This window comes from Emys orbicularis, chromosome 2 (genome assembly GCF_028017835.1).
Source record: "Emys orbicularis isolate rEmyOrb1 chromosome 2, rEmyOrb1.hap1, whole genome shotgun sequence".
Lineage (NCBI taxonomy): Eukaryota > Metazoa > Chordata > Testudines > Emydidae > Emys > Emys orbicularis.
Genome location: NC_088684.1, coordinates 106,981,159 through 107,125,337, shown reverse-complemented (window position 1 = coordinate 107,125,337; position 144,179 = coordinate 106,981,159). Strand labels below are relative to the sequence as shown.

The 144,179-nt window shown below is 41.9% G+C and overlaps 4 protein-coding genes across 5 annotated transcripts in view; 2 read left to right on the top strand and 2 right to left on the bottom strand.

The window, feature by feature from the left end:
- The window catches only part of MRS2 (magnesium transporter MRS2), a 16,591-nt gene extending 9,099 nt beyond the window's left edge, over positions 1 to 7,492 (top strand). For both annotated transcript variants that reach the window (XM_065398021.1, XM_065398022.1), the window contains 4 exons: positions 1,682 to 1,834; positions 3,152 to 3,269; positions 4,148 to 4,261; positions 5,095 to 7,492. In XM_065398021.1, coding sequence (XP_065254093.1) covers positions 1,682 to 1,834; positions 3,152 to 3,269; positions 4,148 to 4,261; positions 5,095 to 5,205 — 496 coding nt within the window. In that variant the 3' untranslated portion in view covers positions 5,206 to 7,492. The remainder of the gene's footprint in view (positions 1 to 1,681; positions 1,835 to 3,151; positions 3,270 to 4,147; positions 4,262 to 5,094) is intronic.
- A 3,549-nt stretch (positions 7,493 to 11,041) lies between these two features.
- GPLD1 (glycosylphosphatidylinositol specific phospholipase D1) lies at positions 11,042 to 47,307 on the bottom strand. Its single transcript, XM_065399281.1, has 25 exons — positions 47,190 to 47,307; positions 44,015 to 44,070; positions 41,158 to 41,236; positions 36,252 to 36,349; positions 33,317 to 33,427; positions 32,959 to 33,007; positions 32,136 to 32,190; positions 30,992 to 31,099; positions 29,708 to 29,735; positions 29,474 to 29,613; positions 28,590 to 28,655; positions 26,213 to 26,333; positions 24,627 to 24,766; positions 23,225 to 23,411; positions 21,088 to 21,198; positions 19,445 to 19,519; positions 18,370 to 18,526; positions 16,706 to 16,847; positions 14,533 to 14,635; positions 14,269 to 14,362; positions 13,513 to 13,689; positions 13,030 to 13,190; positions 12,679 to 12,705; positions 12,506 to 12,556; positions 11,042 to 11,119 (listed from the first exon to the last, which is right to left on the bottom strand). Exons 1-25 carry the CDS (start codon positions 47,305 to 47,307, stop codon positions 11,042 to 11,044), a joined length of 2,532 nt encoding a protein of 843 aa, XP_065255353.1.
- Positions 47,308 to 55,529: 8,222 nt separating this feature from the next.
- On the top strand, positions 55,530 to 68,969 carry ALDH5A1 (aldehyde dehydrogenase 5 family member A1). Its single transcript, XM_065399373.1, has 10 exons — positions 55,530 to 55,832; positions 59,061 to 59,144; positions 59,557 to 59,727; positions 60,462 to 60,578; positions 61,091 to 61,234; positions 62,208 to 62,351; positions 65,097 to 65,255; positions 67,517 to 67,686; positions 68,509 to 68,567; positions 68,764 to 68,969. The coding sequence occupies exons 1-10, from the start codon at positions 55,530 to 55,532 to the stop codon at positions 68,967 to 68,969; spliced, it is 1,557 nt and encodes a 518-aa protein (XP_065255445.1).
- An 11,221-nt stretch (positions 68,970 to 80,190) lies between these two features.
- KIAA0319 (KIAA0319 ortholog) lies at positions 80,191 to 121,183 on the bottom strand. Its single transcript, XM_065398330.1, has 19 exons — positions 120,488 to 121,183; positions 119,204 to 119,399; positions 115,353 to 115,457; positions 112,599 to 112,696; positions 111,086 to 111,173; positions 109,873 to 109,965; positions 108,055 to 108,187; positions 105,577 to 105,805; positions 102,350 to 102,473; positions 100,617 to 100,749; positions 99,187 to 99,335; positions 96,611 to 96,762; positions 94,925 to 95,063; positions 92,667 to 92,826; positions 88,768 to 88,910; positions 86,686 to 86,808; positions 83,799 to 83,889; positions 81,575 to 81,666; positions 80,191 to 80,369 (listed from the first exon to the last, which is right to left on the bottom strand). The coding sequence occupies exons 1-19, from the start codon at positions 121,181 to 121,183 to the stop codon at positions 80,191 to 80,193; spliced, it is 3,123 nt and encodes a 1,040-aa protein (XP_065254402.1).
- Between the last annotated feature and the right edge of the window lie 22,996 nt (positions 121,184 to 144,179).

The window sequence follows — 144,179 nt, the reverse complement described above, 5'->3', positions numbered from 1 at the left end:
TCATGGCAAGTTGTTATTATTTATACAACACCAAGTGCATAATATAGCTCCCTGCCCTGCACAGCTTCAAATCTAAATAGACCATAATTATCCAAAAGGTGGGGTGTGAAGGGATGCAGTGTGTAAAAATCAAGAAGTGTACCTGAGAAGGCGTGGAAGGAGCCGGACATGAGGTGTATTGATGCCATCAATGTACTCTCGTACGTTGACTCCAGCATTGGTGCTTGTAGACAGAAAGCTATGTTAATCATATCTTCACGCGGAGATACAGCCAAATGTCAAAGACTTGTAGGACGGAGGGAGCGTTTTTTGGAGAGGTGGTAGAGTCTAATTCATGAAAGCAAAGATGTTGGAAGCTACTTTTTAAATCCTTTGGGTCTGTTGTTCAGTCCTCCTCTTTCTACGGCTATAGAGGAATGTAAAGGCATTCACCATCAAGCCAACTAGAACTGGATTTGGGGTGCTTAGTACAGACCATGTCAAAGCACTTTGTGCCTCTGCCACCAGAAACTGAAGACTTCTAAACCACAGCCACCCCCTTAGGACATGCAACTGAAACCTCTAGGTTTGGAAGGTTCTGAAGTGAACAGCCAGCCTGCCTCAAAGGGACCCTCTCTTTAGTAGAGAGACTAGGGTCCTTTTATCACTTCCAGTGGCCCTAGTTACCTCAGACACATGAGTCCTTAGGCACGGTCTAGAGATGAGTTTATGGAAAAACAGCTTCAGAGAGACTTGTTTAAATTGCTCCTTGATAAGGTAAGCAAGTTCAACAGTATCCACATGAGACATTGGAGGGTATCCAGTTCCTCCTGGCAAATAGTGCAGTTAAGGTCATGCCACTGGGTGAAAAGAGGGATGGGGGTTGATTCCAAGTTCTCCTTGACATCTTAAAAATACAAGAGGGCCATCATGGCTCTCAAAGACCTCACTGTTTGCCTAGTCAAAAGAAAGATCCAAAAAGATAACTCCGGAAACCTGTATGCCTGTTGTAGAGAAGGTGACTGGCTAGGTGCTCTGGGCCTTGTGGATGCTACCAGGCACCTATGATTCATCCAGTAGGACTGAGATCTCTCAAACTTCAGGAAGGGGGATAGTGGCAGCAGTTTCACATACTGACTGTTGGGCTGCTGTCATCAGTTCCTGTGTCCACAAAATGCTTCAACTAAAATGCTTCAGTTGTTGTCGATGTGCAACTAAAAACACGTGTAAGTGCCAAGTAGATTTCAATATTATGTATATAACTTAGACCTCACTGTATGGGGGAACAGAAGGGAGTGTTAACAGCATCACTGCCAACTTCCACCATTTGAGGGCACCAGAAAATTAACAATCTCCCTTAAAAATGTCACAATGTGATGCTGGGACAGTAATATTTATACATTGCCTGTGCATGTTTATAGCAGGGCAAATGTTACCCATTTTACTGACCAAAGTAACTGACTTTTGCTCTTCAGCTAATAGAAATTGGAAAAGCATGTACCTTCTTTTCCATGACACTCTTTGTAACAGCAGAAGTTCCCCATGTGCCTAACTGGATTTTGCAGCATTGTTGTCAAACAGGACTTGTGGAGAGTTTTTCCCTTGTCACTTCATTCTGGGCCCATGCTTCAGAACATGTAAACACGTTGTTGATAAGTGCATTGCTGATCCCTAACTAGAAAATATAAATTGTTGCTCACAGTGAGGAGAGCATGTCTGGAATTGACCATGCAGAGGAAATGGAGCTGCTGCTGGAGAATTATTACAGACAAGCCGAAGATCTCGCTAATGAAGCACGTGAACTCAGAGTATTGATTGATGATTCCGAAAGTATCATCTTCATCAACCTGGACAGGTTAACTATCCTTATGACACATACTACTTGTTATACTGTCAGAAGCTTTGCAGAAATTTGTGCTGTTTTACCCTTTTTTGAATTGGAGTCTGAGAGCAGACATTGGGAACCAAGACTGGGAGGCTCTTATTCCTTGTGGTTCTGGGAAGGTAATAGTTAAAAGAAATACCCAGATGTTCATGGGGAAAATATAACTTATTTATGAAGAATTGCTATGTAATGCAGCAAAACTGACACTTGAATTGACTCTTAAATGTAGGTTGCACTTAAGTGTTGGTGTCTACCTTCAAGAGCATGCCCCTGATTTTTCTGGATCACATCTTCTGCTATCCAGTAAATGTTGCATCCACACTAAGCATGATGATACAGTAATCAGCTTAGTTTGCATCAAATATTTAGCTTTATTAAGACTAAACTATTGTAAATAAAAAGGCTGAAATTTGTTATTACGCACTAATCAACTTTTTCAGTTTTCTGTATTTAAAAATAATTTATACAGTCTTAACATCTTGAAGTGTATCAGATAAGCCACTGTTGAAAAGCAGTGTATGATATTCTCTCCTCCTCCTTAAATGGGGAGTTACCTCAAGAAGCATTCAGAGTGGACACTCCCATCAGGAGGCCAGCAAAAGTTGAGAAGAGGTGGATGTGGAATGCCCCAAAGTAGACTCTGCTTTACAGTCCACAGCATTTTCTGACCCTCTGTTTCTTTGTAAGTATACTTGCAAGGTAACAGTAAATGTTTCTTTTAAATAGTCATTTATAAATTCCTATAGTTAATGGTAAGAAAACAAAAAGAAACACAAGTTTCCATAAACTTTTACTGTTACTTTACACACATACTTATAACAGGTGTGACCAGATGTCCTAGATCCTGCTGATTGCAAAGCAGAGTCTGCTGCCTGAGAGGTGCATTGCTGCTGCAGTTTCAAAACATCTCTTTGGAAAAAAATCACCTGATACACTAGCTCTTGTTTCTGTGTTATAAATTAAATAAATTAATAGAGATATCCTATCTCCTAGAACTGGAAGGGATCTTGAAAGTTCATTGAGTCCAGCCCCCTGTCTTCACTAGCAGGACCAAGTACTGATTTTGCCCCAGATCCTTAAGTGGCCCCCTCAAGGATTGAACTCACAACCCTGGGTTTATTAGGCCAATGCTCAAACCACTGAGCTATCCCTCCCCCCTTAATTGCTTAATACCAGTGTGAGTTGCTCCGTCAATTGTTCTGATGTAGTGCATGCTGCGTAAAACTTTATTACTAGACAGCAAGTAAACATCTGTGTTCATCTCATAAATCTTTCTCCCTTCTTCAGCCACCGTAATGTGATGATGAGACTGAACTTACAGCTGACCATGGGGACTTTTTCGCTCTCTCTTTTTGGACTGATTGGAGTAGCCTTTGGTATGAACTTGGAATCCTCCTTTGAAGAGGTGAGAACCAGTGCTGCTTTAGAATTGATTTTATAACTACTGACAGACAACACGGGTACCAATGCACCTGACTTAACCCAGGTTTTCTGTTAAGTATAACACTCTTCACTGATAAGACTCCAGTTTTATACTGGTGTAAAGCGAGAGAATTGGGCCCACTGATTCCAGCTTTAGTGCAATGACTTTCTTTTGTCGTGAATTAGTTCATGGCTTGTTCAGTTATGACTCTGCTGCAGGATATTCTTCTGGATGATCAGGAAGAGTAATACTCCAGGAGGAAAAGGGAGGACAATACTGTACTTGGGCATGGTAATGTTCAGCCATTCATACTTCTGAAAGGTCTTGGAGTTTGTATTAGAGTCACTTTCATATGCAAAGGTGTAAATCAGTTAAATGATTTTCTAGACTTCATGGTGGAGCCATGACTCTACTGTAAATTAAATAATTACACTTACATTGCTGGTAGCTGTCACACTTACATGCATTACCTTAAAAAGGAAGAGATTTCTTCTTCTTCCCTCATCGCCGCCTTCACACACAAAAAATGAGGTGGGGGGAAATCTCTAAATTCTTGGTAAAAACAAGAGCTATCTTCGAAAGGAACCGTGCATGTGGGCTAGTGTGGTAGTGAGGAACACTAAAGTGCAGAGACCAGCACACCAGTGCTCTGGAAATGATGGTGTATCAAGTGGATCACTTTGCCTTGCAATAACCCAGAGTCTCAGCCAACCTTCCCCAGCCAAAGAAGTTCACCATACTGTGGAGCCTTTGGAGGGGATGGAGAGGGGTTTAAATTAGAGGTGTGGGAGTGAATCCACTGAGGACCCTTGTTCCACAGAAAGAGCTGCATGATTAATGGCTATTTTTTCCATTGCTAGGATCACAGAGCATTTTGGCTGGTGACAGGGATTATGTTTTTGGGAAGCGGCCTTATCTGGCGGCGTTTGCTTTCATTCCTTGGACGGCATCTAGAACCTTCACTACCTCCCCAAGTACGTATGGCTGGCTAAAGAGGTCCACTGCATTCTGTGTGCACAGTACCACTGCTACTTCCTGTGTTCAGTGTGTACTGTGGAATTTGTAATGGATGTGATCAAGGAGGGGTGGACGGGGACACAACTTCCACTTTTATGGAAGTAATTGGTGAAATCCACGTCCCCCAACTTGGGAAGGTGGTAGGGTAGGCTTCCCTAAGCAGGCATAGGGGGAGCACAGGACAGGGCAAAGGAAAGCTGTGACACCTAAGATGCACTGCTTCACCCTGCAAGTATTTGCTGCCAGAAGTGACGAGGCAGGCAATCCCTTGAAAGCTGCACCTAGTGTAACTGGTAACAGGAGCGGCTCACATGTACATGGCCACAGCCATCCTTTCTCTGCTTCTATGGCACTCAACTCAGCCATGCTGCTGTTCCACTCCCCCCATCCCACCCACTCGTCCCTACCCCTCACCCAGAGGTAGCTTGGTGCTGGAGAGGGGGAGCTATAAACAGGTCCCGGATAGAAAAGATCACAGGGGGGAGCTGGGTGGGGAACAAGAACAAAAGACTAGACTAAAGAGCAAAGAAAAAGAGAGGGTGGCACTTGTGCTGGGGCCAGGGGAGCAGCCTGACCCTCCAGGTACTTGCAGCTGTTCCTCCTCAGATGTACCCCAGAATCCTTTGTGCTGACTTTCATAGCTTTTCAAAGCTTGATGACACTTCAAAGGAGGCTTCCTGAGAACTGGCCGGCACTTGTATGCTCCATGGCCCTTTTTTTTTTCTTTTTTTTATTATTATTATTTTTTTTTTTTTTTTAATAATCATTGGCTATTATGTGATTTGCCTAGGTGCCCACGTTGCTGAAAAAAACTCATCCAACAGCTGGAAGAATTGAAGTAAAAAATGACCTTAAAACAGAAGCCTTTATGTCAAGCAGAAGCACGCTGACAAATCGATAGAACCGGAGAAAGCAACTGGCTTTTTTTGTTACATGGCGAACTGTACACACACTTGCACACCTGTTTTCCCTATAGTAAAAATTAAGAATTTTTAAAGTCATAGAATGTCAATCTCTATCTTATGCACAAAAATGTTTTTAAAGTTGATATTTTAATGGCACAAAAGTCAGTAAATGCAGAGAGAAGATTCCCATAGGATCCTTAATTTTTTTCTCATGTGTTACACTAGAGGATTTCACTAGACTACAGCATGATGCACAGCTTGCAATTTCAGGCTCTTACAGTTTGAGGTCTTCCATCCAAGGACTGCTCAGGCCCAGCCTTCATTAGTTAGGCATTGACAAGATTTCAGCCTAGGGCAGTAGTGTTAAAGATAGAGGCTAACATTAAAAACAAAAACTGCTATACTTGTCCTCAATAGGAGCTGGTTTGATTTTTGAAAATCAGGCTACTCATTCAGGAGCTGAGAGATGGAGTTAGGAGCCAAACTTTAGGCTTTTAATGTAGCGTGGTTGTTTTTTTCCTTTTTAGTTGTTCAAGGTTGTATTCACTCTCTAGAGAATAGGATACCAGAAGCAGGAATCAAACTCACATTTCTTGTAGAGCACTAAACCGGCACAGCCAGACCAACAAATACAGAAAACTGCTTTGTTTCTATTAAATGAAAAATAAACAAGTTTTGAATGTCCAGTGCTCACCTGTTCAAAGACTAATCAGGCCCAAATGGGTTTTTAAAATCAGAACAGCAGGCCCTTTCAGACTGGTAACAGATGCACATTTCAAGCATGCAACCACTGCCCTTTCAGTTGTAACTGACTAGATGTATTTACACGTGTAGTATATCAGTTCCTTAGTCGATTAGTAAGAACTTACCTTAGGGCCTGATCCAACTCCCATTTAAAAAAGAAAAGTCAGTCTTTTTTCCTGACCTGACTTGTTTCCTTTCATCTCTTTCTGAAGACATAGATGACCAGGATCATCAAGTATACTGCAGTTGTCTTGCAGCTGGTTTTATTACTACACATGGTGGGTGAGATTAGGGGCAAATGTGGGGTGAAATTTGTCTGCAGGTCAGGGGAATGGGAGGTAGTAGCAAAGTTACGTAACTAAGGGATACAAAGATCAGGTCTGACTATCAAAAAAGTGCTGATTTGCTTCCTGCGATGGTGGAAGAGAGTTAAATGCCTGCTACTTCCACCCACCTGCTGTTTGCCTCTCCTGAGGGCCTTACCCCGCTGTGCAGAGTGACTGTAAAACCCTTCTAGATCAGAATGGGAACACATACACCTGTGCCAAGTACAGTAAGGTAGCTCTTTAGCCAGCAACTTAAACATTGTGTAAACCACTGCCCACCTGACAGGCTGAAAAATTTATTGTAGCAGCAACAGCATAATTAAGTGCTCAGGTGAACAGAAAATGGAAACTAAAGAGTTCAGAAATTGTTATACTTCTGCAAGCCTGTGGTCTTTCAAAGTAAAATCCTGTGTGGCATCTAATGATTATCAACTAACTGATTTAACTTTGTGTATCTTTACACTTTCAAAGCATAGCATCTTACAAGATAATGCATTGTTCTTTCTCTATATTTTACTTTAAAGGTAGCAGGGGATTGGATGGCAGTTGAAATCCCCAGTGGCCAAGTCATTACCATCTACTGGTTGTCAAGTGACCTTTAGGAAGTGGTTTGGTCTTGATCCAGCTCCTAGTGGGGAAACTGTTCACAATATGCAAACACCCATGAGGTTGAGGACTAATGTTGGCATACCCAGAGAGGGCAAGAAGTGAATGGGTATGGATACTGAGGTTCTGACTCAGGAAATGATCCCTTCAGGTCATGGTTTTGAAATACATTGGCAGGGCTATTGGGAAAGCTTGCATTGTTGCTTCCCCAGCTGTCTTTTCTCTGCAGCTACAGGGCATTATTTTGACTCCTTTCATCTGTACTTAATTGACTTATGTACATTAAAAGCATTTAAAATAAGACCACTAGTTCTTTTACAGGGCTACATCCATGTCATAGGAGTTACCCAAGTCCAGAAAACCATTGGAAGTTTAACACCTGGCTCATTCACACTGCAAAATGTAGGTGTGGTAACAGAAGTCTGAGCTCAGGAGTGAGAAACTGAAGCCCATGGTGGTTGATAAGGTTTTGAGTGAAATTGCCACTGAACCAGACCTGTAAACCCCAGTAGCAACTGATTCAGCGTTTACATTATGTGTAGTTGACAAAGCTGCACTTCATTTGTAATACCCAGGACTCTCAAATAAAATGCCAACTGGTTTTATCCTTGTGTTTGGCAAATTGACTTCTTTGGTTTTGCTGACTCAACGGTAAGAGGAGTCTGTTCAGCTTGCATAAGCTTCACTCATTTTCTTTCCAACACAATTGACCAAAAAAAGCCTAGTGTTTTCTAGGGCTGAGGGTGAAGAACCTAAATAAGGCAATCCCCAGCTTGTCAGTCTGCCTCCTACAATCATTTGGGCTCTCCTACACCCGACTACTTCTATCAGACTTGTTGACAACTGGGATGTGCTTTCAAAAGTGGCAAGTGCAGGATGGTTCGGCATCCTAACAGGGAAGGTGTTAAGAGCAAGAGTCCAGAAGGAAAAAGTGAAAATAATGGCTTAGGGAAGGGAAAGTGCACTGCATTCAGCTCATCCATCCTGCTGCCTTCTAATTCTCCAGCTACTCCTTGATTTCCATCACTTACCCAGAGAGCATTTTAAAGTGGGGGTGTCCTTTTCTTTTCCTATTTTATCAAAACAAATTCCAAACAGTTACAGGTTGAAATGTTCAGCACAACGTGCTCTCTTCCTATTTATCTCCACAAAGCCCTTGTTTAAGTACTTTCTCCTCCTCCTCGCCCTCCCTCCCCATCTCTTCATTTATGCTGTCCAGCTATCAGGTTCTTGCTAGCTCTGATATTTATTGCTTTATTTAGGCAGGTTAAAACAATTATGCCCAGTATGGATGCCATGGCAAATGATGATGTAGTAAAAAAAAGCATAAATCTAAAATTCAGCTTTTAATCTTCTGTTTTAAAGCTAGAATTATCAAGAACTGGAAGAGTCTTTAAAACTGCTTCCTGAAAACATTGAGAAAGTAGGAAAGATTTGTTGACTTTGGAAAATATACATGTGAGGATGATTACTGTTTAAAATTCTCCAGTACTTTGCTACTTGCTTGTAACACACAAAAAAAGTTTATCATAGTGTCATAACTTCTGACCCCTCCCCCACATATACACCCACCAATGGTTGTGGACCTAACCCACAAAGAACGAGATCATATGCTGTTGCTTAAGTATGTCGTTTAATTGTATATGGATACATGCTCAGCATTAACCTACCCCTTCAAAACCACAATACTCATGAGTCGAACACATAATATAATTAACAATAAGAGCAGGATTTTAACTTACCAGAGTCATTGAGTTCTACATAAAAACATAAGGAACAGTCGCCCGTGGAATCCAACCTTGAGCTCCTTGCCCTTCTCTTCCCCTTGAAGCAGACATCCTGCTTCCTTAACACATACCTCCCCTGAGACTCTCAACAGGCAAGTGCTATCCTTAAGGATGCCCTAGGCCTGCTCTCTACCACCCAGCTGCTGCTAACCTTTTGCAACTGCCCACCATCCATCTATCAGGCATACCTTTCTAGCACAACTTCAGCAGCAGTGAAGTCAACACCAAGTAGCAATGTAACATTCTAGGCAGGTAGCATACTTTCTTTCAGATAAACAACATACTGTCCTGGCTTTGTGAATGGGGTACTCCTATCTGAGCTGTGTAGAGTGGATGGGACAAAAATAGATGTTTGGATTGTTGCCCGAAGTTGGAGTCTCCCGCTTGTCTCAGGCGGTTGAATACAGGAAGTACAATGGGATTTCTGGTCCCTGGCAGAAGGGGAGGGTGGATGGAGTAGATTATATTTTGGCCTCAGGATTGGTGGTTTCTGGACTGCAGTTGGAAAATAAAATGCAAGGTTGTGGGATAAGGAGCAAAGCCGAGGAACTGTCTTTCCATGGAGGATAAAGCAGCAAGACAGCAAATGATCTGGTCCAGCAGAGCCACTTAGTGCAATGCTGTTGGCAGACAATCACTGCAGTGCCAATCTATGCAGCCCAAAGAGCATTACCCTAACACAAGAGGGTTGCACGTGTGGTGTTCAGAGTCCTACGCCAAGTCCTTATCCCTGCTGCTGGCATAGAGCTTGTTGCCAGGGTGCTGCTATGTTGATCCTTGGATGTGGTTTAGTCCTTTGGGGCACTAAGCAGCCAGTATAAGGCTGCTGGAAGGCAAGGAGCAAAATGTGGTGCAAAGATGAGCTTAGTTACCTATGCACCCCCTTTGTACCTGCTCTGTCTGCAGCATGCCTGGACCACCACATCTGACCCAAGCTTCTAGTGTGTCTGGATGATAAGTGGGTGAGCTGGAGAGCAGTGGGTGCTGATTGGAGAGCTTGTTGGCTGTATTAGAAATGTCCATAATGTAAGGTAGAGGGTATACGGGGAGTACTGGTGTACAGGAGTTTGGGCAGGCATACAATGGCAGAGTTAAAGGTGTTTGTACACATAAGAACATAAGAATGGCCATACTGGGTCAGACCAAAGGTCCATCCAGCCCAGTATCCTGTCTGCCGACAATGACCAATGCCACGTGCCCCAGAGGGAGTGAACCTAACAGGTAACGATCAAGTGATCTCTCTCCTGAAATCCATCTCCACCCTCTGACAAACAGAGGCTAGAGATACCATTCCTTACCCATCCTGGCTAATAGCCATTAATGGACTTAACCTCCATGAATTTATCTAGTTCTCTTTTAAACCCTGTTATAGTCCTAGCCTTCACAACCTCCTCAGGCAAGGAGTTCCACAGGTTGACTGTGCGCTGTGTGAAGAAGAATGTCCTTTTATTTGTTTTAAAACTGCTGCCTATTAATTTCATTTAGTGGCCCCTAGTTCTTATATTATGGGAACAAGTAAATAACTTTTCCTTATTCACTTTCTCCACACCACTCATGATTTTATATACCTCTATCATATCCCCCTCTAGTCTCCTCTTCCAAGCTGAAAAGTCCTAGTCTCTTTAATCTCTCCTCATATGGGACCTGTTCCAAACCCTTAATCATTTTAGTTGCCCTTCTCTGAACCTTTTCTAACGCCAGTATATCTTTTTTGAGATGAGGAGACCGCATCTGTACGCAGTATTCAAGATGTGGGTGTACCATGGATTTATATAAGGGCAATAAGATATTTTCCATCTTATTCTCTATCCCTTTTTTAATGATTCCTAACATCCTGTTTGCTTTTTTGACTGCCGCTGCACACTGCGTGGACGTCTTCAGAGAACTATCCATGATGACTCCAAGATTTCTTTCCTGATTAGTTTTAACTAAATTAGGCCCCATCGTATTGCACATATTTAAGTGATTAAATCAACTAGGAGTGCTGCACTTTTCCTTACACAGCCAAATATGTCTGCTGGAACCAGAATTGATGCTAGGTTAATGTTGTTTTGGCTCCCTTCATGCTACTTTGTCTGTGGCTGGGTTATCTAGCCTTCTGACTTACATGGATAGAGGTTTTTAATTGGTTTTCAACTCTAAAGCTATATGGATGGGCCATGACAGTTAGTATTCCCCGTCTATTTATTTTTCCGATCAACCCCAATTCCCTCTCTGCTGCTTCCGTCCTCTTTTTAGCTACATCCTGTTTGAGCATCTAGTTTGTTAGCATGGCATGGGGAGGCGTGAAGGAGAACACCATAGACCCTGGGGGATCCACCACTGAAAACAGGCATGTACCCAAACTCAACAAAAGAACATTTAAACATTTAAAGGGTATACATAAAAAGCCTTCCACTAAGTCTAGCTTTCACCGAACTTCTCTCAGCAGCTACTACAACTTCTCTCTGCAAAGATACAAAACAGAGGTTAACAAAATTCAACTGCATCACTGAGGAGACACTTTGCCAGCATAGCTATGTCAGGAGCGGCAGGGGGAGGGGACCCCTCCCCACAACCAATATAGCTATGCCCTGCAAAAGCCCTAGCACAGACATAGTTGTACCAACAAAGTCCTTTTGCTGGTATAGCATATTTATTCAGGGAACTAATATAAGCTATACTGGCAAAAGCACTCTTGCTATAGGCTGCATCTCTGCTACAAGGGTTAGCCAGTATGCCTATGGCAGCAAACCCTTTCTAGTGTAGACAAGGCCTGAAAAAGAAAAGGGAAACGTTTGCTTGTAGACCAGCCTTCTCTAATGAAAGCCAGGAATGGTGCTTGTTTCATAAGGTGTTTGTCATATGAAAAATGGCCCTTTCTCTTAGGCTGGAAGCAGTTAAGATTCCAGCTGCTTTTTCCTAAAGGCTGTTTGGTGGGTGAGGTCAACCAACATTTGGGTAGGGATCACTGCAGAGATGAGCAATCATCTCCTCAAATGATTACTGACAATGAGGAAAATGGGCAGGACCCCAAAGTTCTGGAGTCCATTTATATGAGCAGCCACTGGACCAACCGCAAAGTACAGAGTAACGGCAAATGAAAAAACAAACATTTGTGTCACACAGCTGCAGGCATAGGGGTACAGGGGTGCTGCAGCACCCCCTGGCTTGAAGTGGTTTCCATCATATACAGGGTTTACAGTTTGGTTCAGTGGCTCTCAGCCACCCCCACTATACAAATTGTTCCAGCACCTCTGGATGCAGGCAGAGACTTTGTCTCCCTCCAAAGGCTCATATCTTCATCCAGAGAGGAGTGGGGCATATGAAGCCCTCCAAGATTATCAGGGCAAGGACTGGGCCTTGCCTTTGGGTAGTGCTACTGGAAACAAGCACTAAAATAGAAGACTACATATATACTGACCATAGTCATTTGCCCAGTAGCCAATTTTACAGTATGTCATGAGCATCAACATTGCTTATAACGGGCTGTTGGAGTGTAGTCTAGTGGTTAAAACACATGATTGAGTCAAGTCTGCAGCCAACTTGCAGACACGTTTTCCAAGCTGACTTGGGCAAGTTGCTAAGAGCAAGTTTGGGGGGGTTTTAAGTGGATTCCTTTTCAGGTGCCGAAATTCAGACAGCTATGGCCTCTTTGCCTCATTTTACCCACTCTAAAAAGGGAGTTAATATTGGCCCAGAGGGTGACTTAATGGGGAAGCTTGATTAGCTTCTGTAAAGCACTTTGGGATCTGCAGAGGAATGGTGCCATTCTAAGTAATATATGCAAATGACACAGACAAGTGTTGGCAAGAAATAAGCTGGCAGACAAGAGTGATGTTCGTTTCTCTCACCTTTCCTTGAGATTTCACAGTGATGATGGAGCTCCCAAACCTTGATCTTTCCTGTAAAATGAGATTGCTCATTATGCTCTGAGAATGTTAAAGAATGTTTTAAATTGTTTTTTTGTTGTTGTTGTTGTTTTTTGTTTTTTTTGCTCTCAGCCATTGATTTTCCAGTTACTCACTTCAGGAGAAATTAGTACATATTGTGCCTGAAACAAAAGAAAGAAGGGGAGAAGCTGTTAGTAGAACCACCTTCTTAGAGTGTATTTCACTTGCAGACTAAAGGCCTCATGCATTAAAACTGCCTTACTCCCACATTGCAGAACTTTGTGCAAGGTTGCTCATGAACCCAAAAAAGGGGCCAAATTACCTAGATTTAAGAACCTGAGCAAGTTGCTGTGTGATGAAGGCAACAAGATGGAGTTTTTACTGAAACTTGACTCCGGATACCAGTCTATTATTTTCTTTTCAGTGGATGTAATTAATTAGTTGTCATTATGTTGTCTCCTGGTTTTACTGGTAAGTTTTCTTACCCAGTCCTCAGGACAAGGAGAAGTCCATGATTTGCAGTTGTCTGTCACATGACCGGAGGTGGTCTGGTTTCCATTGTAGATGTACACACGTCCAGCCTCCCCTCCAAACAGTACAGACGTGATGTCGTCAGTTCTCAGAGGAGATGTCACAATAATTTCATCTGTAAATAATCAGAAAGAGGATATATGATGTCAAGATGAAATAGTACTAGACCAAAAGACAAGAGCTGGCATTTACACTGTATACAGTAATTCCTATGAACATTAATGACTAACTGTCCATAGTGTAAAGATAAAGTTAAGAAGTTTTCTTGACTTATGACTGAATTGTTTGATTTTCTGCTGTAAAGCATCTTGGGATGTTTAAATCCATCTATAAAGTGGGATGTGTTTTGAGTTTATATGACAATGTAGGAGGCAAGTCTACTCTTGCTCAAAGTAAAAATCTCTTCACCCACACCATCTAAATCCCCTTTGTTTTACCTAGTCCATCATTGTCCAGGTCATTTAAGTGTACATCTCCTCCAAAGCGAGAGAACCTCCTGTCCCCACTGAAAGTGCTGAGCAAAGAAGGTTTGGCACCATCTGTCAAGTCATACATCAGAACAGTTCCAGCTTGGTGCAGTACTGAGGGTATAAATGCAATCCTAGACGTGCTGTCTGAAAGAAGCCAGGGTGACAGAATTAGACCCTCAGATGTGTACACTCACAGGAATAGGCTTAGTACATGTAGTGTACTAACAGTAGGTAATACTGGCATTATCAAATATATGAACAAAATGAAAACATACTGACTGTACAAAAAACTATCAAATACTTCATTATTTCTACTCCAGTTATAATGTTAGTTCGACATTGAAAAAAATCAGTGTTCAAGAACACGTATCAAGTGTGTGCTCCTAAGTTATATAGTGACTCTTGACCTGTCATTGATGCCAAGGAATTTATGGCCTAATAATGAATCAGTTACATAAATAATGTGTTGAGAACGCACTTAACAAAAGTCTGTTCCATACAAAAATCTTGCCCTAAACTAATCTGAGGCTCTAGCAGATGGGGCTGTGCAAAGTATACCATGCACTTTAGGATACCCATAGGGAGAGCATCATATATAGCACTCATAAATTCAATGTGACTATTAAGTCCATTTTCTAGCTTGCTGTAATTAGCTTAGTTTACCAATCACTTGAGACATAGATAATGCCTAGCTAAAGGGTTTCAGTTTCCAGAACAACATACCAGAGGTAGGTGCACCCACCACCAACACTTCTCTTGGAATTCCAGCCACAGACATGAAGCCACTGGCCAACGACGAACCCAGTTTGCCCCTGTCCTGTTGATTGTTAAACACATCAGTTGCACAGAATACCATTTTGCTTCACATAGTTCATACCTGTAAATTCCCAGCATACTAAAGAAAGAAAGAAAGAAAGAAAGAAAGAAAGAAAGAAAGAAAGAAAGAAAGAAAGAAAGAAAGAAAGAAAGAAAGAAAGAAGGTCCTACCATGTCTCCAGTTACGGAAAACCAGCTTAGTGTGCTTGGTGGGTTATATCCATACACCTTTCCAACACTCTGTTTGGTATCCAATGAGCTGTAGCAACCTAGACTAGAACACACAATATTATTTTCAGTCAAAGTAATAACTTGAAATGTATTTTGTAGATACATACAGCATTGCTTGTATGCAGAATATTGTTTTCTTTCATTGTGTGCAAAATGCTGTTCTGGTAATTATTCTCATTCTTGTTTCTAATTAGAATTATAGTAGAACCTCAAAGTTATGACCTCAGGAATGGAGGTTGTTCTTGTGACGTTGCACTCTATATGATTTTATGAAAATATGCTGATGAGTGTGAATATAATGTAACTAAAATATGCTTTATGCAAAAGGTCTCTTGTAAGGTATCATTACAAAGCTTATAATCTACTGTGTGTGGTCATCCTATTTGTATGAATGTATCACTCTTGTATCTGAAACTAGAAATATGAAATATAACTCTGAGGTCCTATTGTAGTTATGCAAAGTGTGGGCCATTAATGATAGTTTGGAATCTTGATGGGTCCCATTAACCAGGACAATTGACTGTAGATGTCTCTATTTTACTTGTAAGTCTTCCTGTATACATGTGTGCTGGCAAGTGGGTTGTCTTACAGTGACATGTGATCATGTCACCTGAACTGGAATCCATCTTTAACCTAGTGCTTTTTCTGTGAGAAGGAGGGGTGGAAACCCAGAGAGGGACAAAGGATTCCCGCCTTATGCAAAAGATATATAAGTGGGTGGAACAGAACAAAGGGGGCGGCCATCATGAGAAATCCCCTAGCTACCACCTGAGCTGGAACAAGGGCTGTACCAAGGGAAAGGATTGTGCCCAGACTAGGAAGGCGTCCAGTTTGTGAAAGAAACTTATTGAAACATCTCTGAAGATGAGATTTTATCTGTATTCAGTTTTATTACTGTACTAGGCTTAGACTTGCGTGTTTTATTTTATTTTGCTTGGTAATTCACTTCATTCTGTCTGCTATTACTTGGAACCACTTAAATCCTACTTTCTGTATTTAATAAAATCACTTTTTACTTATTAATTAACCCAGAGTATGTATTAATACCGGGGGGGGACAAACAGCTGTGCATATCTCTCTATCAGTGTTATAGAGGGCGAACAATTTATGAGTTTACCCTGTATAAGCTTTATACAGGGTAAAACAGATTTATTTGGGGGGTTGGGCCCCATTGGGCATTGGGCATCTGAGTGTTAAAGACAGGAACACTTCTTAACCTGCTTTCAATTAAGTCTGCAGCTTTGGGGCACGTGGTTCAGACCCTGGGTCTGTGTTGGAGCAGACTGGTGTGTCTGGCTCAACAAGACAGGGTGCTGGAGTCCCAAGCTGGCAGGGAAAGCAGGGGCAGAAGTAGTCTTGGCACATCAGTTGGCAGCCCCAAGGGTGTTTCTGTGATCCAACCCGTCACAGTTGTCAACTCTGAACAAAACATTATGGTGGTTCTTTCAAAAGTTTACAACTGAACATTGACTTAATTCAGCTTTGAAACTTTACAATGCATAAGAAAAATGCTGCTTTCCCTTTTTTTTTAGTAGTTTATGTTTAACACAGCACTGTACTGTATTTGCTTTCTCTGTTGCTGCCTGATTATGACTTCCAGTTCCAAATGAGATGTGTGGTTGATTAGTCCGTTCATAACTCTGGTGTTCATAACTCTGAGGTTCTATTTTAAGATCTTTCAGAAAAGAGACCTTGTCCACCTTTATATTTGTACATCACTTAGCACAATGGGGCCCCGGTCATGAGGCTTGTAGGTATTACTCAGTATAGTTAATTACCACTGTAGGATTGTTTAGGACTGCCTCTATGCTGGCATTTTTAAAAATTATAAAAAGACCCCAAAGAATTTGTTTTTGATGAAGAGTCATAATAAAGACCAACTGCTTTGAAAAAGGAGTTAAGAAGGAGAAGGTTGGTAAAAATTTGAATTTACTAATCTGAAGTTTCCTCTAAATACGACTATTATTGTCCCCAAAGAGTAGAGTTCCACAGGTAAACTTACTGAAACAATTTTATTCTACTGTAGATCTTAAAGACTATAGAAAATAAACACAGGTTGTGAAAGGAACTGTGTTATGATCATGTACAACTCCCAAATAAAAGAGAAACACACCCAATACAGCTCTTCCAGGTAGGACTTCCAATCAGCAGTAAGGTTTTGTTCTTCAACTGGTGACTAACAAGTGAATATCCAAACCAGGCATAGTTCTTTTCCCCCTTCACCATCCAGTTGGCATCCTCTACTGACAGCAGCTCTGACAGATAGGATCAAACCAGACACACGTTAAGTCGGGATGTTCACCAAGGATAGAACATTGATTATCAGTTTCTGGAACATACCACATTTCAATCTAGCAATAGACACTTTTGTTTTGATCGGGTTACTCTTCCCAGGGCATGGTACCAGTTATTACTAATTTCATCATACACTGTGTTTGGTGGCAAAGCAGTACTCAGCAGCTGTGTTTGTGGTGAAATCTTGGCTCTAAGTCACCCCAACACGACCTATGGGATGCTTTCAACTTCTAAAGGCAGGTATACAGGAGATATCGAACCAGTTTGAATGGAACTGAAATGTCTTCACTAGAACGGAGATAAAACTGAAGCCATTTATCTGAATCCAAAGTTCAAATTAATGAGATCTTAATTCAAGTCACTGCTGGGTTTTGGTTTTTCGCAGACTTCAGCTGACAAAGTTTTGTGAATTCAAAATCATTGCCCAGTTGCTTCCATCCTTATACGAAATAGATATGGGTCAAATTTAGTACAATTTAGCTGAAAGCCTTCCCCATCTACAAACACCGGTTTTGAAAACAATGGGACTCTGATCTAAATTTAATTATGCAAAAACCAAACCTCAGCTGATGAAGTTTTGCACCCCTACATATTCACACTGACTTTCTCCAGCTCTAGGCTTCAACCTTTTTCTAGCTCACGTCTCTTCCCGTCCCACAATAATCCAGTTTGACCCATACCCTTTAGTTACAGGGCTCACTTGCAGCATTCCCCTTTTGCCACATGAAGGAGCTCTTAGCACGAATGATCTTGTGGTACTCGCAGACCCTTGCCAATTTGAGAGAAAATCCAGTTAGACCCCTCCTGATGCAAGGGGCTACCATCACTACCTGGCAGCACTGGTTGATAAGCATTCCTTCCACACTGTCGGCCATTCATTTCTGTTTCACAGCCAAGTTCTGTAGTTTTCTTCAAGCATTAAACAGCTCTTGCTGTTGACTTTAATAGCACTACTACTCATCTAAGTAAAGTTATACACATGCTCAATTGTTTGCAGGTCCAAGGCCTAAATTCTTAGGAGACTGTTTTCTCCTACCCCCATTCTTATGATGTACACTTTTGTTTGCTTTGAGTTGGGAATTATGTGCACTAACCTTGGAATTAATACTTATACAGTTAGGCTGAGGTGCAAAATTACCTACTTATCATACAAGGCGCTTACAATATTATTGCATTACTAGGCTGACTTTTGTTAATCAATCATAAAATACTCAGAACTACAGGAATAAATTCATTTTAAATTTTCTTCAGCTGGGACAGTAGAAATCCAGGTAAGGCAATATAAATACCAGAAACCTATTTTTACGTATTTATTTCTTTACTTCCAGAGTGCACATAAACCTTTCAAGAATCTGTGACAATTAATAGGTTGCTCAGGTTTCACGTAACAAAGGATTCAAATTAAAACAAAAGTGTCAAATTAAAACCACAAGTATAGCCACGTAAAATATGGAAATGTCAATTTTACTCAGTAAATATTACCTTTGTCACTCCTGTTGAAGTGAGAATAAAATGCAACTACAAATCCTCTCTGCTTCCCACCGCCAGGTGCATAAGGAGAACCGGCAACCAGATCAGACTTTCCATCCCCATCAATATCAGCAGCCAGCAGTGACCAGCCAAGGTTACAGAATGTGTGCTGCAAGAGACAATATCTCAATCAAAACTTTAAAGTGGAAAGCAGAATTGTAATTGTCTACTTGCTTTGTTATGTTACTTTAGATCTCTTCTAAAGAGTTAATTTTGAATATACCTGATCAATCACCTTCCCATCTTGTAACCAAGTTGTTTGGGTTTTTTTAAAAAATAATTGGAGAATAGGGAGTCCATTTCCTGGAGTACATGCACGCAAAGAGACATGACCATTCGACAAAGAGACAAGGCAGAAGTACAATGAGGCATTTGTTTTTAATGTGTGGCCTCTGACAAATGCACAAATATATATTCCCTTGCAATTACAGGGGTTGATTTTGACATCCTTTCTCACGGTGAGTAGTAAGGGAATAGCAATGCCCCAGATCCTTAAAGGTATTTAGGCACCTAACACCCACTGATTTCAATAGAAGTTAGGTGTTTAAATACCTTTGAGGATCTGGGCCAACATCTCTACAGTATCCCCAGTAATGGAGGCTTGAGAATAGCAGTGTGGACAAACTGTTTCCCCCCTCTGCCTCCACCTGCCATTTGACTTCAGGGATACTGTCCTGAAGCACGTGGTAGTAAAATTGAACCTCTGGTCCTGGACAATTGAAGGTCTGCAGAATGTAGACAGCTTATCTTAACAGAAGCCTTATGAAAAAGGCTCTAAACAGCAGTTATTGCACCTGACTTTCCATGTCATATGAACTGTGTCATGTTTCCTTTCTACTGCCACTGATAACCTTGTGGTCCCTGTGTAACTGTAAAAATTTGTTTGCCTGTCTCATATGCATCCCCCAGATAACAGCCTGAAAGGATAGGACAATACTGAATAAAATGGTACAGTGATCTGCCCCCCTCCTTCAGTCCCCAATTCTGCAGTTTTGGATTATCCTTCTTACTGTTAAATGTACTGTACCTGGCAAATTATGGTAATGTTTGGCCAAGGTGACAAGCCTCTTCCTGTAGTGCCCAGATATACATACACAGCACCCTAAACAGTGGGGGGAGGAAACCTTTGAGAATGTATACACCAATGCCAAATATGGACTTAATAATACAAGTTAGAGAAACTACTAATTCTGTGAAGACCATTAGTTAGGCTGCATTTTTCTTACCATCAGAGCCCACACAGTATATTGTGTCTTCCACCCCAAACCTAAGAATTAAATGTGATGACCAAATCATCCATCTAGAGTTTCAGGGGTGGGGGGAAGGGGAATCAACATGCTTGTTTCAACAGATAAGGGAGTTTTCATTATGTTACTTGATAAGGACAATAGGCAATATCATTAATATAAATAAAACATGCATGCAGCTTGCAGTGTAGTTCTCAATAACTTAAGGCAATGGTACAGACTGTAGGCAACAAGAGATGTGTAGTATCAAATTTTCCAAACTTGGAGGCTAATGTAAGCACTTAAATCCATATTTAGGCAGCTAATAAGCACCACCAGATTTTCCAGAAGTGCTGAGCAGTTCGAACACCCATTGACTTATATGGGGGCTGCTCAGGGCATTTCTGAAAAATCAGACCACTTATTTAGGCACCGAAATATAGCTCTTCATCCCTAAGTTGAGGCAGTCAAGTTTGAAAATTTGTGCTGTAGTTTGTATTAGGCAATTTGATAAAGCAATACTGGCAACCAAGGTACATGTAAACATAGCAGCCATTATCCCACTGCAAGATGACACTGACTGGAAGAATATAGGAAAGATCTGATGCAGTATGTCAGCTCTAGGAATGGTGGGTGAAGATTACCTATACATATAGCTGGCTACATAGGTCAAGTATAAGTATTGACTGAGGCTGTAACACAAGTAGAGAATCAACAGGCTTAGGGCCTGTAATGTAAAACAGCTTAGCATAACAAATCAAGGCCTATGGTTTTGCTTGACATAAATAACTGACAGGCAAGTGACTTTAAGTCACAAGATGAAACATAGCAGTAAATAAAAGTAAGTCAGTTGACATGTGTGAAGTGAGAAACCACGTAAGTTACTGATATTTTAAGAAGGTATGTTTAAGCAACATGTATAATATGTTTAACTGAAACTTACAAGGTTTGACAGCAGTAATATTATGGCAACCAATTGACGTAAATGCTCATGAATATGAAGTACCCAGTTAATTAACCTATAGAAACTGGGAACTCCAACATAAGTAGGGCGTGGAAGTTCAGATAAGGAAAAGGGGCTGAACCCCATATGAATATTTCTCCTGGGGGGATTCTGCGGCTATGTGGGGGCGCAGAATTCATATGGCCCACATTTTTCTGTCTCCCATCGACATAGCATAGTGTGGACCCCACAGTAAGTAGAGCTAAGTACGTCGACTTCAGCTACGTTATTCATGTAGCTGAAGTTGCATAACTTAGATCGATCTCTCCCCATAGACAAGGCCTCCGCGTTTACAAAACAAGATCCAGTTTGGGAACCACCAGCAAGCTGCCAGCTTATTCACCCTGAATAATGTGAGAGGTTCTCTCTTTAATGCTGTTATTTGGAACATAAACAAACAAACAAACAAACCAGATGTTGTTTTAAATAAAGGGCTCTTACTGTATAAGTGAGATTCTGTGATCCTACAGAAGGTGCTCCCACCGCTATGTCTGGTACTCCGTCCTCATTGAAGTCCAGTACTGCTATGGCAGAACCGAACCTGCCTGAAGGCTGAGAAGACACATGTCACACTCATGCAGCTAAGTAACATTTAAAAACAATAAAACTAAATCTTGGTGTCTGCCTCCTCGAGAATTTTTTGTAGAACAAACATCCTATGAAACAGCTGGAAATCCAGAACTGACAAAAAACCATCTCACAGTTCTTAGATTGTCAGTATTATTTACTCTTAAAAGAGCAGCTGAATAAACAGATAGTCCTGTACAGATGTACAGTACCAATATCTGAAGTGAGTACATGTGGGAGTGGTTTGTTTTGTTTTGACAGAGAGGGGGAGTTAAAAAAAAACCATAACATGTTTGGTCTCAGCTCGTTAATCTCATTATGACACTGTTGTGCTACAGCCTCTTCGCAGGTTTTGTTTATCATTTAGGTGATGCTTAGACTACCCACTGTTACTATCATTGTGTCTGTGAACCAATAACATTTATGTTAAAAAAGCAGAAGACACCTCACGACTCAAACATATTTGCTTTAGACACTATTGTACTTAAAGGGTGTGTGTGTGTGTGTCTTTCTGTTTCTTAATAAGATGCTTACAACAAAGCATGATCTTTATATTACTCAATATATAATCATCTAGTCTTACTGTTCAATCTCAAGCCAAAGTCACTCCCCACCCTCTGTCACATCACAGCATAGCATTTCACAGAAACCATTTGCATTGTTAGTAAACTGCCTAATAGAAACTGATTTCAGAGTGGTAGCCATGTTAGTCTGTATCAGCAAAAACCACGAGGAGTCCTTGTGGCACCTTAGAGACTAACAAATTTATTTGGGCATAAGCTTTCGTGGGCCAGAACCCACTTCATCGGATGCATGGAGAGGAAAATACAGTAGCAGGTATATTTATATATAGTACATGAAAAGATGGGAGTTGCCTTACCAGGTGGGGGATCAGTCTAACGAGACAATTCAATTAACAGTAGAATACCAAGGGAGGAAAAATCACTTTTGTAGTGGTAATGAGGGTGGCCCATTTCAAACAGTTGACAAGAAGGTGTGAGTAACAGTAGGGGGAAATTAGTATGGTAAAATTAGGTTTTGTAAGGACTCATCCACTCCCAGTCTTTATTCAGGCCTAATTTGATGGTGTCCAGTTTGCAAATTAATTCCAGTTCTGCAGTTTCACGTTGTTTTTGAAGTTTTTTGTTGAAAATTGCCACTTTTAAGTCTGTTATTGACTTCCACTCCATGCATCTGATGAAGTGGGTTCTAGCCCACGAAAGCTTATGCCCAAATAAATTTGTTAGTCTCTAAGGTGCCACAAGGACTCCTCATTGTTTTTGCTAATAGAAACTGAGTAATTTATGTGACTTCCTGTTCTGTTTTGTATCCTGAGGAGATGTGAATCCACAAAGAACACCTCCAATAGGTAGGTGGGAGATTCCTAAACATGTATAGCACTTAAACAATGTGCGCCTCATCCTCCCCAAGCCCAGTGGAAATAGGTACTGAGCTCTCAAGACTCAAATTCATAAGTTGTGGGGTTCCCAGCTCCTCCAATGGCCTAAGCAGTATTATAGCTACTAAGCAGTAGCAGTATTATAGCTATTATACCTAAGCAGTATTACAGCTACTACAATCAGAGGCACTATAGAAAAACTAAGATAAATAGCCCCGCGTATGCAAAAAGAAGCCAAGGGCAGTTTTCGGCCCAACAATGCAGTGGCCCGGTAGCCATGTATAGATTCCTTGGCATGGATGGACTCCACCTCAGTGTCAGTTAAGGATCCCAGTTTGTTTTAGTGTTACTTTGCCTGGTGGAGAGAAGAGTAAACAGATCATCTTTAATTCAGCCACAAGGATCTTTCCTAATAACAGGGATTGTTTTTCTTTAAATGCACATAACATCCTGGTTTACAGGAGAGACATTTCAGAAACCATGACAACTCTTTGTGAGAAAAAAATTAACAGCACCACTGATCAGTCAAGGGAAGGATAAAGAGCACTGACCTTTTAATAAAAAATAAAGGCAAATTGTTTTAAATGACAAATATCTGACTTGACTCCCCACCTGACAACCCTCCAGCACTTGATCCGCTTCCTTGTCTAGATCCATGTTTACTGGAGGCAAACCTGACCGATTACTGTAGATTATGTACACCTGTCCTATCTGAACACGGCCCAATCTGCTGTATCCTGGTGCTCCAACCACTAGATCCTCATAACCATCTTGGTTTAAGTCACCTGAGGCCATTGCCCTGTATACCAAAGGAGAAAACAAAAGCATAGCATCAATTACCACATTGGTTCAGCAAATGTAAACATTCACATTTCAAAGCTAACTGGTCATTTTCACCATTTCTTAATCCTAAGAGTCTGTAAAGCCATTTTCCAAGTGATTTAAACTTATTGACTCTCAGACCTATTCTGTTGAACTAAACAGATTAGCGCCTCTGAGGTGCAGCTTCCATTAACACTGCTGTGATCTGCCTGGATTGCCATCAGATAGTGTTCTTATTTACTGAACTGTACCACTTAGCAGCCACCAAGCAGCATCAAACAAAGAACCATGATAGAGTGCTGCTCACATCTGCCATGATTTCTGCCTCAATTTCTGATCTGTTCATTTGACTTGGTTTGGTGAGGCTCAGTTACTTGATGGAGCTCACAGAGGTTGACAGAGAAAGAACAAACTGGCATTTATATAGTAATTTTTTTGTATTAAATACTGGTGAAGGGTGCCAGATTAACAGATCTGGAGTCTAAAGTCTCCAGTTTTTGTCCCAGAGCAGATACAGCAAGACTAGCACCAGTGCAAACGTCCTCCATCTCTCTTCTCCATTGCGTGTCTGCCATAATCAGGATGGAGGAGAGGAGAGAGGGTAGGTATCATTCTCCATGCTGAGTCAGTCCTTCATTTCTCTACTAAAAATGCTACCAAGAATACCAATTAGTATCAACTGGGTCAACCCATTCATGTCACATAGGCTATTAAATGGTCATCAGATGGTAATGATGGTCCCAAGTCATGTTGTTCAGATCCAGACACAAATCTGGATCCAAGCTTTCCCAAAGTTTGTACATAATCAGATTTAGTTTTGGTCTTGTTCATTAGACGGGGCTAGCCACAAAGTTTGGATCTAGATCTGAACATTTTCAAGCACTGGGGTTATCTGGAACCAGGGTTTTGCTTTGGATCAAACTTTGATCATGACTTTCAACCAGTATGGATGTGGTCAGCAGTAAACCAGTGCCCCAAAGTCGAAAAGGCTCCATATCTCAATACCTCACAGCAATGCCAAGCTAAAGTAAGTTGTTCTGCAGCTGACAGCATTTGCATCCTGGTTAACATGGCCCATAAGTGTATCTTTAAAATCTCTTCAAGGAATAAAGATTTAATACTTTAACTGCTGCTTAAAATATTCACAAATGAGGAGAGAGGGAAAGGAAAAAGGAGAGAAATCTGCACCAACCATCCAAGCCTGGCATAGGGTGATTTCAGAAAGTATGAGGCTGTGGGCTTGAAGACGTGGTTTGAGGATTGCTGATGCATGACTGCAAACGCTTTCCTGACATTCTTTGCAAAAGCACTATTAATAAAGTGGAGGGATTTCTGAAAGAAAGTAATAATTCAAGAAATATGGGAATAATAATATAACATAAACAAACACCCACAGTGTATTTTCCTTACCAATAGGAACTCTGAACAAATAAGGACCTGATCCAAACCCCATGCAGGTCAGTGGGAGTCTTTACATTGACCTCAGTTACTCCTGGGGGAATTCTGTGCCAAAAAATTAAAAATTCTGCACACACTATTTTAAAATTCTGCAAAATTCTGCATATTTTATTTATCAAAATAACACAATATAATCACACTGGTTTCTATTATTTTGGTAATTTATTTAAACTACAATATAATGGATGAAGAATGGGAGCGGGGAGCATTGGAGGAAATCCCCCAAACCCCTTGCCTAATAGTAATGTAGCTAGGTTTGACCCTTTATTTCTAGTTAGTAGTCAACAAATATATGCAGCCATATGCTTGGGGTTACATTATAGGCAACTGAAGAGCAAGTGAGGGCTGGGGAATCAAACTCACAATTTATATTGGCTACTGACCATCTCCAGAAAGGTCAGTAGCAAACAGTTCATGGAGCACATTTTGATAGGAAATTTTTTCAGTCCAAATATATTTAGACCAGTTTTAATCACTAAAGCACGATAAGCATTTATAAGGCCATACTGTCCTTTACACCACTGTGGCAAAGTAAAGGAGCCTTAAGACTTTTACACCTGTTTTATATTCCTGGGGGAATGGGAACAATTCACTAAGCAAGCAAGCTGCTACATTCTGCTCTGCCTGAGGGGACAGAGCCTGCCCCACACTGACTTCCTCAGAAACACCCTGAAGCCCTGCCCCTCCACATTGAGCATGCTGCAATAGCGAGTGAGAGGGATAGAGTGTGTCTCTCTCACATGCACGACTGCCAAGCGCCTCCCCCCTGGCAGTGATTTACGTTACAACCGGCTGCTCCAGGCACCCGAACCAACCTGTCTGCGCTGCTGGAGAGGGGCGTGTGACTGCTCTTGCAGCTTCCCTTTGCTTCCCTGTCAGAAGTCATTTTTCTGCAGGGAAGCAAAGAAATCTGCAGGGGACATGAATTCTATGCACATGCAGTGACACAACATTCCCCCAGGAGTATGACTCAGTGGACTTTGGATCAGGTCCTTAGTGCTGCTTCAGAAAGAGGCAGAACCCTAACAAATCCAAAGCACAACTGGCCAAGAATGCACTACTGCACTAAGAGTAGGATTCTTTCTTGACCTGTGAGGGTGACCAGCTGCTGCTATGAAGCAGGAATATTAAAGACATACTGTAATATCATTATATACAACAATATAATGGCTCTTCATGTGTAAAATGCTACCATCCCATCTGGAGACTCTCTTCCATCCTGCAATGTACCAGACTTAGGAACTAAAACAATTTATGGCAGATCCAAATTTTGCATGGCCCATCTATCTCCCCTTGCACTATTGATCTAAAAAGACCTACGGTTGCCCAGGACTGCATATTGAAATAAACTCCTTTCTCCGTATAATTTATATTCTTTTCAGTTGTTTTTGTGAGTGAAGAAGTCATGCTCTTGTGCTGTTCCTTTTTGAACTCTTTAATTCTGTTGAGATAAAGAGGCAGTAATAATTAGAAATGTTGCTGAGGGGACCGTTAACAAGATAAACCCATTAAATGCAATTTAATGACTGGACTGAAGATTTTATGCCATGATTATATAATGAGAAAAGCTGAAGATCATGCCATATGCCATTCAGATGGCCATCTATCCAAATTTATAATAAAAAGATCTTAGAACCAGGTTCACTACTGAGTTACATCAGTTTAACTTCATTGAAGTTAGTGGAACTATGCCAGTTAACAGCAGCTGAGAATCTAGTATTACCTATTACATCAGTATCATTAGGTGTTTTCCCCTCATCACCAGTATTATTTTTGCTGGTACACTATAAATGTGTAAGAACAACATTCAAACTATGTTGTCTACAGATGGATTTGAATTGTGATATTGTACACTAGTCACTTGAACCTGAGTATTGAAATTATTTTCTTTTAAAGCCATAAGCATACAAATTCTTTTATGAGTTATTAATGATCTCGATAGCAGTAATACATAGACAAGCAAATAAATGATTTGTTAATGTTATTACATTACATTAACAAATTACATTACATAGAGTATATTTCTAAAAGACTCTACTTGCCTTTCCTCAAACTAGTAAATCCATTGCCATACACATATTAGACCAAATCCTACTCCAATTTGTACTCTATTGAAGTCAATGGAGTTGCAAGGAATGTAAGTTAGGATTACAGAATATTTAATTGTCTCCCTTGACTAAGACTGGAAGCAACCAAGGGAAAAAAAATAAAATAAAAAGCGAATCTCTTCTCACTTGAAATCCAAAATAACAAAGTGATAAGATAAAGGTAGGGCAGCTCTCAGACCTCCAGGCTTCCCCAAAATGTGAGATTTATAACCATATCTACCTGTCAAGCAAAAATCCCTAGTCTTTTTCAGTTTGTACATGGGGCATTAGTTGTTTGTTTACTAGTGAGGGTGAAGAGGTTTATGCACAAATGGGAAGCACAGCCCTCAAAGGAAACTCCTACTCCTCTGCCATCTTGCTTTCTCTCTTTCTCTCGCTACTTCTATTTGCTATCTTCCCTATCTCTATCAATTTTCTTTTTCTCTCCCCACTACTTGTTATCTCTCTGTGACCCTTTCTCTATGCTGTGCTGCCCCATACCACTCCATTGCCTCGGTACTAGTTAGATGCAAACTGAACTGAATTACATATGAAAGCTTCAGATATACAGGCTGAGAAAACTCTGAATCTTTTTGTTATCTAAACTGAATATGTGATCATGGATTTTAGATGTATCCTGAATGTAATTCCCAGGATTAATTATGAATTCTTGGAATAAAAATATACCCCTTAGGCCAGGTCTACACCCAGCCGCTAGTTCGGCGGCTGGGAATCGAAGTTCTGGGTTCGATTTATCGCGTCTGGTCTGGACGCGATAAATCGATCCCGGAAGCGCTCGCCGTCGACTGCGGTACTCCAGCTCGGCGAGAGGAGTACCGCGGAGTCGACGGGGAGCCTGCCTGCCGCGTGTGGACCGCGTCTGAACCGCGGTAAGTTCGAACTAAGGTATGTCGACTTCAGCTACGTTATTCACGTAGCTGAAGTTGCGTACCTTAGTTCGAATTTGGGGGGTAGTGTAGACCAGGCCTTAGAGTGTGGATTTTTGTGGAATGATCTGAATTCTTATGATCAAAGTTTGACTAACTCCTGTGTCTCTGATGTACTTTCTGACTCATTGCAGTTTCAGTTCAATGAGAATTCACCAGTAGTGTAGAGGCCTCAGGCCATACACAACACAAGCAGGAAGTTAGCTGTGGAATGGGTGTGCAGGTGACTACACATCCTGTGTCCTACAGAGCTGGACTCCATATGCACGTAGACCAGCACAGTAGGACTTTTTGATGTTAGCTGTGTGAGAGATAGGCGTATGGCCAATGAGCCACCAGACCTCAAGCATGGGTGTGCAGATGTTGCACTCCTACTCCAATCCAGGTGCTGGAACAACAGTCCCAAGGGGCAGAATGTTTACTCCATACCCTATCCACTGGCAACAAGATTATTTGGGTTGGGGAGGGCCTAAGTTTCACCCAAAGGAAAGATCAAACAAGTATCTCTCTTCATACATGAAGAAATTTCTCCCCTGGAGTAGAGTTTTTCCAAAAAGGAGAAGTGAGGGACCTTGATAGGTTACCCATGTAATTGGATTTCCACACAAATGGACATTTCTTCTTTCAGAGGTAAATCTTTGCAGCTTTCAGGATTATACTTACATGTCGCTGTTCTTGTGCTCCCCATTGCACTCTATAAACAGAGGGTTCTCAGGTATGAAGCAGCCACTGAAAAAATATTGAAAACACACAGTTTTTTATTTATTCTAATGGAAGTTAAACTAAATAGAACTTTCATCCATACAGATTCCTCCTCTGGGAAGTGAGGTCATCTCCCTCAGTAGCCCCGGCTTATTCAAAATTAGGGCATTGTTATATTCCTGAGAAATTCCTTTTGTATCTTTTTAAGTTGTTGATGAATTATTTAGAATCCATAAGAATGTCATGTGTGATTATGTAACAACTTACTTTGGCACTAATAACCTGCTAATCCTAGTAAAGATAAGTGGTTTTGGGTAGGTAAAGTGTTTCTAATTAAAGTGACATTTTTCAAGCATGCAACACAACAGATTATATGATTTGATGTTTCCAACACCATTTTCCAACATACGTGCAGTAATATTATTCATATAGACAAACAGTACAATTGTCTGAGGTCTGCTCTCCACAGCAAGGATTGTAAACCTATCAGGGCAAAGGTGAAATATTTGTGTAAGTGGTATTATAGTGATAAAGTTTTCTATGAAAATAATACCAGCCAAATACGAGCCTGAACTTGCAACTCTTAGACAATTAAGGTTCATTCTAACTCTCTGAACTCAATGAGAATCTTCTCACTTCACTGGGAGTTGGATTGGGCCCTTAGTCTGACTGAATTCTGACTAAGTAAGCAAAGTCTTCAGTTTCAGGCTCCAATTCTGGGACTGGGCCTGCTTCCTTGAGAACAATTAAACAGACTTCATAAATTGAATATAGCAAAGGTAATTTATCTGACTTTACTGTAGTCTCATAAGAGGTGCATCCTAACACATAAAACAACATCTCACCTAGTCCCATTTTCTAACATGTGGCTTGCTAGCTGAAAAATATTATTTGACCAAAATGCCATGTCATCCAGTCCTCCAAGGAAATACTCCTGGAACCTCTCCACCAAAAATGGCGATTTGCTAGCATATGATGGGAAAAGCTACGAAACAAAACATAGTATAATTAGTGGAATGGTTCAGTGTATCTTAACATTAATATGTACCTAGTTGCTAACAAGAAAAAAAATACGTTACCTTGGCAACAGCAAGCATTTCTCCATGCCTGCGAAAATAAATAATCTTCAGATAAATGTGCTTCATTAACAAATAATATGAAAATAACCCATTTCAAAGCCTTTGTGGGCCCCTATATAATAACCCAGTATTTATCCGACTTTAAGGACGGTAATGTTGAGATATTTCCTTGTTTGTTACTATATCATAATAAGATCTATCAGAGATTGTGATCTTTATTGCGCTTCTTAATATTTGTGCCTTCTACACTGCTCTGCAACTCAGCACAACGATAGGTACACCTACACTGCCTGCAGCACAGGTATAAATAGCAGTGTAGATGGTGAGGCACTCCTTAGGCCAATAAAGTAAAGATATACCTGAAGGCTGTGGGTAGGTACATGGCTCTCTACTTGCCAAAGCATTGCCTCCCCAGTCCCCAACTACACTGCTATTTTTAGCAGTATACTGTCCCACTGCCTCCCCACAGCTAACGCCTTTCCCCGCTTCAGGAAAAGACTATCAGTGGGGAAAGGCTCAGCAGCAGCAGGCTCATTCTTTCCCCACTGCCTTTTCCTGGCAGAGCCTTTACTCGCTGCAGTGAAAGTCTCTGGCAGTGGGGGAGCTGCTGAAGCCTTTCTCCACTGCCAGAGCCTTTCACTGACACATGTAGCTATACACAGCATCGTGGATGCAGCTTGCTTTTCATTGTGGCTACATATACCCCATATATTACCCTGTTGGATAGTGTAGACATAGCCAATTAGTAAATAATTGAATTAATGAACATAGCTATGAGACTCAAAATATTCTAAAGTAGTCATTACCACAGTTCAGGTTCTCTGAGCTAAGAGGGACAACTTCCCTACCTATCCTTCAGACCTGTAGTATTCTGGAAGTGTCTGCATTGGTGTAAATGTCTGTGGGCAAGTGAGCTAGCTATAGCTACGCAGCTATATTGCGCTCTTCATTGAAGAAGATCAGAGTTTTACTGCTGAAGTGTCACAACATGGCCATGCTTCAAAACATTGCTGTTACCTCACAACACAGGCCTATTTATGTTGTTAAGACATACAGCCCAACTATTGTATTCATCTATTTATAAAATGTTACAAATGTGAAACTTGGATACAGATCCAAACCTTCATTCCAAATTTCCCCAAAGCTCAAGAGTTTGTGGGAGAGAAGTTTGAGTTTGGCTCATCTCTAACGTAGAGATGCAGGTTCAGTGGTTTACTATGAAAGTTATTATAATTTTTCCCCATATGTTTTGTGTAATAAGAAGTTCACAACTTAGTGACTTACAATTCGAGAAACAGCAGGTAAGTGCAGTCAATAATTGTGCCTTCGGTTATTACTTCTTGGCCATAATATTCCTTATAGATAGCTAGCAGGTCTTTGACTGGTACATACCTAAAAACAATACTGAAGTGTTAGAACTAATATTTCCCATTTAATCCAATAAAACACAATACATTTTATATAACTCCCTCCATGGGATTCTTGTCTAGTAGATATGCCTAGTCTTGGATTGTGTCCTCTCCTCTGGCCTGTCCCCAGCCTACCCCTCGCTCTTCTGGGATCAGTCTATTCAGAGCTAGCATAATCGTTCCTACCCCACCTTCAGCACAGACCTATGACAGGGCTTAAACAGGGACAAGGATCTTCTGCACTGGGATGAACTTCACCCTAGTCACACAAAATACGACATAACCAATGTTTCAATGTAATTGTTAAATAAATATATTGTACCTGAAAGTTGTAAGTTACAAGAAAATGTCTAAAACTGGTTTTTAAATGTACCTGATGATGATGTATTACTCTTGATTTACAATGTTTAATTGAAGCAAGTGTCCATTTGATATGAATTTCAATTCTTCTCTTAGTGATGTTCAATTTATGGGACATAAAATAACCAATAGGACCACTTTATGATTCATTATGCAATGAAAAATATTTAAATACTGACAACCACAAATTTTTATTTCTACAAAAACTAGTAAGATTTTGCATAAAAACACCAAAAAATAGCTAAACTAAACAGAGGTATCCCATATAAAGATATTGCCATTGAGTTATATAAAGAAAGGCTAGGACTTTCCAGCAAACTATTTTTGTAGTTGTTGGTTTCCTGTGTGACCAGTGTGAATATCTTCATGTGTGTGTGTCAGTTTTCTCATGTGTAAAATGGGGATACTACTACTTCCTTTCTCCCTCCCCTTTGTCTGCTCTTCAGGGCAGGGACTATCTCTTACTCTGCGTGTGTACTGTGCCTAGCACAATGACTTTCTGATCTCAGTTGGGGCCACTTGGTGCTACAATAATACAAATAAATATTATTGTATTAGAACATCCTGAAATTATCATCTACAGTATGTGTTATGTGTGCAGCAAAAATTAATGAGAGTATTTCTTCAAAACATTGACAGCTTAAGCACAATGCTCTTACCAGTCTGCTTTCAGGTAACTAAAATCAAGCTCAAACTGGCTCAATACGTCACCTCCTACATTTAGAGAGAGGGGTTAAAAATCAGCTTTACTATATTAGCACAAAACATCAATTTCTTTTTTAAAAAGGTATCTATCACTGGGCCTTGGCAGTACTCCATATGGCTCCTGTGTGTGTTAATACTGTAGAGTTCCATTTCAGGTATGTAAATATTTCTGACTTGGAATATGTTGATGTTACACTTGAAAGAGAGAGAGCGGATAAGCATTCTGCATTTCCAGAACATGATAAAAGCATTATCATATTTAAAGTCAGAGCAGTGACTCAGTTTAACTTTGAAGTCCTCCTGCTTACATTTTGGCTTTAAGTAGGAATGGCCAGGTTCTGCAGCGTATCTTCTTAGAGATGCACAGCAGCTGCAGCACCAGGGTCGGAGGGCAAAAGTGATTTTATGCAGAATCTGGCCATCCAGACTCTGTTGCCAAGGAGAGCCAAAATTACATAGGGAGGGGTGGGGAGGGAGAAGTGGCACTACTTTAATTTACAACACCTGCATTGCAGCCCAGACTCTACATAGTGCTGAACAGTTTAGCAATCACCCTTCCCATTCCCAGCCACCATCCATATGGGTCCTACACCAGGGCTTGCGGGGTGGTGGAAGGGAGACAGGACAGGGTCTTTGTGGCTCATTTCTGACTCCTGTACACCATCAGATCAGCATACGCGGGGGCAGAATCATCCCCATAATTTGACTATGCACTACACTGGTATTCACAGAGGGACTGGGATCTCATTGGTTCATATCAGTAAAAATAAAAATTACCAAAATCACCAGTACGATGAGCATCTGAGTATGAGCCATGAAAATCAATCTGGGGGGAAATAAAAAAGAAGAATATTTCATGTATAAAACCAATTACAATAAGCCAATTTTGATCATCCTTCGGTACAAACAGAAAAGGATAAGTAAAGTGACACTAAAGTTGATAGGCCCAAAATTTGGCCAACTTTGTTCTGCAAATGTTTGTCACATCAGTGTGTGAAGTTAAGCATGTGCGTGTAAGTCTTTCCAAGGTCAGAGACCTAGATTTTTCCCCTGGGTTAAAAGCCTATATGTAAATACAAGTTATCAATACCAATATCTACAGGTATGATTAACCAACAAAATGATGTACACTTACTTCTCCCATGGTCCTTAGAAATCCTTGATCAATGCCCAAGCTATGCCAGCTCACATCTGCCACCATATGTGAAGTAATTCCAAACAGGAAAGCCACCAGTTTCTCTGTAGCCTAAACAACAATAATATGCATGTAGTAATGCCCAATCACTTTACTACAGCCCCACTATCTTTAAAAAAAGTTAGTAGCATTTCATCTGCTCAGTGCATTAAATAAGGATACAATTCAGCAACCCTTTCTCACTAAGGGCTCTATATTGCAAGGTGCTGAGAACTTTGGCCCAGATCCTCAAAGGTATTTAGGTGCCTAACTCCCATTGATTTCATTGGAAGTTAGGAGCCTAAATACCTTCAAGGATCTGGGGTCTTTGTTCCTGATCCTGCAAAGCATTTAGTTACATGCCTAACATTAAGTACTGCATTAGGTCCAAGACTACGGAGTTACATGCTTGACTTTATTGACGTCAGTCGGCCTACTCATCTCCTTTGAGTTAAGCATATCAGTGCTATGCTGGATCAGGGACAGAATATTCGGCACGACGGCATCCTTCAAGACTGAGCCCACTTAGCCATACTTATGCTAGTAGCCTCATAGACAAGACAATGGAGTACCTGTGCGAGCACTACTCAACATAAAGGTAGAAGAATAAAGCACTGAATAATTTCAGAGGGATTCCTTTGTCACTTAGGAATAGATATATCCACTTCTAATACAATATGATATGAAGTCCCACCTTATGTCTAATTAGAAGTTTATTTCAAGCTTTCATAGGCAAAAAGTAGAGAAGTTATCTGTGAACACATTCCTCAGCAGTGTTGGTTGAGTTTCTTCAAGAATCAGTGGTCTTCCCTAAACCATGATCACTTTTAGAGATTTTTTAAAATATGGAACTGATACATTTTCCCCCTCAACAACTTTACAGCTCATGAAAGTTAAACAGTCCACATGAACAATACTGTTCAGAGCCAGGGGAAATGCTGGCAGCCTCTGCGCAAGCTCTTCCCAAACCTCCCAGGTTTAGGAATGCCCTTCAGAGCTAACCTATAAAATGCCTTGAATTGCTATTGCATTTACTGGATTCTCATGAGCAAAGACACGCAAAATTCTACAAAACTGGCAAACTCTCCAGGGGGCAGGGACTAGGATATGACCCCCAAGGATATGATCCAGCCACGGCTGGAAAAAAACAACAACCCTGACTGTGATGCATGGCCAGAAAGGGTTAAACATCCTGCAAAATAAATGACTCAGATTCAACCCTTAAAGACATGTGGGGAGATAACGTTTGTGTTTTTGTGTATTTACATATGTATGGGCAGTTGTCAACAATGTAATCAACAGCCCCTGTCTATGCTGTATTCTGATCATTCAAAGATCAAAAGAACATCCTAGCATTTAAATGAATTGCAAGCATGGGATATCTCTGTATTCATCTCTCTTTGAAATGTATAGCAACTCACCAGTGAATGGTGGAGGAACAGACGATTGTCTTATGTTAATTCGTATAGCTAAGTACCGATGATGGACCCACTTCAAAGATGCCCTGATTACCTATTGTTCCCCCAAAGGACTCCGACTTGTCAAAGAAGACCTGAAATTGTATAAAAGTTCCTTGGGTCCTGATCCTTTTTATCTCAGATCTGCTTAAGCTTCATCCGGGGAAGTTTGAGTCGCAGGATGAGATCCCAGTTAAGCTGGTACACCCTGGATATGATATTGGACATTGGACTATAACCTATGAACTAAATTTTAAAGGAACTCTTTGCAACTACAAAACTCACCTTCTCTGCTATGTATCTGAACCTCAAGAATTGAACTCATGTCTGTATGTATATTGATCTTTTATCCATACTCTCTCCCTTTTCTTTTTAAATAAATTTTAGTTTAGTTAATAAGAATTGACTGTAGTGTGTATTTGGGTAAGATCTGGAATATTCATTAACCTGGGAGGTAATGTTTCTGATCCTTTGGGATTGGTAGAACCTTTTCTTTTATATGATGAAATAAGATTTTCAGAAATCTTCATCATATTTGACATGGGTACCTGGATGGAGGCCTGAGGCTGGGTTACTTTAAGGGAACTGTGTTGTTGGTATCTGGGCAACCAGTGAGGTAATAAAGAAGCTGTTTTATGCTGGCTTGGTAAATCTAAGTATTAAAAATATCCACCAGCTTTGGGGATTATCTGCCCCATTCTTTGCAGTTCATCCTAACTGAGTGACCTCCGCTGGCCCCCATTGGGACCCCAGTCACACTGACATCTGAGAGTTTTATCCCGAGATCATGAGTGAGACTTAATTTTACTTTGAAATCGCTATCAGCCCCGGGCGACCAGGCTCCAACTGACAGCCTGGGAAGTGCGAGAGGGGACCCCATTGCAGCCTCGCCAGGCCTGGGGAGGGCAAAGAATCCTAAAAGGAGCAGGGGTGAGGCTGGGAGAGCTGAACTATTGCCTGGAGGCAGCTGGAGGGGTGAGGTGAGGAAGGTGGGGGCTGATGGGGCTGTATTGATGGTGGGTTCTGAGCAGATGGGAGTGAGTGCTGGAAGGGTGAACTGAGGGCGGTGGGGGTCGATGGGGATGGGGCGCTGAACTGAAGGGGTGGTGATGACAGAACTGTTGGGGGGATGGGGAACAGGATTAATTGCTGGGCAGGAGACGAGCAGATGTGGGGGTGAGAGTATTTGTAGCGGGGCCAAAATCACCTTATCTAGTACATGTCGGAGAGTGGGCAACATGCACATACCCTGGGGATCGGCAGGGGAGTTCAAATATCAAGAGACCGACCTAAAAAACATAATTTATTTTTTAATCTTGTGATTTTGGGGGGTCCAACTCATGATTTTTAATCTTTTGAAGTTGGCAATACTGTTTAGGTGAAAAAGATGGTTGGTGGAGGCTTTAAGAAGTCCATGTAAATTCAAGGGGTTTTCCTACCTCCTCCCAAGGCTGAGGATACTTCTTCCTGATGTAATGGATACTAGTGTTGAGAAATGGTGCCCAGTGAGTGTCTTCAGAAACATAATGGAATATTCCTGCAACATCAAAAAACAAAATTATACCTTGATTTGAACTGCTCCACACGTTAGATTTCTGCTCAATTGCACATTCAAAGAAGGTTACTTTTGAAACATTTTATTGTACCAAGAGTCACTGAAAAGCACTTGTGCATATTTTATATTGTCAAAACAGATACTACATTTACCTGCCGTATTTTTGATGGAAACATGTGAAACCCTTATTCCAACCCCCCTCTGCCCTCATGGTTTATGAGTAAGTGAGATACAGAAAAGTATATCGCACCTTAAGGGGAGAAGTCTAGCAGAGTGAAGAGAGAGGCTGGTGGCCAAATGAATGCACTGGATTTTATGGTAAGACAAGCTAGTGGGGAATCCAGGAAAATCAAAATCCCATGCTTCAGGGCATGAGCTGACTGCCACAGGGGTCTGGAAGGACACAGCCATCATCTCTGTGTACAAGATTGCAAAACTGATTAGGTATATTATCGGTTTGTGTGGGGAGATTAGGTCTTCGTCTGAAGTATCAATAGGGTGACCAGATAGCAAGTGTGAAAAATAGGGACAGAGAGTGGGGGGTAATAGGAGCCTATATAAGAAAAGGCCCCAAATATCGGGATTGTCCCTATAAAATCAGGACATCTAGTCACCCTAAGTATCAATCTCTGGCCTCGCTTGGACTTGGACAATTCAGATCTGGTCTCAGAGGTAAAAGTAAGCCGGTATGCCCTGGTACAGCGTACCGGCAAGAGCCGGTGCACCGTACCGGGGTGGCCCGGCTTCCCCAGGCGGCAATTTAAAGGGCCTGGGGCTCCCAGCAGTGGCTGGAGCCCCAGGCCCTTTAAATTGCCGCCAGAGCCCCGCTGCTGGAGCCCTGGGGTAGCGGCAACGGGGCTCCGGGGGTTATTTAAAGGGCCGGGGCTCCCGCTGCCTCTACTGCCCTGGGCCCTTTAAATAGCCGCCGGAGCCCCGCCGCCGCTACCCCAGGGCTCCAGGGGCTATTTAAAGGGCCGGGGTGGTAGAAGCAGGGGAGTCCTGGGCCCTTTAAATAGCCCCCAGAGCCCTGGAGTAGCGGTGGGGCTCTGGGGGCTATTTAAAAGGCCCAGGGCAGTAGAGGCAGTGGGAGCCCCGGCCCTTTAAATAAACCCCGGAGCCCCGCTGCCGCTACCCCACGGCTCCAGCACTAGGGCTCCGGCAGCTCTTTAAAGGGCCTGGGGCGGAAGAGGCAGGGGAGCCCCGGGCCCTTTAAATAGCCCCCGGAGCCCTGCTGCCAGAGCCCTGGGGTAGCAGCAGCAGCTGAGGGCTCCAGCAGCGGTTTAAAGGGCCTGGGGCAGTAGCGGCAGCCGAGTCCTGGGCTCTTTAAACTGCTGCCGGAGGCCCTGGCTGCAGCTGCTACCCCGGTGGGGTAGCAGCAGGGGAAGGGCACTTACTGATACAGAGCGGGCCGGGGCTGGCTCTGACCCCCCTATCCCCGCCCCTTCCACCCGAGGTCCCGCCCCTTCCGGGGCCCAGAGCCGGCCCCAACCCAGCCCCGTACTGGTAAGTCCCTATTTCTACTTTCACCCCTGTCTGGTCTCATCTGATACTGAGCCAGGAGAGCAAATTCAGTGTGCCTATGTAATGCTTTGGGAATTCATTTTACAGTGCCTAGTAGTGTAACTTTGAATTCTATCCAAGTGCAGCTCTTTTATTGCAGGAGGAAGAGAGCAAATAGATTTTCTAGAATCCGGAAAGATGATGGATGAAAAGAACATGATTTTATGTATAAATGCTAACAAAATCAACAGGGTCTCCTGGATGATTTCACTGCCTACTATTTTCCTTTCACTTTTAAGGGGAGATGAATTAGAAACATGGGAAGACTTAGCTATTGGTACCAATAATGCCAATTGTAGTAGTAATTTTTTTATATGGACTTTCGTTCTCCAAAAAAAAAGGCTTAGGATTCAAATTTATTTCAGATAGGCCCCCAAACAGTCATGAGATAAGCTATGTCTACACTGCAGCTGTGCCACTGTAGGGCTTCTGGTGAAGACACTGGAAGTCAACGGGACAGAGCTCTTCTGTCAGCTTAATTCCACCTCTGTGAGAGGTGGCAGCTATGTTGGCGGAAGAAGCTCTCCAGCTGGCATAGCACTGTCCATTCTGGTGCTTAGGTTGGTGTAACTTACATCTCTCAGGGGTGTGGATTATTCACCCTCCCCTGAGCAACGAAAGTTATACTGAAGTAATGTGTAGACCTAACTTAGGAGAAGACTAGTATGTGTCTGTGACAGGGTGCTGAGTGAGAAGCACTTAATCAGCCCCTGCCACTCCAGCCCCAATCTAGGGGAATGGATTGGGGCTGGCTGGATAGCCCTGTGTTATACCAATAAAAACTAGCAGGATCTTATTAAAGGGGACAAGATAAAGATGCCACATTTATTATGATAACAATTTGATTTATGACCAATAACTAATATCTTAATCCTTATACACACACATTATACCTAATACCTATATACACACACACACACACACACACACACATTTACACACACACACATCCATCAGATGTTCTGCAGCTGCTGCATAGTTACCAGTCCTGCTTGAGTCTGTGGCTTGAGTTTGCAGCTTGGGTTCGTAGCTTGTGGCAGCTAACTGGCCAGGAAAGCCGGGCACAAGGACGAGCTGGGTCTCTGTTGGGCATGCACCGATGCCCTTCCATGTTGGCAGCAGAATGTTACCCTCCTCCAAAGTTTTCCATCTCACCCATTCTTTTTGTAGGCTTTAGTTTGAATCCAGAGTCTATAGGTCTTGCTGTGTCACGCTGCCTCCAGGTTTGGTGATTGATCACCTGTCAATTGCAGACATGACTTTCAGCCTGGGACCTGGCTTTGATCTTCCTTCTATTGTACCTTTTCTTTTTAGGGTGGATTCTTCTTACTTTGTTAGGGCTCTTGTCTGCATCTTCAGCCATTGGTGTTTGAACTCTATTTAATTAGGACAGGCTGGGGCTGGAGGTTGATTCCATCATCCATACATACCTCATTCACACATCTAAACTAAACTAATAAGATTACAGCAGGGTTTGCAAAAATGAAGGTTGCAGCAAGCCCTTACAAAATGGAGTAAGCGTTTTAAAATGGGGTTTGAATTACAATATGGCAAACAGTGAACAGAAGTTACAATATAGACAAGTATAATGGATGGCAAACAGTGAACAGAAGTTACACTGTAGGCAAGTGTAATAAATGGTGAACAGAAGTTACAATACTGAAACAGGTTTCAGAGTAGCAGCCGTGTTAGTCTGTATCCGTAAAAATAACAGGAGTACTTGTGGCACCTTAGAGACTAACAAATTTATTAGAGCATAAGCTTTCGTGGGCTACAACCCACTTCTTCGGATGCATATAGAGTGAAACATATATTGAGGAGATATATATACACACACATACAGAGAGCATGAACAGGTGGGAGTTGTCTTACCAACTCTGAGAGGCCAATTAAGTAAGAGAAAAAAACTTTTGAAGTGATAATCAAGATGGCTCAGTACAGACAGTTTGATAAGAAGCAAGTGTGAAAATACTTACAAGGGGAGATAGATTCAATGTTTGTAATGGCTCAGCCATTCCCAATCCCTATTTAGCCCTGAGTTGATTGTGTCTAGTTTGCATATCGACATACTGAAACAGTGCAAGTCTCAGGCCTGGTCCCCACTAACCCCCCACTTCGGACTAAGGTCTAGTAACGTAGCTGAATTCGAAGTACCTTAGTCCGAACTTACCGCGGGTCCAGACGCGGCAGGGAGGCTCCCCCTTCGATGCCGCGTACTCCTCTCGCCGAGCTGGAGTACCGGCGTCGACGGCGAGCACTTCCGGGATCGATCCAGGATCGATTTATCGCATCTAAACCAGACGCGATAAATCGATCCCAGAACATCGATTGCCTGCCGCCGGACCCTCCGGTAAGTGTAGACGTACCCTCAGTGATTTAAACAGGAATTGGATTGATAGTGAAACTTACAAAGGCAGCTGACTGAACAGCTATGGCTCTTAACAAGCATCTTAACTGTTAATTAGCCAGTTATTGGGGTAACCGGTTTTATGAATGAATATTGTTTCATTTATAAAACTTTACTTATGAAGTTACATTAATAAAGTGAACAATTAAAAACAATTTCATTCATCAGTTCTACACCTGCGTCTGCCTGGTAACGGGCAGCATCTGCCAGCCTCGTTAGCCAGGGCTATAAAGGCTGGGAGTAAACCAGAGGAGTGGGGGGAAGAGAAAGGGACACAGGCACAGAGGGAGCTGGGAGCCTTCTGGTCTGTTGCTGGCCAGGCCTGCACTTGGCAAAGTTGGGTGCGAAACTCGCACATAGTTGGAAAGTGGTGGCGGGAAAACAACTGTAAATAAAGAACACTGGTGTCGCATCAAGCTGAGGCATTCCTGACTGATTGGAGAGGGCAACGGGCCAAAACTAGACAGGCCCAGCATGCACCTAATACAGTGTCTCTCCCCCCACCTCTGCCACCATTTCCAGCTCACCCTCCCTTTCGTGTCCCATTACGCCAGGAGAACTTTAGAAGCCAGGCATGCCCAAAAACTTAATAGAATCTGTGAATCTTAAGAGCTGATTCTTTCAGAGGATTGTGTCTCAGGAACCCCTTGTTCAAATAACCCCAAATGTGGATTACTATCCCTACCCAGAGCTCCAGGAAGCCACAAAATTTCAAAGCAATCCGAGTAACCACACAGATTTTAGAGCATTTAGAAGTCTAGCTTTAAACCGAAATTGTTCTTAACCTTAACTACAGCTCCACTATAATAAACCCTCTTCTTACCATTCCTGCAGATAACAGGATAAAAGGCATCAGGATAAAGGCTCCCAGCCTGAAATGCATCCTGGTGGTTTAGTAACAACTGGGAGAGGAAAGGATGAGGGAACAAGAAATCAGAATACAATTAACGACGACAGAAAAAGGTTATAGTGAATACTTAAGGTGCAATGAGTCAAAGACAACATTTACACTTCAGCACGATATTGCCAAAGTAAAACTAATAGTCAAATACATTACTTCAGGTTACAAGATTAGGGGTGGGGCAGGAAAAAAAAAGAGTCTAAACTAACTGGTTTATATTGTAGTGATTTCAAAAACAAACACACAAAACAAAACAAAAAAATCTTCACATTATACAACAAAAAATAAAATAGTGGACAGACACTTAAGTAAAACCAGTATTCTGAGAAAAGACCAAATAATATAAATATGGCTGTTGATTAATCGCAGTTAACTCACACGATTAACTCAAAAAAATTAAATTGTGATTAAAAAATTAATTGTGATTAATCGCACTGTTAAACAATAGAATACCAATGGAAAATTTTAAACTATTTTTGGATGTTTTTCTACATTTTCAAATATATTGATTTCTATTACAACACAGAATATAAAGTGCTCACTTTATATTATTATTTTTGATTACAAATATTTGCACTGTAAAAATGATAAAATAAATAGTATTTTTCAATTCACCTCATACAAGTACTGTAGTGGAATCTCTTTATCGTGAAAGTGTAACTTACAAATATAGAATTTTTTTGTTACATAACTGCACTCAAAAACAAAAACAATGTAAAACATTAGAGCCTGCAAGTTCACTCAGTCCCACCTCTTGTTCCGCCAATCACTCAGACAAACAAGTTTGTTTACAATTTGCAGGTGATAATGCTGCCCGCTTCTTGTTTACAATGTCACCTGAAAGCAAGAACAGGTGTTTGCATGGCACTTTTGTAGCCAAGTCACAAGCTATTTATGTGCCAGATGCGCTAAAAATTCATATGTCCCTTCATGCTTCAACCACCATTCCAGGGGACATGCGTCCATGCTGATGATGGATTCTGCTCGATAACGATCCAAAGTAGTGTGGACCGACACATGTTCATTGTCATCATCTGAGTCAGATGCCACCAGCAGGCTGATTTTCTTTTTTGGTGGTTCTGGTTTTTTACAGTGCAAATATTTGTAATAAAAATAAATATAAAGCGAGCACTGTTCATTTTGTATTCTGTGTTGTAACTGAAATCAATATATTTGAAAAAGTAGAAAACGTCCAAAAATATTTAAATAAATGGTATTCTATTATTGTTTAACCGTGCGATTAATCGCGCGATTAATTTTTTTAATCACTTGACAGCCCTAAATATAAATAATAAAATTTATATTGCATTGAAGGATACCAAAAGCACTTTAAATGCACTACAGTAAAAGCTGTGATATCCGGCACTTTTATCAACTAGAAAGCTCTATTAACCGGCATTACTGATATCTACCAATACAAATCTTCAATCTAGTAAGCGGGACTAGTATACTGCCCAGGAGGTTATGCAATTGCACATTCTGCACTCTACTCATATGCAAAAGAGGCCGAAGACAAGTAAGCAAGCTGATATCAGGGATTTATTCAAAAAAGCAGCTTCCAGAGTGTGTCATAGGGTCATTACAGATTCAGCCCAACCTTCTACATCTACAATGATAACTGATGTTGATAATGATGAGCCTGAAGTGCCTTCTGAATCATCAAAGAAAGATTAAATTATGTTCAGCATAGTTTTAGTGCTAAGTGTATTTTTAGTGATGTGGGTGTACGTCATGTGCTGCCCAGTGATATGTAGTGTCATAAGATAACTTACTGCATAGAAAACTTTACTTGAATGCACCTAAGTGCTTCAAGAAACCAACCACTCTGCAGTGCAGTACTACTACTGGATTGGTGAGTATCTGTTTACTATTTTCTACTTTATTCATTTTATTGTATTCTAATTATTTGAAAATTGGTATTCCATTGGTAAGTGTAACTCTAAGGGTACGTCTACACTTACTTCCTGGTTCGGCGGCAGGCAATCGATCTTCTGGGATCGATCCCGGAAGTGCTCGCCGTCGACGCCGGTACTCCAGCTCGGCGAGAGGAGTACGCGGCATCGACGGGGGAGCCTGCCTGTCGCGTCTGGGCCCGCGGTAAGTTCGGACTAAGGTACTTCGAATTCAGCTACGTTATTAACGTAGCTGAATTTGCGTACCTTAGTCCGAAGTGGGGGGTTAGTGTGGACCAGGCCTTAGTTAACGGGGAGTGCCAGTTAATCAAAAATTCCAATTTCCCCAACATGCCAGATAACAAAGCTTTTACTGTATATACAAGTATGTATGCACACATTCAATGTGATTACTCAGACATACTTAAAGAGAAGCACATGCTTAAAGTGTTTTTTCTGGCTGCGGTAAGGCTGTAGAAGTGTGCTATAATTACATAAACCTTTTCTCTCATCTTAAGTGATATTACATGTGGCTGATGAAAACACAAACTTGACTCTTGTTTGTTACTTGTTTTTGTTGTTAAATCTCCATTCCAGGAGTCATTGATTAATTCCTCCAGACATCTACCTCAAGAGGAATGCTAATTAATTTAAGACAGTTGGCAAGAATACAAGCAGAAAAAATTCTGTACAACTACACAGTGTATACCTAATGGTAGTTATTATGTATTTATTTCCGGTTGCGTGCAACATAGGCAAAGCACTTTCCACACCGAAAAGGCGTGAATCTGATGAGCTCACTGTCTGAAGATTGACAGCTAGACAAAAAGTGGGCAGAGGAAATTGTCACAACATATATGCAATTAAACAATAATATGCTTCCTTACCTTTCTATAGTTAACATTCCCTTCATGTTTACTGAAAAATTCCAGAGCTCGGTGTGCTGAAAAACAACATATAATATTAAAAACTAACTTAAAAGTATCGTGGCTAGGCCCAGCTTTCATTAGAAGTACTGTCAAAATATAGGTGCTAGAATGAATTGAAGTGTACTTATAACACAACTGGCATTGGCATACAGCACATCACTCCTCTTGACATTTCCCATGTGGTAAATGACATGTTCTCTCCTCATAGCAAATAGATGGTACTCGGTTTTAATAAATGCAAAGATGATATTTCTTTGATGCTTTTGGACACAGACTGAGACCTTGTTCTCCTTGACTCTCCAGTTCCCAGAAACCACAAGCTGCATTGGCCAGCCTAGTACTGTAACACAACAAAGGGTCTTCTTACATCTGAGCCCAGACTATCACAATTAAGGAATGGAATGCTCATTCACACAGCTTTGATATGGTATGTTCCACAAAATTCTAGGTACCACTAGATAGGCTACTTGGAATTTGAGTTTGAAAGTAATTCTTGTAATTTTAATTAATTCTTATTATAGACATACCATTTAAGTTTCTTTGTTCCCCTAAGGTATTGAATCAGATATAACCTGTGACCCATTGTTAATGTTTAACTACTTGATTAATTTTTACCATACATGAAAAACAAAAATCTGCAGTCAGCAAAGTAAAGACAGTGTTTACTCATCGATCAGTTAGGCATGCACATTGCCAAGCAGTACTTACTAGGCAAGCATCACACTATAGAATAAAATAAATGGGCATCACTATTTTAAAGTGAAATATTGTTCAAACTTTGATTACATTTGACTTGTGTTAATGTGACAATCCCTGGAGACAATTTATTTACATATATTCTTTCTGTAAAAGGATTTGGTTCAAACTGCAAACCCACCAGCTATTCAATTCTTGCTATGAATACTGGTTTCATTTTGACTATTAATGTAGCTTGGACCATTTAAAACTATAGTATACAAAGCACACACAGATACTTTAGGGAACAATCTCTCATCAGCAAGGGAATAGACAAGATGACTTAATAGGCCTTTCCACCTTCTTAGTTCTATATTTTAAACAGAGAAGAGATATAATTTCCAGTGCCTGGAATTCTTGGATTGGCAATTTATTTCCTCTATTCCTCCATACACACTATTAATCAAATATATTGATTCTGCAAGTTGATCTACGCCGTCGCAGGCAGATCTTTACAATGGTAGAGCCTCAGGAACGGACGTCAATGGAGCTCCACTCAGATGTATATGTTTGTCCATGCACATGTTTTTGTATGGCCATAGCAAGTAGAGTGCAAGGAAGCATTGCTACCTACACCAAACTTAGTCAACATTTTGACTATATAATTAATTTTAAAGTCCTTTGAGAAATGTGAACATGAAAAGTGTTATATGAAATCAAATTCTATTCCATTTCTGCCAGGTTTGTTTTCTATAAAGTGTAACTCATGGATCTGTAAACTAGAAATGGCTTAGGAAATGAAATGTCTTTACCTGCATTAGCACTGGATATCTTTATTAACTATGGGTCCAGTCCTGCCACCACTTAAGTGAATGGCAGAACTCCAATTTGCTTCAGTGATAACAGGCTTGACTTCAGTGAGAGAAAGATTGGGTCCAATGAGTGATATTTACAGACAGATAACTAAAATATGGTTATAAATTGTGACCCAATAGCGAATTAAAAGGAGCATTACTCAGGTAATCATGATCAACGGGTTAAATAAATGTAGCCTTTTTTTAATTTGGAAAATATATCAATTTTGTCCTTGATTAGAATGAGTGGATTAATTTGGAATAAATCTGTCAAATTTTGTCTCTGAATTTTCTGCAAGCAGATTGGAATTATCTCAATTTTGCAGATTCTGCCATCCTTATTCACAGTAAGCACCTTTAGCCTAAATCCTGCAAAGACGTATGCACCTACTTAACTTTATGCTCTATGAGTTGTCCTATTAATTTCAACGGGACTACTCATGGTGTACAAAGTTACGCATCTGCGTATGTCTTTGCAGGATCCAGCCTACAGTACTACACACTGTAAGAGGGCACAACCTGGCCCTGAATAAATTCTGTGCATAATCTTAGTCTGTAACTTGTTCACAATTGCAAATATTCAATATTTGAAATTTGAGAAGTTTGATTGGCCAAAGGCCACATGCTATGTTTTTATTCCGTATTTGGTTAAGATGAATACTAAGAGTCAGGATTTCTGGTGCAAGTACTCACAAATTATGAATTAAAAATTTGTTGTGAGTGAATATTCCGCAACATTCACTTAAAATTCACTGTTTCCATTAATATTCTTGCCAGTAAACTCATTTGGTAGAATATTTACAGAAAGCAGATGCAATAAAATAAATTTATTTAAAAATCCAAACAAAAATATTTATGATTCCTCTTCCCTGCCCTCCACCCCAGTTTGCCCCATCTCTCCTTGATTCTGTGTTGCATAATGTTATTTGGCATTAGCTTAACTGGATATTTACCTACCTCAAATAAAAGTACAACAGAGACTTTGGCACTTTTATTTTTATATGACAAATTCAGCATCATACTTCACTACCTATTTTACAAAGAAGTTAATATACAGTGCTTTGAAAATGTACAATATTATTAAAAACAATTTGAACAGAGAAAGCTGATATAATTAAGACACCCATGTAGCAACAAAGAACATTTAGAAATATAAATAAGCCATAAATTATTTCCTAGAAAATCAGTTGTAATTTAAATATCCCATATTCTGTGATCAGAAAGATGATAGTATTGGTGAAGTTAAGCATTAGGCTAATTCTTCTCTTCTTTCTGCTAACCAGGCCATTTTTGTATAAGATCCATAGACACAAATACAAACATTCCAATTACATGATGCACACATTTTAGAAGATAAAAGAATTCACATTGATTTAAACACCTAACATAAAAATAAACAGGAAAACTAGTGCTACAGCACAAGCTCCAGACAGGATATATACTCAGACATTCCTATCTGCTATTTAGTCTAAGAAAGATGGAATTTGCATGATCACTGTCCTTCACTTTCCAGTGATCCTATTTTCTAGCCAATCCTGTATTCACTTTCCTTTGCAAGCAATTTAAAATATTATGCTAAAATGCATATTTTGTATGTATCTTACCTATTTCAATATGTGTTGAAATACCACATGGCATACATCTTTGGGACAGGCTGTAAACTATAATCAGCAGAACAGACCAAACCTTGCAACCATCCATATTGCTAATACACTGGCACATAAATCATGGGTTTGAAAATGCTTGGGGCAGTATTACTGTGACCTTTGAAATCTAGGTTACAGTATATTTCTCTCCTTTCAAGTATGTCGCTGACACAGAGGCTAAACTGTCAGGTTATTTGAAATGCCCCCGTTTTCCAGTTTGATGTTAATCATTATCAGCACTTATCTTTTACATCAGAGTGGATGTTTTTTATGACCAAAGGCAAAAGAAATCTGTACTACAGGATGTTTCCCTCCTGAAATCTGTGGCATTTCTAGACTATGGGAGGGTAACTTCTATTACTTGATCTTCTGCACTTCTGTATTTTAAATAGAGATATCATTGTAAGATAAAAAGGGTCATTCAAAAATATTTGTAGTATGGCATACAGCTGTCTTGTGCAGCTACATCAACTATTATAGAAGACTAACACAATATTACAAAGTGGTATTTTTTAGCTGAAATCAACATAAATACCAGTTTTACAAGTTTCACGAGGCTTGAGGTGAGAAACCACAGAACTTATTACCACTCCTCCCACCAACAACTGGCATGTAAGTTTCTGTGGTTTAGGTCCCATAACCCAGTGAAGTTTGTAAAACTGGTGTTTAGGTTGTTTTCCACTAAGAGTTGAGTGGGCTCTTGTAATACAGCTTGTAAAAGTGTTTGCTGGGTTTTTTCAGTTTCTGGTGCCTGCATGGAGTCCAGTAGGACTGGGGCTCAGGTTTGTCAAAAGTTTCGCAAGACTTTGAGCAAAGTTGGTCACATTTTAAAATCTGTCACAAAGCCGCAAACCTAAGAAAAAGTCACTTCGGGCCAGATCTTGCAGAGACTTATATGAATGGAGTTAAGTCTAGGGGTGAGGCACTGCCAGAGGGTGGCAGAGGGCAAAACCCCGGCATAGGGAGGGGCAGACGGGGTAACAGTTACCCCGGTGGACTGAGACACCAGTGTTTGGCCAAAAAAATAGGGTGGGTGGGCAGAGGGGCCTTTTTATTTGATCAGAGGGGCTTTTTTGCATGTTCACACAAACTGAGCATGATCACTAACATCTGCTGAAGCCATTGCCCTTCACCCTGCCCTTATTAGCCATAAGATTCTGCTGACTGCTTTTTACAGGAGTTAAACGGGCAAAGGGGGGAAATCGGAGGAGGGAGGTGGCCAGGGTCTGAGCAGGGGGTGAAAATTGACTGGCTGGGGGTCAAGCAGCTGGAAGCAGGGTTAGGATAGGGGCTGAAAGCAAAATCACGGATGGGGGGAGGGGAAGGAGACAGAGTTAAGCCAGAGGGTGGCAGAGGGCAAAACCCCGGCACAGGGAGGGGCAGAGGGGGTAACAGTTACCCCGGTGGACTGAGACACCAGTGTTTGGTCAAAAGAATAGGGTGGGGGGGGGAGCAGAGGGTTTTTTTTATTTCCCCTCCCACAGACCACACCTCTCAGCATGGGCTTCCCAGGGCTGAGTTCTTAAAGGCACAGGCATCCAAATGCCTAGTCACTGCAGTTCCTCTTTGATGTAACCTACTCAGGTGCTGCAGCAGGAGACTTAATTCAGTGAAACCGGGCCTTCCCTACATCCCCCCAGGGGGCTGTACACCCCCCCTGAATTTCCCCAACACCCCCCAGTGGTCAACTAGTTACAACAGTGTTACCATTTTGTCATTGGTTAGAAATTTGAATTGAAATTGAAACATTAATACACACTTTAAAAGCATATACAATGTATGATAAAATACTTCTACCTGAAAAAGTATAATAGGTTTGAAAAGTATGAACAAAGACTAGCTTCCTCACACAGCTGTTGTTATTTCTGACAATGTTGGCACATTCATTTCAGCAATGTTAGCCAACCTTATAATTTAAAATTATGATTTGTAAGCAAGGTCTGAATGAGCTCTTCCCTGACAGATAATGATGAGCCAGGGTTGGGAGGAAGGCTTCAGAACCAGACTGTATTTACATGAACTCACCTACTCTGCCTAGGTATCCAGCAGACAAAGCTGTGTTGCCCAAGTGATCAATTTTGGCTGGTGTTTTGGGAGTTTCTGTACTAATCATTATCATATTATAATTAATTTTTATATAAGAATGGCCATATTGGGTCAGACCAATGGTCCATCTAGCCCAGTACTCTGTCTTCCGACAGTGGCCAATGCCAGGTGCTTCAAAGGGAATTAACAGAACAAGGCAATTATTGACTGATCCATTCCCTGTCGTCCACTTCCAGCTTCGGGAAAACAGGCTCTCAGAGCATGGTGTTGCATCCCTGCCCATCCTGGCTAACATTGATAGACATATCCTCCATGAACTTATCTAGTTCTTTTTTGAATTCTGTTCTAGCTTTGGCCTTCACAACAAAAAGTTCCACAGGTTGACTGTATGTTGTGTGAAGAAGTATTTCCTTTTGTTTGTTTTAAATCTGCTGCCAATTAATGTCATTGAGTGACCCCTAGTTCTTGTGTTATGTGAGGGAGCTTTTCACTTTCTCCACACCAGTCAAGATTTTATAGACACCCCCCCCTCCCCCCACAGCCTCTTTTCCAAGCCGGAAAGTTCCCCAGTCTTTTTAATCTCTCCTCATATGGAAACTGTTCCATATGTCTAATCATTTTAGTTGCCCTTCTCTGTACCTTTTCCAACTCCAATATATCTTTTTTGAGATGGGGTGACCAGGACTGCACACAGTATTCAAGATGTGAGCATACCATGATTTATATAGTAAAAGTGGAGGAGCTTGGTTTGCCAGACTGATCAGCAAAGCCAATGCTGACAAACTATGTGAAAAGGCTGAAAAACACCAATCCTCTGGACTGCATCAACATGCAGAAAGCCTTATAAGCCAGTCATTGTCAAAGGCAATTTTAGCAGTACTTAATGAGGCTGTTAAGAATGCTGGAGACACAACACAGTTTATGCAAACAAACATGGCTGTCACATCATACTTTCTCTTTAAGCAAGAGATACCACACACTACAGACTGGAGGCCAATGTTAAGTGCATTGTCATTTGTTAATCCAGAAGTTGGACACTGGTTACGACCAAGACCAGCAAATGCTCACTATCTTTCTGCAAGAAACTCAACTGACTGGTTAGAAGCATGCAGTGCAACAGTGAAAGACTCAGCAGTTGAAAAAGTGAAGAACTCTCTCACCGCATTCAGAAAATGTGCATACATGGCTGATGAATGCACCAACGCAAATGGGTGTCAAGTATTAAGTCACTGCCTATGTTATCTTGATATCAGTGGGAGATCAGTAGATGAATTTCTAGATGTTCAGTTTATAGAAGACACATCGGCTGCATCTCTGACAACCCACATCTTAGAAGAGTTAAATGCTTGTCAATTGACCCCCAAACAGATGGCTGCGTGTGTATTTGATGTAGCTTGCAAACTTCTCTGGAAGACATAGTGGAGTACAAGCTTTGCTCAGAGAAAAGTGTAACTCTAATCTCTCCAATACACACTGCAGAGATCATCTACTACTAGTAGTACAAGCTGCAGAATCTTCAAAAGGCATTTAAAGGCATCTTGGAAAATATAGAAGATACATTGGGACAGAAGTTCAAATTAGTCCATCCTGGGAAAATCCACTGGCTTTCTCATGAGTGATCCTTGGCTGTTGTCTTAAAATTACTGCAACCATTATTATTGGCTTTGGAAAGTATCTACCGAGATGGGATGGATCTAATTAGTGAGGCTGGTGGACTACTTTCGCAACTAAGTTCAGAGAACACAATCGCCATTCTCTCTTGTAAGTCAACTGTTGAAACCACTTGGGTCATTATACAATGCCATCCAGGCATCTGCTCCAACAGTAATAGATCTCTGTCCAGCAATGGAAGCTACACTTGGATCAATCAGAGAGATATCCATTGAAAACATACTAGAAGAAGCAAAGACCTCAGTTCAGAAGTTGACTAATTAGGACACTTATATTAACTCCTTAAATGAAGACGACTAAGGGTACATCTATACTACCCGGATCGGCAGGTAGTGTTCGATGTATCGGGGATCGATTTATCACATCTCGTCTAGATGCGATAAATCGATCCCCGAATCGACGCCCGTACTCCACCTCGGCAGGAGTAGTAAGCGGATTTGACGGGGGAGCCACAGTGGTCGATTCGCTGCCGTGAGGATGGCCAGGTAAGTCGAACTAAGATATTTCGACTTCAGCTACGCAAATAGCATAGCTGAAGTTGCATATCTTAGTTCGAACCCTCGCACTAGTTTAGCCCAGGCCAAGAAGTGTTTGTTAAGCCAGCTGAAAAAGTAAAGTACACGGACTCAATTCTTACATCTCTACAACAACTTTTGGATTCCATCAACCTCTACTTAGCTTTTACAGATGCCTGTCTTATAAAACACCGACAGTTGAGTGGAGTGAGGCACTACCAGCAATGGGGCTGCCATGTGATCAGGACAGAACAGAGAATTTGAACACAGAGTGGAATATCATATGATGAATGAATGTAGACTTGATTTCAACTTCTTCTTTATCATCACTAATGGTTCGACCCAATTTTTGTGCTGTGTTTCCTGGGATGAAAGAAGTACGAATTCATCTCTTTCTACTTCCAGTCACAACAGCTACAGTTGAGCGTTCTTTTTCCTCATTGAATAGAATTTTGTGTTCTGAAAGAAGTCGCCTTCTGCCTGATCATGAGCATATCATGAAGGACTGGAAGTATCTAACACATGAGAAGCCACCAAAGATGAATGCACTGCATTTGAGAAGTTAATTAACAGAGTTGTGAAAAATTACAACAAGAAAGATGTAGATATAGTGCTTCATAGTAGGCTTGGATAGCCAACTCTAATTTGTGTGATGATTTAAAAACATGAGTTAAATCTAATAAAATGATCATGAAACATTTTTCAGTTTTTACTATGGTGCGGTCCCGGGCCAATGGGGGCGGCGGGAAGCTGCGGCCAGCACATCCCTTGCCCGCACCGCTGCTCGCTGCCCCCATTGGCCCGGGACGGCGAACCGCGGTGAGAGGGGGCCGTGATCGGCCGAACCTGCTGCGTCAGCAGGTAAATAAACTGGCCCGGCCCGCCAGGGTGCTTACCCTGGCGAGCCGCATGCCAAACGTTGCCGACCCCTGCTATAGGGTGTGTGAAACTGCTATCTGTAGGAATTAGCTACATCAGATAGCAGTTTTTAGCAAAGTAGGAACTGTCCGCTGCTATAAGTAGCAAATTCCTACAGATAGCAGTTTCACACACCCTATAGTGTAAGAAACGGCTATCTGTAGGAATTAGCTACATCATATAGCAGTTTTTAACAAATTAGGACAAGTCAGCAAATAAGAACAACCTTATGTTCTTGGTGGTGATGGGGGACTTCAACTACCCAGACATCTGTTGGGAAAATAATACAGCAGGGCACAGATTATCCAACAAATTCTTGGAATGTATTGGAGACAATTTTTTATTTCAGAAGGTGGAGAAAGCTACTAGGGGAGAGGCTGTTCTAGATTTGATTTTGACAAATAGGGAGGAACTGGTTAAGAATTTGAAAGTGGAAGGCAGCTTTGGTGGAAGTGATCATGAAATGATAGAGTTCATGATTCTAAGGACTGGTAGGAGGGAGAACAGCAAAATAAAGATAATGGATTTCAAGAAGACAGACTGTAGCAAACTCAGGGAGTTGGTAGGTAAGAATCCATGGGAAGCAAGTCTAAGGGGAAAAATAATTGAAGACAGTTGGCAGTTTTTCAAAGAGACATTATTAAGGGCACAAGAGCAAACTATCCCACTGCATAGAAAAGATAGGAAGTATGGCAAGAGACCACCTTGGCTTAACCAGGAGATCTTCAATGATCTAAAACTCAAAAAAGAGCCCTACAAAAAGTGGAAACTAGGTCAAATTACAAAGGATGAATATAAACAAATAACACAAGTATGAAGGGACAAAATTAGAAAGGCCAAGGCACAAAATGAGATTGAACTAGCTAGAGACACAAAGGGTAACAAGAAAACATTCTACAAATACATTAGAAGCAAGAGGAAGACCAAGGACAGGGTAGGCCCATTACTCAACGAGGGGGGAACAATAACCGAAAATGTGGAAATGGAAGAGGTGCTTAATGACTTCCTTGTTTCAGTTTTTCCCAAGAAGGTTGGTGGTGATTGGACATCTAACATAATGAACGCCAATGAAAATGAGGTAGTATTAGAGGCAAAAATAGGAAAAGAACAAGTTAAAAATTACTGAGACAAATTAGATGTCTTCAAGTCACCAGGACATGATGAAATGCGTCCTCGAGTACTCAAGGAGCTGACTGAGGAGATATCTGAGCCATTAGCAATTATCTTTGAAAAGTCATGGAAGACAGGAGAGATTCCAGAAGACTGGAAAAGGTCAAATATAGTGCCAAGCTATAAAAAGGGAAATAAGGACAACCTGGGGAATTACAGACCAGTCAGCTTAACTTGTGTACCCAGAAAGATAATGGAGCAAATAGTTAAGCAATTAGTTTGCAAACATCCAGAAGAAAATAAGGTGATAAGTAACAGTCAGCATGGATTTGTCAAGAACAAATCCTGTCAAACAACCTGATAGCTTTCTTTGATAGGGTAGCAAGCCTTGTGGATGGGGGGAAGTGGTCGACGTGGTATATCTTGACTTTAGTAAAGTTTTTGATACTGTGTCGCATGACCGTCTCATAAACAAACTAGGGAAATGCAACCTAGATGGAGCTACAATAAGGTGGGTGCAAAACTGGTTGGAAAACTGTTCCCAGAGAGTAGTTATCAGTGGTCCACAGACATGCTAGAAGGGCATATCGAGTGGGGTCCTGCAGGGATCAGTTCTGGATACGTTTCTGTTCAATATCTTCAATGATTTAGACCAGGGGTAGGCAACCTATGGCACACGTGCAGAAGGCGGCACGCAAGCTGATTTTCAGTGGCACTCACACTGCCCGGGTCCTGGCCACCGGTCTGGGGGGCTCTGCATTTTAATTTAATTTTAAAAGTTTCTTAAACGTTTTAAAAACCGTACTTACTTTACATACAACAATAGTTTAGTTATATATTATAGACTTATAGAAAGAGACCTTCTAAAAACATTAACATGTATTACTGGCACGCGAAACCTTCAATTAGAGTGAATAAATGAAGACTCGGCACAGCACTTCTGAAAGGTTGCCGACCCCTGATTTAGACAATGGCTTAGAGAGTACGCTTATAAAGTTTGTGGACGATACCAAGCTGGGAGGGGTTGCAAGTGCTTTGGAGGATAGGGTTAAAATTCAAAATGATCTGGACAAACTGGAGAAATGGTTTGAAGTATATAGGATGAAATTCAATAAGGACAAATACAAAGTACTCCATTTAGGAAGGAACAATCAGTTGCATGTATACAACACAGGAAATGCCTTCCTGGGAAGGGAGTACTGTGGAAAGGGATCTGGGGGTCATAGTGGATCACAAGAAAAATATGAGTCAACAGCGTAACACTGCTGCAAAAAAAGGGAACATAATTCTGGGATGTATTAGCAGGAGTGTGTGAGCAAGACACGAGAAGTAATTCTTCCGCTCTACTCCGTGCTGATTAGGCCTCAACTGGAGTATTGTGTCCAGTTCTGGGTGCCACATTTCAGGAAAGATGTGGACAAATTGGAGAAAGTCCAGAGAAGAGCAACAAAAGTGATTAAAGGTCTAGAAAACATGACCTATGAGGGAAGACAGAAACATGATAACCTTTTTCACGTACGTAAAAGGTTGTTACAAGGAAGAGGAAGAAGAATTGTTCTCCTTAACCTCTGAGGATAGAACAAGAAACAAAGGGCTTAAATTGCAACAAGGGAGGCTTAGGTTGGACATTAGGAAAAACTTCCTGTCAGGGTGGTTAAGCACTGGAATAAATTGCCTAGGGAAGGGAATGTCCATCAGTGGAGATTTTTAAGGGCGGGTTGGACAAACACATGTCAGGAATGGTCTAGATAATACTTTGTCCTGCCTTGAGTGCAGGGGACAAAGTGCTATCTACAGGAACTTGCTACATGAGGTAGCCGTTTTTTACCATAGTAGTTTCTTACAACCCATTACAGATCAGTAACGGTTACAGGTAGGACAGGGCCAGGCCTGCCGATTGGGGAGCGTCTGGTGTTCCGGGGCCTGGCTTCCGCAGGCTCGGGGGCTCCCGGGCTGTGCCGCACCCAGGCCCGGGGCCGACCGCTGCAGAGCGCCCGGCTGCCAGCAGAGCCCCGCCCGCTCCCCCGGCCCGGCTGCCATGGCGAGCTGGCGGCTCCCCCGGACCCCGCTGCTGCTGCTGCGGGCGGCCCAGCGCCGGCTCCCGGCTCCGCTCCGGCGCAGCGGCTCCGGCCCGGCCCCGCCGCGGCTGCCCGGCTCCCTGGTGCGCTCGGGCGGCTTCGTGGGAGGCCGCTGGGTGCAGGCGGCCGCCGCCTTCCCTGTGCTGGACCCGGCCAGCGGCGCCGAGCTGGAGCGTGTGGCGGACTGTGGCGTGGCCGAGGCCCGGGCCGCGGTGAGAGCCGCATGGGAGGCCGGGCCCGGCTGGAGCGCGGCCCCCGCCAAGGTGAGAGCCCCGGGGGAGGCGAGGGGAGCGGGCCCCGGCCAGGGGATGGGGACAGACGGGGAAAGCCCGGCCCAGGGGAGAAGAGCCACCGCATGGAGCGGGGGCCCGACGGGAGCTTTGGGGGAGGGTGGCCCCTGCTGCAGTCAGGCCCCCCGGGGGTGAGTGGGGCACGGTAGGACCTTGGCAGAGTGTGATTTACTCTCCAGGTGCGCCCATGGCATGCCCGCCTTTGAGGACTGCAGCAGAACCAGGCCGGCTGGCCCCCGGGTGGGCAGAGCCCCGTGCAGGGTCGGGGCCTTCCTGCAAACGCTGCACGGAGGGACTGCGCTCAAATAAAGAGCTCCCGCGGCCTTGATTCTGCTGCCTCTGTTCTTGTGGGTGGTGTATTTAATCCCATACTTCGCCTACACGCGCTTTGGGGCGGGGACTGGTGGCTTGCAGCAGCGTGCAGCTCCGTGAGGTTCTGATAGACCTCTAGGTACTGCCTCTCACAGGTCTGTCAATAATATGAAATACAGAAGGAGGGTTAGTGGAGGCAGTTAGTAGGTGATGCATTAAATTTAAAAACTGGCTTGAAGGCCACAGGTCACCAGTTACACATACCTTAGAAGAGTGGTTCTCAACCAGGGGTACAGGTACATCTCTGGGGCTACACAGAGGTCTTCCAGGGGGTACATCAACTCATCTAGTTATTTGCCTAGGGAAGTCAGTACAGATTAAAATTTCATACAATGACTTGTTTATACAGATCTATATACTATACACTGAAATGTAAGTACAATATTTATATTCCAATAGCATTATTTTATAATTATATGGTAAAAATTAGAAAGACTGCAATTTTTCAGTAATAGTGTGCTGTGACATTTGTATTTTTATTCGGGCTGGCAAGTGATTAAAAAAATTAATTGTGATTAATTGCGCAATTAAAAAATAATCACGATTTATTGTGCGACTAATCACATTGTTTAACAATTATAGAATACCATTTAAATATTTGTGGATGTTTTCTACATTTTCAAATATATTGATTTCAGTTACAACACAGAATATAAAGTGTACAGTGCTCACTTTATATTTATTTTTTATTACAAATATTTGCACTGTAAAAAACAAAAGAAATAGTATTTTTCAATTCACCCAATACAAGTACTGTAGTATAGTCTCTTTATCATGAAAGTTGAACGTACAAATGTAGGATTATGTACAAAAAATAACTGCAATCAAAAACAAAACAAATGTAAAACAAGTCCACTCAGTCCTATTTCATGTTCAGCCAATTGCTCGGACAAACAAGTTTGTTTACATTTGCAAGAGCTAATTCTGCCCACTTCTTGTTTACAATGTCACCTGAAAGTGAGAACAGGCATTCGTATAGTACTGTTGTAACCAGCATTGCAAGATGTTTACGTGCCAGATGTGCTAAAGATTCATATGTCCCTTCATGTTCAACCACCATTCCAGAGGACATGCATCCATGCTGATGATGAGTTCTGCTAGATAACAATCCAAAGCAGAGCTGACCGATGCATGTTCATTTTCATCATCTTAGTCATGCCACCAGCAGAAGGTTGATTCTCTTTTTCGGTGGTTCGGGTTCTGTAGTTTCTGCATCGAAGTGTTGCTCTTTTAAGACTTCTGAAAGCATGCTCCACACCTAGTCCCTCTCAGATTTTGGAAGGCACTTCAGATTCTTAAACCTTGGGTCGAGTGCTATAGCTATCTTTAGAAATCTCACATTGGTTCCTCCTTCGCGTTTTATGAAATCTGCTGCGAAAGTGTTCTTAAAATGAACAACGTGTGCTGTGTCATCATCCGAGACTACTATAACATGAAATGTATGGCAGAATGCAGGTAAAACAGAGCCGGAGACATACAATTCTCCCCCAAGGAGTTCAGTCACCAATTTAATTAAACCATTATTTTTTTTAAACGAGCATCATCAGCATGGAAGTATGTCCTCTGGAATAGTGGCTGAGGCATGAAGGGACATACGAATGTTTAGCATATCTGGCATGTAAATACCTTGCAATGCCCGCTACAAAAGTCCCATGCCAACGCCTGTTCTTATTTACAATGTCACCAGAATGTGAGAAGTGGGCAGCATTATCTCCCATAAACGTAAAGAAACTTGTTTGTCTTAGCAATTGGCTGCACAAAAAATAGGACCGAGTGGACTTGTAGGGTCTAAAGTTTTACATTGTTTTGTTTTTGAGTGCAGTTATGTAACAAACAAACAAAAACCTACATTTGTAAGTTGCACTTTCACATAAAGAGATTGCACTACTCGTATGAGGTGAATTGAAAAATACTATTTCCTTTATCATTTTTACAGTGCAAATATTTTAATAAAAAATAATATAAAGTGAGTGCACTACACTTTGTATTCTGTGTTGTAATTGAAATCAATATATTTGAAAATGTAGAAAAACATCCAAAAATATTTAATAAATTTCAAATGGTATTCTATTGTTTAACAGTGCAATTAAAACTGCGATTAATCACAGTTAATTTTTTTGAGTTAATCGCGTGAGTTTACTGCAATTAATCAACAGCCCTTATTTTTATATTTGATTTTGTAAGCAAGTAGTTTTTAAGTGAGCTGAAACTTGGGGTACACAAGACAAATCAGATTTCTGAAGTGGTACAGTAGTCTGGAAAGGTTGAGAGCCACTGCCTTAGAAAAAGTGATTTTTTTTTTTTAAAGCATGTCCTCCTTTTCTCATTAACTGTTTATAAGCAAGTAGTCCTTTACATACATCTAAAGCATGTGAAACTGACTGCCTCAAGATATTGAGGCCAAGGGCGTATTAGTTTCAAAAGAGGTAGACCTGTACACAAATAGTAACAGTGGGGAGATTATATATATATAAAAATAAAACACACACACACACACATAAACATTCATGCCTGAGGATATAATCTACCAACTAACTTGAGGAAGAAACTTCCACTCTGGAAAGACTTTCCTCTGAAGCACCTGGTGCTGTCAGAGACAAGTTACCCGACTGAAGGGACCGTTGTCTATACTGGCATCACTAGCCCTCCAATACAATTTTGAATTCATGTCATCCTTACTCAGTTATCTTTTTTCTGTTTGAACAGCACACATTCACTTATACCTAAAGTATGAAGTTAATTCAGTGTAGTAACATTTTTATCTATGTTTAAAACAATGGCAGCTTTGCTAAAATATTTTTGCTAAAATATTTTTTTTTCCTTGCCCAGGAGAGAAGTGCGTTACTTCGCAAATGGTACAATTTGATGATGGAGAATAAAGATGACCTTGCTAAGATAATTACAGCAGAGAATGTGAGTTTTACATGTAAAAATGTACTAATTTCAGCATCTTTTAGGCCTCTTTGCCAGCAAAGGACTCCTTTGGCAACAAAGAGTCTTATCCTGAGTGGTGGTATGCACCCACAACTCCCAGGCCTTAAGCAAAAAAGATACATTAGCTATCGAATTTACCATGTAAGGCCTGAAGTAATGTAGGGCCCTGTTGAAGTAATGGAAAGACTCCTATAAATCCTTAGCCCAGACTCTGTATGAAATGTATGTAACCTGGAATCAAAGTGCCATTTATGGTGCCTCTCACAATGACGAGGGCTCCTAAGTGCCGTGGTTATACAAATAATAATAAGAGTGAAAATAATGACCTAAGTGACTTTTTTCAATCACTTTGGTCTCTTTGAAGTATTTCTGCATTGTGATTTAATCATAGGGGAAGCCTCTGAAAGAGGCACAAGGTGAAATTCTTTATTCTGCCTCCTTCCTGGAATGGTTTGCAGAAGAAGCTCGTCGCATTTATGGTGACATCATTCCACCTTCTGTGAAAGATCGAAGGCTCTTGGTGCTGAAACAGCCTGTTGGAGTGGCAGCCGTTATCACCCCTGTAAGTGCAGCTGGATCTGCCAGACTGATTAAGGACTAACTTAGGGCTTTCAGCTCACCTCTGAGACTGGGGGAGCAGAGACCGCCACTGCCCAGGAGAACCCCTCCCCCCCCGAATCTCCCACACACACACACAAAAGAAGGGCCTTTTTCTGCTCCCCACTCATTTGTTCTGGGTGCGCTCTACTCCCCTGCATAGCCACGTAGGACAGAGCACAGGCTCTGGATAAGATATTAGGAAGTTACAGCCTTGATCTGGATGCGTTTCTTCATTGAGTTACGTATCATAAGACAAATAATGGCTTCTTCATACTGAAAATACGTCATGTTTTTGGTATTCATGTTCCTAGGGGTACGGATTTGTTTCCTCATATTTTTTCTCCACCTACTCTTAGCAGTAGGTGCCCCCCTCCCAAAAGGTTGAAGTTTTTGAGTTACTATAGGCAGTACCAGTTTCTCACTGATGTAGAAATCTCTCTGCCATTTAATTAGTAGAATTTTTAGAGCATAAGATAATTGGTAGTGGCATTATATACACGGTCTTTTATAAATGCTGCCTCTTCGCCCCTTTTCAGTTTTTGAAAAGTATTTAATTGTGAAAGTAAAGCAAACTCTCATTCTTATACAAGGTTTGTTTTGATTCTTGCTAGAAGTTGCAAAAATAGCCAGTTATTTGGGCAGAGAGGGAAGTATGCAGCTTTTCTGATTTTTCATTGTATATTTCTCTCCAACTAGTGGAATTTCCCCAGCGCTATGATTACACGAAAAGTTGGTGCAGCTCTGGCAGCAGGCTGTACTGTGGTGGTGAAGCCTGCAGAAGACACACCATTATCAGCATTAGCACTTGCTGAGGTGAGCTTTTGCACTGGTATTACCCTGGCAATGGACTGTATCTTACAGTAGCAATCTGTAAACAAGAAGTGAAGGGGCATTCAAACATAACTCTTGGCCACAATCTCACACAGAGAGTACAGATTTATTCTGTTAAGCAGGTGGTTTAGATTGAATAGGTACCTTTAAAATAAATAAAAACATTGGAATATATTATGGGCATAGTAGGAGTATCTTCCAGCATTGGCCTAGCTTTGCAAAAGTTCTTTGCAAAAGACAGGTTTAACTTTGAATATCTTTGCTTTAGTTGATGTCAGCAATAGCCTATTTGTGTGTAAATAGCAATGCCAACATGTAATGTTTATGGGGCCCAATATTGTGAAGTGCTGAGCACCCTCAGCTCTCATTGACTCAGTGCTTATGTCTTGAGAGCAAATTTACAAATACATATACGAATATAAAAATATTACCTAACTGATCCTTATACAAAGTATATTATTTTGTAACTGCATATTCACTGTTTCTCATTGCAGCTTGCAAACCAGGCTGGAATTCCAGCAGGAGTATATAATGTTGTCCCCTGTTCCCAACAACAAACCCCAGCTGTGGGGGAGGCTCTGTGCACTGATCCTTTGGTAGCAAAAATATCTTTTACTGGCTCCACTGCTACAGGAAAGGTACATGACAAGACAGTGAATGTTTGAAGGGTTTTTATTGAAAAGCAAGGGGAAGTGTTTTGAGGAGAGAAATGTGTATATAGAACATTTTCCTTTGGGGTGGTTCTTCCCCACACTGCAACAAACTTTCTTCCCTTCTGGCTGTTGAGGGCTTCACACAAATCCCTGATCCTGTTAAGTACTTTTCTTTGAATTGCTATCCATTTAATCTGGTATCTGTTAGCTTTTTAGAACAGTGGTAATGTGCATCATTGCAGTTTGTAATTTGATGAAGAGCAGTTACTCAGGAAAGTTCAGCTCCAGAAACTGCTGTTTCAGGTTATGTGATGACTTGACTCTAGTGGGAACACGTTAGAATGTGCTGCTCAGTAATGAAGTGCATTACTGAAAGAGGGGAAGGGTTAATGAGGTGAAACCTTTACTTAAGGCTAGATTCTACTCCCTTTACTCTGTGAGTAGTCTCATGGAAATCAGTAGGACTATTTGAGGAATAAGATACTAGTGTGTGGGTTAAGATGAGTTAAGATTCCCCTTAACAAGGAAGGGGCATTTTCTAAAATGGTCTGAGGAGGAATGGGATGACAGCGAGAAGAGGAAAATTTAAACTGGATATCAGGAGAAAAATCTTAACAGCAAGTTTTATTAAACTGTGGAATGATCTTGCAAGGGAAAGTAGAAGAAGCTCTTCCTTGAGTTCTAGTTAAATAAAGGCTGGACAAAGTAATTGGGTGAAATCTTGGCCCTATTAATGTCAATGGGAGTTTTTCCACTGGAGACTTCAATGTAGGACAGGATTGCCTGCTTTGGCAAGGGAATGGAAAAGATGGACTCTTGGCTCTGTGGCGAACTTGTAGGTTCATTATGGGAGTTCAACCCCCACCAGAGTTAGTTCCCCCTGCCTCTAAATTCTGTTTCGTTAGTGAACTGATTACTTACACACTTACCCTGTTTGGTGTCTGCTGCATACTTGTAGGTACTGCTGCATCATGCTGCTGGCACCGTGAAGCGGATTTCCATGGAGCTCGGGGGGCATGCTCCATTTATAGTGTTTGACAGCGCTGATGTTGACCGAGCTGTTGCAGGAGCTCTGGCTTCTAAATACAGAAACTCGGGGCAGGTGAGAGAATTATTTTTCTACCTTGCCTATTTCACCTTTTGGAGCATGAAAGAGCCATATTTTTTGTGATTAAGATATTTTTGCCTAACTTTATTTGCTTGTGAAAGGAAAGCTGCTGGATTTACAGCCCTGGACATCAAGTCCCCTATCCACTGAACAGATAAAGCACAGATAGCAGCACTATCCTGGCAACGCAGTTCAGTCATTACCTATAGTATTGAGAAGATGAGTCTACAATGCCAGTTTAGTGGCCTCTCTGCTGAAACTGCCCACAAGGGTATCGGTTGCAGATGATTTTGTCATACGGACATTTCACAGGCAATAAACTCACACGAATTCCTGAAGAGTGGGAACAGAGTTAAGACAACTCTCAGGCCATTAAAGTAGACACTACAAAGTGTATTTAGCTCTGTTTTAAATTAGTGGCTCACAGTTTTTGGGCAACCAAACCTGTTTGTAAGGATGTGCACCTAATCCTGTATTCCTTGTACCCCTAGGATGCCCAGTGGAGTTAGTGGTAGTTGAGGGTGTGCAAAGAACGCAGGAGAAGTCGTTTTCAGTAGTGACACGTCTCCATATCCCTTTTCCTGGAGCCAGTAACTTCTCTGTCCCCTACCTTAATGACAAACCTGAAATCCAGCCTCTGTTCTGGCACCAGCTGCCCCTTGTTCAGTTGTGTGTAATCAAACTTGCATTGGAATTGAGGGTTGTTCAAACTCCCCTTCCCAGAGGATTGAACTGTGTTGTAGCTTAAAATTCAGATAATTGAATAAGGTACATGCAGGCCCAAGACAGAGGCTTCAGTGGCAGCCACTAGCCTGAATACCAGTCACGAGTCTCGAGTGCCAGTGATTAGGAACCACTCTTCTAACCAAGTCAGGTCCCATACCTGAGTTAGACATCTACAAAATGGAAATGAGAGAAGGATGAGCAATAGCACATTGTGAAAGTTTTTAAAATCAAGTTCACTATCCTTAACCATTCATTATCTGTGCATGTGTGTTCAGGGTTAGTTTATAAATGGTACAAACAGTTTAAGATAAAGAGGTGGAAATAATTCTTCCTTTACGTGTCAAGATTCAGTGTTTCTCCCCAGACACAGTTGCTGTCATTAACACCTAAAACAGAGTGTGTACAGCTCACTAAGTTGGTTTAGAGCCAATCCTGTAAGATCTTAGTCAAGCGGGGAAAAAACTACCAACCCCTACTGCACTCTCTACATTGCTTTAAGTGTTAATTATATCAGCAGTATCTTGGGAAAAACAGTGAATGGTGTTGTGTGCCCAGGTTGAGTTTGCAAGGCTGGCAGTTCAAAAACGCTTCTCTGCTTATATATGGAGCACATTTGATTATGAAAATAGTTCTGAGACAAACAAATATGGCAAAAATCTATCTGCCATTTTTAGAGTTTCTTTTCAGAGTAGTTGGCACTTACATTGGAGTTCAGTGCACTTGGCACCATTAAAGACAATAGTTGTTCTGAGGTGCACACTGCCTAGAAGATGTGGAGAAGGCACATGACTGATGTGGGTTAGTAGTCATTGACCTTGCAGAAGAAGCAAGTTTTAGGTGGATTTTGAAAGGGGCCCGATTAGCATGAAATAATTTCACTAGTCAAAGTGAGGGGACAGCATGAGAGAAAATGCAAAGACTAACCTGGGAGAAGGAAATGAGTAAAGTAATGAGGCTGGAATCTTTGGTAGAACAAAAGTGGTGAATAGGGACATGACAACATAAAACAAGAACCGAGATATAGGCCTGGTCCCCACTAAGCCCCCACTTCGGACTAAGGTACGCAAATTCAGCTACGTTAATAACGTAGCTGAATTCGAAGTACCTTAGTCCGAACTTACCGCGGGTCCAGACGCGGCAGGCAGGCTCCCCCGTCGATGCCGCATACTCCTCTCGCCGAGCTGGAGTACCGGCGTCGACGGCGAGCACTTCCGGGATCGATCCGGGATCGATTTATCGCGTCTAAACCAGACGCGATAAATCGATCCCAGAACATCGATTGCCTGCCGCCGGACCCTCCGGTAAGTGTAGACGTACCCATAAACCAAGACACAGCCGTGTAGGATCTTATATGCAAGGATAAGGAATTTAGACTTGATATAGAAAGTTACCAAAGGGATTCAAAGGGGATAATGCAGTCTGACCTGCATTAGCAGTTATGTGTTGGAGAACATCAAGCAAGAGGTTGTAGTAATTAAGGCAGCAGGAGAGGAGGGTGTGGACAGAACAAAGGGTCAGAGTGAACAGGTGTTCTTCCCCCAATCTACAAATCCAACTTGTAAAATCCAGACTCTCCTTCTTCATGTGGGATTTGGCTATCTTAACAAAGACAACAATAATAAGATAACAGAAATGTCAGCTCCTACCTTCACTTAGATGCGGAGTCTGCTACTTAACCTACATCCTGTATCCTTTGATTAGAGGATAACTCCCACTGCACCTCCCTGGTATTCTGGTAGATACATGTATCAGAGAATCAGCGGCACCCACTTAACCCTTTCCTAGCAGGATCCACACCTGCTAACAGGGTGAGGTGTTTCAGGGAAACACTTCCAGTTTGTTAGTGTTTGATTTCCAGAGTGTTGTAATGAGAGAAGGGCAAACCTTGGTAACAGCCTTTGTGGGTGAAGAGAAGGCATGGAAGGAATCGTAATGGTAATCAGTTACTGTGCTGTAAAAAGTGGGAAGAGCACTAAGCTTTGTCTTTTGTTATTCTTTCATGTTTGTTTTCAGACATGTGTTTGCACAAACCGGTTTTTGGTGCAAAAAAGGATCCACGATGCATTTGTGGAAAAATTTGCCAAAGCCATTGAAAAAGAGCTACATGTAGGAAATGGATTTGATGAAGGAACTACCCAGGGGCCATTAATTAATGAAAAAGCAGTGGGAAAGGTATGTATATCTATATCTATATCAAAATATACTGATTTCACTTTTGAAATTGTAATTTATATTTTTAGGAAGTATTAAACACATTGTATACCCAGTTTTGTCTAATACCTGTTTTGTAAGACTATATTTGCCACTATACCTGAAATGGTCCCTTACAATATATGCTATTTACTTACGCTAAACAATCTGTTCCACCTTGCATTTTGCGCTGATGCTGGGAGTACCTTTCCCAGATCTCAAGAAGAGCTCTGTGTGGCTCAAAAGCTTGTCTGTCTCATCAACAAAAGATATTACCTCACCCACTTTGTCTCTCTGTATTTGCAGAAAGTATTCACTCCTCAAAGCCCACAATGATGTGAACAGGAGTAATTACAGCCATCATTGCCTTGTTAAACTAGGAAAAGAAAAGGGAATAATTTACCATGAGCAAGCCTTTCTTCCTAATTATATTCTGATTGGTATTTTTCGGGAGAACATTTGCAAAAGCTTAACAGACTGGGAGTTGCATTGGGTGTATTCATGTCTCTAGGTAGCATGACAGAGTTTTTGTTTTGAACAGTCTGTTTTTGTGTATCAAAACTAAGCAGAAAAACAAATTAAGGCTCAAATTAAGGCTAAAACTATTGGGGGCTCTGAATTTGGAGGGTGACTTTTAATTTTGTTTTGCATTTGTACTTTTTAGGTATTTTCCTAAAGAAAGGTGCATTCTCATTTATATAAGTAGTTATATTTCTTACCATACATACATTCAGATTCTTCATTTTTAAATTTTTTTTATTATATGGAAAATGAGGAGTGTGATTGCATTTATTAGATGATGATTTTTTATTCCTAATTAGTGTGACGATGCTACAGCCCTTTAGGTGCCTAAATATCTTTGAAAATCTGGTCCCATCTCCTTCAAATTTTTAGAATTAGTAGAGTTCATCTTCTCCCACCTGGGTTTTTTTGTCTTATAGTTCATAGATTGGAAGAGGAACACAAGCTTTCCTACTTTTTCAACTCCCAGTTGGTTTCTTAATTTGGATGAACTAATCCAAAGAAAGAAAATATATTCTCTGCCCCAGCTTGCTAAACTGAATCCAAAAGTAAAATGAAGGAAAAAGCTTTTCTGTATAACAGGAACTGAAAGTACTTGTATTAGGAAAAATGTCAATACCACCATTCAGTCTGTTGTAAAGATTGAAAATAATATAGATATTTAATGCACCATATGACATTGACATATTTATAAAGCTTGAATTGATCCCAATTCTGTTTACATTTTAAAAAGTAGTACTCTTTAACTTACAAAAATTTGCAGATGACTCACTCATGTAAAGTAGGGTTTTTTTAATTCATCTTTTAAAATGATTTGAATAGATTGTAGTAAGTTTAGGCCTTACCGTAGGTTACCATAAATTCAAATTTAATTTTAAGGTCTTGTTTTTAAAAATAAAAATCTGATTTAAATTTTAAAAAATTGATTTTTTAAAAAGAAATCATCAGTTTTTATCCACCCTGGCTGGTGTTCATAAATGTTAGTTTAATGTACGTTCTGTCTACGTTCGAGTATAGATGGAGATATGGTCTCTCCACTACCATCTTGAAGACTTGCTATTGTGGGCTAGTCTACACTGGCAGTGCTTTAACGTGGCTTGTGTGGTCGTGACAGAGCGCTGTGAGAGAGTTCTCCCAGCACTCTAAAAAAACCACCTCCACGAGGGGCGTAGCTCCCACCGCTGGGGCACTATCTACACTGGCGCTTTTCACACCCCTGAGTGAGAAAGTTGCAGCGCTGTAAATTGCCAGTGTAGACAAGCCCCGAGATAGGATATTTTTTTCTGTCAGTAGGTAAGCACTACATGGTCTTTTGTATCTCTCTCTGACGACGCTGACCATGAATATGTGGCCCTGATCCTGCAAAGACTTACACGTATGCTTAACTTTATACGCTGTGAGTACTTCCCTTGACTTCAGCAGGACTAATAAGCGTCCATAAAGTTAAGCATGTGTGTAAATCTTTACTGAATTGCAGCCCTGCATTGCAAGTGATCCTGGTCTGTAAAGCTAAAATTCAGGTTAAGCTCAGGAGGAGAGCTGAAAATTCAGCAAAAAGGGAGTTTTTAAGCAGTGTCTCAGTCCTCTAAATAAGGTACAGCATAAACTCCTTTTGTCTAATGCCCTGTTTAATTTGGGGAATCTTGTGTATTCAAGGAAAAGTAGACCAAACCTTTGCCACTAAATGCTAGCTTGAGTATCTCTTATTTTGCTCATCTCAGGTGGAGAGACACATTAGCGATGCGGTTTCTCAAGGAGCATCCATCGTGACAGGAGGGAAACGACACAGCTTTGGAAAGAATTTCTTCGAGCCTACTCTGCTCAGCAATGTCACAACAAACATGCTTTGCACGCAAGAAGAGACATTTGGTCCCTTAGCACCAGTTATCAAGTAAGATAATCCATTCTTCAGATTAACAGAGAGAGAGTTTAGTAAACTTCAAAAAAGGATGTATACTTATTCACATGAAATAAAATCTGCATTATTATTATTATTATTATTATACAGATTTTGTTTAGGTCTTTTAGGCTTCTGGTGAGATTACCACACACACACTCACTCACACTCTCTCTCTCTCTCTTTTGGATTTTTACTTGTTAAAAGTGTACCTGTAATTTTGACCTGTTAACTTTTATTCAGCAAGATTATTTTTTTTGTAAAATGGCACCTGCAGTTTAGCAAGGGAGGATAACAGTAAAGACCATCAATTTTCATGCTCCTTTAAGGGACTTGAGAGCTTTTGCATTTTGTCACATGACCTAATAGTTCTATGTTTCTCTGATCCAAAGTACATTTGGGACAGTTTTCCCTCTCTAGCAGTCTTTTTCTCTGAGGTCTTTCTCCTCCCGCCCCCCCAGTATGATTGAACGTGGTAGGACTCAGTGTGGGGAAGGTTTACTAATCTTTCTCAGATGTGAGATCTTGTCTAGACAGGGAAGTGAATGGCGTATTTAAACCACATTAGTTGACAAGTGTTAACACATTTTAAAATTTAATGTAACTCAAGGGAAATGGCAAAAGCACCCTGGCTTGAGACTGAAAATTAAATAATAAACATCAGAAATATACCAAGGAGAACAAACCTACATTCACTTCGTCCCATTTGCAGTGAGGCTGCTTCTCAGTATCCAGAGAACAGGAAGGCAGCAAGGATTACTTTCTTTCCCCCCCGCTATGTTGATTGCACTGGTATCTGTTTCTTTATATTGGCAGGTTTGATACCGAAGCAGAAGCTGTTGCTATAGCAAATTCAGCCAATGTGGGTTTAGCAGGTACGTTCTCCCTTTTCAGACCGATACACCACTGTGCAGCTACACCCTTGAGCTTAGGGTTGCAATTGCATGAGATGAAGTATTTCAGTTTGATTATTTCTGTTGGCTAATAAGGACCTTCCCCAAAAACTTCTGCTGCCATGGCCGTTTGATTTTTGTTCTATTTTGACAATATATTTTTACATTCATGTGGCAGGATATTTCTATTCTCAAGACCCAGCCCAGATCTGGAGAGTTGCAGAGCAGCTGGAGGTTGGAATCGTTGGTGTTAATGAAGGACTAGTGTCCTCAGTGGAGTGCCCTTTCGGAGGTGTGAAACAATCTGGCTTAGGACGAGAAGGTTCAAAATATGGTATTGATGAGTACCTAGAAATAAAGTATGTCTGTTTTGGAGGCTTGTAATAATTTGCAAAAATGACACAAATCCACAAAGGCCTGGAAAATAATGGCCTGATTCAGGTGGACTGTCTGTATATTAATGTGGCTGTTATCCTCTTCAAATCCAAGTAACGCTGTTGTGTGAGTAAATGTAGAGAGAGATGTTTCATGTTGCTCTGTGCTGATACTTGTAAAACACAAATATTACTAATGACATAGATTTAGTTAATACCCAATAGTTGGATGACGGTGCCTCTTAGGTCAGGGAGGGGGGGGCGGGAGCAGGGAGGAATAGCTTCTGTTATTTGGGTTACCCTATGTAAACAGGAAGAAGTTGGAGGCTTTTGCATAATGAAGATCATAATTTCTGTTCTGGAGGACACGGGCAATTTTTCCCTCCTGCTGTCTCTCCTAATATTCATGCAGCTGTGTAGGGACTGGAGAGGGTAGCCTATTCTTTGTTTTTGTGCCAGATATGTACTTAATTCTCAACTTGCTAACGTTGTTATATATCTTTTTCAAATTGCTTACTTTTATTACAGTTTGCAGAGGAACTTGGTGCTTGTGAAGGGGAGGAATTAGTAGTAATGGCTGGAGCCAGGCATTCTTGCAGGCTAGTGCACAGCTGTGTCAGTACACATCACTGCTAATTGCATCACCACCTGCTGTTGCAGTTTTGGCCCTCTCTAGAGCAGACATCTTAACTTATGCCTAAGAGCTTAGTAGTTTGAGGAACAGATACACAACCTGTGCTACCATGTAAACAAGGGCTGTAAGTCGCAGTAGTCTGTATAAACTGGTTGCACAATGAGTCAGTGGAGCTTGGGGGATGGCTAGCTTAGTGTATAGCAGAGGAAGGAGAGGACTGTATGCATGCTGCAGGGACATTCTGCTGAGCTGTTGGGGGTGAGGGGAGGGGCAAGATTTATGCAAATGAACTCCACATGACAATATAAATCCATTCATTCCCCTGTGCAAGACCAGTATGGCCCCACCTGGGAAAGGGAAGAGGATGGTCATCAACATAAATGTTGCCAACCAACTTTTTCAAGGAGTGCTTTCCTCCCACTCCTTCAAAGAGCCACTTTAGCTTGCTCAACTACAGAGCCCCAGCAGGCTGTACTGCTCCTGCGGCTTTGTGCCTTAAATGCGGACAGGCCCTAGCTTGGACTCCTTGTCACATGGGCAGATGTCCATCGCGGAGTGGGACAAAACCCCAAACTCATCTAACTTACAACCTAATAAGGATTGTATAGGTCTTCAGAGGCAGACTTTGTATGTCATCCCCTTAGTCCATGTAGCCTCAACTGAAAGCATCATTAAAAGGTGATGTAAAAGTTCCTTAATGTGAAGCAAATAATGGTGTATTAACATTATTTTGACTTAAAATAAGCACTTTATTCACCAAACTAAACTTCCTCAGAAGATCCTATAGAAAATTTTAAACTGGCTTTTCAGAGGCTGGGGAGTAGAAGTTGTGTGTTTTCATTTTTGGCTAACTGCTGTTTAGCCAGACATTCACATTTAATTACAGAATGAAAGTGAGCTGACCGCTCTCTCTAGATGAATGTACCCTGTCAAATAGGCAATGGTATTCAATTAAACCAAGGTAGGGGGAAATTATTTTTGGAATGACACTTAGGATTAACAGAAAAGCAAGGTGGAGCGGAGCTTCACACAGCCTTCTCAAGCGCACATAGAGTAGTGTTAATTGCTACTCAACATTTTAAATGTTTAGATGATTTTTGTATTACACTGGGTGTGGCTGGAGCGCATTCTTTACTGTCCATGTAAAATGCATGAGTGCATTGTGCTGAAGTGATGCCACAAACAAGGTTTGGAAAGGACACTCATTGCCCTTACAGAAGTCCCTAATGCAATACATATAAAAATGAAGGCCCTGAGGCTTTATCAACTGCAGTGTGTGCTTTTGGAGTTAATAAGAAGAAGACAGATGTACCTGTTTATATTAACCACTTTTTAAACTCTTGCAGATGAGCATACATAGCGCCCTGATTTTTTGAGAGCATTGTGTTATGGCATATATGAAAGTAGGGCAGCTAGAACAAGGTATCTTAGGCCTTGGCTACACTGGCAATTCACAGCGCTGCACTTGCTGTGCTCAGGGGTGTGAAAAAACACCCCCCCTGAGCGCAGCGAGTGCAGCGCTGTAACGCGCCAGTGTAATCAGCGCCTGCAGCGCTGCACGCTCCCTTGCAGCGCTGCAAGCTATTCCCCTCGGAGAGGTGGAGCTCTCGCAGCGCTGTGAGAGAGCTCTCGCAGCGCTGGTGGCGCGACTACACTCGCGCTTCACAGCGCTGCCGCGGCAGCGCTGTGAGTCCGCGAGTGTAGCCAAGGCCTTACTCATCCATTTCTTATACAGCAGAGGGTGCTGCACAAAAATACAGCCAGTACTTGCTACATCCCAAAGTACAATAGCTTAAATACGGCAAGCACACAGGCAATTTTTTAAGTACCTTAGACAGGTAGACCCATCTGTCATTTCAGCCAGGCACTCAAATTGCACTGCTCTGACCGGTTGCCTCCATGTCAGATGCAACACTGTTGGTTGTCTTAAAATCTTGGTGTCTTGTTTTATGAGGCTGGATTTTCTTCTCTGAGTAGAATTAAATAAAACTTGAGTAAATTTTTACTCTTTACCCAGCATAAGATATCTTTAAACTGTGTCCGACAACAGGAAGCACAAACCTTTTGTTACATAACTTTAACAGTATCTTGGGTTAACTTTAAAAAAAAGTTTGTCAAGTTTTCCTCCATGCCTGGACTTCAGTGTTTGAATATGTATGGTTGTCTAGGTAATGTCTACATCAAAGAGCACAAATGGATCTTTCTTACAAATGTACTCTTATCAAAAACTATGATCCTTTAACAAAAGACATACACAAACTAAAATGTAATAATTCAAGTATGATTAGTTTGTCATTGTCTAGCTTTTTTCTAATGTAATGTGTGTGGGTGTTCAAAGAACGCATACTACTTAACAAAGAAACTGAACTGTGTTTTCAAGTAATAAATATCTAAAACCTGTGAAAGCATTGGATATTGTGTGCATTCATTTTTTCAGTGTTAAATTGATGGTTAATTAGGCTATTTAATACTCAATTGCTGTTTAAGTCCAGGTTCCGTAGATTTGCATTAGTTTTCATTTATTTCAGATAAGCCAAACAGTGGAAGAAATGCATGCTGTGTACATTCAACAGAGGCTGTTTTGTAAGTGACAGGAGTTTAGACCACCAGATGGCAATCTCTTGAATTTATCAAACAGTTACGTCACTTCAAAAGGCAATGATTTGCACATTTGTCTTTCATCTGAGCATCTTCAAGCATTTTACAAATACTAGGTAATAAAGATTCTCAATAGCCCGGGTGGTCAGGAACTAATAATACATCAGGCATTCTTAAATCAGGATGGTGGACCTGTCACAAGCGATAGTTTACACCCAGTAGCTTTTTAGGTCTGCATTGTTTTTTCTCCCAGCAGACACAAGAACATTTCTGACCACCGTAGGAATGCTTTTTCAGTAAGTTACTTTAAGTAACGCATTTCCCCACCAACATGCTGCCTTGACCAACTTAGTTCAGTTGAGCAAAATAAGTGAAGGAGGCTCTTGATCCTAAGGCTTCCCAGAAAGTTGGTCCTGCAGAGGCAATAAAAAGTGCATTGCCATATTGTGTGGCATTCAGCGTGATTATAGTAGTAGACGCATCTGTAGTACTTAATCTGTAAAATTTGCCTGGTATCTGTCAGAACTTGAATTCTGCTTGGAGAAAGTAGCTAGCATGTTGCGCTGCACTTTGATTTGACAGTGAGATGTACAAGTCTAACAACTATCTTACACAAGCCAAGTAGCTTGCACTCTGCTGCATATTCACTTCCTAAGGAAAACTTGGAAAATCTGCCCTCTTCATAGAGACATATTTCAGTTTCTACAGATTGAGTTTTGTGAAACTCACCAATGGGCTTGTCTGCTAGGGTACCAGTCTGAAATAACTGGTAAATTTCTTCATCCTATTGTGCAGGTGTTCCATGTAGGAAATTTTGCAATCCCGTGAATAAGGAGTGCTCAGTAACCAGTGACTTGGCACTAGGATTGCCTTCCATCTTATAACGGCCATTTTCATTTGGGGTAGCCCTAGGGAAATGACTTTGGCCCTAACCCTACAATTTGACATCATAAGGTATGTTCTGTTTCTCCCTCTGCTGAGATGTCTGGAAGACAAACTTCATAGAGAATTAAGTAGGGCATACACAACTCAGAGGATAAAGTTTAGCTGTTATCTGTAGCATCTCCTATACAAGACCCCTTTTCCTAGGAAACTTTGAGGCAGCATTTGTCTCCAAATGACTGGATCAGGTCATGTGGTCTTGATCACCTGAGCATATTCCTACCTGAAAGTACAATTCAGAGCGAAACTGTGACTGTAAAATTAGTTCCTGCTGGCTCAGCAGTTCTGTTCCCAGGGTGTATTCAGCATCATAACTGGCTGCTGTAGTGATGGATGAAAAGAGTGGGGGATTTATTTACTCCTTTTACTACTATCGAGACATAGCATCTAGGGGGAAGCTGTGGTCTTGTTCCTTTCTGTTCATCATCAGAATTTTAATTAAGCTATAGGATAAAATGCAACCCTGTGGAAGACAATTAACTACACGTGTATCCTCTTGAAAACAATGGAGATGCACTTGTGTAAATGAAGGCAGAACGTAGCCAATGGCATGTGGACAAGGAGAGCTTGACTTGGTTTTCACATCTCAGACTGAGCTTGCACGCCTTGTCATTAGGACATTTTACTTATAAACAAATCTGATCTGTAACTGAGGCAAAAATAGGGAATCTTATGTTTTCATTGTTTAACAAAGTCACTTTTCAATGCTAGGATGGACAAAACTTGTTGCAGCTGGCCCTAGTGCAGAACTCCTGGCCGAGTTGGAAATGCCTAGTATAAGGGAGGAGCAGGATTATGCTTGCTTAAGTGTTATACAGTTCTGAAGGCTACAGGCCATGCCACTATACAGAACACTTAAGAATCATAAGTGCTCCATCCTCTTACCTGTAGCAAGGCATGAAGTTGCCACTTGTACCCACATGTCCAAGGGGATGGCTGGGGCTATTCCCTTTATCTGAAAAGGGCACTCTGTTATAACAATACTTAGCTCATGATAAAGAAAGCAGGTTTTATTTAAACAGCTAGTAAAACATTTTGATTTGAAGTTTTGAAGTGTCTGTCGATTTTATTAAAGACGTTAATAAACACTCTGACCCTCCCCCCCAAAAAAAATGCTCAGTCTCACAAAATGAAATCTTTTGACTTCAATTCACTGAAAACTTTGAAACATTTCTTTGTCAGGTTGACCCAAAACATTCCCCCCCCCCCTGATTTTTATGTAGTTGCTAGCAAACCAACAAAATCAGTTATTTGCACAGTTCTAGTATAGACAGCCCCTCTCTGAGAGCTGCAATTATAATTTGAGTTTCTGGCTTCTTTGTCCTCTTCTTCAATATACTGAACTCATTCCTACCTCTCATATTTTCCTTGCCACTCAGCACAAAGAAGGGTCAAAAACAATTAAACTAACTCTTATGGTTTGGCGTATGAACAGAAAAGCTAAAGCAGGTAATTGTTTTTACTATACTGCTCTGACCTCAGAATTGAGCCTCAGATACAGAAGAATGCAACATCCACAAGGACACATGACCGAGCCTCATAGAAGGAAAGACAGATCTTTATTAGGAAGGCTACATAATCACTTCAGAAATGGTTCCAGTTATAATATATTATCATTTACAATATATAACATTTTCTAGAGACAGATTCCTATTAGAAAGTCTGCAATAGCTCACCCACACACAGGGCACTATGCTTCTATACAGAGGCAAAGTACTGATTTGTGGCTGACCTGCACTTAATTCATTGCCTATGCTACAGGGAAATGTATTTTCATTTAAAGTACTATCAGTTTCAAACCTTTGGGCTTTTTTCTCCCTTGCTACACCTGGATCTGACACTGAGCTGTGTCCAGAATCATCCTAAAGTACAACTCTTCCTTATGCTTTAGGACCTCCCTTCCCCACTTTCTTATCCCACTCGCCCTTCTAGAGGGATGCTCACCATTCATCTCTATTTCTCAGACCAGTCTTCCATAAATTGTCCAGCAGGTGACAATTGTCATTTTCTCTGCACCATCGCCACCCGAAACTCAAGGTCACTATAACTTACTCCATTATCATCTCAACATAGCAAAGACCAAAACCCACACTCGTTATACAGGCAATACACCCACAAAGTTTGACAGGAATTTTGCTTAAATGGGGGGGGGGCCCTGAAGGTTTTGGCCTGTGATTGTTTGAAGAAGGCCAGAGCTGTCTGAGGAATGTTAAACTCTAGCATTTTTGAGCTGCTCTCAGGTTTGAAGGGGTAGAATAAAGAATGGAGACAATACACACTGTGCTGTTAAACTCTCTGCAGATGAATCCCCCTGCATGAGCATGTGCACTTCCATTTCCTCAAGACAATCTGCTGAATAAAATAAAATTAGCATCACATAGGCAAGCATGTCTGGCAACACGGGGGGGGGGGGGGGGGGGCGCCTGGGAGGTGCCTGAACTACAGCTGTATCTGGTGCACTTGACAATGAGGCTGTTAAAGTTCCTTTTGTCCTCCCAGAAGGGAGTTGGAAATATATCTGACAAGTGTGAAACAAGAGATGAGATAACTGGGCTTGTCAAATGTAACTTGGTCATGACCGTCAAACAACAGTTAACAAAATCAGCAACAGCTCAGGGGTTGAATTAGAAGACAGAGGCTTTGTTTTTACTGTTCTTGTCAGACATGTCCAGCTAAATTTCACCTCGTACTGCAGAAGCACTTTGTCTGCGAAGGTTAAAAAAAAAAAACAACAAAAACCCAAAACACGGTTTTGGCTTGCTTATAGTGGCGTAGTTTTATGTTCTGTAAGTATGATGCCCCCCATGCAACAATTAGTTTGTGAACTTATTAAATGCCTCTTCTAGTAATGAGTGTGAGAATCTTCACTATATCAACTGCACTCAGGGCTTAATTTTGAAGGGATGCAGGCAAGAACATAGTTGCCATGGTTGTCCTTATTAACGTATTGATGCTTTCGTGTAGAGCGTTAGCATTTCAACCCTCAGCTGCTTGTATAGTAAGTGTGGGAATTTTCTGAGTAGTTCCCAGCACCCTGGAGCATTTTTAATATTTTTATTTTGTCTGTCAGAGTGGATCTTGAGTTCTTCAAGTCCAGTGCAGTCCATAAAAATAGTCAGAATTCCCCACTCAGTTCCACCAATGCATTTAACTCTACCAGTTAATAGCCTTGCCCTCCCAGTTCTGGGAATTGCCTGGGCAGAGACTCCAGGAATTCAGCATTATTAGAAATAAAAATTACACTGATCCAAAGTTCAGGGCTTGTTATATTCAGTCCTGAATGCCTGACAAAAAAGTCATGCTAGACTTAAGGACCACTGAGGATATTAATATTTGATATCACAAATTCTCAGAGCCAGAAAGGTATTAACATTTAACTTAAAAAGGAGAACTACACAAAAATGAGCATGCTTGTTAGATGGAAATCAAAAGGATTTGTCACAAGGGTCAAATGCCTGCAAGCAGAATGAGGACTATTTAAAAACACCATAACAGAGGCTCAGAATAAATCTATACCACAAATCAGAAAAAAAAATAATAGGAGGACAAAAAGAATGCCACCATCGCTAAACAGCAGAGCAGTGAAGGCCGTTAGCGGCAAAAAGGCATCCTTTCAAATTTGAAAGTCTAATCCTAGTGAAGATAATAGGAAGGTGCCACAAACTCTGACAGGTTACGTGTTCAAGTATAAGGGAGGCCACAAAAGAATTTGAGAAGCGACTTGCTAAAGACACAAAAACTAACAGTAAGAATTTTTTGATGTACATCAGAAGCAGGAACCCTCCCAACCAGACAACAGAACCACTAGAATACCAAGATGCGAAAGGAGCATTCAGGGAAGACAAGGCCATTGCAGAAAAGCTAAATGAATTCTTTGCATCGATTTTCACTGCAGAGGATGTGGGGGCGATACTGACTTTTCTTTTTTGACCACAAAATCTGAAGTACTATCCCACATTGATGTGTCAATAGAAGATTAAACAGTAATAAGTCACCAGGACCAGACGGTATTCACCAAAGAGTTCTGAAGGAACTCAAATATGAAATTGCAAAACTATTAACTGTAGTATGTAACCTATCACTGAAACTCTGCACCAGCTGACTGAAAGGTAGTTAATTTAACACTGATATTTAAAAAGGGCACCCAAGGAGATCTTGACCAGTGAGCCTAATGTCACTACCAGGCAAACTGGTAGAAACTATAGTAAAGAAAAGAATGATCAGACACAAATAAACACGATTTGTTATGGAAGAGACAGTCTTTTGTAAAGGCAAGTCATGCCTCCATCAACAAGCATGTGAATATGGGTGATCCAGTGGATATAGTGTACTTGGATTTTCAGAAAGCCCAAGGTCCCTCACCAGAGGCTCTTAAGGAAACTAAGTAATCATGGGATAAGAGGGAAGGTCCTCTCATGGATCAGTAACTGGTTAAAGGATCAGAAACAAAAGGTCGGAATAAATAGTTAGTTTTCACAACGGAGAGAGGTAAACAGCAGGGTCCCCGAAGGATCTGGGATCTGCGCTGTTCAACATATTCATTAATGATCTGGAAAAGGGAGTGAACAGTGAAGTGGCAAAGTTTGCAGATGATACAAAATTATTCAATATAGTTAAATCCAAAGCTGACTGCAAAGAATTACAACAAAATGGCAGATGAAATTCATCACTGATAAGAACAAAATAATGCACATTGAAAAAATTGGGTTTCTTTTTCTTGAGTGGTAATAGCTAATTTATAATCCATCATTATGTATGTGTAGTTGGGATTATATTTTCCAATCTTCCCTCATAGGTCATGTTTTCTAGACTTTTAGTTATTTGGTTGCTCTTCTCTGGATTTTCGCAATTTGTCCACATCTTTCCTGAAATGTGGCACCCAGGACTGGACACAATACTCCAGTTGAGGCCTAATCAGCGCAGAGTAGAGCGGAAGAATTATTTCTCATGTCTTGCTTACAACATTCCTGCTAATACATCCCAGAATGAGGTTTGCTTTTTTTGCAACAGTGTTACACTGTTGACTCAGATTTAGCTTGTGATCCACCATGACCCCCAGATCCCTTTCTGCAGTACTCCTTCTTAGCTCTTAGGCAGTCATTTCCCATTTTGTATGTGTGCAACTGATTGTATTTGTCCTTATTGAATTTCATCCTATTTACTTCAGACCATTTCTCCAGATCATTTTGAATTTTAATCCTATCCTCCAAAGCACTTGCAACCCCTCCCAGCTTGGTATCGTCCGCAAGCTTTATAAATGTACTCTCTATGCCATTATCTAAATCATTGATGAAGATATTGAACAGAACTGGACCCAGAACCAATCCCTGCGGGAGCCAACTTGTTATGCCCTTCCAGCTTGCCTGTGAACCACTGATAACTACTCTCTGGGAACGGTTTTCTAACCAGTTATGCACCTACCTTATAGTAGCTCCATCTAGGTTGTATTTCCCTAGCTTATTTATGAGAAGGTCCTGCGAGACTGTATCAAAAGCCTTACTAAAGTCAAGACATACCACATCTACTGCTTCCCCATCCACAAGGCTTGTTACCCTGTCAAAGAAAGCTATTGAGTTGGTTTGACATGATTTGTTCTTGACAAATTCATGCTGTTACTTATCACCTTATTATCTATTAGGTCTTCACCAATTGATTACTTAATTATTTGCTCCATTAACTTCCTGGGTACTGAAGTTAAGCTGACTGGTCTGTATCCCCCACCACCGTAGCCATGAACAAATTAAGTCCTGGGTTCTCCTTTTACACAGATCTCAAGGACGTGATGGGGCGCTTCAAATATGGCACCCCTGAATAATACCTGGGTGCTGAATTATGAACAACAGTGAGCTCAAAACTCAGAGTCTTGCCCTTCTTCCTGACCCACGACAGCCAACCCCCTAGCAAAGGGTAAACAAAACCCCCCTCTAATATTCAAGTAAAAGTTTCAGTCAGCCCTAACAAATCCTTACTGTGTGTTCAAAGCTCCCGCTTCCTCTATGGCTCTTTGTTACAAGCCTTTGCTCAGTAACAGCCTTGACACATTCTAACACTCCCCGGCCGACATAGTCTAGTGTCCATCTCAATTTAAGTGCATTAAGGGTCCAATCTTGAAAGGTCCTAAGCCCACTTAAACTCCCATTTAAGCCAAAGGAAGTTTAGGGTGCTCAACACATAGCAGGAGGCATGCAGGTGCTAAGTCCTCCCTGCCCCTCTCTCCTCTTTATTACATACCCCTGGCTTGGGTCTTCAGGCCCCAGAGGGAACAGAAATACATGTCTCAGTCATCATAACGGAAGAGAATAAAAGGCAGGATTTCTGTACTGCCGTCATTTTTTCGACGTAAATATAGGGGGCATATGCTTTGTACAGGATACAAATGTATCGCATTAGCTTGCAGCTGATTAAGTGAAACGGCTAGATAGTAAACATCCCTTGAAAACAGAGGCAGAGGCATTTTCACCTGAGGCGTGCTACCCTAAAAACCACAGTCATAAAGCAGAGCGTAGAGGCAAATACTATGTATTAAAAATGCTATCTATGGACCTCCCCTTTCTGTATCCAACTTAAAAACTGTATATGAAGATGGAGCTTGTAGCAAAACTCTGCTCTTTGCAGCTAGAAGGGAAACTCTGAATGTTGGCTTTTACTGTTTTACATTAGCTACATAACATAACAGTGCTCCTCCAAGTGATGGAAACAAAGTAAAGACACAGCCTGTATATAGCTCAAAGCCTCAGACAGACAGTCACCGTTGTTCGTAACAGAACACTCCTGGCTGGGGTCATAGCAGTGATTCATTGGTCTACTATAGGAAAAGTGTCTGCTGACACTTATACATAAATGTTCAGCACAGAGCAAAGGAGGAATTAAATGTGCTTCTTACACCAAATGACAAGAGTTAGTTGTCTGTTTAATCCCCCCATCACTGTACTGGAATTTTACTTCATCTGCTGTTAGGATAAATTTTAGGAAGCTTTTGATTTTGAAAAACAAAAGGTGGATCAACACTTTCTTGGTGTGTCAAATCAGCACGTCCTTTCATTTTACACTCATTCAATTATCTGTCTTTCGAGCTATAGGTGAAGGAAACTCCATTTTTGACAGAACCATTCATGATGTTCTTAGGATTCTCTCTTCCGACCTTTTCTCTGCTGAAGATAGTGTCCTGGTCGCTGTCGAACTCGGACTCTGAAACCATCAGACTGGAATTGTGTTCTGTACTTCTGTGTTTTATACCTGAAAATATCAAACCAAAAGATTCTCTGGAAAGTTTTACTTTTAAATTTAGTAACCTCTCCCCTGTGTAGTGTTGTGCAAAGTCAGTGATGCTGGGCTGCACTGCCTTGAAGAGTAACTATTCAGACCACCATCCATATTAAAGATTATACAAACAAACACTAAATATTGGGGGCCAGATACTCCATGGACCGCAATGGAGATTGACATATTGATACTATCTGAGCAGCCAGCGCCTTGTGCCTTGTTCTGCCTCTATTTTACTACAGATGTTCACAATTCATTTAAAGCATCTCATCACGCAGCACAGTCCTTTCTAACAGTTTGAACCAATCAATTAAATCTATCCACACACACAGCTCTAAGATTGACCACGAAAATTCTGTGCTCCTGGGTGAATGTATTACTTTTTAGGATGTCTATTGTTCAGGAGGTTTTCCTCCACTGCAAGTTTCCCCCCATTAGACTGAGGGAAATTAAAATTAAAAGCCTTTCATTGTGAATGGAAGCTGTTAACTAGGGGCATGCTCCAAAGCCCACTGAAGTTAAATGTGACATATTTGGGCCATGCAACATTGCTATGTATTAGCTAGAAAAGCAGGGTTTTTGTTTGTTTTGTTTTTTGTTTTTTTAACATGTTACAAAGTTAAAAGTTGTTTTCATGTTTTCTTTTAAAATGAAGAAAATATGTATGGAAGAGAACGTTGTAACTAACTGCTATAAAATTAAGAACATAACATAAGAACAGCCATACTGGGTCTAGCCCAGTATCCTGTCTTCTGACAGTGGCCAATGCCAGGTGCCCCAGAGGGAATGAACAGAACAGGTAATCATCAAGTGATCCACCCCCTGTCGCCCATTCCCAGCTTCTGGTGAACAGAGGCTAGGGACACCATCCCTGCCCATCCTGGCTAATAGCCATTGATGGACCTATCCTCCATGAATTTATCTAGTTCTTTTTTGATCCCTGTTATGGTCTTGGTCTTCACAACATCCTCTGGCAAGGAGTTCCACAGGTTGACTGTGCGTTGTGTGAAGAAATACTTCCTTTTATTGGTTTTAAACCTGCTGCCTATTAATTTCATTGGTGATCCCTAGTTCTTGTGTTATGAGAAGTAGTAAATAACTTAAACAAAAATTAAGACAAACATAGGAGTTTAATGATCCACTGCTAAGAAAGGTCCCAATTAAAAAATAAATCTTACCATATTTGGGCCTTAGCTCCATCCTCTCCTGGTCATCTATGTTATCTAGGATAGTGTATTTGGTTTTCTTTCTTATCTTTGTCCTCTTTCTGCTAAAAGGAAAGTTACTACCAGTAAATCAAGTTCTCATGCACAGTAAATAAATTCACACACATACACTGAACAGGGACAGCCAAAGATGCCAATTTTGCTCTCACACCATCTCTACGCAGATGTAACTCCACCTATTCCAAGAGTCACTCCTGATTGATGCTGATGTAAATGGGAGCAGAATCTGCACCACTAAGTGCAAGTCTTTCTTTCATATGCAGATGGTGGGCAAAAGTGGGCCTGCTTAACTAGGAAACAGACTTCTACACTACCTAGAGATGGGCCTGAGGCACACAGTTTGGTTCCAGGACAAAATTTTCCCAAAGCTTAGGGGTGTGTCCAGACCCAGCATTTTGGTTTAGCCCTTACAGAGAGCAGATTTCAGATCTGGGTTTCCACCTATGAATTTATGTAATGGATTTATCCTAGGAGTTACTTGCTCATTTACAAAGCAACAAAGAGTCCTGTGGCACCTTATGGACTAACAGATGTATTGGAGCATAAGCTTTCGTGGGTGAATACGCACTTCGTCCGACGCATGTGCTTGTATGATGTATCCCTTTCCCACACCTTTCTGCTGTCTGTCTTTTTTATACGATAAGCCCTTCAGGGCAGGGACTGACCTCCCCTGTTTGATAAGCACATAGCGGGCACTATTGCAATTTAAATAAATAAATAGTAATAAAAATAACTTGGACTCTGCACTCTCCAGACAGGCTGACTTAATCTGAGATGTCAATAAAGGTATCTAAAAAACAATCCAGTCCCTGGAAGCCATGCCATCATTTACTTATAAACCCCATGGGGCCAAGGATATCTCCTACCTCTGACCCCCCCTCCACAGTCCCTGCCCCTTCTCTCCACGTCGATCTCTCAACCAGTCAGATGCCCTCTGCAGAGTCTGAGAGGCAGATGAGCCCCAGTTCCATGCAGGAATTCCACCAGTCCCTGCCACATGCCAGTCTCAGAGGTCCAACACCAGCCACCCCCGTGTCAGAGAAAGCAGCCCAAGGGGGACAGCTTTTCAAGCAATATCCTGTATGTCTCATTATCCTCAAAATGTCTTTGTGGGGAAGACTAAACACCCAGACAATTCATTTTTTGTTTCATCAAAACAAACGGTCTCTCTACTGGGCAGTTTGATAAGCAACAAAACATTCACACCAATGACTTGCACCAGCAAGGACCAAGTGGACAAACACGTTACTTGGGAGAGAATTACTAATTGTCTTGCTGACACGTGATTTATGCTTAAAAGTTAGGTCGACATAGCTATGTCGGTGAGGGGCGGAAAAAAAAAAAAAAAAAAAAATCACACCCTGGACCACCACAGCTATGCTAATCTATCCCCCAGTGCAGATGCAGGTATGTCGACAGAAGAATGCTTCTTTGTCCATAGCTACTGTCATTCATAGCTACTGCAGTTCCTACACGAATGGAAAAAAATCCATTCCATCAGAGTAGGCTGCTTTACACTAAGGGGATATGCTGGAGTAGTGATGCTGATATAGCTAAATCAGTGTAGCCTGTCTAGTGTAGCCACACCTGAGATTGATAATGAGATCAGAAAAAGCATATCAACAAGGCAGACAAAAAAAAGAGCTGGAAGCAGGGAGAAGCTCCTGGGATAGACAGCATTAGCATACTTTGTACAGACTAGTTTCCTTGGACCTAAGCCAGACCCAACCTGCCGAGCTATGGCCATTCTCCATGAAGTACCCTCTGCTTTATAGTTTCCTTCCTCCAGGTCCAAAACAGCCCTAGTTTAGTGACCTTCAGGAGATATGGCTTTATCTAGGTGTGAGAGACTGGGAAGATTCTAGAGGGAGGATTTTAAAGATCTTAAATATGTTTTCAGCCGCTGGACTAGGATATACGTTAATTATTAGGTGGAGAGGTGGTAGGTGGTTCCAGCAGTAGCCTCTTTTTATAACTGTATTTTTAAAGTGTGTCCAGAAGCACCTCAGGCAAAGGACAGGTCCTGCTTCTCAGTGGGGTAAGTATATAAACCCAAAGACAGAAAAATATCTACAGAGGACAGTAGAGTGTTTGAGACAAGCAGAGTGGTTTAATGCTGAGGTGCAGTGACGTCACGTTTAAACACACTGCACTGAAAACGATACAAAACACATACCTCTTACAGTAGCAGATGCAGAGCCACGCTAAGCTCACCATGAGCACAACCAAAATGAAAGTGGATACTGTCACGTAGAGTATGCTCCATTCTAGAAAATAAAACAAGAGAGTGATGTGCAAAGGTATCATGAATGTAACTGTCTCAATAACTGATCCCATGAGGTGGAGTGCGGCTTCATTTTTCATTAAGACTGATTGGAACTTGAGAGTTGTTCTCTTAAAAGGGAATCTGTAAAAATGACATCACCAGGGTCCCTATTTACCATTGCTGAGACTTAGACTTCCGGATCAAATAGTCACAGGTTGTAAGTAAGATATATTTTTTCTCCTGCCAGCCCAGCAAATTCAGCCTGAGATCTCAAAGTCAAACTGGGTTCTTTCCAGCTTGGGCATTTCACCCAAGTGAGACGTGTACCTTTATGCACCTTCTGTACAGTACAGCTCTGATAGGGCACGTGATTGATGATAGTGTGCTGTTAGAAAAAGAATTCCTTCATATGAAGAAACTGAAAAAAATATCATAGGATCAGGGAGATCCCTCCTGCACCCCAACGTCCTGCCCAAACCCGGAGCCTCCTCCTGAACCCAACTCCCTCCCAAAGCCTGCACCCCTCACCTCCTCCTGCACCCCAACCCTCTGCCCCAGGCTCAGCCCAGAGCCCTCTCCAACACTCTGAATCCCTTGGCCCCAGCTCAGAGCCCGTGCCCAACCCTCTGCCCTAGCTTGGTGAAAGTGAGTGAGGGGGGGGATGGAGTGGGCAGGGCCTCAGAGAAGGGGCAGGGCAGAGGGCGGGGCAAGGGTGTTTGGGTTTGTGTGATTAGACAGTTGGCAATCCTATGTACAAAACACATGGGTACAGATTCTGATACCCTTGCTCATGGGGAGTAGTATCTTATTCCTCGAGTGATGCTATAGAAATTAATCAATCAATCAGACTACTTGAGGAGTAATGTATTTCTCAACATAAGAGTAGGAGACTCTGTCCCATGCAAAGAATAGAATTGTATTTTGGCTAAACTAATGCTATTAGAAATTTTTAATTAAATTAAGGCTATTAAAACTAAGTATAGAAGAGGAGATTTCAAATAGGATGTCAAAGGGGTATGCCTAACAAAGGAGTGATAGTCCTGTCAAACAATAAAACATAAACCAGTGACAACTAAACTCTATTTTCCAGAGGTAACTGTAATACATGGGAGATAAAGAAAATTAAGAAAATGGTGAAAATGGTCAAATAAAAAAGCCAAGTTTTTAAAACTCACGAGACTGTTTAGTATAAAACACAAGCATTTTGTAGCTACTGCTACAAATATCTAGGCCACCGTATTAAAACATGATGCACAAAACACATCCGCCAGAATGCTGTGGAGTGTTATCTCTGTGTTGTTCCTCTTAACCTGAGCAGAAATCAGAAACTCCCAAGCAACTGCAGGTGTAGTATCAGGATTATCTACAGAAACATCCATCTGGTCCAAAATAATTTCAAAGTGTCCCAGAAGTAACATTTAGCTATTTTTATACTTTTCTCCTAAAACCATTATGCAAAATTTGAAAAAAAAAATTTAAATGACACCATCTAGTATTATTTAGAAGATTCTCAATCACTTTAAACTCTCATGCAGATCATCTTCCACAGTGTAATATTGAGGGGCTGGACAGCCAGAGAGCTCCCCAATTTTCTTTCATTATTCATTTCCAAATTTTCTCCATTTCCACAAGTAATACAACTCCAACTGTGAGGTGCATTCTTCCTTCCTTCCGTGCATGTAACTGCTAATGCCAGTAATGGGGTCACAGCACACACACGGAGGTGCCAGGTTGCTGAGTTCCCTCCACTTTGACTGCAGTTCGTGGTAGTGAGATGTTCTGCACCTTACAAAATGGAACTCTGACAAACTGTTTTGGGGAAAAATAAATCTTAGTAAACAGCCAAGGGGGAAAAGAATTGGAGAAAGGAGACCGAATTTTCTGCAATATACATTAGCAACAGTTTTACCAAGTAACAAAGGTTTACACTAACATTATCTCTGTCTTTTTTTTCTAAGCTTTGCCTGTTACATAAAAATAAATTTCCCCTTTAAAGAAGCGGTTACATCAAGGTCAATCCTATAAGGTGCTGAGCACTCTGGTCCCATCTGGCAATTATGCACATACTTTCAGTTAAGCACATGAGAAGTCCTACTGATGTCAATGAGATTGTTCGTGTGCTTCAAGTTAAGCAGGTCCTAAGTGTTTTGATGGATCAGGCTAGAGCAGTGGTTCTCAAGCAGGGACACCTGTATCCCTGGGGGTACTCAGAGATCTTCCAGGGAGTACATCAACTCATCTAGATATTTGCCTAGTTTTACAACAGACTACATAAAAAGCACTAGTGAAGCCAGTACAATCTAAAATTTCATACAGTGACTTGTTTATACTGCTCTATATACTATACACTGAAATGTAAGTACACTATTTATATTCCAATTGATTTATTTTATAATTATATGGTAACAACGAGAAAGTGAGCAATTTTTCAGTAATAGTGCTGTGACACTTCTATATTTTTGTGTCTGATTTTGTAAGCAAGTAGTTTTTAAGTGAGGTGAAACTTGGGGTTGGGGGTACACAAGACAAATCAAACTCCTAAAAGGGGTACAGTAGTCCGGAAAGGTTGAGAGCCACTGGGCTAGAGTGCTTGGCAACGTGCAGGATGAAGCCCATACGGACTTGCTTCTCTCATGTCATATGACTGCATTTCCTTGTTTGGTTGGTTGGTACAGTTGTGTGTATTGTTCATTGTTTTTCAGCATGCGTAATATTCATAGATACATTTACAGAACTGCTACACACAGGAAAGGGAAATCATTCTTGGAACATACCACACAATGTCATCCAAACTCACCACAATTACTCTCTCCATCATTCAGGTAACGCTGGATCAAGTTCTCCATCCACAGCTGATAGCAAATACAACGTTTTGTGATGGGGTCACAGTGACCATGTCCAGAGCATTTTAAAAGGCAGACTAAGAACAGAACAAAGGTGAAGATAATTACAATGTAAAAGGGCAACTTGTAAAGCACACTCTGTTGAGGCACTAACGTGGGGGCGGGAGGGTGCATGGTGCCTTCTCTTGCCCACAACTCCAGTGCAGAGACTGACAAATGAAAAGGTCACTTAGAAATCCAACTGTGAAAATTTCACTGATGTGTTTCCATGAATCATTGGTAGACAAATATACCCCAAACCATTGCTTTAACTGTCACTAATAAACTGAACCACTGCTGGTTCCTAATCTTCCAGTCATTTGTTGGGGGTCTGAGTTAGGCAGATTTACTTTAAAGGCCCAGCAGCCTGGTGAGCGGGATCAGAAAGATGAAAATATATTATCCAACTGAATAGCCAGCCAGGGAGCCAATGTTAATTTACTGACACTAGACCTGGAGATCAGCCTGAGTCAGGGAGTTCAGTTTTATTTGTTTCTGTATTATTTATTGGTATTTCTATGGTGTATAGTCTCCAGAATTCCTGAGTACTTGAGAAATATTAGTGTTCCCAGACACCACCATAATGATCATCATACAAATACCTGAAATAAATGTAGCATCAGAACTTCTTAGGGCACAGCATTCATATAGTTAATTTTTAATCGTTGTAAATGCACCAAGATGTAGTGTGAGGTGTGTATTTTATCAAAATAGAAAACAGTCAAAATAAATTGCTTTCCAAAAAAATACATAAAACTTGCAGCAGCTTTTTTTTTTGCCTGAAAACCTGCTATGTAACTAAAAATGAAGTGAATACAAATTTGAAAATTATACCTCATTTTCTTCTATTTCAAAGTGGGAAAAAAAAAAACACTTAATTTTTACTGTATAACAGCTGTAGTTTTTGCCTCACGGAGTAAATTCAAAAAGAAGCCGTATTAATCAATGAGCTACAGCTTATATCTCTCCCCTTGCATTCTGATCCTCAACAAAAAACTCTCCTTTGGCTATAAATTATAACAAATTCAGATCTGTAATGCCCCAATGTCATGAAGTGTTCCAATTCCCAGCAGCACTGCGACTTTATGGCAGATTAAAACTTGAAAGTTGGCTTGAAAGCCCAACCATCATTGTGAAAAGATCTCTCATTATGAAGAAACACGAGGGGCCTGTCTACACCAGAATATTTACCACATTAGGGGACTGGGTTATAATACAATGATGGCCTGACCATTTCGCCTGGGGAGGTAGGAACGAATCATATTATAACTCTGTTGGAGAATAGAGTAACAACCTCAAAGGAACCAGGGATAACACACAAATTCTATATTACAGTTACAGCACGGTTTGTCCCATCAACAGAGTAAGAACAAACAGTGTTCTATCCAGGGGTGAAAGTAGAAATAAGGACGTACCGGTACGAGGCTGGGTTGGGGCCGGCTCTGGCCCCCGGAAGGGGCGGGGCCTCTGGCGGAAGGGGTGGGAATGGGGGGGGTCAGAGCCAGCCCCGGCCCGCCCTGTACTGGTAAGTGCCCTCCCCCTCCAGCCGCTGCTGGGAGCCCCAGGCCCTTTAAATTGCCACCTGGGGAAGCCGGGCCGCTCCAGTACAGCGCACCGGCTCTTGCCGGTACGCCGTACCAGGGCGTACCGGCTTACTTTCACCTCTGGTTATATCACAGCTGGGATAGTATAGTGTTATAACATGGGTTCCCAACATAGTACATTTCCTAATATACAGTAAATGAGCCTTAGTTTACAAAATGATTGACAGCCGTCATACTCTTTGCCACTTGTATCTTTAAAAGGAAATCAAGTAACTGGCAAAAGTCTGTCCTAGATAAACAGATATTTCAAGCATTATCAGCCTCATCATTCAGAAAACCAAATGCAAAACAGTGCAGAAAGGAAGCTCCTGCATACTGTACCATGTTGCTATGCTAATTAATATTCTGATGGCTGTAAAACTCAAGAAATAGGAAGCAGCAGGCAGAACGTACCAGCTGTGTCAACCCGCAGAACTTTAAAAAGCAGGAAGTCAGCCTTCTCCTTTAGCAGCTGCACGTGCAGCATCCGTGCGACATCTGAAGCCTTTATTACTTTGAAAGGATGCCCATTCTGCACATAGAATACAACTGCTGTGCTGCAGAGAGAACGCACAAACAAAATTAAGATTTATGTTGTCCAAGGAACTAATATTTTTCAATTTGATTGTAAGAGCCCATACTCTGGAAATGAGAAGTTTAAAATCGTTGTCTTTGGTGTATAGATATTATTTAATCTGCCACCGGGTTAACCAAATTCATCACAGTGACATGGCTCTTGCACTACCATGCAGTTCAGGAGCAATAACAGTTCTCTAGCTTCATGGGAGAAAGCGGAGGAGAGGGGGACACACTCTTCCTTCCCTCGTCCTCCCATTTGTTAAACTTCCAGGCCCACTTCAAAGTCCCCTCCCCCACCCTACCCCGCTTTCCCACAAGCATCTAAGTCAGGGGTCAGTAACCTTTCAGAAGTGGTGTGCCGAGTCTTCATTTATTCACTCTGATTTAAGGTTTCGCGTGCCAGTAATACACTTTAACATTTTTAGAAGGTCTCTTTCTAGAAGTCTATAATATATAACTAAACTATTGTTGTATGTAAAGTAAATAAGGTTTTTAAAATGTTTAAGCAGCTTCATTTAAAATTAAATTAAAATGCAGACCCTCCCCGGACCGGTGGCCAGGACCCGGGCAGTGTGAGTGCCACTGAAAATCAGCTCGCGTGCCGCCTTTGGCACGTGTGCTATAGGTTGCCTACCCCTGATCTAAGTTCTGATCCAACACCCATTGCAGTCAATGAGAAGACTGGATCAGGGTATTGGGGGACTGGCAATCAAGAGAGAGCCCATCTAAAATCATTATGTCATGTTATGCTGCATTTGGGTGGGATGCTTTTGGGTTTTGGGGGGGGGGGGGGAGTCTTTTACTTGGAAATTAGTCATTGGGGTTTGAAATACTGTAGTGATGGTATTAGATTTTCTAATAGTGTATTTTTAAATTTGGGGAGGTGCATAGAGATCTGAATAGATTCCAAAAAGGATTTAAAAAAAATTAAAAAAAAGATCGATTAGTTAATTTAGGAAGACAGTTTAAAGACTAGTCATCTCAATAGATTCCATCAACCGCATTGTCAGGTCTCAGTAGATGTGCAAGCTACACTGAAATCTGTGGTAGGTTCAGCTGTGTACAACCATTTCCAGTCTTTTTGCTCTGAATCTGCCACTCAAATGCATCCATGGTATATACGTAGAGCCGTACCAAATTCACAGCCATGAAAAACGGGTCATGGACTGTGAAATCTGGTCTTTTGTATGTTTTACCCTATACTATACAGATTTTACGGGGGAGACCAGCGTTTCTCAAATTGGGGGTGCTGACCCAAAAGGGAGTTGCCAGGGATGAATCGCAAGGTTATTTGGGGGGGGGGGGCACAGTATTGCCATCCTTATTTCTGTGCTGCCTTCAGAGCTGGGCGGGCAGAGAGCGGCGGTTGTTGGCTGGGTGCTGAGCTTTGAAGGCGGCGCCCTGCCAGCAGCAGCGCAGAAGTAAAGGTGGCAATACCATCCCAACACCCCTACTTCTGTGCTGCTGCCTTCAGAGCTGGGCAGCCAGAGAGCGGCGGCTGCTGACTGAGGGTCCAGCTCTGCAGGTAGCAGCGCAGAAATAAGGGTACAATACCATACCATGCCATCCTTCCTTCTGCGCTGCTGCTGAAGACAGTGCCGCCGCCAGCAGCAGCACAGAAGTAAGGGTAGCAGTACCATGACCCCTCCCCACAATAACCTTGCGACCCCCCCACAACTCCTTTGTGGGTCAGGACCCCTACAATTACAACACTGAAATTTCAGATTTCAATAGCTGAAATCATGAAATTTACGATTTCTAAAAACCTATGAGAGTGAATTTGGTAGGGCCCTATATACCGGGGTGGGCAAACTAGAGCCTGCTGGGGAGCGGGGTCTCGGGCTTGCCCCGCTCCAGCGCTCCAGCTTGGGCACTGGGTTGGGTGCTGCACCACACGGCTCCCGGAAGCTGCGGCATGGCCTCGTTCTGGCTCCTACACGCTCCAATGGCCCCCTCCGGCGCTCCAATAGGAGTTGCAGGGGCGGTGCCTGCAAATGGGGCAGCGTATAGAGCTGCCTGGCTGCGCCTCCGTGTAGGAGCCAGAGAAGGGACATGCCACTGCTTCCGGGAGCTGCTTGAGGTAAGCACCGCTCGGAGACTGCACCCCTGAGCCTCTCCCCATGCCCCAATCCCCTGCTCCAGCCCTGATCCCCCTCCCGCTCTCCAAACCCTTCGATCCCAGCCCGGAGCACCCTCCTGCACCCCAAACTCCTCATCCACAGCCCCACCCCAGAGCCTGCACCCCCAACCAGAGCTCTCACCCCCTCCTGCACCCCAACCCCAATTGTGAGGATTCATGGCCAACCATGCAATTTCTATTCCCAGATGTGGCCCTCAGGCCAAACAGTTTGCCCACCCCGATATATACACACACTTCTCCAGGCTACTCAGAAGCCAGGTAGACTGCTGAGCATGCTCAGTGAGCTTCTGCTCTCCCAGGGGGCAAGGTCCCCCAATACTGATTGTGAAAAACCATCTAAAGCACCTGGGGCATCAAAAATTTTAGAGGGGAAACAAAAAGTAGCTTTGATCATACAGACCTCGGCCAGACAAGTACATTTGTTTAATGAAACATTTGCTTATTGTGACAGTCTGTCTGTCTCACTCCATCTAGCCTTTGGAAGGACAAAAAGACAGTAAATGAAACAAAGACATCAAGATAAATAAATGCCGTCTCTTTGAAATAAAGGGAAAGATGTGAAAGAAGGGTCTGCAGGGAGGTTTTTTAAAATGAGGTTCTCCAGTTCCAGATTCCTACCTCAGGGATTTTACCACCTGTAGAAGAACTTCTATTGCTAAAACATATGCTCCAGGGAAATCTCTCTCAACTTCTCTTTACTCTTCCAAGCAGCTTGCCAAAAAGCTACTAGTGATGAGCTTTGGCAGAGTCAAGAAGAATCACAAGCTCATTTACTAGTTTTGAAAAGTAAAAATTGTCTTTTAAAATCTAACTTCTGCCATCCTGCAGCCCCACAAAAGACTGTCAGTGAAAAAGCCATCTTGAAAGGAAAATCTGCTTATAGTATTTTGCTGGTATAACTTATATCAGTTCTTCAAGCAAAATAAATTATACTGGCAAAAGCACTTTTATGCCATCATAACTGCACCTATAGTAAAGCTTTTGCTAGTACAGAAATGTTGTCATCTATATATATATATAATCAATCTCATCACACACCCCTGACATTGCTAAATTAGCAAAAGTTTCTAGTGTAGATCTGGCCTCAGTGTAGCTTATTTATAAAATGTATACAAGTCCTAGTTCCTTGAAGAGAGCTGGTACAAAATGGCACATAGGCATCTCCCTTTTGCAAAAAGCTCACATAAGGCTCAATAGCCTGTCCCAAGAAGCAACTACCTTGGGCTGCCCCTCTCTCTGGTGCCTCTTTTCCTCCCTCAGCCTCATCACTTTTCACCTGGGAAACCCTAGTCCAATACTCCCCCTTGGACTGCAAGATTTGGAAAAGATGGTGAGACAATTTTTGCAGCTTCTCTGCAACGCAAAAGAAACTCAGAAAGGTCTAACAGCCCAGACAAAGAAGAGTGCTTTAAGCCGTACAATATCCCTTAATGACTCTCTGGGTGCAGTTACTTTAGTTTCCCTAGGTACTTATACACAAGTGACCCCTAACATGCAACCCATTAGCATCTATCACAATATTTTAACTTTTATTTTATGATGTCACAGGGGAGCTGTCACCTCCATAATCTCACACATCCTGATATCTGCATACCTTAAATCTGAATAGGCTTGTATCTTCTGAACTTTGATGTCTGAATCCAAGACATTCAGCAGCACTGCTAGCTGTCTCACCAGGGTGTCCTTTTGTTGCTCAGTCAGCTGGCCAACTGCAACTTGCAAAATCAACTCCACCAGACCATTTTTTTTAGGGTCTGAGAAAACAAAAACACACTGTTTTTTTTCAGAGACTGGTAAATATTTCAGTATTGAATGAAGGGCGTGATTAGTAACCCAGATTCCCCTACCCTTGATCTTTATGGGGGAAAAGGTAATTTGGAAGGGTACTTAGTTAATTTTGAAACATACCAAAATATCTAAGTTTCTATCTCATTACCCTCTAACCCAGTTAGTTACAATCCAGCACTGTTTCTACAGACAGGAATAAGAATCAATTAACCTTTTCAGCTAATACCGAGTCCTGCAGGGGTTGCTCATGTATAAAGAGGCCAGACCCAGTTAGTTAAGTCAGTGGTTCTCAACCAGGGATACGCAGAGGTCTTCAGGGGGTACATCAACTCATCTAGATATTTGCCTAGTTTTAAAACAGGCTACATAAAAAGCACTAGTGAAGTCAGCACAAACTAAAATTTCATGCTGACAATGATCTGTTTATACTGCTTATATATTATACACTGAAATGTAAGGACAATATTTATATTCCAATTGATTTATTTTATAATTATATGGTAAAAATGAGAAAGTGAGTAATTTTTCAGTAATAGTGCGCTGTGACACTTTTGTATTTTTATGTCTGATTTTGTAAGCAAGTAGTTTTTAAGTGAGGTGAAACTTGGGGGTATGCAAGACAAATCAGCCTCCTGAAAGTGGTACAGTAGTCTGGAAAGGTTGAGTGCTTGAGTTCAGTCCTTAAAACCCTGAGAGTGAACTCACACTCATTTATATGTGATCCATGTAAAACAAGCCTGATATCACCTTCTCCTAAAAGCCTCCCTAAATGCTGTCTCATCAGTCTTTAAGGTCCAGAGTCAGGAAAAGCACTTAAGCATGTGCTTAAATCCATCATTACTGGGACAGCATGTGTTTAAGTGAGTCTAAATGAGGAATATAAACTTGGGACAGAAAAGTTTGACACATTTTTGAGGCAAATTTAACTCAATAATTGTAGGTTTTGTTAAATATAATAAGAACATAAGAATGGCTATATTGGGTCAGACCAAACGGCCGTCTAACCCAGTATCCTGTCTTCTGACAGTGGCCAATGCCAGGTGCCCCAGAGGGAATGAACAAAACAGGTAATATTTTCCCCTTCTATGGGGCTTTACAAACATCGCAAGCCTCACAGCAACCCAGTGACATAGTAAGTATTATCCTGATTGTACAGACCAAGAAAACATGGCAGAGAGGCTAAGTGACTTGGCCACAATCACACAGGCAATCGGTGGCAGAACCAGGATTAGAATTAAGATCTCCCAAATACCCGCCTCATGCCTTCATCACAAAACTATCCATCCCCAAATAAGTTGTATAAAAAAATTTAAACCAAGAGAACATTTAAATTTTTGTATATATATATATATATATATATATATATATATATATATATATAAATAAAAATTTAAATGTTCTCTTGGTTTAAATTTTTTTATACAACTTATTTGGGGATGGATAGTTTTGTGGATGGATAATTTATATATATATATATATATATATATATATATATATATATATATATATATATATAAAATTAAAGAATTCCAACTGAAATGAAGTCTTATTTAAGCAAACGAGGATTCCGTGGAAGCATTTTTGCACCCAAACATGGCAACTGGATGTGAGAACCAGGAAGTGTAACTGAGCGGTAAGTGACTAAAAGTAAAAGTGATTAGTCCTTTTGCACTGTCCAAACTGACTGAAATGCAAAACTGAAACAAATAATGGAAAATAAGTAATGTAGATACATCTTTCAGTTTTAATAAAGAAAAGGTGTCTTAATATAATCAAGAAAGCAACTTTTTTTTTTAAAAAAACTATGGGGCCTGATTCTCCATGGACTGAAAAGGGTGCGAGCATTTATACCTGTGCAAAGTGGACGTACAATAGTATCACCAATGCACGTAAAGGGAGAATTCAGATGACAGTATTTTACACCCACTTTAAACAGGAGTAAATAGCAATGCAAGGTGGTGGTGAATCAGACCCATGATTTTTAACCTGACAGGATCTTGCCAGCAGCAAAGAAAAGAATGTGGAGGTATACACAGCTTATAGATGACCTTTTAATGATCATACCAGGCCGCACTTCAACAGTGGCAGCGTCAATAGCTGAATCTCCTTTAGCATCTGTGACTTTCAAGTGAAAAGTATAGAGTCCTTCCACAAGATTGGTTAGCTGAAGAACTGCCTCATGGTCTGAGCCATGTATCACATCCTGCAAAAGATAGCAGCAGAGGGTTATACTCCTTGAGAGGACAGAAGTTTGCGAGCTGTACATCAATCTAGCTGCAGAATGTGAATTCATAGATTCCAGGGCCAGAATGGACCCTGTGATTATCCAGTCTGGCTCTTGTATAACACAGGCCATTGAGCTTCTCCAAAATAATTCCTAGAGCACATCTTTTAGAAAAACATCCGATCTTGATTTAACTATTGTCTGCAACGGAGAATCCACCGCAAAGCTTGCCCTCGGACCTTCAAAACAAACAAAGGGACCACCCTGAAAGAATCCTTCCCAGGATTCCCAGGGTTTACAATGGAGCAGTGCAAGTATGGGAGGTGTTAATTAAGCTATGTCTACACTGCAACTGGAGGTGTAATCTGCAGTTTGTGTAGACATACCCGTGCTAGTTTTAATCTAGTTAGCTCTCTAAAAATAGCAGTGAGGACACAGCACAGTGGGTTTCAGCATGGATTGTACAAGCCACAGCGCTGCGCCCCCTCACTGCTATTTTTAGCAAGCTAATTAGATTAGAGATAGCACAGGTATGTCTGCACAAACTGCAAATTACAGCTCCAGTTGCAGCACAGATATAGCCTTAATGCTGTGTACATGCCCATGCAGTGTGGACGCCTTCGATAAAGCTAGTAAATGAGATTGTGTGTTCAAGGGAGACATACAGTACTTAGATGCACATTTGTTTGAAAATAGAAGATTCCGTCTACATTTTTGTTTTTCAATTTTATCCCAATATTCTTAATTCTATCTCCTTGGACTCTAAACAATTCCTCTCCTTCCTTGGTGTTTATGCCCTTTATATGCAGACTTATCATCACTCTCTGCTGTTGTTATGCTAAGCCTATTTAGTTCTTTTAATGTTCTCACATAAATCACTCCCTTCAGATCCATAATCATTTTGCTCCTCCTTCCCCCCACCTCAGTTCCTGCCAATTTGTCACCATTTTTCTGATACCGAAGAGCTTTTTGACCCACACTCAACATTCTGGAGGTAGTTCCACCAGCGTCCTATTGAGCTAGATCATCAGCTCTTTGGTCTAGGATAAAACCAGATTGGTTTCTTATAACATCTCACATTGCAAGTTCATATCCGATTTGCTGCTTTCCATCATTCCTCAGGCTTTATCAGCACTTTTGCTTTCCAATGATCTTCCTCCTTTTTGAATATCTGCGTTTCACATTATTTTCCCTCCGGCGCATTAGCTTGTATTTTTCCCAGATGAATCTCATTTTACTATCACATGGCCATATTTCTAAGCTCTTTATCTAGTGTCTTTAGCATCTCTGTCCTCACTGCTCTGGCCCTCCGAACAGAGTATACTCTGTAAATGTGATTAAAGTGCCATTTACCCCTTGTACCAGTTTATTAATATAGAGTTGTGAAATAAAACCAAATGTAACACCAAACCCTATAGCAACTGACTGGACACATCTGCCAGCATGGTACATTGAAGTCAGAGGGCTTGCATGAATGCAAGAGAGGGCAGATTTTGTCCCCAATTAAATACTTTCAAAATACTTACGCCAGCGGCTGGGCTCTGGCCATCCCGAATCCACAGATACGATACAATCCCTTGGTCGTCAGTAGACCGTGAGCCATCCAATGTAATAGAGTTATTCGGAAGCACAAGAACGTGTTTGCCTCCTGCATGAGCCCGGGGAGGAATGTTGTTTTCTAACCAGAAAGACAGTAAAGCAGGAGGATTTTCTCTCAAAAGGTGCAAGATATAAATGATACACAACTGCAGAGAAACACACACACAGCCTCTCCATAGTACAATCCTCAGTTTCAGACAGTCAAAGACAAGAAAAATAATTCTGTTCAAAAGTGTCAGCAAGGGAGTAGGTGAAATTCAGCCCCAGTGAGAGAAGGCAGATGATTCTACTGATGTCAATGAAGCAGTTACGGCAGGGCTGAATTTGACCCCAGGATTACTACAGTCTGGAAAAACAGCTGCATTACTGACAGGATTACTATTGAAGGGTACTCCCACTTTGAAAATTGACCCTGTAAACATGGCACTGTGGGGTTCTATATTTATTGTCTCTCAATTTCCAGATTAGATTTTCTCAGTTTACAACGAAAAAGTTTTTTTTCCCCACAAGTGCTAGCCTCAAACTCAACTTGGGATCTGAGAGTCAAGCTGGGTTCTTCTCTTCTTCATCATCACCGCTTGTACAACCTCCACAGGTCATATGGAGGTCCTCAGGGGCACCTGTGCAGCCATGCTGTCTTCAAATTATGCCCTCAGCAATACCTGTGCAGCTCCTTTGCCTTCAGTGAGTTTGCACAGGTCACCGATTGGATGTGTAACTGGAATTTGGTAAACAGTTCTGTTGATAGCGACAAAGAGTCCTGTGGCACCTTATAGACTAACAGACGTATTGGAGCATAAGCTTTCGTGGGTGAATACCCACTTCGTCGGATGCATGTAGTGGAAATTTCCAGAGGCAGGTATAAATATGCAGGCAAGAATCAGTCTAGAGATAACGAGGTTAGTTCAATCAGGGAGGATGAGGCCCTCTTCTACCAGTTGAGGTGTGAACACCAAGGGAGGAGAAACTGCTTTTGTAGGGCCTCATCCTCCCTGATTGAACTAACCTCGTTATCTCTAGACTGATTCTTGCCTGCATATTTATACCTGCCTCTGGAAATTTCCACTACATGCATCCGACGAAGTGGGTATTCACCCACGAAAGCTTATGCTCCAATACGTCTGTTAGTCTATAAGGTGCCACAGGACTCTGTCACTTTTTGCAGATCCAGACTAACACGGCTACCCCTCGGATACTTGACAGTTCTGTTGATGATGCACATGAAGAAGAGAGACCAGATCTTCCCCCAGCTATGCTGGCGCTGCAGTGCTAGCCAGAGCAAAAACCCTTAAAAAACCACATTTTTGTTACTAAAGCCAGCTCTGTTGTGTAAGAAGGTGCCATATTTACAGAGTGGAATGGCAGGTAAGGCTACAAACAAATAACTTGGCAGAATACACACAAGCAAATTTTGCAATAAGGGCCTCAGCTGATTTGCATGCAATAGAACAGAGCGCATCTTTAACACAAGGATGCAAACCCATGGAGATCATCGGCCCCTAGATATTCAGACCAAGAGGGAACAATAGATGCTGGGACTGGCCACCCCCACCCTCTGCATCTCCCTATTAAAGAGGGATGTAAACTGCAGGGTGAAGTGTAGATTGCATTTCTCTCCAGAGTTGTACTTGGGCCACTCCTGTTATATAGTGCAGGACAGCAGACAAACCGCATTGTAACTACAGCAGGGCTTTCTGCAGGGATGAGTGTGGGGCAAAACACTGTTTCTCTGTCTCTGTCCTATAGATGAACAAACATGTACTTACTGTGAGATTTTAGCTGGAACTTGAGCCTGTGTTTCTTGAGTATTACTTTAACCACACAGGCAGCGGCTGCTAACTCTGTGAGAGTGCAATATTATTACTCTATTCACAAAGGATACATGCTGAGGTTAACACATTCCCGTGGACATTTATTAAACAATTAATACATGTATTATTTGTTTCAGAGTAGCAGCCGTGTTAGTCTGTATCCGCAAAAAGAACAGGAGTACTTGTGGCACCTTAGAGACTAACAAATTTATTAGAGCATAAGCTTTCGTGGGCTACAACCCACTTCTTCGGATGCATATAGAGTGAAACATATATTGAGGAGATATATATACACACACACATACAGAGAGCATGAACAGGTCCCACCTGTTCATGCTCTCTGTATGTGTGTGTGTGTGTGTGTATATATATGTTTCACTCTATATGCATCCGAAGAAGTGGGTTGTAGCCCACGAAAGCTTATGCTCTAATAAATTTGTTAGTCTCTAAGGTGCCACAAGTACTCCTGTTCTTTTTGCGGATACAGACTAACACAAAGAAAGTCCTAAAAGTAATTATATTACAGTCACATAAACAATATCTCTTGATTAGATATTGGTTTTAGTCCAGTAGGTGCTCCGAGTTCCCTTGAAACCAAACCTGTAATCTAGTTCTGTACTAATTTCCTCCCATTTTCTAAATGATCAACATAAATCACATTGCTTTGCACATGAAGAGGTGATTTGGCTTACCTTCCTTCACTGTAACAGACTGTGTAGCTGTGCTGCTTAATCCCTGGTAATCTTTCACGGTCAGTCGGAAGTGATAGGTACCAACCTGTAGACCACTTACAGTTGCCACTGCTTTGTCAATGTTTCCTATTTGCACAGTGGTTGGCCCACTGAAACAAAACACCACAGGAAAATAATCAGGACAAATTCTCCCCTTGGTGTCACTCCGTCATTCATTCTATTTGCATTTATGAAGCACTTATAACCACAGTGTTTAAGCACCTACAGTACTGGAATTACACCAGGCATGAATTTGGCTCACAGAATTTGAATTTTTATACCTGTTTTACAGATAAACTAAGGCATGCAGAGGTGCCCATGGTCACACATCAAGTCACGAGCAGGAAAAGAATCCAGGAATACTGATTCCCACTCTCCTGCTTTAATATTTCAACACCACTTATGGACACATTTGCTGTAATCATAGGAGTGCCACACAGTCACTAAATATACTGAGTGCCAGCAAATCGGATGCCTGCTGTGTCACAACTGTGATAGCTGAATGAGTTTGTATCTGTTACTTTTTATTAAGTATCTGGTCACTTGCTACATACAAATGCAATTACAAAATTTTGTAAAATATTGTAAATCACTGTCCATAGATGTTAAAGTTATAATACTTAAACATAGAAACAGTCCAGTGCAGTCTGTTGATGAAAGCCTGGACTCAAACATATTGGGGATTTAAGCTATCATTCAGTCCCCTGTATTCACTGAGAAGTCTAGGAACATACAGTGGTAACTGTGTACATTACTGATGTGCAAGTCTCTTGTTCACTTTTTAATGGGAGACGGGTGAGTTCCTGCCATTCTTTTTACAAACTTTCGTTTGTACTAATCTGCCATGACTCATGACAGGACGCAGGCAGAAATCTAACAAGCTTTCAAGTTGAATCTGACATTCCTGTAGGCCACTACCAGACACGCTGCTAATCCCACTTAGCAGAATGGCGCGTAGATGCAACAGCATTACATGGCATCCAGGAAATCCAACGCCTTTTTGCTTTCATATTTTGGTTGAGGTGGGGAGGCAGAGGGACCTAGTATCAGAACATGATCCTTCCTTTCCTCCCACCATCCTCCTGGCTGTGTACAAACAGTGGTACTTTTTGTGTGAGTAAAGTTACTCAAATTTGTAAGTGTTTGTAGGATCAGGGCTGGTTTACAGTGAAAGAAACAGGCTGAAGGGTTTTCCAGTCAACATTGTGGGGCATTAGTTTGCTCTATTTAAACCCTTTACATATTCTCACTTCCATAAAGTTTCGATCCCATCCTCCGCCAAGCAAAGCAGCATGAACCCCAAAGCTATTCTCAGTCTTCCATCTCCTTTATAATAGGATTGGATACTCTTTCAGCCAAGCAATTGGACTAACCTCATTTTTACTAGATACCTGATATTTTCCCAGTGATAGAAAACAATGCCTTGGTCATCATGACTTTTGCTTCCGTCCAGTGTAGTGCTTTCTACTGGAAATGTTAATTCCTTGTCTGGACCAGCCACCGCTACTGGAGGACTGTTATTTTCTGTAAAAATATGTTTTAAAAATACAACATATTTCCTAATCAGTCACTTGTGGGGGTTATCAATCACTGGGGCCATTTTTAATGAATACAGAGATTTAGATTTTATATGATAAGCTGCGCACACTTGCTCAAAGAATATAAAGGCAAGGATCCCCAGGGTCTGGTTTATAAAAGAGTCTGCAAGATCCTCCAGGGTGTTAGTAAGTAGTTCTGCAGAAACCCTACAGTGGGACAGATTCTGTCTGGCATTTAAGGGAGTGCTCAGAATGGGGCAGGGCATGTGGAGTTCTCCTCCCCCTCCCCCCCCCCCAGTGTCATTTTTACAGTCACTTTTCCTGGCACAATCACACTTAAAGAGCTTTTGCATCTTCTCATACACAACATTTAAAAATGCTTTGCCCCCATCAGTGTCGGGGTATTTTTTCCTACTTTATCTGTGTTCCACTTAAATATGCTCCTAGTGGTCACGTGGGGTCAGATTCATCCAGCCCTGTGGAAGTCCACTGACTTCCACTAACATGAATATGGCCCTTGATTATAAAAGAAGGAATCTTGAGCCAGATCTTAATCAGCAAAATGCTTTTGACTTCAATGGAGTTATGCCAATTTACGCCAGCTGAGGATTTAATATGGAAATGGGTTTCATACGATTCTCCTTTCAATCCTTCCTGTTACGGTTACGTCACAGTCACGATCCCATTCCCCAGGATATTGGGTCATCCTTAGACCAAAATTTTCAATTTTAAAGGCACAGACATGGGCTGCATTTGGGATTTGTGTTCCTGATCACTGCAGTAAACAGCTATAGTAGAGTTTTACTGCAGCGTGGTCATCTGCATAGAACTCTATTCTCAGGGTATGTCTACATGGCAATTAAAAGCCTGCGGCTGACCTGTGCCAGCTGACTTGGGCTCACGTGGTTCAGTCTATGAGGCTGTTTAATTCTGGTGCCAACATTTGGGCTCAGGCTACAGCCCAAACTCTGGGACCCTTCCACCTCGCTGGGGCCTAGAGTCTGGCAAACGCATTACCCAGAGAAAACCTTCATGAAAATCTGATGAGACCTAGACCATTTGGGGTGTCCACCAGTCAGCTTCAAATCCAGAAGATAATTTGAAAGGGGAAATCTTTGAACATTCATAGTGCAGTTTTCCAGCAACACTTATCAAGCAAGCCTATTGAGAATTCAAACCACAAAAAGGAATCCTGAAGGTGAACTGCAGAGCAAAACGAAAATTGAGTGAAGCACTGATTTATGTGCCGAATGACCTCGCTAAGCGGGCTGGCTGTGCAGGAAATTCAGCACAGAACTGCATTTCAACTTTCCAAAAGTCAGTTATGCTGAATGCCTTATGCAGTCTGCTTAGTGGGAGCTTTCAGCACAGACAGACGTGCTCTAGTCTATTTTTATTTTTTACTTTGCTGTTCACCTTTAAAAGAAAAAGCAAGAGTCTTTGATGCAGCAACCATTGGATACTCTGTCTGCCAGCTGAGAGATTCAATGCAGAAGCGACTCAGGTAAGCAGGGCCTTCAAGAACAGCTGTAATTATGATGCTGATGTATCAGCTACAAAGCTAAAGCTGTTTCCAGTCTACCTACCATGTTGTACAATCACAGTGACCTCAGCTGTGGACCGCTGTCTCGCTGAGTCTGTAATAGTCAGCTGAAATGTATAATCTCCTTCCTGCATTGCAGATAACTGGAGGTATGGAGTCCGCACTCCCTAGTCATTAGGTAAAACAGAGGATTATAGGAGATGAAGAAAGAAAAAGAAAAAGGTACAAAATGGTCTAAACAATACAACTTAGTATAGTAGCCAACTAACAACAATAAACATTTTGTCTGCTCAAATGTGTCTCAAGGGAAAAATAGATTTAAAAGCAAATTTCAGGTACACTATTCAGACTCGCGTACACAAACAGCAGTATTTCATTTGTAGTCAAATTTAAATTGCTTATTTTGCTATAATTGCTGATTGTTTTCAAAACAATGGCAATGAACAACAATAATTTCTTGTGGCGCACATGTGACATTTACATTCATAATTAACAAGTTAAATTATGATCATTATTATTACAACTTGTTTCATTTCCTTGAGGAAATGTCCTTTTATTTAAACACGGCGAAGCTGTTTAAATGTAATATTTGTAAAAAGAACAGCTTCTCTCAGTTAATATGAACACATAGTTTAACTAAAATGTCAATAAAACGCGAAAACAGATCTGACTGCATTCATATTGGGAAGATAATATAGGTTTGGGTATCTATTTCATATCAGTAAGACATCTTATAACATTATATTGTTTATTGTATATTATTGATATTTTCACTAGAAGACAAAGAAAATATTTAGAATACAGAAGGCCCAAATCCTGGACCCACTGAAGTTAATATCACTAATATCATAATAAGTTATGTCACTGACTTTAGCAGGATCGGATTTGGTCCTAGAGGTACATTGCCCATCAGGTACTCTCTCATAATGCCCACCACGCAATTAATGGTAATCCGATATTTAAATAGAAGTGTGTAAAGGGCCCATTATAGCTCACCTCCCAACCACCATATTAATAAGTGATCATTTGTGGCATCATAACAATGCATACCATAGCAAATTATGATGCAGCACCACCTATGTCTTTGAATAAAGATGTCATTTAAAACTATCTAAAGTGTAATTTTTATTATTAATTAACCAGAGCTCATTTCTGTACTAAAAATCAGCTACTGGCAAATGCAACAGTCCTCACATCCTCAGCTTTGTAGCCACGAAGACTATTCCCAGTTCTTGAGCAGAAATTGTAACATGCCCTCGCATTTTAGCATTAGCTAATTGATGAGCCCATTAGACATATTAAGCCAGTGTCCCATTCACACAGGGGAGTTGCTTTGGGCTGTAGTAACTCCTAGAGCTATAGTTACAGGTTGTACAGACACCCAATTTCTCAGACTTAGAGCTTGTCTGCACAGTTTCTGTACCACTGAATCAATTTAGAAATCAATATAGCTAAAAATCAGTGCAACCTTCTATTATGAACAGTTATAGCAGTAGAAAGCTGCTTATATGACTGGGAATAACTCAGTCCATATGAAGGGTTTGTACCAATTTAATTATAATCAGTTTCTAAACTAATATGATTATAGTGATACAAAAACAGTGTAGGCAAGCTCTGAAGCATCCTCATTTTCAACATGGACAAGCCCACGTATCCTACAAAAGTGGCTTCTGTGGTTCAGCTGCTCTGGAAATTAATTAAGTCAACTCACTGCAGAGTTAAGAGCCGTGGCCTTGCAGAGTGCAAAAAGCCCTGGATAATTTTCATTAAAGTGAGTTCTTAAAAGGGAAACAGCCATAAAAATTAATAGAGTAAATTGGCTTAACTTTAATACGACTGTACAATTTTACTGAGAGCGGAAGATACTGTTATGATGAATGTTGAGGGACTGAAGCTGATGGATCTAAAAGCTGCATTCTATTCGTGACAAATGTAATAAGCAGTTAAGCTTATTTTTGGAGTAAGAGAGCTGAAACAATAGGATCTACCACGCAAACAATAGGCCACATGCCAGGCTGGTCAGAAGCTGATCTATGTAGGTGGAGGGGTTTCCCTGGGGACTGAATGCAAACATAGGGGGCTGGGTATTGTTTGGTGAAGCCCCCTCTCTCTGTGGGAGAAGCAGCCAGCAAGGGAAGCACTGGTAATGTGTGTCAGAAACCACAATGGGGATGGAGCAAGACCATGGCTGGAACAGGACTAGGAACAGGGCTGGAGCAAGGCCATGGCTGGAGCAGACTAAGGCAGGTAGGGGAGAGTTCTAAGCCCTGGAGTGACATTGAGCAGACTGAGCTACTGTTCCTCCTGTGAGGCATATATACCTGCCCTGAAACTCACCAGGCCAGTTCCTGGCTTGTGGACTGGCTGGAGCCTAGCAACGGAATGACTCATCAGTGCACAGGGCCGGCTCCAGGCACCAGCGCAGGAAGCAGGTGTTTGGGGCGGCCAATGGAAAGCGGCAGCACGTCCGGGTCTCCGGCGTCAATTCGGCGTCGGGTCCCTCAGTCCCTCTCAGAGGGAAGGACCAGCTGCCAAATTGCCGCTGAAGAATGAAGCGGCACGGTAGAGCAGCCGCCGAAGTGCCACCAATCGCAGCTTTATCTTTTTTTTTTTTTTTCCCCCCCTCTTCGCCGCTTGGGGTGGCAAAAAAGTTGGAGCCTGCCCTGTCAGTGTATGTGGCTTAATCAGACTCTAGTTCAGGGATGACTCGTCACCTTACAATGTGGCCCTGGAAAAAAGCCAAGTGAGAGTGGGCAGAGTGCTGGCTGGAAAGAGATTTGGAAATGTGAACAAAGAAACTGTCCTCTGATCTGTCCCTACTGTGTTCAGGGAAACAGGACTTCGCGTACATTCTTTGTACATAAACAGGATTGTGTCAAAGAAATACCTGACTCCACCATCAATTTCTCCTCCTAATGGAAACAACTTGCAAGACCCTGAATGCTTGAGTCAGAAGGGATAATGCTGCTGTTAACAGCTGGATGCAAGGAGAGAAATTGGGAGCTGGTATTCCGGTTGAACCAAGAGGGAACAAATAATGGAGCTGCTCACAGAAATCAAACATGACCAAAATAAATTAAAACAACATCTCCAGACTCTAAAAAGAATTTAATACAAGAACTGCATACTTTGCATGAGTCAAAAGGAGTAACAATATGTTTTAAATAACAACTAGCAAATGTGGTGAGTGACAATTTCTAGGTATTTATTTGCTGAAATTAGAAGCAAAGATAAAACAAGCTTTTGATATTAAACAAGAAGTAAGCTTACCTGCATTGCTACTACTTTGCCTTTACTTTTGGGGCTAAGCGACCACTCGTAGCTGACAATCTCATGATCATCACTGCTCTGGTTTCCATTCAGCGTGATGAAGTTTTGGGGCAAAGTTATTGCCTGATTTGGTCCTGTGTTGGCAATGGGTGGGTAATCCATTGGTTTGTTGACTGTCAGAGATGCAATTGTGGAGTTAGCTGCTCCATCTGAATCAATTACTGTTAACCTACAGGAGGAAGGAGGATATTGAAAATCCATTAGTTTGGATTTCTGCCAAGTTCTGAGTTCAGATGCCCATGTTTCTCCTGCAACAGGAGATGGCAAAAACAACACCTAAAACAAAGCAAAGTCAAGAGCACTTTCCCACCCAGATGTAAAGCGTTTCTAATGTGATCAACTGCTACAAAGGAAATCCAGGTCTTAGGTAAATGATGCGGCAACGATTTTCAAACATTGCCTTGCACTATACTGAAAATATACCTGAAATTTTTAAACTCCCCCTGTTCTGGACCACAGGTGAAATTTTGACTCCATTTAAGTCAATGGCAAAGCTCCCATTGACTTCAACAGAGCCAATATTTCATCCCAAGTCCCAAATTCCTAACACTTACTGAGTAAGAACCTAAGGATTTAGCTCCCCATCTAATTCCTGTTAATAACTGAAGAAAAGATTGTTTGAGAAGTTCTGAAATTAGATACCAGACACAGCAGAGGTGAAGTAATTAACGTTCATAGTGTCCTCTTTTTCCTTTGTGGAACTAAAATTATTTACTTTAGTGGGGTTTAGCATCCTCCAAATTTTTTGAAGACAATGTCAATGGAGGCTAAGTCATAATACCAAAACAATGAAGTATAAAGTTATATTACTGCTAACAATAAACAAAATGGAAATCCCATTATACGTTAAATTACGATTGAGAACTAAATCTACAAGTGAATGAAATTCTGAGGTAAAGCTACCTGGTTTAGGCATTTATACCGTGCTCCTCATTGTGGTATCAGAACACATCTTTAACTGAGCTCGGGTGTACCTAATGTACATAACGGAACACTTAGAGGGAGTGTACTTTGAAGCTTTCCACAAAATTGGGCAAAACTAGTATAAAGCGATTCTATCATGGGGGAAGGACAGTTTTGCAGTGAAAGCAAAAGGACTGGAAGGTAGGCGCTCAGAGTTCTATTCCCAGCTTTGCCACAAATTGCCTTTGTAACCTTAGACAAGTCACTTTAATGTCTCTGTACTTCAGTTTCCCCACCTGTACATGCGTATAATAAATGGTCACCTGACATAGGTCCTTTGAGACTTAATTAATTATTGTATGAAGAGCACTTTAAGATCCTTATTCGGAAGGCATTCTAGAAGCATCCCCAATATGGGCAATGGGTCAATTTCCAGTCTCATTTACACCCCTGAGAATATGGAATAACTCATGAAGTCATCAGAGCAGCTCCACACTTACATCTGCATAACTGAGAACACAATATGGACCTATATGTCAAAGCAAGTATTAGCACACAAAGCTTGCATAGAGCACCACACTTTACACACATGTACGTGAACTCTAAGTTCCAGCACCTCAATGATGTTCTGTTATGTTATGAAGCAATTTCATAACAATTGATTTTATATTAAATTTAGGGCTCACATTAGCGGGCAAATCACCTGTTGAAGTCCATGACAGTTCTGCCTATAAAGGGAGTGCAAGACAGGGCCCTAAACTAAAAGTTGCTAAAAAATGGAGAGTTTATCATACTGAACAAGCACTCAGAATTACAATGGCAATCTCTGCTGTTGCACAGAAACCTGGATTGGCTCCAGTTTCAGCAGGCTATGCTGGGAGGCAAATGGTAACAGTGTAAAGGCTTTACTGAAGAAGTTAATGATTCTTGCAATATTGACTCACCAGAATGCTTTGCAGTGATGAGTCTCCTAATCCCATTCTGTCTACAGTTAGTTCTAGAGCCTGACTACAACAGCTGACTACATATGGATACCAAGGACACTTGCCAACTTGTGGAATGAAAAATAATGAAAATAGTCTCGCCTCAATTATAGAAAACATTGGGGCAGGGGGGTGTTGCGTTTCTGACGTATCATTCTGAATAACACCACGCTGCAAAGCAAATTTTGATTTGCTGCAACATGTCAGTCGTGTGAAATCCGTGTAAGTGTTTCTGTATTATCCTACTCTCTCAGATTCTGCAACAAGCTAAACTGAGGGGAATAATTAGCCAAAGACATAGCCCTCTGTTTGAGGAGGCAAACATCACCACAAAGAATATTGTTTTATTTTTTGTTTTACCATAGCACTTAAGAGCTCTAGTCATGGACCAGAACCCCAGTGTGCCAGGCACCGTGCAAATAGAACAAAAAGCTGGTTCCTGCTCCGAAGGACATACAAAAAGAAAAAAATCTTGAATTAAAATCATGATGTGAGACTTGAAACACAGGAGGAGGGAAAGCAGCCCACTTACCGGAAAGTGTAATTTCCGGGAACAAGGTTAGACAAGTGCAAAACAGGCGTGTCAGCTGATGCCTTCTGTTCTCGCAAGGGACCTTTAATTTCCTCCCAGTGGTAGCTCAGTATCTTAGTGTCATCTCTACTTTCTACACCAATTAAAGAAAAATACCAGAGTCTGGTATTAACGCTATGAATATTAAAAACTCTCATACTAAGAAACTTTAATTGGTTTTCTATATTTATCTTTTCAGACATGTTCACACACACATGAATACACAGAGCAATCTCAATTTGCTGACAGGTATTAAACCACAACATCTGACACACAGCAATATTTCCCTATACTTAGAATATGATAACTCCTGGTTATGTTGAGGTAAATGCTGATTTTTTTAAATGGCAACAAGTGTATAATACAGCAATTACATTTAGAAGGGGATATAGTTAGCTTCCTTATTCCATTTTAAAAAGGGGGAAAAAATCATGAAAGGATATAATATACCAAAGAGACCATAGGTAATTCCACTCCAGCACTTAGGGTAGCTATCTATTTAAACTTCAATCCTGCTTAAATTTTAAAATATGCGAGTAGTTCCATTAGCTTTTGTGTGTTCAATGGGACTACTTGTGCATGTAAAGTTAAGCAAGTGTGGAAGTGTTTGCATGATTGGGGCCCAAGGGTTGGTGATTAAATAACACCAATAAAAACAGAAAGAACGGTTCAGATGATGATGAAGAATAAGAGTGATATTCAACACAAAGCAGAAGGAGCAAAGGCAGGCAGGAGCCTTCAGAAAGCTTAACTCAATACTGGAGCTGTGAAGAGTAAGAGCAGCTAGAAAAGCGGTTGTAGAAGAGGTCTCAGCATCCCCTATGTCACATGGAGAGATTTCCATACTGGCCCTGAACAGATTGCCATGACGGATGACAACGGGAACTGGAGGAAGGACAGGCTATGAGATTAGCATGTCTGTGGGTCCAATGGCCCCCAACACACTGCTCAAGTGGAGAAGCAGCTGAGGGGGCTGCACCCTGGCCCCATATTGGAGGATGCATTTCATCTTCCCAACCTCCCCATGCAACTTGATTATGTGAAGTCTGATTGCCTGAGCTTTCTGTGGGTGAAGAGAGTAGAAGGAAAGAAAAAGGGTGAGAGCTCAAGAGTGGATTATTCCATAACGAACTTCATTCAGCCTCACATCTTATACATGTTCAGCCTGATTATCTCCTGCCATGCACCTTGTTTAGGTCATATATGCCCTGATTCAGCAAGGTACTTAAACACATGCCTAACTTTAACCACATGAGTAGTTCCATCGACTTCAGTGGGACCATTCACATGCTTGAAGTTGGGCATGTCTTAAGTTCCTAGGTGAATCAGGAGCTTATCCCTGTGCAAAGTGAATGTAAAACACTACCACCAGTAAGAGTGAATGAATGCTGACTTGATAGCATTCCCCACTCACATTCCCAGGCATAAATGACTGCAAAGTGGTGGAGAATTAAGGCCAAAGTCTATGCCCATGTTGCTTTCCACTTGAAAATGGATCTAGAGAGCGAAGCTTTCATATTTTTAAAAAATAAAAGGTAAACAAAAACTAGAACAGAAACAATGGGGCTCAAATTTCCTGACAAACATCAAAACCAAGTGTCACTTCATCAGCAGGACAGAGATAGAGGATGTAATGTTATAAACATATAGTACCGAGGCTCTTATATGATATGTTGGAGATGGTGGTAATAAATTAAATTTACCATCCATAAGAAACAACAACATTACAATTCTATATAAGGATCATAGCATAAAAACAAAGAGTTGCCCAGTACATACGACTGCCATCAATGAAGGTAGAAGTTGTAGGCAAAGACACCTCCTGTGCGTTGGGGGAAGCAACTGCTACGGGTGGTTGGTTTACTCTGACTGCTGTGTGAAAAAGAGGAACAGAAAACTACGTTTAAAGAAGACCTGTGCATAGAACTCTATTCTGCTGAGATTGCTATCTGCCAAATCTATAGGCAAATCAACATCCAACCAGTGAGTAGGAAGATTAATGCTTAGGCAGTGGGGAAAATAATGGAGGTTTTGTGTGAAATCAGATAGAAACTTTGCACCTAACAATCTATTATTTTCTATGATGAGAAGCTAAAGAACAGCACTTAAAATGGTGTTTTCTTAAAGAACTATGAGCTAGATAATTAAACAGGAGAAAGCCGCTCAGCTTTGCTCAATATATTGTCTAACACTACCAGAAAATTGATTTCCTGCAAATTTTGAGAGTCGCAATGCAGTTTTGGAGCCATATTGCAGGTCTGTAAAACACCAGTCCCTCTAACCTTAAATTTAGGAGCCGGACTGCGAGTGATTAGGGAGAAAGAATGATATGCTCATATACCACTACTGGTCCAGATCCTTAGCCCAGGCCAAGTCCCCTGTGTGCCACTCTAGCAACACAAAGTGGAGTTAAGGCCACCCCATTGGAGTATCCAGGAATTCCCTTGATGTAGAGGAATGCCCTAGTGACATAAAGCTAGCACAGGCAGCTCTAGAATACCTGCTGTACCTTCTGGGGCGCTGTAGGGCAGAGCAGGGGAAAGGATGTTATGTCAGAGTGCACTGTGCTCCAGCAGTCCTTCGCTGGAGACTGTTCCAAATGGCCTAAGTTAGATCAGTGCTGTGGCTGCTTTAACTTGTGGAAGGGGCCAGTTCAGCCCCCCAACAGCCCTCAGTGGCTCAGTATTGGGGGGTGAGGGGGAAACGGGGTCTACAGGGAGACAGACAGGTGAAATAATGCCCCTCCCCATAGGTGCACGGAGCTCTGGAACAGCTTGGGATTCTGCACACTGCACTTAATTCAATTTAGAAAAAAGTTCCCTGAAGAAATGTGTGGGACTGAATACAAATGTGTGTGTGGGGTTAGGAGACTACTTATTCTTTTAACCCACTAACGAAGCTTTAAAAAAAAAAAAAAAAAAAAAAAAAAAAAAGGTGGTAAATGAGCCCTTGTGTTGAAAAATTTAGTTACTATTCTGGCAAACTGATTTACCTGGTTTGACAGTGACATTTACAAATCCTTCTCCAAATGCGTTTTCACCAGAAACGGTCACTTTGAAGGCATAGAGGCCTACTGACAGCTGAAGCATAGAAAAGAGTGTTTCCAGTTACAGGCAGGAATTTCACAGAGATCTGAACATTTAAAGATTTGCCCGTCAGACTGTAAATAAGTGACTTGAAATCCAGGCCTCCATCTATAAAGGCATGCACAAAGTGTGCTGGTCATAGGGTAACCAGATAGCAAGTGTGAAAAATCGGGATGGGGGTGGGAGGGTTATAAGAAAAAGCCCCAAATATCAGGACTGTCCCTATAAAATTGGGACATCTGGTCACCCTACCTGGTCATTGCCCAGTGGTGGGGATTGAGAAGGAGCCACTTAAGACACATTTACTTTCCCCTAAAAAGCAGTTCTCAAACAGGGGTCCGAGGTCCCCTGGGGGGCAGTGAGCAAATTTCAAGGGGTCCAACATGCAGCGCCAGCATTAGACTCTCTGGGGTCCAGGGCAGAAAGCCAAAGCCCCACCATCCGGGGCTGAAGCCAAAGCCTGAGCAATTTAGCTTCACAGGGCCCCTTGTTGTGTGGGGTCCAGGGCAGTTGCCCTGCTTGCTACTTCCTAATGCTGGCCCTGGCTTTGATATACAGAAAACCAGTTGTTGTGGCAGAGGTGGGCCGTGGTGTTTTTAATAGCATGTTGGGGGGGCCTCAGAAAGAAAAAGATTGAGAACCCCTGCCCTAAAAGATCATCAGACTCTGCTGAAAAATTTTATATGCCTAGTGAAGACTCTGACATGGGCAGAGGAAACAAGGGAGCCTTAACATTCAGTAAAACAAGAATAAACTTCTCTGGGATGCATAACATATAAATTAGGACAGGACAGTCCCATTTCACTCTAATGCTATAGCTCACCAACTTTTTCTTTCTGTTGAGGAATGTTAGGCCAGATCCTCAGCTGATGTAAACTGAACATGTAACAGCTCCACGGTCTTCAGCAGAGCTCTGCTGATTCACATTAGCTGAGGATGTAGCTTTTTGGATAGCAGTTAGAATTGATTTATAAACCAACAATCCTTAAGCCAATCTGATAACATGCTGAGGGAAGCACAACTGAAGTACTCATACCAAATCAAAGATGCCTCCAATGCAGACTGAAAAAATCTCATGCAGCGGTTATGAGAGTGAAAACAATGAGGAGTCCTTGTGGCACCTTAGAGGCTAACAAATTTATTTGGGCATAAGCTTTCGTGGGCTAGAACCCACTTCATCAGATGCATGGCATGGAAAATACGGAGCAGGTATAAATACATGAGAAGATGCGAGTTGCCTTACCAAGTGTGAGGTCAGTCTAACGAGCCAATTCAGTTAAAAGGAGGAAAAATATCTTTTGAAGTGGTAATGAGAGTAGCTCATTTCAGACAGTTGACAAGAAGGTAGGAGTAATAGTAGGGGGAAATTAGTATTGGGGAAATTAGGTTTAGGTTTTGTAATGACCCAATCTCGCTTACTTGAGAGAGTTTCAGTGTCCGTGTACGCTTCTGTTCCATTTCACCCTCATAGTCAGCAGGGTGACTGATCAAGCTCCACTCATAGCTGTAGGCTGTTTCTGGGAGTGAAAAATGGTACAGTACTTATTAGCCTTGCCTTCAATTTAAACAACTATACAGACACATGGGGAAACAATGAAATGAGGTTGAATGTCTACAATGCAAAATAATATAGTCAGAAACAATGACTTAATAAAAACATAAGAACGACTATACGGGGTCAGACCAATGGTCCACTTAGCTCAGTATTCTGTCTTCAGACCGTGGCCGATGCCGGAAGCTTCAGAGACAGTGAACAGAACAGGGCAATTATCGAGAGATCCATCCACGGTCATCAAGTCCCAGCTTCTGGCACTCAGAGGCACAGGGATACCCAGAGCATGGGGTTGCGTCCCGGACCATCTTAGCTAATAGCCATCTATTGACCTATCCCCCATGAACTTATCTAATTCTTTTTTGAACTCAGTTATACTTTTGGACTTCACAACATCCCCTGGCAACGAGTTTCACAGGTTGACTGCATGTTTTGTGAAGAAGTACTTCCTTTTGTTTTAAACCTGTTGCATATTAATTTCATTGGGTGACCCCTGGTTCTTGTGTTATGTGAAGGGCGTAAATAGCACTTTTCTATTCACTTTCTCCACACCATTCATGATTTTATAGACCTCTCCCATATCCCCCTTTAGTCGTCTTTTTCTAAGCTGACCAGTCCCAGTCTTTTTTAATCTCTCCTCATATGGAAACTGTTCCATACCCTGATCGATTTTGTTGCCCTTTTCTGTACTTTTTCCAATTCTAATATATCTTTTTTGAAATGGGATGAACAGAACTGCACTCAGTATTCAAGATGTGGGTGTACCATGGATTTATAGTGTGGCATTATAATATTGTCTGCCTTATTATCTAGCCCTTTCCTAATGGTTCCCAACATTGTTAGCTTTTTTGACTCCTGCTGCACATTCAGCAAATGATTTCAGAGAACTATCCACAATAACTCCAAGATGTGTTTCTTGAATGGCAATCGCTAATTTAGATCCCATCATTTTGTATGGATAGTTAGGATTATGTTTTCCAATGTGCATTACCTTGCATTTATCAACATTGGGCAGGAAAATGGCAGATGAAATTCAGTCATCAAGTCTTGTGAGATCCCTTTGTAATTCTTTACAGTCAGCTTTGGGCTTAACTATCCTCGGTAATTTGTATCATCTGCAAATTTTGACACCTCACTCTTACCCCTTTTTCCAGATCATTTATGAATATGTTGAACAGCACCGGTACCAGCTCAAATCCTTCTGGGACCCTGCTCTTTACCTCTCTCCCCTGTGAAAACTTCTGATGTTTGAGTCTGATCTGAATCATTGCTCCATACAGTACGTGTCAAGCTGCTGCAACATACTGTAACTCAGTGATATGAACGGTGGTGGGGGAAGAGGGATGCAAATTAAGGAATTCTGCAGGTATTTTAGCATGAGTACTTACTCTCCTCACGGTCACTGACACCAGCTCCTGAACTGTCCTGGTGCTAAACACTCATGCACAAAGATTTCATTCTTTGCACCAGGAGCCGACAGTATTAAGAAAAGTTCAGCTTAGTGTTCTCAGCCTAAATTTGTTTCCAGCAGATAGTGTAAGTGGACATATTAGTCCAGATCCTCCCTAGTGTAAATCAGTGTAGCTCCAGAGGAGGAGATGGTTAATTAATCTGCATGCTCAACACAAAAACCACACCCACTAATCAGAGTCATAAACGTTAAGGTCAGATGGGACCATTATGATCATCTAGTCTGACCTCCTGCATAACGCAGGCCACAGAATCTCACCCACCCACTCCTGTAACAAACCCCAATAGCTCAGACATAGGCTAGAAGTCCTCAAATCATGGTTTAAAGACTTCAAGGTGCAGAGAATCCTCCAGCAAGTGACCCGTGCCCCACGCTGCAGAGGAAGGCGAAAAACCCCCAGGGCCTCTGCCAATCTGACCTGGAGGAAAATTCCTTCCCGACCCCAAATATGGTAATCAGCTAAACCCTGAGCACGTGGGCAAGACTCACCAGCCAGACACCCAAGAAAGAATTCTCTGAAATAACTCAGATCCCACCCCACCTAACATCCCATCAGGCATATTTACCGCTAATAGTCAAAGATCAATTAATTGCCAAAATTAGGCTATCCCATCATACCATCCTCTCCATAAACTTATCAAACTTATCAAACTTGAAGCCAGATATGTCTTTTCCCCCACTGCTCCCCTTGGAAGGCTGTTCCAGAACTTCACTCCTCTGATGGTTAGAAACCTTTGTCTAATTTCAAGTCTAAACTTCCTGATGGCCAGTTTATATCCATTTGTTCTTGTGTCCACATTGGTACTGAGCTTAAATAATTCCTCTCCCTCCCTGGTATTTATCCCTCTGATATATTTAAAGAGAGCAATCATATCTCCCCTCAGCCTTCTTTTGGTTAGGCTGAACAAGCCAAGCTCTTTGAGTCTCCTTTCATAAGACAGGTTTTCCATTCCTCCATTAATCTCTAAAAACCCCTTTGAAATGCCCCTCCGCAGCTGGTGCCACAGAGAACTGCCTCCGCAGATTAGATGGGAAAGTTCTGCCCCCTAGATCCCCTCCTAGCTGTGGCTGTACGTACAGCCTCAGCGCCAAACTGTGTTGATGTATCAATATTTTATGTCTCCTTGTTTGAAAAGATTGTTAAATTCACCTGTTGGGGGTGGTGGCACAACAAAGGCATTCAGTTCAACTTCGTTTTTTGGTAGAGTCACCTGTAAGTTATCTCCAGCTGACACCATGAGTTCTTTTACTGGATCTGAAGAAGATAAAAGCATTGCATTTTTAAAAACAGAATAAGGGGAAACTGATTTGAAAAAGAAATTGTAATAGGGATTGCATATTTATTGTACATCATGTGACAACTTTCTGGGGAAAGATGGGGAAGAGTTACATTTTCTTGATAAATTTGATTACGGATTAATCTTCTCTCACCAGCCTACACTTGAGAATGGCTCCCCCGGAAGCTGAAATCAGAATTAACTCATTTTTGTTTTAAATCGATGTTTGTGATTTTTCCAGTATACCATGTATATTCATTTTGCTTTGAACACATAAAAATCATAATTTCCCCCCCCCCCCCCAGTACCAATGTGTTTTTACTTAATAAAAGTATGGAAATTTGGGACATTAAAAAGGTAACAGTGGTGAATTAGAAAGGACATGTATGAGAACCTGAGCATGGCTGCATTCAATCTATATGTAGTTTTTCCTCAAGTTTCCCAGTCACTAGCTTTCCATTTCCATCAGATGCCTATAGAGAGAACATACGCAGCAAACTAAGGGCCACATTTTGGCTAACCCTGTAAATGTGCACTACAGAAAGAAGAAAGTAAAGGAAGCCTCCTCCAGCCTCCAAACCCCCCATACATGATGCTTCCAGAATACAGACCAGGAACCAGGTAGCAAATTAAGAAGCAGTCTAAGGGTACGTCTACACTTACTTCCTGGTTCGGCGGCAGGCAATCGATCTTCTGGGATCGATTCCGGAAGTGCTCGCCGTCGACGCCGGTACTCCAGCTCGGCGAGAGGAGTACGCGGCATCGACGGGGGAGCCTGCCTGCCGCGTCTGGACCCGCGGTAAGTTCGGACTAAGGTACTTCGAATTCAGCTATGTTATTAACATAGCTGAATTTGCGTACCTTAGTCCGAAGTGGGGGATTAGTGTGGACCAGGCCAAAATCTCGAGAGGCATAGCCAGGCAGACTCGGAGAAGTCAGTTCCTGCAGACCTGCTAGCACCCGGAGGTCAGTGCTGACTCTTTTTACAAGTAAGTGCTACTGCTGCATGCACTCTCCCTAGCATGCCCTGAGGCACTCTTTTTCCTGCAGGATGCCTCTGATTGCATCTGCTCTGCCTCTATAGCTCTACACAGACCACCAAACCCAACTGTGTCTGTTGTGCTTAAAGGCACAATTCAGCCCTAAATTCAATCAAATGTGTTCTTGAGTCATCAGTCAAACAACTCTCAGTGATTCTGATAACAAGCTTCTGAACAGTTTCTAATGCTTCTTGGAAGCATTCCAAAGAAATCACAACCAGCCGAGTCAGAACTAAAAGAGAGTACACCAAATAAAGTAACACAACAACACTTACTAATGCAATAGGAGCTCGCTTTTCCACCAACTGTGTACTTTTTACAGGTTGGCATGATGCCGCAATTGACATGATTAATAGGTTACTCATAGCGTCACATTTTCAACGTCCATGAAAATAGCAGGAGAACATGGAAAAAAACAGCTTGGCTAAAAGGTGACCGTATGCGTTGCATCTTATTTTATGCTGCCCTCCCACTAGGAACAGTCTTCCACTTCTTGGCCACAAAGAGTTCTTCCTCTCTTCCTTCAAACCACTCTTCCATCTACAAGGTCCACAGATCCTTTAACCAATGGGATTTGCATAGCAGTGCACTTTCAGGCAGGGTTCAGTCAAACAGAACTATATATACCCAGGGTTTTATAATCCTTCCCCACTACTCAGAGACCGCAGCCTGGAGCACCCTGCTACCAGAGGCTGCATTTGCTGATGCCCAAATGTCGTTTGTAAATTTTGAGCAGGTATGCCCACCAGACCTCATCATCTGGTGCAGAAGATCTCTCAGCCCAGGAAGCTGCTACCACTCTGAGCAAGTGGGCTTTGATGCTGGTTGCTGGAGATGTTCTTGTCTGAAAGGCTTCATATATGCACTATCCCAACCATCTTGAAATAGTAGATTTTGATGCTCTCTTTGGATGATAGAGAGCAGATCAAGAACTGAACTTGCAAAAGGCCTGTATGCAATTGATTTAGAGCTGAGGTCTCCACGAGCATCCAATGTATACCAGAGCTTCTCTCTTGGGTGGACAGGATCACAATTTCTTCAGTTCTGAAAAACTGAGTTAGTTTTTGGGATACAGGCTGGGTCTTTTTGAAAACCACCTTTTCATTGTAGAATGTGTTATATTGCTTCTCAATAGGTGAAGCCCCAGACTCTACACTCTCTGGGTGGAGGTGATGTCCATCAGGAAGGCATCCTTGGTGGAGAGGAAATACAGGGATACCTTCCTGATGGGTTAAAAGGAATGCAGAGTCAGTGCATTAAGAACCATATTGTGGTTCCATGTCAGCACTTGATTAATCTTAAAAGGATGAAGTAAAGATGCAGCTCTGAGGAAACACTAGGGGGAGGGAGGTTCAGTGCTACCTGCCCCTTGACTTCTCCCAAGTCCCATTTTGAGTCCTCTTCAGCCCTCTCCCTCCCTTGGGTGCTACTGAGGAGAGGCAGGAGGGAGCAGGGAAAAAGCTGCCTGGCCTGTGGTTGAAGCCACACACCATTGCTTGAGGTGGGGCTCATCCCATTGCTCAGGAGGCCCCTTTGTAGCTTTTTTCCCTTTGTCACGGTAAGGGAGACTGACACCTGCTTCAGGGTCCTGCGTTCCTGCGGGTTTGGGTCCAGGCTGGCTACTCTTGGCTCAAGAGAGAAATTCTGCAAAAATCCCTGCCCTGATGGCTCTACTGAGATGTGCAGGGCTCTTCTGCCAGGCACTCCCATGAGCAGAGTGGAGCAAACAGCACACATTCAGGCTTTCCCCTTCTTCCTGGTCTCCTCCATGCTGAATTCAAGTTTTGCCCTCTAACAGTTGAGCAAAACACTGACTTTTGGAAATATATTTGCATACGACATCATCATCGTCATCTCCATAGCAGGTAGGGAGTAAATGTCTACACTGCATATTAAGCCTGGGCTCTGACTCAGGTTTGAGTCCAAGCCCCACTGCTGCCCACAAGCAAACCAATCTGACTCAGGTCAGCAAACACTCAGGACTGGGTCCTAGGGCACTGCTGGGGAGTGGGTCAGAGCCCAAGTACCGTTGTGACTTGGGTCCAAGCCTGTCGTTTTGCAGCGTGGATGCAGCTCAAGCCACATACCCGAGTCAGAAGGGCTGAGTAGTGCAGTATGGACGTGATAACATGGCTGTGAGACCTGGTTCCAGCAACTGTAAGCCCAGGCTTACAATGCAATGTGGACAATGAAGTGTGGACTTGGAAACACTTTGTCCACAAGTCTGGGTCTCCCAGGACCTGGCTCAGAGTGCAGTGTAGATATACCCAGAGTGAGAAAGCTTTAATCAAACAGGGCCAGGCTTGCAGCACACTGTAAAAGTAGCGAGACTCTAAATTAGCCTGCTCGCCTCTGGAGGCTCATTTCACAGCCAGTCCTTCTCAACTGAGAGCACCTTCTAAGCATTTCCATACTATCCATTGCCAAAGATAAACCAATGAACTCTGGCTTTCAGGGGGTTTTTTCCATGCAACCTGTGTCACCATCTTAAAGTGCTGATAAGCTGTGTTTTGGTAAAAACCTGCACTGCCCCATTGAAGTTGGTAATCAGAAATGACTGGAGCCACCAACATGGCGCTCAATGTCAGCACTGTCTGGGCATCAGAGTAGGGCTATTTGCCTTAGGAGGAGTCAACAGTTCTCATTTTATTTTTAAAAGTTCTGCCTTTAAGAAAAAAAGTTACCTGCTTTGGCAGCAGTGGTGGGAGATGGGACCTGCTGCATGACAGTGGCCTGAGAGATGACAGAACTAGCTGGAAGTGGTGTGATCCCATCTTGTGTCAGACTCCAGGGGGCTGTTGTTGGGATTTGAGTTCTCTCTGCAATAGCTTGGGTAGATTCCAGATTGTCTGAAGGAGAATTACGGGAAGGTGTTAGAACCTATAAGGGGAACAGTAAGGGTAAAATTATTATGAATAAATCATTTTTCCTATTCAGATATACATTATTTATAATGCATAAACTGAGCCCAGCAATGTGTGTCATTGGGATATCCTGACCATGAAGAAAAACATTACCAATGAAGGCCCACATTCTCCCAGCATATTTTTAAGAAACTGCTTTCAACCTCAACAGGAGTTTCCACATGCAGAACAATTCAAGGATATGGCTATTAACATATAGTTTGTCACATTCACTTGTGTCTAGTCTTAAATTAAGACTAAGCTTTTCAGGGCAGGGGGTATGTCCACTTTTGTGGGTAACGATCCTTATCTACTGATAAGTACCTGAACACTGACCTTCTAGGGTTCAAAGCTGTGTTTCCTGTAACCTTTAATGTCCGTTAATAATACTTAGCATTTATATGGTGCTTTACATATTCAAAGCACTACACAACTAATAATAAATCACCACAACACACCAAGGACATAGGAAAGTATTAGTATACCCATTACACTGACTTATTTTATTGAACAGAGGCCGGGACTTGAAATAACTTGGGCAAGGCCACACACTGACGTAGTGCCACGGCCTGGATTCAAAAGCAGGAATTTCTGAGTCCCCACCCTGTGCATACTCCCCTAGACCGCATTGCCTTAGTGCACATTAGAATGCATGTGGCATGTGGAGCTGTTAAAGGAAGATGCATTTTGAAGGCCAGAAAGCCAGAATACCACACAGACACATTGTAACCCAGATCCATGTCGACAAGTCTGAAAGTTTAAACTGGAATCCCTATACCCAACTACCAGAAGCTTTACTCCTCACTGTCTGATAGCTATCCGAGTGCCTTCCCTTAATCTAAGTCGCATTGCATTGCATTGCAATTACGTTAGCCAGGAGAAGGGCTGGCTGTTTGTAAAGAGCACAGTCTTTTCTTATACTGTCACATGATAGTAGTGGACAATGAAACACTGATTTCCTCTGGGGATACTATACTAATCTATTTTGATTTGAAAAGGGCCTACAAAGCAGAACATTATGGTGCACACTTCACTACTACTTCTGGGATCTTGAGGCAGCCCTACCTCTTTCCCCAGGTTGTCACTGGCTTGTACAGGTGGTTGTCTAGCTGCTTCGCTTTCAGTGGACTCCACTGGGAATGGTGTCATCTCAGCGAGAGATGGCAGCTTCTCTTTGGCGTGTTCAATAGGAACAGAGTTTGAATTGGACCCACTTTTAGTCATGAGATTTTCCAGTCTACTGCCTTCCCTCTGCTTTTCAGCCAAATCCTCATGGTCGTCTTCGGTATCAGCTACTGTAGAGTTGAAGCCATTTTCACTGGCCACCATGAGGCCCCAGTCCGTGTAATCAGTGCTCTCTTTCTGTTTGTGCTTGATGCTCAGCTGAAAGGGGTCCTGTTCCAAGTCCCTGTAGTCATCAGTGTATTCAGGTATCTCCTCAAAGCTGTGGTCTTTACTCAGAAAAGACAGCTCCTTCAGGTTACTCACTTCCTCAGAGGGCTCACCCTGTAGTCCCACAGAGTGAACCATATTTGGCAGCACCTGTCCATACCCTAGCAGTGCACCTGGCCTCTGAGAAGGCCTAAGTACAAACGTAAGGTAAGACTTCACTGTTTCAATTTTCTTGGGTTCACAATTTTCTTTATGCTGGCAGTTCACAATGTAGCAGCGCCGTTCAAACATCCAGGACAAGTCACAACCCGAAAGATCGCAGCAAGCCGCTGTGCAGTCTGACATCGACATGGCATGGGGAACTCTCATGATTTTAGTGGTGTCTAAATTAGGAGATATCACTGCGTCTGAGTACGTGGCTCCTTCCGTGCACTGCTCACAGAAATACCCTGAAACAACATACGCTGACGTTAGGCAGAGAACTACAATCACACAGCTGTATAAGTTACCATCATGCCTTGGAGGGACTTTTCATACAAGGGCAAAAATGTAAACCATATTAAGATTAATTATAAATCCTTTTACCATGCACAAATTTTGCCATTATTTTTCTTACAAGGTTTGCTAATTCTTGAAGATATGTGTGTGCATTCAGAGTAATATTTTACACTCAGGTAGCATTTCTCATCCGATGGTCTCAAAGCTTCTTACAAAGTATCTCTTATCCCATTTTACAAATACAGATGCTAGGCAAAGAAGTTACATGACTCACCGAACATCCTACAGCAAGCTAGTAGCTGAGCAGGGAACATAAGAACCCTGATGGCACAACATACATGTTGTGACACTAGTAGACCAGATGCCAGCTTTTGCCAAGGCTGTAGTCATTGGCTGAGCACTGACAAATTCAGAGCTGGAAACCAGACCAGCTCACATGTATGTTAGTATTGTTCAAGACAGGTGTTAGATTTGTAAGATGTGTTCAGTCTTTAGGAGATATAAAATGCTTGTAAGTTGCTGTCTGCATTAATTTTATTTGTAATGTCTGTATCCCATGCTATACGGCAGTATGTAACTTTTGCTTTATAACTGTAAAAATGCCTGCTCTGAACTTGTGAACCCAGGCAGAAGGAGTGGTTCACCCGCCCATCAAGGAGAACTATCAAAACTAAGTGGGCCATTGTGAAACATCACCATACAAAGGCTGGATTAATGGCCCTCTCACACCTGGGAAGGTGCTACGTGCAAGGAAGCTCGTCCCATTAGCTTGAATTCTGGAAGAAGGAAATAGAGAACTTCCGTCGACGTGCACAGGCTGAAATTGTGGAAAAACAGCATCACTTGCCCCATAACCTCAGCCGTGCTGAACACAATGCCAGCAACAGCCTCAGGAACAACTCTGACATCATAATCAAAAAGGCTGACAAAGGAGGTGCTGTCGTCATCATGAATAAGTTGGAATATGAACAAGAGGCCGCTAGGCAGCTCTCTAACACCACATTCTACAGGCCATTATCCTCTGATCCCACTGAGGATTACCAAAAGAAACTACACCATCTGCTCAAGAAACTCCCTGAAAGAGCACAGGAACAGATCCGTAGAGACACATGCCTAGAATCCTGACCAGGGGTATTCTATTTGCTACCCAAGATCCATAAACCTGGAAATCCTGGACGCCCCATCATGTCAGGCATTGGCACCCTAACGGTAGGACTGTCTGGCTATGTGGACTCTCTCCTCAGGCCCTACGCTACCAGCACTCCTAGCTATCTTTGAGACACCACTGACTTCCTGAGGAAACTACAATCCATCGGTGATCTTCCAGAAAACACCATCCTGGCCACTATGGATGTAGAAGCCCTCTACACCAACATTCCACACAAAGTGTTGACAGGTTACTACAACTCCTCCTCCTGGGAGAATTCTGCACCAAAAAATTAAAAGTTCTGTACATGATATTTTAGAATTCTGCATATTTTATTTGCCAATATAATCATGCCAGTTTCAATTTTGGTAATTTATTTCCAAATACCAGTCAGCAAGTATGTCTGTAACAATACAGACAACCAAAAAAGATTCAGGAAATGTTTTTTTTGACAAATAGATTCCTTACTAGGCATATTAATACAGAACTTTGAGTAATAATTCATTTAAACTACAGAACAGAAACATATTTCAAGCATTCATCAGAAGCAGTGCAAAAGCTATATAAGGGCTGCATGTCATTATTGGTGTTACTGTTTGGGTTGCCTTAATATTTGGGTGCCCATCTTGAGAAACCTTAAAGGCACCCGATTCACAGAAAGTGCTGAACATCCAAAACATGCAAAAGCTTGGGGGAGTCAGAGGTAACAGAGGAGCTGAAGGAAAGGGAAGTAATTGGTGGGCAGGAGCCTGGGAGTGAACCTGGAGGGTTGTTGGGTGTGGGTTGGAGAACTACGGAACACGGGGGGATTGGGAGGGGGGAGGGGAAGGAGAAATTATTAGGGAGGCTGGGAGCCTCACCCATGTAGACCCTGGCTGACCCCTAGCCTCTCCCATTCAATCAGGCACATCTGCCCCCATCCCCAATTGTCCCTGCACCCCCCTTCCCCTGTTTCCATGTGGCCATGAACCCTTACTCAGCTGCCTGTCCCTCCCCCATCACCATGTGTCCTTGCATCCCCACTCAGCCACCCCCTTTTCCCCCATCCCCATGTGTCCCTGCACCCCCACTCAGCCACCCCTCCTCCCCCTGGGTAGCAAGATAAACTGAAGTGCCCAAGAGAACTGTCTGACTCCATTGTAAGACTGTTAGAGTGCTTCAGGAGTTCACATCTGTTACTTGGTTCGTGAAATCTAGTTATAGAACATACAACTAGTTTGGGGTGTCTTCCCCGCTTTTGACAGTCCACCCTGAGGTTGGCAGTCACCCAGGCATGGTCCTGCACCACTCCAGACAGCGTGACACATACTTTTTGAATTTGATTTTAAAAAGTAACAGACATTTTCATTCTGGTAAGAAAGAAGGAAAGCGCCACATATGTCAGATGTTAGTCACATCACTTAATGAACCACATGATGGTGCTCAGATACCAAGGTGATCTAATCGGACTCCTAGTCCCCTGCTTTAATCATTAGCTCCTGCTTCCTCCCAGGAGTTTGCTCCTTCCAACACAACATTTCTTTACTACTGGATCTTGCTGTGACATCGTGAGCTGCATGTGTGACATCACAGTTATTTCCATAACAAGAGACTATTAGGTCATGAATGCAGGATTATGACAACGCTGTAGGATGAAGTGTGTGTGTGTGTGGGGGGGGACTTTCAATCGAGCACAAATACAGACAATACTTAGCTCAGTCAATTACTTTTGTAAAAGGAGTTATGTTTCAAGTTTGCTCCAGTGTAAAAAAATTCCTCTTCAGATTTGATTATTTGTATAAATAGTCTCCTCAAAAATCCAGTTGCTATGTAAAAATGGCACATTCTTATTAACATGGTTTTGAGTCAGATTTCCTGACTTAACTGATGAAACCAAGATGTTATGGTTAGTGCTGCAGAACTAACACAATTTTGGAAGAGTGAGCTGGATTCTACTCTGCCTCATGCATCATTGACAAAAGCGTCAGCCGAGTTCTGATGACAGAATCTTTATCACTGGTGATGGTAAAAGAGTCAGAAAGAAAACAACCAGGGATCTGACATTCAAGCTAAGGATCAAATCCTACTCTGCTATACTAGTGAACGAGCCAGGATAAGGTGCACTGCAAAGCATGGTATCCCCAGTCAGCACCGGCCTTTGGGCAGACAGACCCTCTGCTCGACTGTTACTGTTCCCCCCACAGCATGACAGAGAGATGGCAAGGCAGGATTTGGCCCTGAGTTTGCAGTGCTGGCACTTTGAGAGGAAAAAATAAATCTTTTGACTTGCAAATGGACAACATTTAATAAGGTACTAATAGAGCATAAATGCCTCCCTGTCATAGTTACAGCAGCACTTTTCTGACTACAGCTACATAGTTTAATACAGTGCTGGGGTTTTGTTTGTGCCTGTATTTGACACTTCCAGCAAGACCTCTATTCAAGGGAACATGAACGTAAAATAACAGCTCCTGTACAACATAACTACAACAGTGTGCGATTCTTCAGCTTATCAGCGCCCCAGGAGACACTCTTATTTTCATTCTTCTCTCCCACACCAAGTACAGTATAATTAGTTCCTCCACATTCCCATTCACCTCTGAGAATATCAGGGATGCTGTTGCAGAGGTCTATGAAAACACTTACCATAAATCAGTACTTTAAATGTGCTACCCAGCTTCTGGCAGGGCAGACGCAGGAGCTCATGGTTAAAGGAGAGGCCTGGGAGGTAGGAGACCAGTTTAACTGCTGTGTGATTTAGACATATTTATCCACTTCAATAAAAGCAGAATAAACAGGAACTTGAACAAACAACAAAACCTCTTGTAGGGTTACACAAAAGTTTGCCTCAGGTTCGTGTACAATAAGAAGTAAACAACCCTTCATTAAAAACAGGTATAAAGCCCAAACTTTCAAAAACTACTAGTTACTTGGATGTTCAGCACTTTCTGTGAATCAGGTGCCTTTAAGGTTTCTCAAGATGGGCACCCAAATATTAAGGCAACCCAAACAGTAACACCAATAATGACATGCAGCCCTTATATAGCACTGGTCATCAGCATTTTACCCAGGAGATCAGCATCACTTCCCTCACTTTACGGGTGGAGGAAACTGAGGCACAAAGAGGTGAGGTGACTTACCCAACATCACAAAGCAGATCAGTGGCAGAGCTGAAAACAGAATCCAGGTTTCCTGAGTCCCAGGCCATTGATCTAGCCACTAGGCTCTACTGCCTCTCCTATCACTAGTCACTTTTGAAAACCGTGGCCTATATTTTTATAAGTGAACTTCATGCTGATGCAACGTGGTGGACTGACATTCCGACAGATTGAAGTCCTCCATTTACCCACAGAATAGGTACAGCATGGATCAGTTTTACCTGTCAAATATAGTTCAATCTTGGTAGTTGTTTCAGATCAGTGATTCTCAACCTTTTTTATACGGTGTCTCCATGTCACAAAAGCAGAAGTTTCAGGACCCCTTCTAATTCTTTCATTCAGAAAGGAAGATTAGCAACAACCCTCCTGGACCTGTTCACAGCCCCCAGGTTGAACACCTATGTTTTAGATCTTTTACAATTTCCCCTGCATAAGCAGGCATTCACCCTGTTATGTCTAAGCATTACAGCACAGGTAGGTAGCTTGATTTTCAGATGTGCCGAGTATCCCAAGCTCCCGCAAATGTCAAATCTGGCCAAAAACAAACAAACAAGGTGTCAAATCTGACCATCGGAAAATCAGCTCAAGAAGTTCAGTGGTGCCCAGCATTGAGCAACACGCATCACCGAGGGAAGCTCTACACTTAAAAAGATGCAACAGTTCAGCTGTGCCACTGTAGCACTACAGTGAAGACGCTTCTCCTGTAAGCAGAGTTAGCCCACCTCCACGAGAGACGCTAGCTATATCGATGGGAGAAGCCCTCTGGTTGACATAGCGCTGCCTATGCCAGGGGTTAGGTCAGTATAACTGCGTTGCTCATGGGTGTGAATTTTTCACACCCCTGAGCAACACAGTTATACCCATGTAAGTTTATAGTATAGACCTGGCCTGAGTGTCTTGGAAAGTCAGCTGCTGCCCTTCCCCATGGATGCACGGGAGCAGATTTTTCAAAAGATGCAGTGATATGCATCACTCCTGCAAGAAACAATTGAGCCTACTGGGCCTAAGCCAAAGCCCCATGAAGTCAATGGAAGCTTTTCCACCTGCTTCAGCGGGAGCACCAACTGGCCCATAGTAGAGTCTGGAGCAGTAACTGGGCACAACTGGATGATGCAAGGATGAAGTTTCAGCCTCAGCACTACATTTCTTGGTTGGTTGGTTTCAGCTGGGATATGAAAGCCCTGCTTTCAAAGGCAACTCAGTCTGATTTCCAGTTTTCCCATCTGCACTCCATAGTGTTCCCAAGTGAGAGAATTTTGATGTCTGTCTATCTGATTTGTGAGAAACTTCCTGAAAAATTAGGTACTTAGATGGTCACGTTTTAACACTTGTGCCTGCAAAACTGTGACCCCAATTGACTGCAGGCATAAAATTAAGCAGTTTTAAAAAAACTGTGCCTACAGTCAATTGCGGTCAGAAAGTAACATGCCATTCCACTCTGGAAAGTGACTGTGCAAAAACAGCATCAAGCAGTTCCACATTTATAGTGCCTGAATGACTTGCAGATCATGTGTGCTCAGTTTACAGTTAAAAAGATGGTTTTCCTAATTGCCAGCGCTGCAAAGTCATGCTGTGAGCTTTCTGACTCATGCAGCATTACCAGCAGTAAAGGTTCTGTAGGCCAAATACACCTACATCTGTGCTACCTTATACCTACAGCAGGCTTACACAGGCATAAGTGAGGACATAATTTGGAGATACTGGAGTTGCACAAGTGGCCCTATCACAGATGTTAATAATTCTGTTGATAATGTGTAAACCAGTAAAGAATAAGCTCACACTCCCAGAGCTGTTTTGGGCTGACTTTAGGACAAATTAATAAATACAATTTTCCCCCCACTAAAGTCAGCAGACTTAGCTCTTCATACACGTGCAGGAGGGAGCAGATCTGCTGAGTAAAAAGGCACCATTTTTATAGTCACTTTGTAGAGTAAAGTTATTCCTTATAAGGAATCCCCCAAGCCCCTCTTTGAGCTGCAAGGTTCCCCTGCTCCACACACTTCCTGCTTTACTTCTCTGCCCTCACTGCCTGAAATCATAACAATGATCTTTCTACCTGAGCAGCATGGGACAGCACACCTGAACTGGGCGGAAGGATTCCAACAAAAACTAACTGAGGCTTCCTATTCTCTCACTGTCAGGTTCATAGGCCAACTGAGGCCTGAATGGCATGGAGATTGTGGTAATTTATTAGGCACAAAATTGTGTGGGGCCTGGTGATTACATGGTAATATATTGGGAGTCATCAGGGTTGTTTATAGGGCAGATGGAAGCCCTTGCATGATTACGATGACAGTGCACATGGACTGGTTTGGTCACTGGGTCTAACAGTAAGCTGTGCAGCAGGAGGGTTTTCTGTATTTTAAGTGAGAAATAACAGATGGAATTAATCCAGCCGTTAAGGACTGCAATGGGGAACCACTGACAAGGAAGAGCAGGTCACTTTTAACCCCCATCCCTTTAAGAAACCGATTTGATGTCAAGCTGATGCTCTGAGATTCCCCCCCATCCCACTTACTCCCTCTCCAGCATTCTTGGCCCTGGCCTCACCATAGCCAGTCAGAATTGGCTGTGGCAGAGGAGATCTTAGGGGAACAGCTCAAAGCAGTCCCATCTCCTGGAGACTGAGCATAAGAACATAAGAACAGCCATACTGGGTCAGACCAAAGGTCCATCTAGTCCAGTATCCTGTCTACCGACAGTGGCCAATGCCACGTGCCCCAGAGGGAGTGAACCTAACAGATAATGATCAAGTGATCTCTCTCCTGCCATCCATCTCCACCCTCTGACAAACAGAGACTAGGGACACCATTCCTTACCCGTCCTGGCTAATAGCCATTAATGGACTTAACCTCCATGAATTTATCCAGTTCTCTTTTAAACGCTGTTATAGTCCTAGCCTTCACAACCTCCTCAGGCAAGGAGGTCCACAAGCTGACTGTGTGCTGTGTGAAGAAGAACTTCCTTTTATTTGTTTTAAACCTGCTGCCCATTAATTTCATTTGGTGGCCCCTAGTTCTTGTATTATGGGAATAAGTAAATAACTTTTCCTTATTTACTTTCTCCACATCACTCATGATTTTATATACCTCTATCATATCCCCCTTTAGTCTCCTCTTTTCCAAGCTGAAAAGTCCTAGCCTCTTTAATCTCTCCTCATATGGGACCCGTTCCAAACCCCTAATCATTTTAGTTGCCCTTCTCTGAACCTTTTATAGTGCCAGTATATCTTTTTTGAGATGAGGAGACCACATCTGTACGCAGTATTCAAGATGTGGGCGTACCATCGATTTATATAAGGGCAAGAATATATTCTCCGTCTTATTCTCTATCCCTTTTTTAATCATTCCTAACATCCTGTTTGCTTTTTTGACTGCCTCTGCACACTGCGTGGATGTCTTCAGAGAACTATCCACGATGACTCCAAGATCTTTTTCCTGATTCAATGTAGCTAAATTAGCCCCCATCATATTGTACGTATAGTTGGGGTTATTTTTTCCAATGAGCATTACTTTACATTTATCCACATTAAATTTCATTTGCCATTTTGTTGCCCAATCACTTAGTTTTGTGAGATCTTTTTGAAGTTCTTCACAGTCTGCTTTGGTCTTAACTATCTTCAGCAGTTTAGTATCATCTGCAAACTTTGCCACCTCACTTTTTACCCCTTTCTCCAAATCATTTATGAATAAGTTGAATAGGATTGGTCCTAGGACTGACCCTTGGAGAACACCACTAGTTACCACTCTGAGAATTTACCATTTATTCCTACCCTTTGTTCCCTGTCTTTTAACCAGTTCTCAATCCATGAAAGGACCTTCCCTTTTATCCCATGACAACTTAATTTACGTAAGAGCCTCTGGTGAGGGACCTTGTCAAAGGCTTTCTGGAAATCTAAGTACACTATGTCCACTGGATCTCCCTGGTCCACATGTTTGTTGACCCCTTCAAAGAACTCTAAAAGATTAGTAAGACAATTTCCCTTTATAGAAACCATGTTGACTTTTGCCCAACAATTTATGTTCTTCTATGTGTCTGATAATTTTATTCTTTACTATTGTTTCAACTAATTTGCCTGGTACTCATGTTAGACTTTCCGGTCTGTAATTACCGGGATCACCTCTAGAGCCCTTTTTAAATATTGGCGTTACATTAGCTATTTTCCAGTCATTGGGTACAGAAGCCGATTTAAAGGACAGGTTACAAACCATAGTTAATAGTTCCGCAACTTCACATTTGAGTTGTTCACACACACAGCGCTCCTGGCTCCTGCCATCGTGGGAAACGTGGGACAGACTCAAAGCCCAAGCGAGGCCATGCTGCCACTACTCAGCCGGGCTAGCCTTAGATTTTAAAGTTGTAGGCAGGAATCCTGCTAATGCCCAAGAAAAACAAGCTGAAACTGCAAACAGGTATTTCTAGCTGAGGGGCTGTTTCCAGCCATTTACGGCATAGCTAGTTTTCAATCCCCAGGCTTGCTGGAGTCACAAATTCAAATCCTCAAAGGAGTGACTCAGCTCTTCATCCTTCCAGGGTAGATACACTGAATTCTGTGTAGTTTTCTATATGAGCATCTTTTGAAATAGACCTTAACTGAGGTCACATGGGCACAATCTACATGAACACGGAAGATCCAGTGTTAGTTTTCATAAGGGTAGGGTAAGGTGGGGTCTGCCCCAGTATCCTGGGCCAAAATCTCCTCTCCCCACACCACTGGCTGGCTTCCACATCCAGAGGTGGCTGCATTTTAGTGGTGTTATGTGTACATTTATTTTGGTCAGAGCTTTGGGAGCCTTTGAGAGAAAAGATGCGATAGAAGTGCAAAATATTGTATTTTACTATCCTTCTCCAGCATCATAAAGGGCTGAGACACTTTTGATGAGATTCTGGAAATAATAATAAAAAAAAAATAGCTGTCTCCCAAGATGAGAACTTTAATTCCAACTTTCAAGCCAGAGCCAATTTTCACAGCTGAGTTATAAGCCTCTGAAGAATAGGATTTATAACATAAATGCTGACAAAGGCTTAAATCCAGCAGCCTTAGCAGGGACCTATAAAAATCACTATCCTCAAAACCAGAGAAGCCAGATTAGCCAGAAGTTCATCAAAATCTAAAGTGTCACTGCATCAATTTCTGAGGGGATGGTGTACACCTCTGTACATAAGGAATATGATTTCATTCTCTCTCTGCAGGCTGCTTCCATGTTATTTAGAGCCTCCCCCTCCCTGAAATCTTGTAAGCTTTTACACAGAGATACTTCAGGGAAAGCAGAAGGCCTGTTTCTTGCTTCAGAGACCATTCTAATTGCAGATTAAACACTGGGGGAGGGGGAGAGCAAATAGAGAAAAATGCTAAAATTACATAAAAGCAAATCCTTGACACAGGACAAAACCAAGAGTATTGCAATTAGATTTACAAACAATGGGCTGCAAAGCTTTTACAGTAATTAGAGCTGCAGTCTGCGGGATGTTTACAATTCTGTTATAGGGCCCAGCATCAACTGCTGAGCCTTTCTAATTGGTTCACTGATCCTGATGGTTCATCTTCATTTCACAGGTTGCCAGGATCCCTGTTTGTTGCTGATAAATCAAGAAGTATTGGTGGGCAGAGTAGATGGATTCAATTTCTCCCCAGTACTCTCTTGACCACTTGGTGGAAATCTTTCCCTGCAGCTGTGCTTATGCTCTGGGAAGGAAGAGGCTACTTACCCGCCTCATCCCCAGTATCCCTATGTAATACTGGGCAGGGTTTTGAGAGACACAGGTCCAGTTCTCTGTTACTGATTTTTTGTAGGACCCTGGGTAAATCACTCACACTCTCTCTTTGCTTCGGTTTCTCAGCTGTAAAATTGGGGATAAGGGTACTTCCCTAACTCACAGAGTGTTGTGAAGGTAACTACGTTACAGACTGAGATGCTCAGATAACAGGGGCCACATCAATACCTTAAGTAGATATAATCTCCTTTTTTTCTGAATGGTGAGTAATTAATTCAATTTGAAATATACTTAAAATATGTCCATATGGTAGGTGCTGTACAAAGCCCATAGACAAAGATAGTCCCTCCCTGAAATCCTATAGCCTAAAAAGACTGATGCTGCAGAGACAGGACTCACCATGAAATCCAGAGGAGGAAATAGCTTCACGCGCAGTTCTGTTCTGAAAAGTGACTCTAAAATGGGACTGTGGTGTTTGTTAGGATATAGATATTCAGGCCTGTCTGCAAAGGCCTATACTTAAAGAATTTAGGTGTATTCTTATCACTTAGCTAGTTATAGAGGTATAAAAGAAAGAATCAAAATCACTCTCTGTATGTGTAAGGGACAGTCGGAGGCCTGGTTCTTAGGCTAAGGCCTTCGGCTAAGCAGCAGAGGCCCATAAACTGGGAAATGTATGGTCACATCCTTACATTCCAAACTAGTCACATTGAAATAAGGTGCTATTGGGCTGTTAGGAATACAATCCTGTCCTGATATTCCTATTACCTCCAGAGAAAGGGAAGAGCCTAGAAGATGTGAAAGGAAATTTAGTTTGATAGTTTTCTGTCTGGTAAGAACTCACTTATCAATAGACACACCTGGAAGACCTTTAAGTCTGTATAGATGTAGTTGTGAAATCCTCGCTTCTGTATTGTTTTGTATGTATTTGCATGGTCTCTGTCTGGTTCTGTGATTGTTTCTGTCTGCTGTATAATTAATTTTGTTGGGTGTAAACCAATTAAGGTGGTGGAATATAATTGGTTAAATAACCGTGTTACAATGTGTCCGGATTGGTTAGTTAAATTTCAGTAAAATAATTGGTTAAGGTACAGCTAAGCAGAACTCAAGTTTTACTATATAGTCTGCAGTCAATCAGGAAGTAATGGGGGGGACGGGACAGGAAATGGGAACAGGGACTGGGGGTGGGGGAATTGGGATCATGTTTTGCTAAGGGGGGGAATGGGAACAGGGAGTGGGAGCAGGGACGGCTCTGTGGTGTAAGAGCAGGGAAGGGGGACACTGAGGAAGGAAACTGGAATCATGCTTGCTGGAAGTTCACCCCAATAAACATCGAATTGTTTGCACCTTTGGACTTCGGGTATTGTTGCTCTCTGTTCATGTAAGAAGGACCAGGGAAGTGAGGGTGAAGGAATAAGCCCCCTAACAGTGTTCAGTTTTTATTATCTCTTGATAAGTTTAATATCAAACTCAAACAACTAAAAAGTTGGTCTTTCCAAGTCCTGCACATACAACCTAGACCCTGAAAGTCAAGCTGGGTTCTTTTCCTCTCCAGACATCATCAAACTCTTAAATTGTTGCTTTCGGGTCAAATTATACCAGCTGTTGTGCTGGACAATCCCACTATTTGAAAATTATGCCCTCAGTGACACTTGTGAAACCTCACTGCAATCAGTAGGCCTGCACAGCTGTACCTGATTGGAACTCAGTAAACAATTCTGTTGATGATCTCAAGAAGGAATAGACTCTAGGCCCCTCTCAATAAGCTATGTTGACTCCACAATGCTAACAGCTATAAAAATAGCCTTTACTCACTAGAGACAGCAGCTATGACTTTGCACAAACGAAGAAAGGAGATGTGTTGCAGAGGAAAGTGCTATATTTACAAAATAATTGATAAGAAGAGAATGACATTTTGTTTACGGTGTTGCTAACTCTCAGGATTTTATTGTGACACTCAGCATATTTGGAGTTTTTCTTAAAGCCCCAGCTCCTGGAATCATGTGTTTCATGAAAATCCTGTCTTTCATTTAAAAAACAAAGTTTCTAGCCCCTGCGGTTGTGAATAAAAGTTTTAAAAACATGAACCTTAAAGCGTCAAAAATCAGAAAGCAAATCAAAAGAAACCAGATTTTTAGTCTCATTGTGATATTTTGGGGTTTGACTCATGATTTTTGAGCACATAAGGTTGGCAATAGTGTGCGGAGAACTTACAGCTTGTAGGAATCTCAGGAGAAGTGTGTTATTAGACAGAGAAATGGGAATGGCGCCTTTCTAAATGGCATTGAGAGGTTGCTTTATGCACGCAGGGCTGCATTGCCCAGAGCAAGGAGATGGGAGTTCTACAACACCTGTAATTGTGACTACACACTAAACTATCTTTGTGATTTTGTTATAAAGGCTAATCTCAGAACAAAGTAGCACAGCATGAAAATGCAATAACTGCATATTGCGAGTCAGACATGATGGCACCTCTGAGCTTTATTACGCCAGTAGAAATGAATTGCAATAAAATGATTTTATAAGATCACTGTGATGCCAGGTTGGAGTAGGTCTCTGCAAGTGTGCCATACTGAATTTAATCCAATATATTGCACTGTCAACTAAACAGTTGTGTCTATGATGGTAACCAATGCATGCTGTCTTTATCAATGAGAGAGCTGTACATTCGCTGCTTTAGTTCAGTTGGAATGGCATTTTATAGTTATATGAGATATAAATAAATATAAAATCAATTTTGGAATGCATTAGTACAACCACTCCTGATAGTTAGCATGGCCAGAATAAATTTAGACCTCATTCAACACAAAATGATTTTATCAATTCATGGATTTATATCAGTGGCAATAAACTACATCAGTGTTTCCCAAACTTGGGAAGCCGCTTGTGTAGGGAAAGCCCCTGGCGGGCTGGGCCGGTTTGTGTACCTGCCACATCCGCAGGTCCAGCCGATCGCGGCTTCCACTGGCCGCAGTTCGCTGCTCCAGGCCAATGGGAGCTGCGGGAAGTGGCGGCCAGTACGTCCCTCGGCCCGCGTCGCTTCCCGCAGCTCCCATTGGCCTGGAGCAGCGAACCGCGGCCAGTGGGAGCCGCGATCGGCCGGACCTGCGGACGTGGCAGGTAAACAAACCGGCCCGGCCCGCCAGGGCTTTCCCTGAACAAGCGGCGTCCCAAGTTTGGGAAACACTGGACTACATTATAAGAAACTCATACATACTTAAGGCCTTGTCTACGCTACACAGTTTTGTCAACAAAAGTCAACTTTCAACAACAAAACAGTGGAGGTGAACACACTGAAATGCTCCTCCCACCGATGTAACTCCCCTTTACTGCTGACATAATAAAACCACCTCGACAAGAAGCGTAAGGCTTATGTCGGTTTAGTTAGGGCAATGCAGTGTCTCTGTAGACACTGCGTTCCTTATATTGGTGATCTTTCTTGTCTATTTCATGGCTCCCAGCAAGAAAGCTGGCTTCTGGCTCCCAGCCAGGCCTCCGCTCCGGGCTTGGGCTCCCCACTGGGAGCCCTGCTGCCCACCAGGATGCTGTCTCCCCGCTGGAAGCATGGCAGCCAACTGGACTCCGGGTGCAGATCACCCCCCCCCCCCCCAGAGGTGAGATCAAAGCTTGGATGGGAGTGGGGAGGCGAGAACTCCGGGGGGAGGGAGATGGGCTCCCGGTGGGGAACTGAACAGAGTCAAGAGCCCTGGCCCTCAGTCCCCCCCACTGTCCCTCTTCAGTCGGTGGAAGTGCTCCTGGCGAGGATGCGCACCACTGACAGGAGGAGGGTACTGTGAACATCAGCCACCACAGTAATACAGTAATTAATGCCGTGGCTGTAAGTCATAGAATCATAGAAGATTAGGCTTGGAAGAGACCTCAGGAGGTCATCTAGTCCAACCCCCTGCTCAAAGTAGGACCAACACCAACCAAATCATCCCAGCCAAGGCTTTGTCAAGCCAGTCCTTAAAAACCTCTAAGGATGGAGATTCCACCACCTCCCTAGGTAACCCATTCCAATGTTTCACCACCTAGTGAAATAGTGTTTCCTAATATCCAACCTAGACTTCCCCCACTGCAACTTGAGACCATTGCTCCTTGTTCTGTTATCTTCCACCACTGAGAACAGCCAAGCTCCATACTCTTTGGAACCCCCCTTCAGGTAGTTGAAGGCTGCTATCAAATCCCCCCTCACTCTTCTCTTCTGCAGACTAAACAAGCCCAGTTCCCTCAGCTTCTCCTCGTAAGTCATGTGCCCCAGCCCCCTGATCATTTTCATTGCCCTCTGCTGGACTCTCTCCAATTTGTCCACATCCTTTCTGTAGTGGGTGGCCCAAAACTGGACGCAATACTCCAGATGTGGCCTCACCAGTGCCGAACAGAGGGGAATAATCACTTCCCTCGATCTGCTAACAATGCTCCTACTAATGGAGCCCAATATGCCATTAGCCTTCTTGGCAACAAGGGCACACACAGGTCAATTTAAGATTGTAGTGTAGACATAGCCTTAGTGAGATACAAGGAGAAATTATAAGTTGCAACCAGAGTTTCATGAGGTCAGTTGACCCAAGCATGGGAGGTGCTGAGTGTCAAAGGCATGATGCATAGCAGTGATAGTACAACACCAATATTCATTGCTACACCTGGGTCATTCATCACATGAGTCAGTGTTACATAAGGTCACATAAGTGTGTACATAAGGTCACACAGTAGGGGTCAGTACCCACTGACCTCAGTGTCTGCTGTTAGATGTTCCCTTTACAAAAACCAAAAATGCTCTCAACAAAAAACAAACAGCCACTCCAATCTAATTCAGCCAACTAATAAAAACACAAATAGAACCATCCAGCATACAGGTCAGGGTAGCTCATCTCAAAGCCTTTGACAAAGGAGAGGACTGTTCTGCCTCTTTTTTAGCACCTTCCAATCACTACTATTCTCTCTTAAGCACACTGCATCAAGCCCTTATCATGCAAAGTCAAGTGAGCTAGTGAAAGAGTCAGCTCAAATAGCCCTGGGAGACTTGACTTAAATCCATGCTTAGGACTGTTAGGAAAATGCAACACACTTCACAGTTCTTAGTTTAGAGGATCACTAGTTCAGAGAATCAGAGACAGAAAAGCTAAAATTTTTAACACAAACATCTAACAAGCTTCTTGAGCCACAGACAATTCACCTGGAAGGTATTACAAAAGACTATGTCACTGTCACACTGAGTGAGCATACATTGACTTGTTACAATGAGCATCTCCTGGAAGATGCTGAACACCCTCCAATTCAGTTCAGGTGTACGGCACCTTACAGAACCACACCCTTACTGAACTGTCTTGGCAGGGCACTGAAAGGGATAGTGCCCCTGAATTTTCTGCCAGAGTTAATGGAAGTGTGCAGAGGAGGGAAGGCACACAACCAACATAAAAGGCTATATGATAACAACATTCGTTAACCCCTAATTTACTGTTCAGAACTATTGCCTCAGGGACATAGAGAAGTTTGGAATACATACTCATCTCTCACATCATAGGGTAACAGGTTTGCTTTGGAAAAATAATTGAGACAGGGTAACATGACATAATTAATGAACAAGTCTTTTTAGATGTCATGAAGGACTTTTTAGCCTAGTAATAACTAACTAGAACCATTATTATACACTCCTATAATTTGGTAACACTCTTAATGAGTCAAATTCATTATTCCTTTCACACAATGAGCTCCCACTGAAATTTTCTTCACCAAAGAATACCAGTGTGGGCCACATATCGGGACCTCAAATATGGCTTAAATAGGATTGACTACATGAATAGACACATGCATCCACTGTTTACGATACAAAAACAGGCACATTTTCCCCTCAACGACAGTTTCACAGTGTTCTAGAGGATGGTTCTAGACTCACCACCAAAATATCCCGGAGTTAATGCCATCTCATTCACAAATTCAGCAGTTTTATTAAAACTAGGCATACTAGCAAGAATCTCCCTTATTAAGCAGCTAATCCTGCTTGTATCTCAAAAGACTTGCTGGAGTCCAAATAATTCCTCTATTTACATTATTGGAATTCAATAATGTAGATTCTGCCAGTATCTCCACAGCCACAATTCCAAAAACTGTTAGCCCTCTGGCAAAATAAAGACCTTATATGTGCATTTAACCTTTGTTCTGTAGTGTCTGTTCTAACACTGCCAACATTAGAGATAAAATGACGGATGATAACGAGGTAGTATTGAGAATCTATACTACTTTTCATTTGTTTGTTTATAGTTAAAAAAAAAAAAAGTCACCAATGGTAGTTGGGGGGTGGGAGAGAATTGGTAGCATTTCCCTAAACTGTGTGTTTGTGAAAAGAAAGTCTACTTACCTGAAAAAAATGCATTTTTATTTTCCATGCACTAGTGGCTTGATCAGGCCTCAGTTCTGATGCCTGAAAGCATTCATCCTTCAAAACACTGTGCCTTTCATAGGCACCTGTGAGGGCCTGCTCCATCTAAACAACAGGTGCGGTCAGTGCTTCTTCTCTACTACAGTGTTGCTGGTGCATATGGCCCTGCCCATACCTAGATATGCCTCTTATAGTGCTCTGATCCCTTTGCATGCCCCAGCACCTGTACCTAATTATGGCTGACCCAGAATAGATAGGGAAGGGTTTCTTGGAACCTTTCCTCCACCCTCACCTGCACCCTAACTGTAGTGGCCAGAAATCAGTTATGAACAGCCTCTGTATAAAGTCCCCTTTCTGCTATCAGATATAGAGTTGTTATGTCACCAGAACTCTTCTCAGTGAGGAACAGCAACAGTCTCCTTTCCTGAGCCTATTCTTATTACAAACATCAGTAACGTTTGCTTCATTCACTGTGCACGATTCAGACATTAACACAAGAAGTAAACTCCTACCTGTTATTGCCCACAGCAACAAGAACAGAGTGCTGAGCTCAAATGCCATTCTACACCGGGCAGGCAGTGACAACCAGGCTTCTGGCCAGCTGTTTGGAGATGATATATGACCTTAGTATAGGTTTCCTCTAATACTGTTTAGTACCTAGCAGGAGCCTTGAAGGGCTGTAATAGACAGCAGAGGAAGAAGTAGGTTAGACGTTAGCATTTTAGACTGTCACAGCACAAGCAGAGAGGATAAATGGAGGCTTCACAATTACTTCCCCAGCTTCTGTGTGATGGATGAAATAGGAGATTGGGCAAAATGAAGATAAAGAATTACTTACCTGTAACTGTTGTGCTTTGAAGGTACAGAAATAGCCTACACTCTTGGGTTCCTGGATCTACAAAACACCAGTAACCCCTCTATGCACTTATTGAACAAAGGGAGTTTATTCCTGCTTAAGTGGAAAGTGAAATGCAACCTTCACTGTGGAGCCATTAAAAACACCTTCAATATTAAAATTCCAGGCTTCAAAGATAAGTCTGTTAATTTATGGGACTTCTTGAGTGAGTAAGGCAAACAAGGGCCTCTTTGGGATTTTCAGGAAGAAGACCTTTCTTCTCAGGACAGTCAAAGTTCCTCCATGAAACCTGAGCAACTAACATATGGGCTTAATGGGGAAGAACTCATTCCAACATTCCATTTGAGAAAGAAAAACAAGTTTTATTTAGCCAGCTATTTAGCTACAATTTACTATGCATACAAAGGATACGGAGGCATACCCCATGAGGGAAGGGAACTGAACTTTCACTTGGGTATAGCCCTTTCAGTACAGAGAATCACAGATAGTTTCCTTTGATAGTCAGTGAATGACTGGAGTTTGTTACCTTTACAAGTCAATCACTGAGCTGGTTACTGATGTGACCCTTACAACTTGGCCTTATATATGGCAAGTGACTGGCCTGCTACAAAACAAGGAGAAATACAGGAAGAAGAGAGCTGTTTTGACATGGTTCTTTGAAACTTTCCATGTTTGGTCTCTGTTTCAGGTTTAATTTCTTTAGGATGTTTCAGCTGTTTTTGAGAATAACATTAGGGAAAAACAGGAAGTTTTGCCAACCTTAACAATTTTTACAACTTAAAAACCCCCCAGCACCTCGGGGTTTGAAACAGAAACTTGCAATCTGGCAGAGGGATAGGTTCCTAGAGTCAGAGAGAGCTCTTTTTCTGTGCTGATAAAAATCCATCCAGAACTGGACAAGTCATGAGCCACAGAAAACTGCCATTTGTGCATGTTCAGTAGAACTTATTAGGAGCTTGATCTTAAAAATCTAACCTCTGGGCATGCTCTGCCCCCTCACTGATTTCCTGAAGCAGTCCCACAAATCAGATGTGTCTCTTTAGGATGGACTAAAGAGACACATATGCTCCTCTGGCCTAGGGGAAGGTGCATTGGACTGGGAATCAAAACAAAGGGTCAAGTTTCACCTCTTCTTCTGACTGGTGTTAATAATAAGGATTGTGAAGTATAAAGAGTTATTAAGCAAGGCCTTACACCCTTACCCCCAAAGGGAGGTAAGTATCAGTCCCTTCATTTTACAGAAAGAGTAAGTAAGGGTTCCACAAGGTCATATCGGGCAGAACTGGGAATAGAATTCAGGTCTCTAATACAGAAGACCCAAGACTTAGCCACTTAGCTACACTGCCTCTCATAAATAATATGCCAATTCTAAGATGGCTTGAAAATGGAGCTCCTCCTGTATACATAACCCATTGTTTCACTGTACTATATTACATAGGTTCCAACTCCATGGGTGCTCCGAGGCTGGAGCACCCACGGGGAAACCCCCTCCCCACCTCTTCCCCTGAGAGCGCCGCGTCCCCACTCCTCCGCCTACTTCCCAGCACTTGCCACCGCCAAACAGGTGTTTGGCAGCCCAGCAAGCACTGGGAGGGAGGGGGAGGAGCGGGAACGTGGCGCGCTCAGGGGAGGAGGCGGAGCCGGGGCGGGACTTTGGGGAAGGGGTTGGATTAGGGGCAGGGAGGGGGTGGAGATGGGGTGGGGACTTTGGGGAAGGGGTTGAAATGGGGGCAGGGCAGGGGTGGAGTCGGGGCAGGGCCGAGGGCAGAGGGGAATTGAGCATCCACCGGCGCAAGCAGAAGTTGGCGCCTATGCTATATACCCCCTTTACTGGCTGGTTCACAGAGGTTAACAGCTTGATGCTGATGCTAACTAATATAGATATTGCTTTAGCAAAAATTATTAACATCTTTGCACTGTTGAATCTCTTGGATTCAAACCCTACTCATGATGCCTGTGGAACATAGGGTTGTTTATACAACAGAATTTGTATCTTTCTAGAAAATTAGGTTTTTTTAAACCTACATTATAAGTATTAAAGTAAGATGTCAAAGATAAGCATTAAAAAGGCGACAAAAACTTAATTTCACCCAACTTGCATATGCATTATAATACAGACTGTTTTTACCCTACAGGACACCTGCCTCACTCAGTGCTTTTTTCTGATGACAGGTAACTATTTTTATTTACTTTCCATGTAACAAATCGCCAAAGCCTGCTCCCACTGAAGTCAATTGCAAAACTACCTTTGATGTCAGTGGGAGCAATATCAGATCCAAAATGTGTATAATGCTAATACTAAGAGTGCAGCCTTTCCTCCATTAAAAAAAAGAGAAAACCTGTTTATAAATAATAATGACTTTAAATGTCTAAATAACTGGGTCCTTGAACACTCTCCAGAGGGAGGCAGGGTGTAGCCGTGGGGAAGGATTCCGGGGTTAAGCAAGTTCTGCAGACATGCGCCACTAAAATGAAACTATTTTCTTTCATAGGAATGCCATGTACCTTCACCCCTCTGATTTACCCCACAATATTACACTGTCTACATACAAGTGACATCAGACACACTACATCAGAGCTTGCTTACCTTGATGTAGATAAATCAATAAATGCATATATTTAAAAAATGATGTGGATGAAAAGTCTCGTTTAAAATCAACAAAGCCAGGGGATCTGGTATTATAGCTGAATCTCTGTCCTGCACTCACACATCACTGAGCCTTTTTATTTTCATAATGATGTGAACAGAGAAGATAATGCTGCTAGGATTAACTTTGAATTTTCTTGGCTTTCATTGGCTTAAGTCAGACCTGTAATCTTATTCACATTTCAGAGGAAGAGCTGCTCAAGATGGACTGTATGAAAGTTTATATGACAGTAAAAATATACACCTCTACCTCGATATAACGCAACCCGATATAACACAAATTCGGATATAATGCGGTAAAGCAGTGCTCCAGGGGGGCGGGGCTGCGCACTCCAGTGGATCAAAGCAAGTTCAATATAACGCAGTTTCACTTATAATGCGGTAAGATTTTTTGGCTCCCGAGGACAGCGTTATGTCGAGGTAGAGGTATATATTGCCTTACACTGAAAACCACTTATTTTTTTTCTGAGCCAGCTTTCAGCTTTACTTGACCCAAATGGAATTCTGTACCTGGGAGCCTGAGACAAACATTTCCACTTCATGATTTTTAACATGCTCAGCAGCAGGGCAGACCTCCAGCACCAGACTGTTCAGAGGACAAAAAATAATAACAACTCAATTTCTCCCAGAAGCTTTCTCTGTATTTCAATCCTCCTGGGTTTTAACATAGACTAAAATCATTTTCCCTGGTAGAGAGAGAAAGGGACCAGCCAAGCAGTAACACATTAACATTCCCTACACATAAAAGTTACCCCAGGGTTAGAACAATAAAAACTTGTACAGACTGGATTACCTAGATTAGGGACTACATCTAAATCCTTGGTCTGCAGAGTGGTGAATATAGCATAAGGCACCATAACCAGGCCCTATCTTCCTCCCATTGACATGAGTGACAAAACTCCCACTGGGCTCAGTCAGGCCCATACAGGAAAGCTCAGAATCTTCACATGTAGTCACTGATGGTACTTGCATCATCTGTGAGAACAGTTCACCTTCAAGGTAAAATAATCAAAGACTGGAAAGAGTGTGTGGTTAGGATAGTCACAGAGCAGCTCTGTAAAACTGCAGACCGACCGCCAGTGGAATGACAGGACTCTGAATACCTTGCTCGTTAGCAACAACTTTACTCCTGGGGGAATTCTGCACCAAAAAATTAAAATTTTGCAGATAATATTTTAAAATTCTGCAAAATTCTGCATATTTTATTTGTCAAAATAACAGTATATAATCACGCTGGTTTCTATTATTTTGGGAATTTATTTAAACTATAATACAATGGATGGAGAATGGGAGTGGAGAGTACTGGGGAAAATCCCCAAACCCTCTTGCCCAATAGTAATGCAGCTAGGTTTGACCCTTTATTTCTAGTTATTAGTCAACAAATATATGTAGCCATACACTCGGGGTTACATCATAGGCAACTGAAGAGCAAGTGAGGGATGGGGAATCAAACTCACAATTTATATTTGCTACTGACCATCTCCAGAAAGGTCAGTAGCAAACAGTTCATGGAGCACATTTTGATAGGAATTTTTTCAGTCCAAAAATTTAGACCAGTTCTAATTAGTAAAGGACCATAAGCATTTATACGGCCATTCTGTCCTTTACACCACTCTGGCAACGTAAAGGAGCCTTAAAACTTTTACACCTATTCTATACCCCCGCGGGAATTCACAAAGACAATGGGAACAATTCACTAAGCAGGCAGACTGCTACATTCTGCTCTGCCTGAGAGGAGAGAGCGTGCCCCACACCTACCTCCTCAGAAACCCCCCAAAGTCCTGCCCCTCTACGCCAAGCGTGCTGCAATAGCAAGCGAGAGGGACAGTGTCTCTCTCTCTCACACGCATGACTGCCCAGCCCTCTTACCCCCAGCAGTAATTTATGTCTCTACTGGATGCCCCAGGTGCCTGAACCAACTTGCCTATGCTGCCGGGGAGGGGCACATGATCGCTCTTGCGGCTTCCCTTTGCTTCCCTGTCAGAAGTCATTTTTCTGCGGGGAAGCAAAGAAATCTGCAGGGGACATGAATTCTGTGCACATAAAGTGATGCAGAATTCCTCCAGGAGTAAACATCACCTCAGGGAGGATTTTCCACTGCCAGGAACCCTGCATACTTTGGGTTATGCTGCCAGAAGAAGAACAGGTAGAAGTAATATCTGAAACACTTCTTTTTTAAAAAAAAACTAGCCAGATTTTATGTTGATTATGTCCCTTCCCCAAAACAGGAAGATACAGTAAATGAAACCTCCTACTTATTAGATTGTCCTGATTTTTTTTTAACAAAAAACAATTTCAAACTGAATCTTTCCATTAAATACAGCATTAAATAATCCTTCAGAAAAAGGGTTACCTCAAGTAGAACTTCTCCACCAAGTGAACCATTACAGTAACCCCTGGTATCTCTGACTAACACAGAAGAGAAGGGGAAAAAACCATGACAGCAGCACTTACCACTAGTATCACAAGGAAACTATCCGGGGCACAAGCAGGCATAATTCTAATGCCAAAGGATGGTGTAACAGTGGTAAACATTTCCAAACTTAGGTGTCTAATATTAAGCATCTAAATAAAGGAGCTAATTTTCAAACTATCCACAACTGCTGTTGAAGACAATGAGATTTACTGGAGCTCAAAACCTATGCAAATCAGCTCCCTTATGTAGGTGCCTAACAATAGGCACCCACTTTTGAAAATGGGGACCCATGGTTATAGACAAAACCTTCTTTATTGCAACTTCAGTACAGATCTGTGATTCTGATCCTTTGTCTGTTCAATTTGTATGGAGTTCTGTATGCCTTGTTTAATAACTGCTGTAGGTTATTATAGCCTAATTCTAGTCAATTTTGCCAGTCAAATTCAGAACTCCTACAAAAAATAATTATGAAAAAAAAAAAAAAAAAAAAACTACCCAGTTAAAAATACCCTATTACGTTGTACTGAAGGACTGCAGGGTCACTTGTCTGTGTGATATGCCCAAACACTC

Coding starts and splice junctions, on each gene's coding strand:
- GPLD1 (XM_065399281.1), bottom strand. CDS start 47,307: ATGTGCCAGTGTATTAGCAATATGGATGGTTGCAAGGTTTGGTCTGTT. Junction 29,614..29,707: donor AAATGCTTGCTGTTGCCAAG/GTAACGTATTTT, acceptor TTTGTTTCGTAG/CTTTTCCCATCATATGCTAG. Junction 11,120..12,505: donor CTGTGAAATCTCAAGGAAAG/GTGAGAGAAACG, acceptor GTATCTTTGCAG/AGAGAAGTTGTAGTAGCTGC.
- ALDH5A1 (XM_065399373.1), top strand. CDS start 55,530: ATGGCGAGCTGGCGGCTCCCCCGGACCCCGCTGCTGCTGCTGCGGGCG. Junction 59,145..59,556: donor AGATAATTACAGCAGAGAAT/GTGAGTTTTACA, acceptor ATTTAATCATAG/GGGAAGCCTCTGAAAGAGGC. Junction 65,256..67,516: donor ATGAAAAAGCAGTGGGAAAG/GTATGTATATCT, acceptor TGCTCATCTCAG/GTGGAGAGACACATTAGCGA.
- KIAA0319 (XM_065398330.1), bottom strand. CDS start 121,183: ATGAGAGTTCCCCATGCCATGTCGATGTCAGACTGCACAGCGGCTTGC. Junction 115,458..119,203: donor CACCACTGCTGCCAAAGCAG/GTAACTTTTTTT, acceptor TATCTTCTTCAG/ATCCAGTAAAAGAACTCATG. Junction 99,336..100,616: donor TATCACTGGGAAAATATCAG/GTATCTAGTAAA, acceptor GTTTTGTTTCAG/TGGGCCAACCACTGTGCAAA.